The sequence below is a fragment of the Equus caballus genome, chromosome X (genome assembly GCF_041296265.1).
Source record: "Equus caballus isolate H_3958 breed thoroughbred chromosome X, TB-T2T, whole genome shotgun sequence".
Taxonomy (NCBI): Eukaryota; Metazoa; Chordata; class Mammalia; order Perissodactyla; family Equidae; genus Equus; species Equus caballus.
In genome coordinates, this window is record NC_091715.1 from 140505722 (window position 1) to 140632500 (window position 126779).

The following is a 126779-nucleotide window of genomic DNA, read 5'->3' on the forward strand; positions in this document are numbered from 1 at the left end:
CCACTGAGAAGAAGTGAGAGGAGGGGCCATATAAAAGCACTATTTTTGGTCTAGAGTTAATAGTGGTGGAAAGAAAGGGAAGGGTATAGAAGAACTCCTGTCTGGCTTTGGTGAGCACACGAATGGTGGAACACAGGAGGAGCAGTGTGGGAGAGAGGGATAAAGGCGAAGATGTTGCTTGTGTTCTTGATCCAAAGGCCGAGCCTGAGGTGTGAAAGGGCACAGTCAAAGGGAACTTCCCAGTGGACAGAATGCTTTGGGAGCCCAGAAGAGTGGCTTATAGTTGCCCGTGTGTGGCCTGGGATAGAGGACAAGAGGCTGGGGAGCCCCACCAATTAAGGGACACCAAAGAGGTAGGAGGAGATCCATACAGACAGTGGACAGGCAGGTCAGGAAGAGAGCTCCAGGTGGTCACAGAGGACATTGCTGCCAAGGGACAGAATAGGACAGGGACTGACACATGTTTACTGGAGCTCTCCTCGTGAGGGCACTGGTGATCTTGGCAAGGGCTGTTTCTGTGGAGCAGTGAGAACATGAGCCAGAATGCAATGGACTGAGGAGCAAACAGGGAGAAGAAACTCTGAGCAAGCAGAAGACAGGAGAGAGAGAAAATACATACAGCCCACACAGGAAGATATATGACAGTGAAAAAATTGAGCAGAAACAGCAAGAGGACGATATAAGATAGAATGATTTTTGCTGGAAGGGCCTCAGGGAGATTGGAAGAGCTGAGAGCCAGGGCACGGAGGGCTAGGAATTGTGCAATCCTCACCACAATCAATTTTAGAACACTTACATTGCCGTAAAAGAAACTCCATGCCCAGTATCTAATCATTCCCCATTCCCTCTTTCTCCTAGCTCCTCACAACCACTAATCTGCATTCTGTCTCTATGGACTTGTCTATTTCGGGACATTTCCTATAAATGGAATCATACAACATGTGGTCTTATGTGTCTGGCTTCTTTCACTTAGCATATGTGTTTAAGGTTCATCCATGTTATGGCATGGATCAGGACTTCATTCCTTTTTATGGCTGAATTATATTCCATTGTATGGATACACTACATTTTGTTTATCCGTTCATCCACTGATGGACATTTGGGTTGTTTCTACTTTGGGGATATTATGAATAATACTTCTCTGAAAATTGGTATACGAGTTTTTGTGTGGATGTATATTGTCATTTCTCTGACATAAGGGTGAAGCTCAGAAATGCATGCATCTTCCTCTGTGTGGATACACCTGTGCCTGTAGGCTTGTGTGAACCGTAGAGTGATTACAGCTCTCCAAGTAGGAGAGGCATGAGAAACCAAAGGAACTATAAGTGATGTGAGAGCCGTTCACAGTTTCACTGTACTAAATGCAGTTTACGATCTGTTTGTGGTTCTTTGCACCATTAGGATATATTCCAAGAGGGGTGTACAATTAAATACTATGTTTCAAATTCACCTAAAATAATTATTCTCTGTGCAGTTATGCTTCCAATTGATAAACAGTATGGTTCATTTTTCTCAGCTTTTTTATTATTAGCAATTGCCTTTTATTAAATTTAGATTTGTTTTTTAATCGTGTAAGACATTTACATGGTTCCAAATCAAAACTATAAAGCAAGGTGCATACAGAAAGATTTCGCTTCCATTCTTATCTTCTCCCTCCTGCGCCCCGATTCCCCGTTTAGCTAACTGGATTACTTGTCTGTCTTCAACCAAGAGTTTGGGGGGATGTTTTTGCTTGGGTCGGGCCAGAGGAACATGGTTCCCACAGATTTTAATCATTAGTCTTGTCTGGATGTATTTGAAAGCTATTCATTCAAGTATTGTTCATCTTTATCGGGTAAATTTTTCCTGTGCTTGACGGCCTGTTCGGACACAGCTTTAGTCTCTAGATCTCTGTATCTATTTAAATTTATATCTCTTTAGTCAAAGCTCAGAAGAGATACCTATTTGCATGCCCCAGGAAGCGGTGGGTTTCGGTTTGTTGCATGACTGCCTATGGGAAGTAGTGAAAGATGGGCTATCACTGCATTCAAAACTCGGCAATCAACAAGGCCAGTGCAACTGATCCATGTGATCAACTGGTTTGAATGTGTGCATGTGTGTGTGTGCATATGTGTGTCTGTGTATGTGTTGTGTGTAGCGGCTAGAGGGCTCACGGTAGAAGGATAAGTTTGGTCTTTCAAAAGAATTTTTTTGCATTGTAAGGAAGATGCACACAGGCTTTCTGATGTCACCTGCTCTCAAGCAGAGCCTGTACAATTCTGTAAGGCTTTATATGAGGAGATGGTTTTCTCAAGTTTCCTGTCTGTCACAGAAGCAGATTCCCCTGTCCCTGTTGCACGGGGAGGCTTCTGGGTAGTGGTTGAGAAGTATCCCTACCGTAAGAATAGACACAGCTTGTGCCAACATATTCACGGCAAAGTGCTTTTAAGATAGATTGGTTAATCAAGTTGTCTTCTGGAATCTGCAGTGTGATGAGTGAAAGTTTTAGAACCCTTTTAATGACTTTTCCCTACTGTCCCATACACATTTCTGGTGCCGACTGGGCAGGACATGGGTTGTCCCACATGGTTAGAGTCTCAGGCACGTTTTTATCAAGATTATCACATACCATAAATTCATCCTTTTAAAGTATACAATTCAAAGTGGCTTTTAGTATCTTCCCAAGATTTTGGAACCATCACCACTATCTAATTCCAGAACACTTTCATCATCCGGCATTCACTCTATGAATTTCACCAAAATGTTTCTATAACCCAAGATCTCAAAGATTTTCTCCTATTTTTTTTCTACAAATATTATAGTTTTAGGTCTTGTAGCTAAGTCTACCTTCAGTTTTGAGGTATGGGTTCAGGTTCATTTAATTTTTTTGGAAATAGATGTACAATTATTCTAGCACCGTTTGGATTGCTTTTGGAACTAGGTAGAGGTCCTGGTCGCACAACTAAATGCCACCGAATTACTCACTTTGAAAGAGTTAATTTTATTATGTAAATTTTACCTCACTAATATTTTTAAATGTCAGCAAGAAGTTTTTGTAGACATTGAAAAGCTGATTCTAAAATGTAGAATTAAGAATGCCTTTTTTGTAAATAAAATTTTATTAAAACACAGCAATGCCTCTTCATTTACTTGTTATCGATGGCTGGTTTTGCACTACAACAGCAGAGTTGCATAGTTGTGACAGAAACTGTATGACCCACAAACCTAACAAAACACGAAAAGATTGCCAACTCCTGCTATATAGTAAGTCTGGAAATTAGGTTGTATGAGACCTCCAATACTACTATTCTTTTTTCAATTTTTTTTTGATTATTCTAGTTCTTTGTCTTTCCATAAAGGATCCTTCATTCTACATTTTAGAATCAGCCTTTTAATGTCTACAAAAGCTTCTTGCCAGAATTAAAAAAAATTGAGGTAAAATTTATATAATAAAATTAACCCTTTGAAAGTGAATAATTCAGTGGCATTTAGTTGTGCAAGCAGGACCTCTACCTAGTTCCAAAGTATTTTCATCACCCCAAAAGGGAAACTCTTACCCAATAAGCAGTTTCTCTCCATTCCTCCCCACTCCAAGCCCCTGGCAACTACTGATCTGCATTCTGTCTCTATGGGGTTATCTAGTCTTCATATTTTATACAAATGAATCATACAATATGTGACCTTTTGAACTTTGCTATCTGGCTTCTTTCACTTGCTGTAATGTATTTGAGATCCATCCGTGTTGTAGCACGTACGAGACTTCATTCCTTTTTATGGCTGAATAATATTCCATCATACATATATGCCACAATTTGTTTATTCATTCATTTATTGATGGACATTAGGGCTGTTTCCACCTTCTGGCTATTGTGAATAGTGCTGCTATAAACGTGCGTGTCATGTACTTGTTGGAATATCTGTTTTCAACTCTTTGGGGTATGTACCTAGGAATGGAACTGAGAGAGCAAACAGTAATTCTATGCTTAGCTTTTTGAGGAACTGCCAAATTGTTTCCTTCCTGCCGGAATTCTGATTGGGATTGTGATGAACCCACAGAATATTGTGAGGGTAATTAACATCTTAACAATATTGAGTCTTCTGATCCATGAAAACAGTATATCCTTCTAGGGTTTCATTTCATGTTTTTTGGTTCTATTGTAAATGACATTGATTTTTTCCCCAATTTTCAATTTTTACAGCAATGATAGTTTCTATATTGTCTTTGTGTCCAGTGACATTGCTAAACTCAGGAATTTTCTAAGTAGACATCAATGTTATCTGCTAATGGAAACGGTTTTATTTTTTTTTTCCTTTTCCTATCTATATATCTTTTATTTCTTGCTCTTGCTGTGTTACATTAGCCTAGATTTCCTTATTTTTATATGGTTTGAAAGAGTTTACATAAAATGGACATCCTGGCCTTTTCCCAGTCTTAGAGGGAAATCATTTAGTCTTTTACCATGAAACATGATGTTAGCTGTAGGGTTATTTTTTTGGTATTTGAATCGAGGAGCAAAAGCCGTATGGAGTTCCACGCCGAAGTCACTCACATAGAAACAAATAACCTAAGTAAATTAATAGCATATTCAACATAGCAGTGAGTTAAATAGACAAACAAGCTATCTTAGTCTGTTTGGATGACTATAAGAAAATGCCACAGACTGGGTGGCTTATAAACAATAAAAATTTATTTCTCACAGCTCTGGAGGCTGGAAGCCTGAGGTCAGGGTGCCAGCATGGTGGGGTGAAGGCCCGCTTCTGGGTCATAGACTTCTCATTGTATCTCACACGGTGGAAGGGGCTAGGGCTCTCTCTGGAGCCCCTTTTACAAAACGCTAATCCCATTCATGAGTGCTCCACCTCATGACTTAAGCACATCCCAAAGGTCCCATTTTTTAATCCTATCACAGCACACATTCGGATTTCAACACATGAATTTAGGAGGAACACAAACCTTTATACCAGAGCACAGGCTGTGTTCAATGAATGAAAATAAGATTTAACATTAGAAAATACTTCTATGTGTCATTCCTTGCATTAATAAATTCACAGAGAAAAAACCTTTGATCACATCAATGTGTATAGAAAAACCCTTTGAAAGATATTCATCACAAATTCATGGAAAAAACTATTAGCAAAATAAGATGAGAAGGGAATTTCCCTTTCCTCAAACTGGCAGCAAACTTACTGAAAGTTGAAATGTTAGAAGCATTCTTGTCAGGGACACGTCATAGATGTGTGCTATTACCTCTACTTTTTGAAGATGCACTGAAATAACAGCCAGTGCTATGGATACGCAAACAAATAAGAAATAATTGATATTTGGTGTTACAACATGATCATCTATCTAGCACATTCAAAGGAATGGGTACATGGAACTGTCAATGAATAAAACACTTCAGGAAAATAGTGGATGGAAGATCACCACAGCAAAATCAAGACACTTCCCATGCCAAAGCAATAACTATTTAGAACATACAGGAAATCTCCCTATTCACAACTGCAAAAAAAAAATTAAATTTACCTAAGGAGAAACATTGCAAAAATAGAAAAGGTCTTTATGGAGGCAATTATACAAGTTTACTGATAGATTCAGGTTAAAGAGTTCCCAAATAAATAGAGCAGTATACCATATACATAGACGGGAAGAGAATACTGTGAAAAGGCCAATTCTCCTTTTCCACAGACTTACAGATTTAGTACCTTAAGTTTAGCTGCTAAGATGGCAGTCCATCTTGGGCTTCTGCCTTCTGTTCCCAAAATCAACCCTGGAAAACTATAGAAAGGATAACAAAAATTTTAAAAGTATCAACAATAAAATCTAAACAACAAAACAAGAGAAAGCCCTGGGGGAGACTGAAGACTCCAGTGAGCCTGTAGTTGTGCACGGGGTGGGGGCATGGGGAGCACCAGGAAGTTGGGCGGGGCTGGAGGCTACAAAGATGCCGATGACAGGATGGGTAGGAGGGAAGGTTTCAAACTTCTGCTCCTGCTTCACTGCACACATCTGAAGCAGGGCTTCAGGCCACACAGGCCAGTGGCCCAGGGGCAAAACCAGGACAGCGGGAAAGATGGGTCGATTGAGGCATTTGCCTCCAGAGTCTGTGATAATAACCACATGAAACCAGCTTAGTGGGTGAGGACTGGCCTTTCAAAAGATACTTATTTTAATAGTATTTAAAGAAGAGACTAGAATTAGAATAGCGAGGATCAGAGCAAATCACATAAAGAGAAGGTATTTCATCAAATAAGCATACACACATATAGTCTACATATAGCTATAAAGACATAATAGGAACATACGTGCATATACACGTGCCTAGGTGCATACTCACGTGGCATGTCCACACACGCGTCTAGAAGCACATATAAGCTACAAACCTGTTCTAGATGTAGATACAGGGCTCCTGCAGTGGGCAGAGATGTACAATGTATTTCTTACTAGGAAGGAGGATAAATGAGTGAAAATCCCTGCACTGAGCACGCAATAGGAGGTCACCATAAACCCGGAGGAGCATCTTGAAGCCCCCGCAGCTGCTCAGCCTCGTCAGCACAAACGCGATCCCGAAAAGAAATGGCTTGCAGAGTCCGGCTCGCTGGTGCCGAGACCCCACGGGAAGGGGGCTTCTCCTGTGAACCCCTCGGCCCTGGGCGCCGCAGCCCCCATCCAGCCCTTCCCCGGGATGGCAGCCCTTCTCAGCCAGGGTGGACGAGGACCCTCCCGAGGGAGGCCGGAGGGCTGCTCCCGCCCCAGAGCACTGGCCCACAGAAGCCCCGTGCCCCTCCTGTGCGCTCTGGGGGACCCCGGGCAGGGCTGTCAGCCGAGGGCTACCCGCTCCCTCCGCAGCCAACAGGGGGTCAGAGCCTGGGGGTGATGGGCACAGATTCAGGGTGCAGGAGCAGGGGCCCAGGCCCGGCCAGAGACAAGGAGAGGAGCAGAGGGCTGGCAGAGGGACCCCCGGATGCCTCTCTGCCAGTGCTGTCAGCCCTGGGAGACCCGTGGCCACGGTGACCGGATGTGACGTCCCCTGGCTTCCGCCTCGGAGGTCTGGGGACGCCGAGGGCCTAGCTGAGGGAGGCCGGATTCAGGGCAGCAGAGGGAAGGAGGCCAGTCCCGGCCAGGGGCCCAGGGAGCCCCAGGAGGGAGAACACTAGACCCAGGGCGTCCAGGTCTGCCTCTGCTGTCAGCCTTGAGGGACCCTGGGGGACGGGGGATGGACAGGCTGAGCCCCTGCCCCCCTCCTCAGAGGAGCCTGCTGGGGAGGGCCCGGGGGAGGGAGCGGACTCAGGGGCAGAGGCGGGGCCAGGCCATGCTGGGGGTCAGGGAAGGAGCAGAGGGTGGCCAAGGACCCCAGGGAGTAACCCCCCACTGGCCCCTGCCATCAGCCCTGGGCGTCCCCGGGTTTAGTGGCTTGAGGTGACCTCCACAGACTTCCCGTGGGGTCTCAGGGGAGTGAGGGCCTCAGGTCCACAGAGGGAGGGTCCCGGGACCTGACAGGCTCAAGCTAAGGACCCTGAGGGAAGACAAAGGAGACCCCACAGAAACACGCCCCTGCCATAAGCCCCGGGAGGCCCTGGGGCGCCATCACCAGTGGCGGCCTTTCCCGCCTTTCGCATCCTGATCTGAGAGAAACTGGGGACTCAGTCATAGGAACAGCACATGAGGGGCGGAGAGGGTGGCCCAGGGCCTGCTGGTGTCCCCGGGAGACACCGAGGGAGGGCTGAGGACCCTGGACCCCAGGACAGAGAGGGAGCCTGTGGCCCTGCGCTCGGGCTTGGGAGGCCCCAGAGATGGCCACCTGAGGAGGCGTTTACAGCCTTCTGCCTCCGGAGTCTTCAGGGGATGAGGACTGTGACTTCAGGTCAGCTGAGGGTGGGGTCCCCGGACCCCGAGGGAGGACTGAGCAGACCCCCGGCCCAGGCATAGGCGACCCCAGCAGAAATCTGCCCCTGTGGTCAGTCCTGCGAGGCCAGGCAGGATGTCAGGAGGGGTGGCCTGTCCACTTCCTGCTCGGGGTCTCAGTGGCATCGTGGCCTTGGCCTGCAGGATGCTACTTCGGGTTAGCAGAAGGGAAGGGTCCAGGCCTGGCCAGGAGTAACTAGGAATACCTTGAAGACTCTGAGGGGACTCCGGCCCCAGGCAGAGGGGGCCCACTGAAATCGGCCCTGCCCCTGTCACCCTGAAGACCCCAGGCAGGGGTGGCGGCAGGTGGTGCAGCCCACTCACCTCTGCCTCGGGCTCTGCCAGGTGAGGCCTTGTTCTGTGGGGCGACGGCGGGTCAGCAGAGAGAGCCACATCTGGTCAGCAGAGGAAGGGGTCCCGGATCTGCCCGGACTCCAGACAAGGAGCCTTTGGGAGGAAGGGAGGGCATGGAGGTTCCCCCCACCCCAGAAGAGAAGGGACCTCACAGAGGCCAGCTTCCCCTGTTCTCGGCCCAGGGAGGCCCCGGGGCAGGGAGGGCTGGATGTGGCCTTCTCGGATTCCTGACACATGCTTGGGGATGGGGGATCTCAGGGAGGTGCGGCCTTGGTCTGAGGGGCAATGGCAGGTCAGACGCAGGTGGAGTCCCAGGATCTTATGGGTGTCAGGGTGAGGAACCCCCCTGAGGACTGAGTGTACCCCCCACCTCAGCAAAGAAAGGATGGCACAGAGTCCGGCTGTCCCCTGTTCTCAGCCCTGGAAGGAACAGTCAGCGGTGGTCCCACATGGCACGCTCACTTCTAGCCTGGGCGGGAAGGTGGGGGGTCCTCAGGAGGAGAGGGCCTGGTCTAAGGGGGAGATGTCAGCTGTCCCAGGCGGGGGACTGGGAGGAAGGGCAGGCCCCAGCAGGAGGAAAGACGAATAACCTACAGGAGGTCTGGGGGAACCCCCACCCCAGGACACGGGGGCTGGTCCCCGCTGCCAGCCTTTTGGGATGTCAGCGGTGGGTGCAGGCGGGTGGGTGTGGATGTGCAGCCTCCTCCCGTTTCTCTCAGAGGCTCAGGGAGGAGAGGACCTTGGTCTGCGAGGACAACGTCAGGTCATCTGAGGAAGCACATCTGGTCAGCTGACATACATTCCAAGAGTCAAGGACCCCGAGGGAGGAGTGAGTGTACCCCCATGGCCAGGACAAAGAGGGGGCCCACAGAAATCTGGCCTGGCCCTGCTGTCAGCCCTGGCACCCTGGCAGGGCCTTTCTGGCTGAGCCCATTCTCGTTTCCTGACCGGTGGTGTCGGGAAGGGGGCAAGGGCCTTGGTCAGAGGGTCTGGACTCAGGTCAGCAGAGGCAGGATCCCAGGCCCTGGCCGGGGTCACGGTGAGGACTGAGGGGACCCCACACACCAGGAGGCACCAGGATCGGTGGGTGGATTGAGTTTCCCTCACATCCTCTTCCTCTGTCTTCGGGACATGGGGCCTTGGCCTAAAGAGGGTGGCCTCAGGTCAACAGATGGAGTTGACCCAGGCCCTGCATGGTGTCGAGGTGAAGACAGAGCACACCACCCATCCCAGGACAGATGGAACCCACAGAGTTTGGCCACCCCTTCTTGTCCCTTGGTGCCTCCTGTTAGCCCCTGGGCAGGTGTGGCCAGATGTGAGGCCCCCTCACTTCCTTCTGCTCAATCTCAGGGGTCTGTGGTCTTGTTCTGAGAGGTTTGCTTCAGGGCAGCAGTGGGGTGGGGCCCAGGCCAGGACAGGGGAGAGGTGAGGACCCTGAGTGAGCTCGGAGGGGACTGCCCACCCCAGAACAGTGGGGACCTCACAGAGTCTGGCCCACCCCTCCTGTCAGCCCTGGTGTCCCAGGGCTGTGCTTGCTTGCTGTCTGTACCCTGAGGTGCCCCGTGTTTCCTCCTCCAGGAACCTGGAGGTGAAGGCCTTGGTCTGAGGCTTGTGTCCTCAGGTCACAGATAGAGGAGGCCCAGGCAGTGCCAGGACTCAAGTCGAGGGACAAACCCCGAATATGCATCCAGGGGCGCCCCCACGCCAGAACTGAAGAGACCCTGCAGACCTCGAGCCCACCACACCCCAGCCCACCACCAGCACCAGAACCTCAGGCTGTGCTGGGTCCTCCCTGAGGAGCCCTATCACTTCTTCCCTCAGATCCCTAGGGCACAGGCCGCCCTGGACAACAGATCCCTGTGAAGCCGAGAGCACCCCTAAGAAGAGACCTGTAAGTCACCGTTGTCAGAGCCACCAAGGGTGGGTTTCTGAGCTGAGGCCACTCACAACTCTCTCCCTCCTAGGCCCGTGGGTCTCTATCAGTCACCCCCTGCCCACACTCCTGCCCGCTGCCTGACATGAATCTAGGTCGGATGGGTGAGCTCTGCAAGCGTGAGGAAGACCATCAGGACCCAAGAGAGGCCCAGGGCCTGGTGGATGTGCAGCTGTCTGGGGCTGAGGAGGAGGAGGCCATATCCCCCTCATCCTCCCCCTCTGTCCCCTTCCTGGGCACCCTGGAGGAGGTGGCTGTGGCTGCGACCACGAGTCCTGAACAGGGCCATCCGAGTGCTCAACCCTCCCCCACTGCCATGGCAGCCACTCCATGGAGCCAGTCCAGAGACAACGGCTCCAGCATCCAAGATGAGGAGGGACCAAGGGTCTGGGAGGACCCGGGAGATGCCAAGTCCTCGCTCCAAGATGCACTACGTTTGAAGGTCTCTGACCTGGTGGGGTTCCTGCTTCTCAAGTATCGCACAAAGGAGCCCACCACAAAGGCGGAGATGCTGAATACGGTCCTCAGAGATTACCAGGACCACTTCCCTGTGATCTTCAGACAAGCCTCTGAGCACATGCAGCTTGTCTTTGGCATTGACGTGAAGGAAGTGGACCCCAGCGACCACTCTTATGTCCTGGTCACCACCCTGGGCCTCACCTACGATGGGATGCTGAGTGGTGAGCAGAGCATGCCCAAGACTGGCCTCCTGGTGATGCTCCTGGGTGTGATCCACCTGCAGGGTGACTGTGTCCCTGAGGAGGACGTCTGGGAAGCACTGAGTGTCATGGGGGTGCGTGCCGGGAGGGAGCACTTCATCTACGGGGAGCCCAGGGAGCTTATCACTAAAGTTTGGGTGCGGGAGCAGTACGTGGAGTACCGGCAGGTGCCCAGCAGTGATCCTGCACGTTACGAGTTCCTGTGGGGTCCCAGGGCCCATGCTGAAACCAGCAAGATGAAAGTCCTGGAGTATTTGCTCAGGGTCAGTAGCAGGGATCCCAATCCCTTCCTCCAGCTGTGTGAAGAGGCTGTGAGTGATGAGGAAGGGGCACCTGAGCCCGAGGGCGGCCAGGCACGGGGCAGGCCCATGCCCAGCACCTTCTCCTGCTGGGCATGAAGTGAGGCCGCTTCTTCACTGCGTGTTTCATGAGAGAGCAGTAAGTGTCCTAAGTAGTGGAGGGGCGAGGTGGGAGGCCACTGTGGATAGCGTCTGTGGGTTCTTGTTCTCTGTGATGGATCCTGGAGATGGATCTTGGTTTCTGTTAGGAATTTTTCAAATGTTTCTTTTTAATAGAAGGTTTAATTTGCTTCAGCGCCTAAGTTTTGAATGACCTTGATCACATATGAATTTGTACTTATCCAGTCCAAGAGTAGGAGTTTTGCTATTTTGTAAAAGTAATTGGGACGCCTTCTATCATAGTCTGCGATCCGAACTGGATGACATGGCCCTGGAACAGCAATTTCCTGGAAATGTGAATGAACTTATCTGTCAAAATGATGGAGTCTAGAAATCCAGAAATAAATATAGAAAGTACTTAATTCTTGCCTTCCTATCCCTTCTTGTCTGTCAGACTATGAAAGTAAAAGACATAAGTCTACCCGGATTTGCTTGAGTGAATCAAGAAAGTCAGAGAAATTTAATCTCCATAAATAAGACCCCTGCTCACTGGCTCATTTCTTCCTCAGACTTTTGCTGAGCCTCTGCTCTCTGGAAGGCCCTGTGTCAGTAGTGGGTACATGAGGATAAGCAGGGCACCCCCCACCCGTAGAATGAGAGTTTAGTAGCCACAGTCCTAGAAGGAAGATGGTGAGGTGTCCCCTCCAGGACAAGTCAAAGAAGGTGGGAGGTGGTGCAGCCCCAGGGGAGCACGCTCACTTGTAAACGCCCCAAGCCAGGGCAGTGTGGGTCTTCGGGAAACTGCGATTCCTTGTGTGGGAGTTGATTATCATGAAGCTCGGTGGTGGCAATGGCCAGACTCACAGTGTGTCTTAGGGCTGAGGGGCAAGTCTGAAATGGAAAATTGCTCTGAAGAGTTTCTTAGGGATCTCGGGTAACCAGACAGAAATCTCCACCTGGGCAGGAAGGGAAGGTGTCCTGGGCTCTTGTCGCATTGCAGTTGAACACAGTGAACAACGAGGAGTTTGACATCCATCATCTCTAAGGATTTCAGAGAAATATGGTGACATTCCTTTGAACTGATACCCAGAAGTCAGTGGCCTGGCACTCCTCTCCCAGGCCTGGGAGAGCCAGAGCCCACAGCATAAGTTAGGTGTTAGGTGTTAATCTTAATTGAGTTTAATTGGCCAATTGTAATCAAGGGCTAGATTTTGGTGGGATGAAATGAATGGAAGTAGTGGTCTGGATGAAGAGCAGCTTGGAGGGAGGCAAGGAGTCGGTCCTTGACTCTGTTTCTAGGAGCTCTGTGTTCCATCCAGCTGGGAAGACTCCCCCACCCCCGAATTTTCACATATATCCTCTAGCTGGGAAGATCTACTGAGTTTCATTTGTGAAACATCCTTTTTGGCTCATTAGTTATTTCGTGTCCTGTTGAACTGCATGTTCTCTAATACGACCTGGACATCAAACAAACAAAATCCCAGAGGAGAGAGTGGAAGGTCTGGAATCAAAACAATCCTAGAAATAACTGCCAGTCCTCAAAGTTCCCATGTATACCAGGCACTGTGCCAGGTGTTTGCCACACATCCCATCCGTTCCTGCAGTCCTACAAGACAGGGCTCACCAACCCACTGCCTTCACAGAGGAAGAGCCCGAGGGTCATAGCGCTTGGTAACTTTCCCAGGATCACATGGCTAGTAAGCGACAGACAGACTAGACAACGGTCTGGATTCATCTAGAGCCCACGCTGTTGCCACTCATCCCAGCCTGCGGCCCACCTTCTGACTCCTCATTCATTTCTCTTCCCAGTTCTCCATGATGTCTCTCAGGTGACAAAATTAGGACCCTGAGGCCCAGCTAGTGAAAGCAGGCCTAAAGAAGGAAGGCAACAATGAGAATCAAATACAATTTGGGGATGGTCCGAGGCTTGTTGAGGGCTGATTCCTCCGGGTGTCTCCATTTCTGTCCAGTCTCAGCACTTTTCCACATGACAGCACCCTTCCCCTGGTCTTTCCCCGTGTGTCCTCCTGTCCAACTCTGGAACCTGGCTGGCTTACAGGGTCTTTGCTGCCGCCCTCTCTGAAGGTTGCACAGGACCTCCTGCCCTCCCCGTGACACAGAGCATTCCTACTCCCTGCAGGGGACCACGGGCCCTCCCATAGCTCACCCTCGATCCTGTCAGAGAGCCACAGCCACTTTCATGGGAAAGGTTACTCTGGACTGTGACGTTTAGACACCTGGTCATCCCTCCCTGGGAGCCTTCGACACACTCGCTGTTTGTCAAATGGGCTGTGAGTAGAGTCTCATGGCGCCTATAATCTACTGGGACCTGAGATACAACCCTGAATCTACACAGAGGGTTTGTGAAGCCATCCTGGTGCTTGCAGTAGGACTTTAATGGGCTCCTTATTTGATGCTGGGAACTGAACACATACACAGGTGAAAGAGCTGATTAAAGTGGTCAGAAACTAACGCCTCATCACAAGCAGTAGATGAGGAGGAATCATCCACTGAAGCCAAATTCCTGCTAGCCCTGGAATCCTCCTAGGAGGTGAGAAATGGTTCTCTGGTAGACATGTTGGTCAAATTTAGAAAGCAAATATAACCATTCTCCCACTGTGTCTTGTCTGGTACCTGCCCCCCAGGAAAGTCCTGTCTTTCAGTGAGCCTGGGGGCACCTATGCCGCTGTTCAGGGAAGTTCAGTCATGTGGAGGGTAGACGAGACTCCCAGGTTAAGATTTCACCCCTGCATCAGAAGGAAGCCTACTGAGATTATAGACGGTATCGCAAAGGGAGTGCAGAAAAGTGCCATAGAGCAAAGAAGGCGACCCTCCCTGCTGAGATTGACAAGATACTCTTAAAATGAGATGTGGTTCTGTATTTGAGAGCATCCATTGCACAGTAGGCACTTAACACTTCAGGGGCTTTCAAGGCAAATGTGACCTCAGAAACTCCTCCACACAATGAACACGGATGTCGTCCTAACAAGTTATAATGGTTGCTTTGTGTTGGGCACCTACTATGTAACGGGGCATGGGAGAGACTTCAGTGCTTATCCATATCTTGTCTAGCTGCCTTTCCTGGACACAGGAGACACTACATTGCCAGGCCACTTGTAGTTACGGAGGGTCATGTGACAACCTTTGCCAGGGCAGACCTGAGCAGAAGCATTGTTTGTCACATCCAGGCATTTGAGAGACGGTATACCAGTTCCATTCTCTCTCTCTCTCAATTCACCAGTAAACACGGTAACCCCATGTTGAGATGGTGGAACCAAAAGATGGAAGCAGCCTGGATCCCTGAGTCACCTAGAATGGAAGGTGTCTGGTAAACTGCATCAGAATTTATGTGCACAACAAATACACTTTTGTTGTGCTAGCCTTTCAAATGTCAGGGTTGGTCTGTTGCCCACGCTAGCAGTAACTTTAATTGACATAGCTGCTATTGCTGTTGTTAGGTTTATAAAAATACTTTGTAATATACAGATTAATATATATTGCATGTATTATATATTACATATATTGCATATATTCCTATAAAAAATTCTAAAATAGAGCTAAATCACAATTTCTCCATTTACAAAAATCTTCCCAAGTTCATCCCTCTCCTCTGAGTTTGCCACCAATAACATACTGCTATATGCTATTTCAAAGCTTATTCTAGGCTTTTTCATAAATAAATGTGCTATGAAATATGTGGCATTTTTTTTAATGTGCATAGGTAATGACGTACATACTGATCTCTCACTTTCCTTTGCCACCTAATAAGATGGATGTGGGATATTCCCATGACAGCACATATAGATATAGGTCACTTCTGCAAAAACACCAAATAACCTTTTTCAAAAATTGGCAAAGGAATTGAATAGAAATTTCTCCAAAGAACATATACACGTGGCCAATAAGCAAATGAAAAGATGCCCAACATCACTAATCATTAGGGAAATGCAAATCAAAACCACAATGAGATACAATCTCACACCCATTCAGATGGCTATTATCCCCCCACCCCTCCCAAAAAAGAGCCCAGAAATTAAGACCTGTTGAAGAGGATGTTGAGAAATTGGAACCATTGTGCATGGTTGGTGGGAATGTATGATGACACCACTGCTGGGGAAAGCAGTATGGCAGTTCCTCAAAAAATTAAACATACAATTTGCATATGACCCAGCAATCCCATTTCTGAGTATGTACCACAAAGAATTGAAAGCTGGGTCTCAAAAAGATATTTGTACACCCATGTTCATAGCAGCATTATTCATAGTAGCTAAGATGTGGGTATGACATTGTGATTTTGAGAAAAATATATATTTGGTCATTCAGATGATCAACATATATTTCTCATATATATTTGTTCCTTGTCCAGGGTTCTTGACTCACAGCTCCCAAAGCCCTTGGGATTTTATAAGCGTTGAGAGTGACAGAGGTGTCTCTTGTTATGTTAATGAGCTGACTTTTGGACCCCATCCAAGGATGGGGGCTGATTGTCAGGAGAACCAAGCATATGATTAGAGGGTTGGAATTCTCAGTTCCACTTTCCCAACCCCTATGAAGGGGAGAGGGCCTAGAGGTTGAATCAGTCACCAATGGCCACTGATTTAATCACTCACGACAATGTAATGAAGTCTCCATAAAAACCCAAGAGGACAGGGTTTGGAGAGCTTCCAGGTTGGTGAAGACGCGGAGATTCGGAGACAGTGGTCTGCCTGGAGAGGGCATGGAAGCTCTGTGCCCCTTCCTATTGTCGACGCAAATAATCCATAACCAACCTATAAATCAAAATTGGGGTGAGTTTATTATGAACCAGAGTGAGGATTATAACCCGGAAGGCCTTAGAAGGCATTCCAGAGAAGCATGAGTTTCAGTACAGTCTTCTATCTTTTTAGAACAAAGAAGATACATTAAACACCCCCAGGATACATTTTCAAAGAGGTATTCAGTTGCAAATTAGCAGGTCAACATGATGCCAGGAAAAGAACTAATTTGGGCGTTACCAATAGGGCATTACCAATAGGGTGTTGTCACCAAGAGGGCCTAGGAGGGGAAGTATGCATTCTTTGTCTCAAGAGAGATTCCTTTAGTGGATAAGCAGATGTACAATGTATGTTTGATAGGCCATAAGTCAGGCTTTCTAGTTCAAGCCAAATCAGTTTTGAAGTCGAACAGTTACCCCATATACTTCAATATGTGAAAATCTCTTATCACTATGTACCTTGCCCTATGCAGCTCTACATCTGTCTGTGCCTGAGTTATATCCTTTCACAATAATCCAGTGATCTAGTAAGTAACGTTTCTCTGAGTTCTGTGAGCTGCTCTAGCAAATTAATTTAACCTGAGGAGGGTGTCGTGGGAACCTCTGATTTTTAGCCAGTTGGTCAGAAGTATATAATAACCTGCATTCGCAATTGGCACCCTGAGTTGGAGGGGGTCATTGGAACCTCCAACCTACAGCCATTCAACGAGAAGCACGGGTAACAACCTGGGTTTACAACCGGCATCTGAAGTCGGGGGTGGGGCAGTCTTGTAGGACTGAACCCTTTACCTCCGGAATCTGGTGCTGTCTCCAGGTAGATAGTGTCAGAATTGAGTTGAATTCTTGGTGACAAATAGAATTGGCAAGCAATAGGATATATTGGAGTACATGAGGAAGCCATTTGGTGTAAACCTAATTCAGCCTGACCTTGTTTTTCCAAAAGGGCCTGACTGTGGCTGTTGAGCATGCAGTGTATATCTGCTTTAGACATTCCCTATGGCAAGAACAAAGGCCCTTGAGATAAAGGTGCAACTTCCCTCCCCCTCCCAACGTTGGCATTTCCTTAAAGATTAAGCATCTTTCCTTAGGCTAGGAACTGATTGCTGCGCTCACCTGTGACCACCCAGCTCGAGACAACAGACTTGCTTCCTGCTGCGCCTGCCAAGATAGCAGACCCTCTACCTGCTGGGTCTATCAAGGGCTGTGCCGACAGGGCAATCTTGTGACTATTGTAAGAGGGACATTTCAATCATATGTGAAACATCCTCTTTGAGGGTATATAACCACTCTGTATACCCCCACTTCTTTGGAGTGCTCCGCTCCTTTGTGGAAGGACTCTCCTGGGCCATGGTCCTCACATTCTAGCTCAGAATAAACTCTCCCAAATGTTCATTTATAGATTGGTTATGGATTATTTTCGTCCACATTGGACACTCTTCTCGTGTCTGAGAATATCTTGTTGTATGTGTGGGAATCACCCCCCCAATGTTGAAATTGAGAGTCAGGACACTAAAAGAATGGGAGCAATCCAAGCGTCTATCAACAGGTGACTGAATAAGCAAAATGTGGTACAAACGTACAATGGAATATTATTCAGCCTTAAAAAGGAAGGAAATTCTGACATATTCTGCTGACAACTAATATACAGAAACCTTATTTTAAATTGAGTCAGGAGGCCAGAAAAGAGATCTCTCATGCACAAGCTTCTCAATGCACCCTACAGAGCCCAACAGGAAGAGACATACCTTGCATCTCCCACAGGAAGTGATATACTTTACCACCCCAGCAGAACGAAGGGAGGAAGAAATTCCTCCTTGTCCAGCAACAGTTCAGCCAATGAGAGACGGCCATAACTCATCAATGAAAACTCACTAGACTTCGAACTTCCAAGTTCCTCCAATGGACTCTTTGTACATAACAGCCCCACCCAGCTTCATAAGAGAATGTTTTCCTCCTTTGTTTCTCTGGAGATGCCTGTGGTTTGCCACGGACCACATGTCACTGATTGCAGTTCTTTGTTGTTCCCGAATGAACCCATTTTGCTGGTAAAATAACTGGCTGTTTGTTTTAGGTCAACATGCTACAACACAGATGAGCCGTGAGGACACTGTGCTAAGTAAAATAAGCGAGACATGAAAAGGCAAATGCTGTATGATTCCACTTATATGAGGTACTTGGAGTAGTCAAAGTCATAGAGACAGAAAGTAGAATGATAGGTGCCAGGGTTTGGGAAAAGGTGGAATGTGGAGTTATTGTTTAAGGGGTATAGAGTTTCTTGGGTATTGCAAGATGAAAAGAATCCTGGAGATGGATGATGGCGATGATTGCACAACAATAAGAATGTGCTTAATACCACTGAACTGTGCATTTAAAACTGGTTACGATGGTAAATTTTATGTTATATTTATTTTACCTCAATAAAAAATATTAAAAAAGACACTGTAACAGAAATGAAGAATGCCTTTGATGGGCTCATCAATAGACTGGACCCAGCAGAGGACAGAATGAGCGAGCTTGACGATTCATCGACAGAAACTTCCAAAACTGAAATGTAAAGAGAACAAAGACAGAAAAAGAAATGTGGGACAAGTGCAAAAGGTGAAACATTCAGTAGTGGAATTCCAGAAGGGGAAGAAAGAGAGACAGGAACAGAAGAAATATTTGAGGTGATAATGGCTGAGAACATCCCCAAATTCACGACATCAAACCACAGATTCAGGAAGCTCAGAGAACACCAAGTAGGATACAAAACAAACAAAAAATCTGCAGCCAGACATATATTCAAACTGCAGAAAATCAAAGCGGAAGAAAACTTGAAAGAAGCCAGAGGGAACCAAAAGTGTGAGAGGAATCCCTTCTGTTATTTCTCTTGTCAACTTAAAAAGCCAATTTGCCTGTTATTTTATCTCAAAATGAGTTTATTCAGGAATGGCCAAAATAATTGCAATTTGGGATGTGCATGCTATGGAAAACCACAGGCAAATTCGGAAAAGAAAGGAGGGGAGGTGCTTTTGTAGAGAGAAAGGGGGAGTATGGAAGGGCTGTTCTGGAGGAAGGTCCTTTGGGGGGAAGTTACAGTTCAGAGTGGCATATCTTCTCATTGGCTGGGCTGTTGCTGGATGAGTAGAGAAATCTTCCTTCAGTGGTAAAGTAGTTTTACTGCCTGTCCAAGATGCAGGCATCCCCCTCTTCCTTTTTGGTGTCATGGAGGACATATCATAGGGCATAAGATCTCCCCCTACAGGCCTTCCTGACTCCAATTCAATATAGTTCAGGTTTTTTTAAATTAATTTCCATATTCTCTCTCTATGCTCCTGCCACTTGGCCAGTGAGTCAGACCCATTCGAGGGAAGTGCACAGCAGTGTCAGGAGACTAGAGACCCATCTCCTAGCTAGAGGACTACAAGGGAGTCCCCTGGGGGCCAGAGAGTGTGTTGAAGGCATTTTGTTCCAAACAAAAGCGTCCATGACCAGTGTCGATGACGTGTGGTGCAGCTGTTCTGAGCGGAAAGTGCCAGAGCTGGGCCCACCCCAGGGTGTGTCATAGTCAGTGCTGTCAGGTGTGCTCCCAGGCTCCGCAGTCGTTTGGATTCCATCACTTGCAGCAGCTTGCAAAGGCAGCATGGTGAGTTTTCCTTCAGGAAGAGGGTAAAGCTTCCAGGAGCAGTTCTGGAAAACCAAGATCAAAAAGCTCTCCCCTGTACCACATATCCCCCGGTGGCTGGTTATGTTTTTCCTTCATCATTCCAAAATCAGTGTGTCCCATTCAGTGATCAAACTTTACATTGCTTCCATAATCCCCTCTTCTCCCCCAGACCCTTTTACCTGAAAGGATTGTATGCAAGAGGGGCAAAGGCATTTTCACAGACAAACATCCTCATACAAGTGAGCCTGAAAGACATGTCATGTTCAGGATGTGGTCAGGATGAAATCCCGACATGTCAGCAACTTTCAAAATAGATTTACATAACCCTTTTCATCCTGATCGCTTATCCAGTGAGGGGTAGAGAAGAGGGCAAGGCCTTTCTGGGGACAGCTCCGTTAACACTCACACTGCCTGGTGCGTGCACCAGGAGAAAGGTGAGGGGAAAAGTCAGGCAGTCAGTCCTTGTTGCAAACTGTGACTAACCCGCCTACTCAAAGGCAGAGGAACGTCCTGAGGGGGTCTAAGTGGGATCTGGCTGAAGTACATGGTGGATCCCATTCCCCATGATTGGCCCTCCTCTCATGTACAACTTGCACAGGCATCCCAAGTTAGGAGTGCAATCACCCACCTCAGAAATGCAGTGCCCATGAGCGGCTCCATCTCACTTGTTCCCATCCGATATCAAGCCCTTCATCGCGGGCATCTGCAAAAGACCCAGACGGTGCAGGGCAGCACTCAAGATACTTTAACAGATTTGGAGCCCACAGAGGGGCATCCCAAATCTGCGACAGTTCCAGAGTCCAAGACCTGTTCATCGAGCTTGGCCTGCTTTCCATTCAGCACAACTCGTGTTGAGGCTATAACAGCCCATCGTGGACAGTTTTAGCTTTTATCTTAAAGTTGGTCAATTAGGGTTGGTGGGTTTGGGGTCCAAAAGGAGTCAGTGGCTTTTCTGCAGCAGCAGGAAAGCCGAGACACTGCAAGGCCAGACAGCGAGGGTCCAAGTCCAAGTGACAAGCTGTCCTAAGCCCTTTCTGCCTTTTCAGCCTTAGAGTTCCTCCCAATTGACGCCTGAAAAAGACACACCTCAGGTCGGATAATCATCAGCCTCTAAGGGTCAGACACTTGATTTCATAAGAGCTCATTAGCCAACCGTAGGGGCTTCGAGGGATTGGAGGCTGACCCAGGAAGAAGAGATGACCAGGAGAGGCAGCAACACAACACCAGATTTACAGGATGGTGCCTCAACAGGGTTGCATTAGAGGGGAGTCCCTCACAGCATGAGATCATCCTGGGGTTTATGGGTCAGGAGGGCACTATCAGAAGGGGAGCGCTATGGTCTGAATGTTTGTGTCCCCTCAAATGCATCTGTTGAAACCCTAACCCCCAAAGATGATGGCATTACAAGGCGGGGCCTTTGGGAGGTGCTTAAATCATGAGGGTAGAGCCCCCATGGATGGGAGTCACCTTATATAAGAGGTCCCAGAGAGATTCCCAGCCCCTTCCACCATGTGAGGACACAGCGAGAAGGTGGCGGCTAGGGACCAGGAGGAGGGCCCTCACCCCACCATGCTGGCGCCTTGATCTTGGACTTCCAGCCTCCAGAATGGTGAGAAATAAATTTCTGTTGTTTCTAAGCCACCCAGTCTGTGGTATTTTGTTACAGCAGCAGGACCGGGCTAAGGGGGGAAGGCAAGGGAGCTGTTGGGAAAGAGGCATCGGAGAGGCAGCCCACATGTCAAAGCAAAGTCGCTCAGCAGCTCGGGGAGTGGCCTGGGGTCTTAGGGCCACAAGGCTCTATTTTATCTATTCTTAGCAGATGTGTGTTGAGGTTTGGCAGGTTCTAAAGGACCAAAACTCTGCTAGTATGAGCACTGTGTGAAACAATCGGACATGTGAACATTTGGGTTGGGGGCTGGCAGGTTTTTAAGCCATCAGGACCCAGACTGCTGTCAAGAAATATACAACCTAGGGGCCCATACACACAGGTCATCCATCCTTGGCTCATTTGTATAACACTACCTGAACACTGCTTTTTAAAGCTCTACAAGTCTATCTCTATCTAGAGATGGCCTCTCTTTCCCAAGTTGTCTTCCTTTTTCCAGGGGCTCCAAAAAGCAAAAATCATCAGGTGACTTGTTCTGTTTCCAATCCTCAAAGAGTTTACACCAGAGAGAGAGACTGATTGAGACTGACTTTAACACCACAATTCCAACCGGGATAACGTTGAGAGTAAGCCTCGAGGAAATCCCTAGAATCCAGGCCTCCCTGTCTAAGGCAAGGAGGGGAGGCAGACTGCTAACAAGGCTTGCACGTGGCTCCTTTAGAAAGGCCCATTTAATCCAGTGGTCCCCATGCCATTTTTAGCCTCTAAGGACACGTTCCCTGGCGTGCCCTTAGCCTTGGACCACCACAGAATGAGACATCACCAGACAACAAAGACTCTCCTTTGCTGCTTGTCCTGCAGTCTGCCGGTGGCTTCATGGCAGACAGAAGGGCCCCCTATGGGGGTGAGGCTGTTGGCCCCATTCCGGCTCTACTTCTTCCTCCGGGTGGAAGCTGGGCCTGAAACTCCACCTGCCATGCCTAGGCTGGGCCTTTCCTGGTCCCTGTCCATGGACTAGCTGAAGAGCAAATGGCCCAGACCCTCAGAGCGCTCGCACAGCCAGTGTGATGCAGCAGGCCTCCACAACTGCTCCTATCATTGCTGTTACAATGCAGAGCTGTGTTCAAGGACACAAAACCCAACCCAGCTCCTGGTGACACAGAACTTCCTTCTTTCCAACATGTATACTGGGCACTGGTTTCACATAATGGTCCCTGCCATGCTCAAGGTCCTTCTTCCTAGTCTGGTGGGGGAGACAGATGCACCCAATATCACAGCAGGGCAGGAGCACTCCGACTGGGACTGGACATGGCAGCTAGGCTGTGGGAACTGTGGGGAAGGATCCATGAGGGGGACCTGGGATGGGAGTAAGGCCTTACTGAGGAAGAGGCCTTGGAGTAGGACCCAGACAGGCTGAGTGGCCTCTGGACAGAGAAGGGCACTGCCATAGAGGGGGTAGCAGGAGGACATTTCCTGACAGGAGCTCCCAGCGTGTCAGACAATAGTGCCAGGGGCCCAGTGGGGTTGGCCCAGGGCTGGAGCCCAGAAGACAGTGAGTGAAAGCGGCTGGAGGGCTGCGTGAGTGGGTAAGAGGAGCCCTGCAGCCAGGAGACTGGAAAGGGCAGGCCTCGATGTCACCAGGGCCTCTGTCTGAGTCATAGCTGAGAGACCACTCAGATGTGAGGTAGACCAACTGCAGGGGCACGGCTGGTGCCTGGGAGGGAGGGAGAAGAGTAAGGAGGCAGCTCCCACCAGGACTTACAGGGTAAGGGGGGCTGGAAGGAGGGGGAGGCAAAAAGACCACACAGCCAGGCCTGCCCCTTGGCAGCCCCAGGCCTTGGGCCCCATAGCCCACAGCTAGGCACTTTCTCCATGGCTGCAGGCTGTGCATTTCCCACAGCAAGTCCAGACTGAAATCACTTTCCCTCTGGGGTGGCTGTCCTCAGAGTCCAATCAGCTGTGATCTGCTAGAGTCACCTGACCCTGGGGCTTTGGTCCATAAGGCAGGGACACGTACACGTCATCTCTCGGGCCTCTGGAGCACTGAAGAGCCAACCAATCATTTCTCTCAAACCTAGGTACCTAATAAAGACTGTGGGACTGGCGGCCACAGGGCACAGGGTTGAAATTCTGGGACGGAGAAGCCTTAGTCGAGGGAAGCCATTTTCATAATGCCTTTCATCAACTAGACTGAAGTCAGCACCGTGAGGATTTCATCTTTAGAAGACAAGATGAGCCTCGTGTCCTAGTTCTTATCCACAGCAGAAATTCGGCAAATCCTGAAACAAAGGCCATGAGCTAATGGTCCTACAGAAGGCTTAGGACTTCAAGAGTGCCTAAATGACATCAAGTAAATACTGGTTCTCTGCAGAATGCCAGACTGCAGTTTCCTGAGTCATTTTCTCTTCTCCCACCAAACGGCTCAATCCCTTTGTGTAAGTCATCAGCCGAGTTCATGAGCTAGCACAGGCCACAAGGAAATTTCATTCTCAGTCTTTACAGAACTCACTGAGGCAAAATACTCTGCTGTGCAACTGAAGGGAGATGGCTGTTCATCCAAAGTTCATCCAAATCAGAAGAAGGCCCCTTCTGAGAAGCCACCAATGGTTTCCATTTAAATTCTTAGCGTCTGAGGGCATGTCCCTACAGGACAAACTGACTTCTTCAATGAATTCTTTGGAAACCTGTTTTGAAGCACAAAGACCACAGACCAAGCCCAAATGTAGACCTCGGGGCTCTGTTAAGGATTACAGTCCCCAGAGTGAAAGGTATCTTGGGAGATTCTCTTTCAAGCCCTGTTTGCACTCCCCTTTTAGAAACAAAGGATTGATCCTCAGAGAGGGCAAATGACCTTTCTCAGTGGCAGCCTGGACAAAGGACCTGAGATCCTTGCAGACAGGGCCTTCCCATGGTACCACTCTATCTCCCGAGAACGAAGTTGTCCGCAACAGCTAGAGAACACTTATCACCAGATTCACTGTCGTATCCTCTCCTCTGTGGTGAGGACAACTTTCATTTGGGTTTTGTGCGATTCCACAGCCACACTCTCATCTATTTTCACATACACAATGATGGATATCTTCATGTTGTCTTCTTACATCTAACTAAACAAGTAGGAATTTTCTTTGGGAGTGAGTCTGTGTAAGGTAGGCCCTTTGAAAAGTATCTAACCCAACGGAAAACAAAATTATTCAATGGACCTACCATCCAGGTAATGGCAGGGGAGGGATACTGGGGTCGAGGGAGGGGGTCGGCTTGGGGCAAGGAGAGCAGGGCTGGCTCAGGGGAGTGGGTCAGTGAAATGCTTTGTCTCAACAGAACAGAACAGGTGCTAAACCCCCCAAATCAAGGAATTAAAAGGGGAAGTACCAAAGTAGATCCAATTTGGAAGTGAGAGGCCAGAAATCTGGGAGAGCAGAAGCCAAACCACTCTAAAGCAGAAAAGAAATAGGGCTTTAGAGGAAGCCTCAAGGGAGGTTGTATGCAAGCAGCTGTGGAAGGTGATTTGAAAAGGGCACATGCAGGTGTTCCCAAAGTGAGCTCGTCCAGGACAACCAGAAGAGTTTCTATGGTGAAGAAATGGAAACTAAAGACAACCTGGAGAGGGATGAGTTGAGGGCAAGCAGAGTACAAGAGGAGACACCCTCCCAAGCACAGTGGAGGATGCGGCCATCCACCTCCGTGCCTACGCTGTGGGTAATAGTGTGTTTGAGGTGTTTTGGGTGACACTGAGGTTGAGGATCATCAGAGGCACTCCCACTGTGCTCCAGCACAGCACTACTCTGGGGACAACTTGACCCAGAGGCAAGAAAACAGGACTCCTTGTTTGGGCCCATCTGAGCAGGACCAACCAAACAGCAGGAGCAGCTAGAGGAGACCAAAGCAGGAAGCAGGAGCAGCACGAAGAAGGAGGGGGCTATCAACCTAGACTAGGCAAATCAGCCTGCTAGGGACCACCGTCTCCTGGGAGGCACAGTCCCCCAGTGGCCCATATGACCTGCCTAGTCTTGGTGGGAGCCAAGCTAGGACTAACCAGGGCCTGGCCCTTAAGCACATCAGAGAGGTCAGCAACAGGTCCCCCAACCTGTCTTTAGAGGTGGGAGTGGAGACAGGATTGTGCTTTCTCAACCCATCCAGGGCCGGGCCACATGAAACAATGTGCCTGGCAGCTGATAGGAGCCTTTTCTGGGAACTTGAACCAAACGTTTCTCTCCTTTTAGAAAAGAGAGAAGCTGGGACCCTGCACCCCTCCCCTCCCCCACACTTGGCCAGGGCTCCCTCTCCAGACCAGTTGCAAGTGACCCTTGTGACATCATGTGACAACTAAAGAGAATGATGACTTAAGCAGCCGGTTGCCCCACTACCGAGACTCTAGAATTTTGTGGACAGTATTTACTGGGCATCCCCACCCTGACCGAAGGCATTTCTGACCTGAGAGTTCAGGGATATGATCTCAGATAGAAAGTGCTCCTGACCTAGACTAGCTCCATGGCTAGTCAGAGTACCGACCAGATAGATGAAGTCAAGCAGGCCCCATCGGGTGACGGAGAGCCAGCAACAGGGGTCCCAACTAATTCATCCCTGGATCCAAATCTGGATTCCAGGGAGATTTTGGAGACCCACAGTGACCAAGCCATGAGCCAAGATCCAGGCCCCCAAGACAACCTGCGACCACAGGACCCAAACCAAGGCGCCGTCCACGTGGAAGAAAACCACCACCTTCTCGGGCTCTCCTTCCCAAGAAAGCTTTGGATGGTAGCTGAGGACGACGCCTTCACATCTGTGCGCTGGAATGACGAGGGAGACACCGTGATCATTGAAGAGGATCTTTTCCAGAGGGAGATTCTTCATCGGAGAGGCCCAGGGAGAATTTTTGAAACAGACAGCTTGAAGAATTTTATCCGCCAACTGAATCTCTACGGCTTCAGCAAAATACGTCCAAACGACCCTTCGGTTCACTCTCCAGGGAACAAGAGAATGATGGTAAGGTAGAGCATCCTCTTTCCCATGTTCTCCGTCCGGCGAACATCTTCCTAGTAGACCAAGATGAATGATGCACTGAAAGGGTTTAATTTCTGAGGATAACTTTTTTCACGTGAGACTTTATTTATGGAAAGATGAGAAGGTATAGTTGTTCCTATGAAACAACCACCCCGAGAGGTAATCTGCAGGTGTGACGAAAGACTCTGAGAGCTCAGTTAATGTCAAGGAGATAGATGCACCTTAACCTATGCATTACGTATGTTGAGCGAGCTCAGGCTCTAGGGCAAAATGAAACTTGCCAGCAAGTTAAAAAGATCTTTTCTCCCTAGGAAAACAAGACCATTATGATTGGGGGGGGGGGGGGGTGAATATTTGCTCCCAGGATGACTAACAGGATTGATTTTGTTTCAGATCTACCGTAACTCCAACTTTAGGAGAGACAAACCTCTGCTCATCGAGAACATCCAAAGAGGCAACGTGAGAACTACCGCTCAGCCAGGGACCAGCACAACAACTCCAAAGAGAAAGAAGCAGGTAGCAGCTACGAGGCGCTCCCCACGAACCTGTCAAAATGAACCCACCATAGAAACTGACAGAAAGGCCCAAAAGGAAGCCCCAAAAGCTCAGGGACCCACTGACACCTGGTCGGTCATGTGCTCTGATGTCCACTCTGTGAGCAGTGTAGAAGGACATGCCACAGAAAATCGTGAACCAAGTGAGCCAGGCAGCCCAAGTGGGGAGGGCACGTCCAGGAATGTTCTGTTTGAGTCCATGGCTACTGGCGGAGGAGACGGTGCAGAGGAACCACCCACCAGCCCCCCAGATTACCCAGATCATGATTCGGTGATGTTCTTGTACAATACCTGTTATTCCATCCTGCTGGCTTCCCTTTCAGTGATGGCTCCACCTGAGGCCCCTGACGAGGACGAGGAGCAGGAAAGCTCCTCAGATTATAAGTGTGCACTATGTGAGCACTTTAAGGACAATCCACGTTCCTAAGCTCACAGGTCACTAGTGACAGATAAAAACCACCATTTTACAGCCATGATGCAAAACTCTGAGGGAGTAAATAAACAATCTAATGAGAATTGTGACTCGGTGTTCTTTCTAACTTGCGATACTACACACACCTCATCAGATAAGCCTGAGGAGGCTGGAAATCCCGGCCCCAAACAGGCTTTGGTCCCCGTTGTCCTCTTTCATTTGAAGAACAAGCATTTTCACACATTCAGCCAAGGACTTGGCTAGGGAGTATCGAGGCAAGCCCAGGAAGACCTTGTTCCCTGAGCCTGGCCTGGTGGTCAGGACACAGAACAGCCTGACTCTTGACCTTGGGGCTATCACCTTACACTATTCACGTATCTTGAAACAGGAGGGTCTTTCCTCATGGGTCCCATCTATGATGCCAGGAAGTTTCTGATCAGCAGCTCAATGTCCCTGGCCTAAGAGGCAGGGGCCTTCCAAAGTAGGGCCAGCCCATTTGCCCAGGGATGTCCGACCACTGCAGTCTGGCTCAGAAGAGACAGGTCATTCTAGTCAATGCCTGGGGGAAAGCCCATCATGCTCACAGGTAACAACCATTAGAAACTTTTCTAACAAATTACCAAAAACAAAGAAAGAAAAAAGACTTCCTACAAAATAAACAACACTACTTATCACATTCCCGAAAGAGCTGTATTTAAGCTCCTTTCTTCACACATGAAGTAGCTGTGTGACATGTCTAACACGCATGCCCCATGAGCCAAGGGACACTTTTACAGCAGAGAAAGTCTTTTGCAAGGACAGGTGCTCTGTTTCCAAGTCTGATGTCCTCTTCATCAGGAATGAGGCCATCCAGGGCTGGTCACTCTCCAGCAATCACTCAGCGCCCCCTCCCAGCCTCCACACAATGTCCCCTGGATGCTGTGCAAACACTCTATGAGTTTGACTAGAACAAAGACAGGGGAGAACACTGACGATTCCTCTTAAAACATATTTCTTTGGTCAATCCAGAAATCAGCTGGACCAAAATGAGTGGCAGCGCCAAGAACTCCCTGGCAGCTTTCCCTTTTTCCTGAAGGTCAAAGTCCTTGAGACTGTCACTGAGCCCAGAGAGGCATCTTGCAAGGAAAGTCCCGCTCCCCGTCCCTGCATCTAAGTGAGTGGAGAATCTGTTTACGTGAACAGCACATAGTGGGGAACGCTCCACTGTGGTGCCAATCCACACCGAACCCGATTTCCACGTCCACCGTGTGACGATGAGCTGCTGGGTCATGATTTTGCTGGTCTCTCGGTGACCTTCCTCTGAGGAGCCCACGCTCGTCAGGCCTCCTCCCCCAAGGGGATCAGGTCGTCTGCGATGTCTACCTGGAAGACATCCTTTCCGCCTTTCCTGGAGATGGGCTCCAGCAGCCACCTGGGGTTTGGAAGCACCGTCAGGAACTTCTGCTTCAGGCTGGTCAGCACGGCTTGATTTTCCAGTTCCACCACCTCATCGGGAGCTAAGTTTTCTGGACACTGCAAAGTTTCCCCAATGTCAACGAGCCCTGTGCACAAAGGGAGGAGCACAGAGATGTTTTTCCTTCCACAAACCAGGGCCTGCCTGTCAGATAACATGGGTATTCAAAGTTACAACCACCAGAGACTAAGATGATATCGCCCAATGGACACGGAGTGAAGTGGGTCACTCTGAGTGAGCACTTCTCATGTGCCAAACTCTGTCCACGGGATTCTGGGAGAGGCCGAGGGAGAGACAATGAGGAGAGGGGCTTGTCCTCAACAACCCCACCAAAATAACAGGCAGATCCCAATCAGACTGCTGAGGGCAGCAGGTACAGATCACAATGGCCCCGGCCGCTGCAGGGAAATTACAAGCCAGCGGGTCCCCAAGCACTTCACGAGGTAACCGGAACTGATGTGGGACCTCAACCATTGAGGTGTTAGGGGACTTGCCCAGTATGCAGCAGGCACTGGGGGTGGGACAGGCGCATGAAGCCAGGGAGCAGTCTGAGGCTAGAGGCCGGTCCAACCCACTCTGTGTGCTGTGCTGCCTCTCAGGATCTCTGCCACACACACGCACACGCAAGCACATACACACACAGGCAAACCCCACATGCAGACTCAGAGCTCACCCTGCCTATTGCATCACAAACGGGAACGGAGGCCCAGGATGGAGAAAGGGTTCACCCTGGGTCGGGGAACCTCAGCCAACCAACCCCAGGGTCAGGGCCCTTTGTTGCCCCTCTGAAGGTCTGTTGCTGAAAGAAACCACACTGCCCACACACACACAGCAGTTCAAAAGAAAACAAGCCACCAAACTCCTGAGCAAGGTCCCGGGGGCAGCCCTGGGAGGTGTCTGAGCGGTGGTCGGCACAGCAGCACTTGCCAGCTATCACTCCACAGCCGTACTTTTCCCCTTCCTGGAGCAAGGCCCGAACCTGAGCGGGGGTCCTCCCCAGCCTCTCCACCAGCTGCTCCCTCCAGGCCGTGTCTTCACAGTCCCTGTGAGCAATGTGGATGGCGATGGTACAGTCCCGGTGGCTGCTCAGCAGGGGACGCCAACCCGTCTCCACAGTCTTGACCCCATTTAAGACAAAACCAGCCTAGGGCTGCCGGAAAGAGAGGCAGCTGAACTTCATCTCCCCAGAGCTCCTTGGGCCTCACATGGACTGTGGAAACGCAGAACTGCAATGTCAATAAACCTCACGCACCGGCACTCCAAGCTCATGGCCCGTGGGCCTGACCTCTCCCCAGCGTCCCCAAGGTGCCCTGAAACCCCACTGACCTGGACGGTGGAGTAGCGGAGAGTGCTGGTTCCTCCTTTCAATCACCAGACAGTCAGTTGACAGGCCTGACGGAAGAGGCTGGCCACTGGGATGACTCGCCGGTCACATGGAGTCTTTGGGGAGCTCTCGGAGCAGGTTGGGCACAGCTAGAGAAAGGCACAGCCAGGACAGCACGTGGTCAGTTGTACAACAGAGGTCACTGAGCCCCAGGGCAGCACAGAGGAGGGAGGGAGGGAGGGCCCCTTGGCTTCACAGCACAGTGGGCTGGCTCTAGCCCTCTCCCAGCACAGACAGGGACAGTCCTGGGCTATGCTTCTTCTCCTGCCACCCCCGCCCACCCCAACCCTCTCTGCTTCCTGGCACTGCCACAGCCAAGGCACCGCAGGTCCCAAATCTCCCGGCCCCTACTGCAGGGCTGCTACCAGAAATCCTTGGTATCCAACCTCAGCTGGGCCCTGGGGATGCCCTCGATCTCAGACGGCCCCATCAGGTGTCTCCTCCTGAACCCTTTGGCTGTTATCCTCCTCCAACCCCTTCTGGAACCACTGCTCTCCACTGTCAGCAGGAGTCCCAAGCTGAGAGAAATGAATCATGAGAGCAAGAACGATCGGCAGCAATGTGCAGGCACTGTCTCCATGCCAGGCCCTGGGATGGGCGCGATCCACAGATCACAGAATTCAACCTTCAAATAACCAGGTGGGGCAGTGCTACTGTCACCCCACTCTACAGCTGAGACGGAGGCACTGAAGGATGAAGAGAGAACTCAACATTACAGGGGACCTAACTGCATGCACTCCCTGTCCTTGCCTCTTTTCTCTGTCCCTGGAGGACAGAGATGTGCACTGGGAGGACCTGGGCCCCAGGCCCCAACCTCAGCTGGGTCATGGCACCTCGGGGAACCTCAGTCTCCACGTGAGTGTGAGGACGGGGGTCGAGGCTCCAAGGGCACGTAGCCCAGTACCTGCCAGAGGCTTCTTTCCCCAAGCAGAACAGAGCCACACTTCTCACCACGGCCTACAAGGTCCCATGTGATCTGCACCCTGCTCCAGCTGTCCACTCTCCTCCCTGCTTTATTCAACATCCTGCAGCCATGAAGGCTTTCCTTCTACCCCAGGAAGGCTCCAAGTTCCTTCCTACCACAGGGCCATTCTAGATTGTTATTGGTTGTATTGTGGCCCCTCCGGTTTCACGTCTTGAAGTCTCAGTCCCTAGTTCCTCAGAATCTGACCTTATATACACAGAAAAGGTCTTTACAGAGGTAATCAAGTTAAAATGAGCTCCTTAGGGTGCACCCTCATCCAATCCGACTGGTGTCCTCATAAAAAGGGGAAATTTAGAGAGACACACACAGAAGAACACCATGTGAAGAGGAAGGTAGAAAGTTACAAGCCTGGGGATGCCAAAGATTGCCAGCAAACCACCAGAAGTCGGGGACAAGGACGGAACAGCAGATTCTGTCTCACAGTCCTCAGCAGAGGCAAAGTCGGCCGACACCTTGATCTTGGACTTCCAACCTCCAGAACTATGAGACAACTTTCTGCTGTTGAAGCCACTCAGTCTGCGGTACCTTGACATGACCGCCCTGGCAAACTAACAGAGCTGTGTGCTCTTGCCTGGACGTTTCCAAGGGTGGAGGCTGATTCCTCCATTAACAGCACATCAAGCACGTTCTTTCACGTCTGCACATCTTCTTCTGTCCTATTCGTCACCGCCTGTATGCTATCCCATAGTTGGCTCTCCCACAATTCACTGACTATCTTCCTGATGGTGAGTCACAGACTGCTCTGCACTTTCTGTCACCATAAAGGACGTCCCCACAAACAGGTGTTGACTGAAGATATCATTAGGAGGAGGCCTGGGTCAAACGGCATGCACATCTGTGATGCCAATCTGCACCAGCAGAAGGCTTTCCAGAGAGGCTCACTTGCCTATCAACCACAAGCAAGGGCCATTTCCTCACACGCTCGTCGGCCCTGAGCATCCTCCTTCCACTTAACCTTTGCCAACGTGATGGGTGACAAACGGTTGCCCTGTTCACTGGCTTTGGATTATTTATGAGAGAGGCTGGATGTCCCCCTGTGGCCTGGCCACTTCTACTCTCCTCCTGGGGTAGACGACTGGACTGCAGGTTTGCCTAGTTTCTGCCACTCGCTGTCTTGGTCCTTTTCTCATCAGAACCACAAAATCACAACCAGGAGACCTGAACTGTGTGGCTGGGATCCCTAGAGAGAACTGAGGTAACCGTAAAGGTACGAAGGGGGCCGAGTGCCCTCCTGCCTCCTGATGCGGAGAGTACCTGCTTGGTGGCCTGAAGAGGAAAGCCTGTTCCTCTGGTCTCGGCTCCTTCGCCTGCACAAGGACAAGAGGGATAACGAGACAAGGTCATCAGGTACGAGACAGCAATGTGGGCTAAAGTACCAGAACGGTCTTCAACTCAGCAGGGACTGGAGGCCAGCAGGACCCGGGAGGGTCCAACTGGAGGGAAACCCCTCACGCACGCTTTGGCTCTGCTCATCACGGCAGTGGGTCTCTCTGGCCCCGGCGGGCTGTGGGACCACATAACGCCCCAGCAGCCAGCAGCACAGCACATCACGTCACGGAAGCGGATCGTGTTCTGAGGGCACAGCGGAGCCCGTGGCCTGGGTGGGGGCACAGCTGAAGGGTCACGGGAGGCAGGAAGGCAGGTACGAGGGCGGACCTACCGGTGCCTGGGGACCGGCACACTCGCCTTTCTAGGCGCAGACGCAGGTCGCTGGTCCACACACTTAGGAGGAGGGCGGGTGTGTGACGGTGGTGGGGAAGGGACAGGAAAGTGCGGTGTTGGCTACCTTCATGCGCTCCTAGGGTAGTGGTACCATCCCGCGGAGGGCTGAGTCCTGGAGCCTTTCCGGCGGCGCGGGTCTCCCGGATCCACTGGCCGAGCGAGTGGCGGGCGCGCTGCGCCGACCTGGCTCCGACCATCGGGCGGCATGGTCCTCGGCCTCCCCGTGTCCCGTCGGGGCCGCCTCCCACACCCAGGAGAGGAGACGACGCGGGCCGCGGAGCGAAGACAAAGCGCCTGCCCAAGTCCTGGCTGCGCCGCCGCCACCGCCAGGGGAAACGGAGACTAGGGCGCGACCGACAGGCGACAGGCGCTGGCTCTCTGTACGCAGGCCAGGCTCGCCTAGGCGCCGACGCCCCTTTCTTGCGGGAATACAGGGGCACGGATCACGTACGTAAGCACGCAGCACGCCGGAACTCAGCACGCCTGTAGGAAGGCACGCAGGCACGCAGCCAGCTCATTACGAAGACACATGCTGACGTCACGAGCACGAGTGCACGCGGTCCCCCGCCTCTAGGAGACGTCGATGGACTCCCCAGGCCCCAAGGGACGAGGCCTCAGCAGGCCCAGTCGGGGCCTGGAGACCAGCGGCTGGGAGCAGGTCAGGAACGGGCAAGAGGGGCTAGGGGGAGAGTGAGGCAGGGGACAACGTGAGCCAGGGGGCGGGGCTGCGGGGAGGCTGAGGGGCAGGGCCGGGGCTGGGAGGGGCCGGCGGAGCCTTATGGAAGCCAGACCTGAGGGAAAGAGCCGAGGGAGGAGCGGCTATTGAAAGAGAAGGCGGGGCTGAGGGCGGGGCTGCAGGAGACGAGGCGGAGCTGGGAGAAAGGTGGGGGAGGAGCTGGGGGAAAGGGAGGGAGGAGGAGGGGCTAGGCGCCTGATGCGCGGTGACCTCAGAGGCAGAAGTCAAGGTGCAGTCGCAGCGTCCTTGGCGACCTAACTGACCCTCCGAAGGTACCCTGGGGGACGCGGAGGCCGGGAGAGGGCGGCACCCTAGGCTGAGTCCTGTGCCCGGAGAGTCAGGGTCTCCTTCTTCCAGGCCACCGCGGGCGTGCCTGGGCGTCCTGAGGGGCAGTCGTGATATGGGCTTTGTTTGCAGGTGAGAAGGAAAGTCCCCCCTCTTTTCTGCTGCCCCTCAGACCTGACATGTCTCCCAAAAGCCCGCTTCTCTGTCAAAGCTGCATCCTGTCTTGACTCTCAGTTAGTAGCTCAAGGCACTCACTGCCACGCGCTGTGCTCCTCGACATCCCTGCGCCCTTCCTGGGCTTTGCCTGGATGACCCAGTCCTGGGGCTTTGCCTCTCAAAGGCCCGATCAGAATGAAGGCCCCTCTTCCTGCCCCATGGCCACTTCCTGAGTTCCGGCCCCATAGTCTGGGGCCCGTGCTGGTTGTTCCCTGAGCCTCCCCATCGGCCTGGGCGCCGGCTCTTTCTAGTCCAGTGGGAGCTGCACAGGCCACCAGTCCCGTTTCTCAGCAGCACATCTGACCTCATCAATGCCCTCCTGAAAACCCTGCTGGGCCCTCTCCTGTTGAAGCCCAAAAACCTCGGGGCCCTGGGAGGGCCTTCCGGGGGGGGGGGGCAGCTCTCTCCCCCGTTGTGGCCCAACATGTGGGTCATTGTGCTGGGGAGCCCCTGACCCCTTTAGTGCACGCAGTCTGTCAGGACTCCCTGCTTTGGTACGTGGTACCCGTGGGCTCTAATGCCTGCCAAGACAAGAGAGTCCTAGCCTTTCTCTGCCCGACGCCTGGTGGCAGGCACTCCTGTCCCTGGGTTCTGGCGGCACTCTGGCCCTCCCTTCCTCCCTCCCTTCCCTGGGCTCCTGTCTCCCAGGGTTGTACCTGCTCTCCAAGAGTCCAGGGTCCCCTCAGGAGCGCTGAGGTCCTTAAATGCCAGGACTGGCTCTTGACTCGTTTCTGCAAGCTGCGGCCCCAGTGCACAGGAGTTGCTCAGTCAGTGTAGATCAACAGAGCACTGCCTTACCTTCCAGTGAGCTGCAGCTGCTTGCTCCTTGCCGAAGCTCCAGGAAGCACGAATGCTGGCCCTGAGGTGAGGTGAGGAGCAGAGGGCACCTTCATGGGATTCAGGCCTCAGGGCTGCAAGGGGCCTGCTTTCTTCCCCAGACCGTGGTTCCATCCCCATACCGCAGCCCATCTTCCTTTTAGGAAGTGCTTTTAGCATGTCCACCACTGCTCTTTGTGGCGAATGCCCCCAGGACTTGGCCTCCTCTTTAGAGCTCACAGCACCTCCTCAGTCAGGCTCGCTTCCTCTTCCCTCCGGGCAGCACCCTGCAGAACTCACTGTCCCCGATGGCCTGTCTGAGCCCTTGCTTTTGCAGTTTCTTATCCTTCACCCCTCCAGTGACCTGTGTCCATCCAGCCCCACCTCCCCCCAGCTGTCCTCTGGGAACTTTCCACCACCAGGCATCTCGGTGCTCAACACTCTGGCTTTCCCGGCCCCCTCTCTGGCCTAGATGTTCTCCTGCCCAGCCCATGCTCTCTGCTCCGTGTGATTTCTCCACATCCCCTCCCCTCCGCTGAGCCTGTCACCCATCTCCTCACTTGCCGAGAAGTGCAGAGTTCACCCCACGTGCTTCTTTGACTCTGAGGTACAGGGAAGGTTCCACTTGGCTCCTGCCACGTGTTTTGCGGCACCACAGATCTGGGACCGGCTTGACCCAAACTCCCGGTTTCCCCCATACACTTCTCGGCAGGTCCGGTTTCCTCCTCTCTGAAACGTCTTTTGCCCGGCTTTCTGTTGAGCTGCTGGTCTCTTTGGTGCAGAGTTGTGGGAGCTGGTTCTGAAGCCTGGGTGCTCATCTCCCCTTCATTGTTTGCGTTTCAGATTCCTCCTCTGGCCCTTGGGGGCTGCTCTCCTCCTCCCTTTGCAGGCCTGCTCTGCACTCAGCGTTCACCTAGACTCTGGAAGTGTAAGTGATCCCAAAGGTCAGGGAGTGTCCACTGCCCCTCCAGCTGGAGGCTGCCCTCCACCCGCAGGCCCCACCACCTGGGAGGAGTGGTCCCCGAGGAGGAGGTGCCCTTGCATCCAGCACTCTGCCCCTGAGAATGGGCTCCTTCTCATCCCTGTGATTCCCTCTGTCACCGCTTGGCTGTAGTTCCGTGTCCTGACCTTGCTGAAGAGGAGGCCCGGCAGCCGTGCAGTAGCAAGAGGACAGCGAGCCTTGTTTCTTTGGCCCCAGTCTCCCTTTTCCTCCCAATCCTCAGGTGGCCTGATTCCAACAGGCAGACTCCACTGCCCTCCTTGCTCCCTGTCCCCCAGGTAGCTCCAGTTGGGTGGGTCCCTCTCAGTACGGCCCGGATCACGTGGTCCAAACTGAGAACTGTACTTATTTCTGCCTTTGTGTAGTGACGCTCCAAGTCCACAGGATGAAGCTGCATCACAAGGCACCTGCAGTCACCCACGAGCTACTTTTCCACCACTGCTTAGGTGTGGTGCCTGCACACATAGGGTGGTCTGGTTGAGTTGGTACTTTGGGAGTTTCTGTGAACATCTGGCAACCTCCTCACTTGCATTCATATCACAAGCCAGAATAGCACCGTCAATTGGGGGCGGATCAGTGCTCATTTCCATTTTTCCATCTCCTGAGTCTCAGTAACATCTTCTTTACTGTCCTCAGTCTCTGAGCAAACAAGCAATGACCCCCGCGCCAGGCCCTCCACAGCTTGAGGGAGGGCATCCAAACGTCACACTGTGGCTGAGTGACACTGTGTGGTCCAGCTTATTTGTTTATGAGATTCAGGTGTGGGAGACCTGGAGCAGGTGTTGCCATCCCATAGCTATGGTGATGGGGCCTTGAATGGGTGGACTAATGCACTCTGTTGCAGAAGACCCATTCGGCTAACTCCTGAGTATGTGCATGCTCGCTGTGGTGACTTTGGAAAGTACAGAAAGTATATGAAGAATCAAGACAGAGGGCACTCAGGAGACAACTGCTCGGAGGTGTGAATGCTCACAATTTGGACCTATTCCCCGACTTCTTGTTTTTTGCTAAGGCAGACTAGCCCTGACCTAACATCTATGCCGGTCTTCCTCTTTGTTTACATGAGGAAGATTAGCCCTGAGCTAACATCTGTGCCAGTCTTCCTCCACTTTATATGTAGGTCGCTACCACAGCATGGCTGATGAGTGCCCCAGAATCCAAACCTGTGAACCCGGGCTGCCAAAGCATAGGGCGCTGAACTTAAGCACTATACCATGGGGCTGACCCTCCCCCTGTTCTTTTTCTATGTGGTTCCTCTTTACTCAGTCGAGCTCCTGCTGTGTGACCATTCTGTCTTATGTTTTTCGTTTAACGTTAAGTGTTATCCCATGTTCTGAAAGAGTCCTCAGAAGCATCTCACTCAGCTCTCCACCTTGTTGTGGAGTGTATTGGATTCCAGGCTCTCCCCACTCAAGCCCGACTGACAGATGCTTGAGAATGGCCCAGCATACCTTGGAGGCAGTGACGTCCTCTGGTCAGAAACTTCAGCAAGGGGTCTTCCTGAAGTGGACGCGGAGACCGAGTTTATTGAGACTCTAGTATCAATGTCGGGTTGGACGCTGTGTCCAACAGCCTCCCACGGTCTGGTAATCCCATTTCCCAGCGTTCAGTCCCCCAGTGCATAACTGGAGGTCCCTTTGGGAGGGGTTGGGGGGTCATTCCCGTGCATACTTGCCATGGCACTGCAGTGTCCTTCCCCCTGGGGTCCTGGCCACCTCCCTAGTCCACGGTTCCAGGTCAGAAAACTGGCTCAGGGGCAGAACCTGGGCAAGGGATCATGACTTTGTTGGGGTGGCTGCCCTCAGCCACCTGCTGTGTGTTCTTGCTCTTTAGAGGGTCCATTTTAGGCTGCACCTTGGTGGGTTGCCCATCCATTGTGTCCCCAGGGAGGCCGTGTGGTATTGACCCCCTCCGCTGCTGGAGTGGTCAGGCCTCCTTGCCAGTGGTGTCCATCAGCGTCAGCCCCCGCATGCTGGCCGTTCAGTGCCACCCCAGGACCTCTACTGCCGTTCATGGGTCAGGCGGTTGTGCAGTTCCTTTCCTCCCTTAGTAGGCCTGGCACATTCTGCCTGTGTTGTGTGGTGACTTCACTCTGGTTGGGGGCCTGGCAGGAAGTTGACCACCTCTTCCTGGTTTTCCTGGGACTCTCCTGGTTTTAGCATTGCAAGTCCCACAGCAAAACGGGACAGCTGGTCACCCTACGTCCTGGGACGGAAGGCAACCGCGAGGAAAAACGTGCAGTTTTTGCTCCCTTAGGGATGGGGTGTGCCGCTGCCGCAGGCTCAGAAGTTTCAGAGGCATCTGGGGAGTCTAGCTCTTCCAGGGCCCTCGCCTGGATGTGCCTGTCTCTTGTGTCAGGGGTGCGGGTTTTCCCGACGGGGCTTCTGATGTTGGCCTGACAGACCTGCATTGGTGAACGTTCAGCTGTCTTTGAAGTTCAGCCACTCCTATCAAATCCTGGGTTTGCCCTTCCTCCACTGCCTGAGATGGGGCGACTTTGCAAGCTACTGAGGAGACTCTGGGGCTCCTCCTTAGTTTTCACTCGGTTAATCACCCCAGGCTTCTCATTGCCCTGCAGGTCATCAAAGCAAGAGGGTCACCCTTGTCCTTCCCCTTGTCCTTCGAGTTTTCCTTCCCGTACGTGCCACACGCCTGGGTCCCCTCGTCTGCCGGGAAATTCCTCTCCATCCGCTGGCCCAGCGAAGAGTTCTGACAGGAACATTCTAGCTGCTGGGCTGCCTACACACCACCTATCCCTGGGTGGGGTCCTCATTACCAGTGGGGAGGGTGATGAGCAATCCTGCACCAAGATCCCTTCTTAGCACCTGCTTTTTGGACCACTCCAGAAGCAACCGTCTCAGGTGGAATACTTCAGGAAGCTTCCCCCGAGAGGGAGTGAGGTGTGCCAAAGGCTGACTGGGGACTAACACCCACGAAGGGAGCAGGGCGAGGCAGGGCTGGACAGGGTGTCCCTTCAGCCTGTGACACCGAGCTGACAGTCTCCCCCAGCCCATCGGGGAGCTGCAGAGCAGGGATCGGCCTTTGAGGACCCGCACTCGGCCGGGTGGTCAGACCCTCACTGTGCCTGAGGCCTTGCAATCCAGGTGGACCGAACGGGTGAATCAACACCCAGAATTGGTGCCCCAGGAATGGGTGCATACCAAGTAGCACACATAGGGCGCCAGGCGCCTTTCCTCGGGCAAAACCGCGCTCCACGCTGCGGCTGGCCTGGTGGGAGGTGCTTCGGCCTCTTGTGCGTCAGGAGACTGCTGGGTTTGGAAGGGGGTGTGCTTCCAGGGCGTTTGCCAGCTTGGCGTCTCTTAGCATCGCTGTAAGCCCAGGCTGATGGGAGAGGGCAGACCTGGGTAGGGAACAGCACAGGGCAAAGCAGAGTTGTCAGCAGACACCCGTCCTGTAAGAGGCTCCTTGAAGGTGCAGGTCCACAGGCGCACTCAGCTCTGCATCCCTCAGGGCTGGTGGGGGCATCTTCCAGGCAGTCCTTTAAACCACCTGATCTGAATCGAGGCCCTGTGGGTTCAGGAAAACTTGAAGGGGAAGGAACCACTGACTCGGGGCAAGGAGCTGCGGAAGGCCTCAGAGAGAAGGACCATTTCATCTAGGTCTTGAGGGTGAAAAGGGTCTCCTTAGGTGGGAAATGGGGGAAAGGCCCCCTGAAAGGGCCAGATACATTCAGGGAGCTGGGAGAAGATTCCTGGCTGAGGCAGATGTCTTTGGGGAGCGCCCCCAACCTGGCCCCTTCACGCTCCTGTCCTCCACAGGGGGAGCATGGCAGAAAACGCAAGCTTTGTTCTATGGTTACAGATCTGGGATTGATCCCTGGTGCGACCACTGCTGGAGTGTGAGTCTAAGCGAATGACTGTACCTCCCCGAGCCTCAATTTCCTCATCTGAAAGATGGGCACAATATGAAAATCTCCCCCTGAGGAGTCATGCTGTTTTTCCGCCTATCTCCTGGGGGCGTGCATGACACGGGATGGTTCTGTGAGAGCGGCCCGTAAACCATGAAGCACTCTACTGCTAGTGGTGGCTGGAGAGGCATCTCTGTTTTGCCGATTAGGCTTTGATAGGTAAGAGAGAGCGTGAGGGTGCTGACCTGTGCCTCGAAGCCTGCAGATGGGAGATGCGCAGACAGGGAAAAGCCTCCAGCTTGGCAAGGAAGAGGAAGAGCAGTGACACCGTTGGCCCCCAGTCCCAAAGGTCCTACTGGATGTGGCCCCAGGTTTGTGGATTGGGGCCTCAGGTGCCATGCACTGATTTTGACCAAAGATGTACAGTATAGTGGCCCCTGGGGCCAGTGGGGAGGCAATGTGGACCCACTCAGACTGACAGGGTTTGAGACGTGGGGGCTGTATCAGTACCCCCAGGGATCCATAAAGCTGGGAGCCTCTTCCCTGATGTGTGTGGACGTCCATGTCAGTCAGCTGCGTCTGGGGATACAGGTCCGTGATCTGCTGTCATCAGTTCCCTCATCCACAGAGCTTTGGCAACCAAAAGTGTTTTCATCAGCTTCGCCTAAAGTCTGTTGGTGGCAAAACCAAAAATGGATGACAAGAAGCTCTTTGTAGAATCCTGAGTTGTCTTTGTCCCCCTTGGCGTTCGTAGTCATGTGTCACAGCAGAGCTATCAACGCGTTCACTGGAGCCTGCAAGGGTGTTTGTGCTATGCAGTCTGTGCCCTCTGTCAGCTTTCTGAATTCTGAAACTCACGTGGCCCCGAGGCGGCCTTGTGCACATGTGATGCTATCACCAGCAAGAGCCAGCATTCGTTGAGGACTAACGGAGGGCCAGAGTTGCTGGAGGTATGTCCCTCCTCCAGCCGTCAGCCAGCAGGGATGCCCTTCCTGGGACAGGCAGGACTGAGGCCCTGCCCCAGGTCAACCTGGATGGCCGGGTGCCCCAGCTCTGCCGAACCAACTGCCCCAGGGTGTGAAATCTCACTTGGTACCAACCCAGTTTTCCGTGGTGGAAATGGGGTGAATGTGGAGCTAAAATTAGGAAGGCCCTTGGCAAGCATGTGTGTACGTCAATCGTTCATACCCCTGCAGATCTGCCCACAGTCTTGTTTCAGGAAATCCCGAGGCCTGTGCAGTTTCCCAGGGCAGTCACAGAACGCCTGGGCCCTCGCACACAATTCTGGGGGCTTGCGTGATCGAGGAGTCTGTGATTTTGAGATCTAGGCGATGACACAGGGAGCTTGGTGTCGTCAGGCCGGCCCAGTTGCTGCTTTCCTAGCAGGCTCTTCACAATCCCCGAGTGGAAAAGGCAGCTGCAGGAGGTGAGCTGAAGGGGGGACATGCTGCAGCCTGTGTCAGGAACTCTGCTGTGCAACCCCCTCTGTTCCCGAGAAGCCTGTCGGTTCACTGTGGACAGCATGGTAACGTACCTGAAAGTAGCTTTCAAAGGAAGGGCCTTCACCGTCTCGTGTTCAGTCATTGTCACCACTTTTTTCTCGAAGGGTTTCTTTCCCCTCACCTGGAGGAGTCTGAGTGGACACCTCCCCTTTTCTAGCAAACGTCTTAAGTGACCACAAAGGAGGCAAGGTGGTTAACGAGGCCCGTTGGCCTCAAAGCTGAAGCAGTCAGCACAGGGCCTAGCACATAGCAAGTGCTGGCCACAGGGAAGCTTCATTGTGCTTGTCATGTTGACACGTCCATGCCCCGTGTCCTTCACTGCATCAGTACTGAGCGCAGGGGTAAGTGAGGGAGCTGAGCTGAAGTCCAGTCTTTGTCAGTCTTTGTCACTGACAAGTCGTGTGACCTGAGCGCCCCTCCATTTTCTCCTCCTGTAAAATGAGGGTGGTAGACCCCACACCCAGCAGTGCTGGGACATACGCCTTGTCCTTCAGGCTGTGGCACACAGGTATCCCTGGCTCCATACTTGGCAGCCAATAGTTTTATCCTCGGGATTACTCTGGAGCCTGAATTGCAAAGTGCACGTTCTCCCTGGGAAAACAGTGTTCTCAGCCAGCCCGGGATCTGGAATCTCTCTCACCTGCCCACCTCTGCTTCTGTGCCCCCGTGTCCTTCCACGTGTCCTGGTGGCCTGTGAAGACATATGGTGATCACTGTGACACCACAGTACTGAGCAGCCCAGACCAGTGCCCTGGCCTGGGTCTGTCTGTGGCAGTGTGGCATCCTGGCCAAGAGGCCAGCATTTAAGTTCCAGCTGTGCCGGCTGTGAGATCTTGAGCCAGTGATGACCGTCCTCCAAGCCTCCCTTTGCACATCTGTGCACTGGAGATAAGGACAGCAGTGAGGATTCAGTGAGCTGAAAAGGCTGGAATGAATTCGATGCACAAAGACGTGATGGCGAAGAGAAGCAAGAAAGTGGCGTTGGGGCCTTTTGTCTAACTTTGGGCCCCGCCCGGGTCTCACTGTGAATGTCACGAGAAGTGGTAGTGCCAGCCCACCTCCAGCCTGCCATCGTATCCCTCTGGGAACTGATTCCTTTAGCAGCTTGTTGATGATGTAGAAGCCACGTGACCCTGGAAATGGAAAGCCAGAATTGCCCTGATCATAGTGCCTTGAACGGGGCACCAGGGAAGTACCCCACGTGCTGCCTGGAGCCTGTCAGGGAGCTGGGTGGGCATCACCTGAGGGAAGGTTGTAGCTCCCCCATGCCACAGGCTGCAGCTTCCTAACTGGGAACACTTCACTGGCCCAGCTGGCATCTCTGAAGCTCACAAGCCATGGCGTGGGGCTCAGGAGAGCTGGAGATGGCTGCTGCCTTGCCCCAGAGGGGCCGAAGCTGGGGCAGACTGGGCAGGCTGGGACCGGGAACTCCAAGGGCTAGAGTCGGTCCAGGCAGGCGGAACCTGCTACCTAGAGCCCCCGTTTCTCGAGTGCCTGCTGGAGCCTAGGAATGGGCCCCTAGGCCGTCTCTGTGGGATTCACCTTTCCATATGAGCCCCAGGAGAGTTTTGCAGTGGGCCAGGGCCACACTGTGGAGCTAGGATTGAAGTCAGGTCTGTCTGACTGCACAGCCCGTGCTCTTTGGCCCATCATGTGACTGCTCAGTGCAGGATCACTCAGAGAGATGGGGGCTGGCATCCAGCTGGGGGCAAGCAAGCAGTCAGGGGTGTGAGGTGTGGCAGCTAATGGTTTGTGCCTGGATTACAAGGTCAAGGGTAGGACTGGGAGCCTCAAGGCTTTGCTCCTCCCCAGGACTCAAAGGCAACTCTTGGGCTCCAAGAGCCAATGGAGAGAAATCCCAACTTGGATGGCTTTTGAAAACTGCACTTTCACTGTGAACAACACATGCCCTTTAGCAAGAATCACCACTGGTAAGCCTTCCACCACAGTGGAGTTTTATTTATTTATTTATTTTCTGGGAAGGAAGATTGCCCCTGAGCTAACATCTGTTGCCAATTCTCCTCTTTTTTCTTGTGGAAGATTGTCCCTGAGCTAACATCTGTGCTAATCTTCCTTTATTTTGTATGTGGGATGCTGCCACAGCATGGCTCGATGAGCTGTGTGTAGGTTCACGCCCGGGATCTGAACCTGCGAACCCTGGGTCACCAAAATGGAGTGCACGAACTGAACCACTCTGCCACCAGGCTCCACTGGAGTCTTTTTCTTGGCTCCTTCGAGACTCTTGGAGAAGTTTCCCATATCGATAGACTGTTTAGTGATGTTATAGAAATATCACATCACACCAATTCTGCAATGGGGGACATCCACTGCTTTCCTGTGTCATAGCAACGGAGGGCTGATTTTCCTCACCAAGCCGGCAAGGTTGCTCTCGTTGCTGCCTTTTTTGGCATAAACTGCTCCCTTCATGAGGGCCTCTCTCTGATGAGGCAGGAGGCATGTGGTCATTCGGGGAAGATTCCTCCTACCCTTCTGTTGTTTCCCTGGAAGTTGTCGTGTTTCAGGCTGTCTGTCTTTAGCCCTTCCTTCTCTGGGTGCATCAATTAGTGCCTGAGGTGTGTTTCATAGCACTCATTTCAGAGGGACCCAAGAGGAACGTCACAAAGCCCTGCAGTGTTTCCCAGGGTTTCCGACTTGTCCTCTGGCTTTGCCTTCAGAAGTGCAGGAGGCAGTGGGTGTTGCTCTGGCAATCCAGCTGTGGGCTCCCCTTTGCAAGCAACACCTGCTTGTTAGAGACTGAGAGTGCAGGCAGGTGAGGTCTGGCCTATGGGACCTCGGGACAGGGACAGGCCCTGGGGCTGTGACTGCAGGCCCAAGGGACCAGAAGCCTCTCCCTTCACAGGAAGCCCTCAACCTTGAGAGTCCTCCTTTATTCCCAAACACCTGTCATTGTTTCCCTTCCCTGAGGCTCTTTGTAAAGACAGATCTGGGGGAATAAGCAGGACTCCTTCATAAATGCAAGAGGAGCAGGGAAAACCAGGAGGGAAGGGGGGCCCAAATGGAACGTCCTCATTCAGATGGATGCCACGCAAATGGAAAAGGGAGCCGTCATCGTTCACTCAGCTAGAGAGCGGTACTTACAGAGATCCAATGAGGCATTTCTGTTTTGCTTGTTTTGTTTTAAGCTTATGCTTTACAAAATAATACATTTTTTTTAAGGAAATGAATCGCCTGTGAAGCAGTGCTGGCAAACACTGGTGCCTAGGCGACCCCTGGTGGAGGCTTTGAGAAATTCCCTACTTCCCGGCTCTGAGAGCCTTGAGCTGGCCTGCTCCAAGCCCTGCCTTTGGGACCACTGGAGCTGAGCTGGCTGAAGCAATGAATGGCAGGATGAAAAAGCCTGGGCTTGAAAAGAAAAGAGGAGGAGGGAGAGGAGGAAAGGGAAGGGAAGGCAAAGATCACTTGCAGGATGATGGATGCAAGATGTCCAGAGGCAAAGGGGACTGCGACTGACCTCTTCCATATGAGTCATCTCAGCTTGTAAAGCCCTTGGCACAGTGTGTGACCCAGAGAAGGAGCTCAGCAAATGTCAAGGCTGCCGGGGTGCCCAGCCCCTCCTCTGTGCCCTCATGCTCCATGGGGCTTTACTCCTACTTCAGTGGAATGAGATCCTGGTTGTGATCCAATTCCCTTTCACTCCCCCTCCAGGCCCAAGCCAGGAACGAGGCAGCTCCTGCTGCATCACAAACCTCCGGGCAGCCCGGATCCAGCGCTGTCTATCTGGCCCTGCCCAGGCAGTTGGAGAACAGTGTCACGGCCCTGCCTTGCACATCTTCAGACAGCCACGTCCGGGAACAGGGCCCTCGGTGCCCAGCACTTTTGGTGGCAGTCACAGCCCACATCAGGTTCCTTCTCAGAACCAGTTCACATGCCCACAGAGGCCAGGGCCCTGCCTGCTTCTCCATGCAGGGCAAGAGAGCCCTCACTGGCAGCAGACTGAGTACAACCTGGGCCGCTCTGCCTTCTCATCCAGGTAATTCTGCTCATGCTTCTCATCCCAGTGATTTTGCAAAACCCAGAAGAGGGTGCCCCCCCTGGGGATACAGCAGTGAACGGAAGGGGCAGAGCCTGCTCTCAAGGAGTGCCCGTCTGAGGATGCCAGATCTGGAATGGGAGACAAGCCTTCAATTCTTCCTCGAATCCTCATCCTTTTGCTGTGGCAGGGAATTGCAGAATATTTCCCAATAGACGGATGTGTTCTGCCCCACCCCTGGAGTTAGGGTCAAACGTGGGAGTACAATAGAAGTCCAAGGGCAGGGGGACTTGTGCTCCCTTGCTGGACTGTACCCTGAAAACTTCTCAGCGTCCTAGAACTCCCCTCACACTAGATCAGCAGGACTCAGCTGTGGAAGTGTCTGGGGCAGCCCCCTGAGTTTGAATGGCACTAAAGTGGCGTGGGAGAGAGAGCTACCCTCCAAAGGATGTCACAGTGGAAAGTGGCTTGGACTGTGTACCAGGACACACCTGATGTCCTGAGGAGGAAGACACCTCATTGGAAGTCAGCACGAAGGGGTGCTGTCTCTTAGGGCCAGATGGGATTGTACGTTGCAGTGGATGCTGGCAGGGACAGTTGCCAATGACAAGGATCAGATGCTCGCTTGTGCTTTCTCTCTCTCTCCAGATGCCATGGAACTGAGTAAGCCTCACAGAATGTAGGTGGTAGCCAGGGGCCAAGGAGGAGAAAATCTTGAATTGCTTGATAATGATCATTTGTACTTAGAAAGAAAGCCCTGAAGTAACTGGGAAAGTGTGGGATGGACTAGATTAGTTTTTCTGTCATCCGGTGGCATTGAGGCTCAAGACAGGGTGCATCTGTGGTAGGTAGAATTCTATATAGCCTCCACATTTCCTACCCGCCCCCCAATGTACATGTCCTTGTAGAATCCCCTCTCCGCCCTTGGACTTGAGTGGGCAGAATGGACTACCTGCTTGTAAACAATAGGATATGGCAAAGGTGAAGGGATTTTGCAGGTGTAATTAAGGCCCCTAATCAGTTGACTTTGAGTTAATCAAAAGGGAGATGATCCTGGGTGGGTCTGAGCTAATCAGGCAAACCTTTCAAAGGAGGGCCAGGCCTTCCCTGAAGTTACAGAGCTTCCCCTGCTGGCCTTGAAGAAGTAAACTACCATGTTGTGAGAAGGCCATCTGGCAAGGAACTGTGAGCAGTCTCTGGGAGCTAGATCGGCCCTTGACTGATGGCCATCTAGAAGATGGCGACCTCAGTCCCACACTCACAAGGAACTGAATTCTGCCAACAGCCTGAATAAGCTTGGAAGAGAACCCAGAGCCTCAGGTGAGAAACCAGGAGGTAATAGGTGGGTGTTGTATACAAGCTGCTAAGATTGTGGTAATTTGTTCCACTGCGCTTATTGGTCCCTCTCCCTCATTCATCAAACACTCAGGCACCTGGCTCCCAGGCCTCCTTGGCTCCCTGAGTCCTGCCATCATCCTGGGTGATTTCATTTCTACCTGGGCTGCCCATGCCACTCCAAGCCCCTTGACTTCTTCCTAACCTCCAGCAATCTCTCTTTCTCTCAGCCTCAGCCCCCCACCTTCAAGGCTGCATCCTAGCCCTTCTGATTATCAGGATCTGCTCCACCTCAAACGTCTTAAACCTCAGGGTCCCACTCTCTGACTAACGAGCTCTCTCAAAGCCTCACTCTTCACCACTCTCACCCAACCTGCTTCCTCGCTGGCTCTCTCCACTTGCTGTCACTCTTGTCCTGCTGCTGCTACTGCTGCTACAGCCCAGCAGAAAAAACCGAACCCAAAACGGAACGGAACTGTGGTAACTGGTGCATAATTTTCTCTCTCAGCTGACCTTCTGCATAACCCAGCAATCTCATGACGTTTTGAAATGTTCTTAAGTTGTATTAGTTTGCGAGAGCTACTGTGACTAAGTACCACCAACTAGGTGGCTCAGAGCAACAAAAACGTATTGTCTTACACTTCTGGAGGCTGGAAGTCTGAAATCAAGGTGTTGGCAGAGCTGTGCTCCCTCTGAAACTGGTAGGGGAAGGGTCCTTCCTTGCCTCTTCCAGCTTCTGATGTTTTACTGGCAATTTTTGCCATACCTTGGCTTGCGCATGCCGCCCTGCAATCTCCAGCTTCACGTGGACATCTTCCTTCTGTGTGTGCCTGTGCCTGCGTCCAAATTTTCCCTTTTTATAAGCACATCAGTCCTATTACATTAGGTCCCACTTTGATGACCTCCTTTTAACTTGCTTACCTCTGTAAAGAGCCTATTTCCAAATAAGTTCACATGCTTAGGTATTGGAGGTTAGGTCTCCAACAAATCTTTTTTTTTTTTTTTTTTCTGAGAGGGGCCACAGTTCAACCCCTAACAGAAGGCAAAGCACAAAAAGCATATAATACAAAGCAAAAGTCCTTTGCCTTACCCCTCAGCACCCCATTCTCATTTTAAATGTTTCTAGTTTCACTTCTGGTAGTCTGCCTCTATCTTTGTAAATATTATGCTGATATCTACATCAACTCTTTTGTGTCGTTGCCAACTGTAGACGTTATCTGCTGACTTCCTGCTATGATAGATGAGATTCGATTTCACTGATCCTTTGCTCTTTTCATGTCTATGTTTTTAACTTTTAATTATGGTAATTGATCAAACATATACAAAAATACAGAAAATTGTATAATAAGCCTCACATGCTCATGCCCAAATTTCATCAGTTATCAACTCATGACCAATTTTCTTTCATCTCTCCCTACCATTTTCCCCTCTCCTATTAATAGGTAGATAGATCACTATTTTTCAGGTTTTCTATTGGCCACTTTCGTGCCTTTAAATAATATCCCTATACCTCTATTTCTCTTTCCATCAACTACGGACACAAGTATTGACTTTCTGCTTCGTACTGGTGATACTAATATACCTGCATTTCCCTCCACTTGTCTTCTTCCCTTCCTCCTCCCGACTGTCTGTTGAGGGTTGTTGCAGGTCGGTTTCCCGGGGAAGCAGGCTCTAGGATGGCGATCCATGTGCGGGAGTTTCTTAGGGAGTGCTCTTAGGACCAGCACCTGAGGAAGGGGCGGGGCAGGAAGGAATCAGGGTTGGGCAGATGGAGAAGGTGTGCTGTGATGCAGTCTCAAAAAGCTCCAGCCAACCCCACAGGGAGCACTGAAGCTGGGATCGCCTTTCCGAGATGTCCCACGTTGGGGCAAGAGGCTGGACCTTTATACCGCCAAGTTGAATCATTGGCTGTGGGCTTGCTGAGTATTGGTGTGACGTTGGTGAAGCTGACTGTCTTTATCCAAGGCAGTTCCTGAGGAGAGCTGACAGCACTCAAGCCAGCTAGGGAAATAAGAATTTGCATCTTGAAGGGAGTTCTGAACAGCGTGCCATAGCACCATCATAGCCGTATTTGTAGTTTCCCATTGTCCACTGTTCTTTAACCATAATTAAGTCTCCTGGGCTTTCTTACCGATTGGTTCTCAAAGTTGAAAGGCAACCCACTGAGTTTGCAGTGTTATGACTATGGTCATATTATTCATTACAGTACAATCTATCTACCATTTCCATTTCTATAGTTGCACGCCAAGACTCCCATGATGCTTAAATGAGAATGTTCAAATGGAGTCTCCTTTCTGATACACTTTACTTTTTGTCCCAAATGTTACCATGTTCTAGTTTGCTTTCTATTAAACTTTGACTTTCTTCTATAGTCTTTGTTTTTCCTGGAGTTTCTGATTGCATTTTTTTGTAGAAGGGAGAAGCAACATAAGGCTTCTCACAGCCATAGCCCTAATATCATTTAGGCAAGTCCAGGTGGGGTCCTGGATGGCAGCTGGTCACCAGAAAGACCAAGCCAGGACTAGAAGCTTGGAATTTTCATCCCCACCCCCCATTCTCCAGAGAGGGCAGAGGGGCTGTAAGTGGAGTTAATAACAATCATGCCAGCGTGTGGAAGCCTCCATAAAATTCCAGTAGTATGGGGGTTTGGAGAGCTTCCAGGTTGAGCACATCCACATACCTGGAGGGTGGTGTACCCCAGTGGCACTGGGACAGAATCTCCTGTGCTCAGGATTCTCCAAAACCTCGCCCTGTGTATCTCTTCACCTGCCTGTTCGTCTGTGTCCATCATCCTGCCCTTTAATAAAGTGGTAAATGTAAGTAAGTGTTTCCCTGAGTTCTGTGAGCCTTCCTAGCAAATACTCAAATCCAAGGCAGGAGCGTCATGGGAACCTCCAATTTGTAGCCCACTCGGACAGAGGCTGTGGGTAACCTGGAGACCTCCTACTTGTGATTGGCCTCTGAAGTGGGAGGCAGTCTCGCGGGACTGAGCCCTTAACCTGTGGGATCCGATGCTGTGTCCAGGTCGACAGTGTCCAGATGCAGTTAAATTGTTGGACACTCAGCTGGGGTCACAGAATTGCTGGGATGGGAAAAAGCCCACACATCTGGTGTCAGAAATGTTGTGAGTGTGGTAGCAGTGTGAGAGTAAAGGAGGAACACACAGGAGGAAGAGTGAGTTTTTTACTCACTCATATTGCATCTTTCCTGCCCCAGCCAGAGAATCATCTGCACATCTAAGGAGCCCTGGTTCCTTTTCTTCATGAATGGTTTGAGAATCCAAGTGCTGGGTGCTAGGTGTGTTCACTGCTCCTGGGTGTTGTCATAGGCCCTCCCTGCTGACAGAACAAGGAAGCATGTACAGTTGTACTCACCCCTGTATACAGTTACTTACAACTATTTCTATGTGTAAGCATCTGTGTCTATACGAAGCTAAACCTGAGTTCATGTGGATGACTCCAACTCTAATCTAGTACGCCATGGGTCATTCTAGCCTCCTGCCCTTATTTAAGAGTAAACGCCCCTTTAAACACTGAGGAACGGGGCTCCCACTCTCCGCCATCCATTTACATATTTGTTCTATTTAGGTGGACCTGTATAACAGTATCAGAATTGTAAATGTGTGCCCTCTTGGGAAACAGCTCCATGAGCTAGAACCCAGTGGTTATGTAGTTCCCCATGCCTGTAGTCTTACAGACTCGCTCCCTTCCAAAGTGACTTAGGCCAGCACCTCCTCGACCCCTCCACTGAGGTCTTCCCTACATTGTCAGACGGATTCCTCAGACAGGCTGCATTCCTTCCTGGGATTCCACTGAACTCCTACATGACTTTGATAAATTTGCATACTTGAAGGGTCACTCTTATGCTGTAAAGTAAAATGGGTTTGACAAAATACCCACAATTACAGTAACATGCAGAGTGGCTTCACTGCCCTAAAACATCCCCTGCCTCCACCTGTCCAGTCCTTCTTCCCTTCCCCCAACCCCCTGGCAATCACTCATCTTTTTTACTATTTCTGTAATCTTGCCTTTTCCAGAATGTCATATAAATGGAATCATGCACTATGTAGCCTTTCTGAAGGATTTTTAGTAAGTTTCGTCTTCTCTCTTTTTTCTTGGCGAGTCTAGCCAAACGTTTGTCACTTTTCTTGATCTTTGCAAAGAAGAAACTTGGTTGCATCCTTTTTGTCTGTTGTTTTTCTGTTCTCTATTTCATTTATTTCCACTCCAACTCTTGTTTCCTTTCCTTTGTGCTTGCTTTGGGTTTGCTTTGCTCTTTTGCTAGTTTGCAAATGTGGAAGGTTAGGTTATTGATTGGAGATCCTTCTTCTCTTTGAATGTAGGCCTTTACAGCCCTAAATTTCTGAGTGCTGCTTTTGCTGCATCCCATAAGCTTTGTCATGTTCGGTATGTGTTTTTGTTTCTGTTCATTCCATAGCATTTTCTAGTTTCCCTTTGATTTCTTGTGTGATGCACTGGTTATTCTTATGGAATGAACTGTGTCCCCCCAAATCCATATGCTGAATTCCTAAGCCCAGTACTTCAGAAAGTGACTGTTGCTGGAGTTCGGGCCTTTAAAGTGGTAATTAAGGTACAATGAAGCCCTTAGGATGAGCTCTAATCCAGTATGACTGGTGTCCTTATAAGGAGAGCAGATTGGGACGTATAAAAGGGGGCAGCTAGGGCAGGGCATGCATGCACAGAGGGGTGACCATGTGAGAACACAGTGAGGGGGCAGCCACCTGCAGACCAAGGAGAGAAGCCACGAAGAACCCAAGCCTGCCGGGCCCTCGGTCTCGGACTCCCAGCCCCCAGAAGTGTGAGAGAATGAATGTCTGTTGTTGAAGCCACTCAGTGTGTGGTGTTTTGTTGTGGCAGCCCTCGCAGGCTAATACACTTCTTTAGGGATGCACTGCTCGGTTTCCATCTATTTGCAGATTTCCCACATTTCCTTCCATTATTGATGTCTAATTTCATTCCATTTTGGCCAGAGAACATGCTTTGTATGATTTCACTCCTTTCGAATCCTCTTAATTTATGGAGGGATGTTTTGTGGTCTAGCATGTGCACTATCCTGGGGAAAATCCTAGGTGCACTTGAGAAGCATGTTCGTTCTGCTGGTGGGGAGAGTTCTCTATAGATATCATTAGATCTAATTGTTGTATACTGGTGTTCAAGTCTCCGATTCCCTTACTGCGCTTCCGTCTAGTTGTTCTATCCATTGTTTAAAGCAGGGCGTGTTAGTCTGCTAGGGCTGCCGTGATGAAATACCGCAGACTGCACGGCTAACACAACAGAAAGGTGTTGTCTCACAGTTCTGGAGGCCGGAAGTCCAAGATCACCGTGTCAGAAAATTCAGTTTCTGGTGAGGGAAGGCCTCTCCTCCTGGCTTCCAGATAGCCACCTTCTTGTTCTGTCTCTCACATGGCCTCTTTTCTGTGCGTGGGTGGAGAGAGAGAGATCTCTGGTGTCTCTTCCTCTTCTTATAAGGACAACGGTAATGTCAGATCAGGGTCCCACCCTTATGACCTCAATTAACCTTTGCTACCTCCCTAAGGGCCCTATCTCCAGATACTGTCACATCAGGGGTTAGGGCCGCAACATGTGAATTTGGAAGAGGACACACAATTCAGTCCATCACATGGGATTTGGAAGTCTCCAACTTTTATTATAGAACTGTCGGTTTCTTCCTCCAGTTCTGTCTGTTTTGGGATCATTCACTTTGGGGCTCTGTTGTTCAGGTGCTCAAGAGATCCCCCTGACCTCCACCAGCTATTGGATTCTGACCAACAGGGGTGCAGATGTGACGAGCCCTCACCAGGGGAGACGTGGGGCTCCTCTGGCTGGAGGTGGTGGTATCAATCCTTGCACCTCAGCTCAACTCTCCCGCCTCCTCCCACGCCCTCCGTAGCAGTGTTTGTGACTGGCCCAACTGTCACCATATCCCGGTGAAGGCCAAGGAGTCCTGGCCAGCTCTCCCCCTCCCCCTCTGCACTCGGGAGGCAGTGCGTTGTCAGTTGTTGGTGCATCCTCTCCTTCAGTGCCCTTTCAACCTCCTGTGCAGCGATTCTGCTGCTCACTGTCCTCATGGAGCAGGCAGGTGTCGACTTCAGAAGCAAACTCACCTGTTATTTTATCTCAAACAGAGTTTATTCGGAAATAGCCAAAAGAATTGCAATTCAGGAAGGGCATGCCATGGGGAACCATAGGCACGTCGGGAAAACCAAGGAAGGGAGCTGCTTTTATAGAGAAAAAGCAGGGGAGGGTTTCGCAAAGGAAAGTTAATTGGGGGAACTTAATAGTTCAGGGCGGCAATGGCTTCTCATTGGCTGAGCTGCAGCATTTCTCATTGGCTGGGCTGTTGCTGGGTGGGGAGAGAAATCTTCCTTCAGTAGTAAAGTAGCTTTACTTCCCGTCCGAGATGCAAGCCAGATGTCTCTTCTTGTTTGGTGTAATTGAGGATGTATGATAGGGTGTGAGAGCTCCCCATCCAGGTGTTCCTGACTCCACTTTAGTTAAGGTTCCTTTTATTAATTTCCACGCAGGCTTAGGACTGTCACCCCAAGCCTAGTGCATTTCCAGAATGTCCCCATCGAACAGTGACAGCTTAGTCAGTCAATTCTGTGTAGACGATGTGCTGGGAGCTCAGAGGCCACGCTGCATCCTGTATGAGAACAGCCAGCCACTGAGGGAAGCGTGGCAGCAGCTGATGGAAGGGTCTAGCACCCTGGGCTGACGATCAGGGCAGCATGCTGATGTGTCTCAGTGGCTGCTGAGGGGATCCCTGAACCATCATCGCCCACAGCAAAGTGAGCATTTGTTGTGCAGGTCCCAGGTCATCAAGGAGTGAGGACGTGGTGTACAGATGCTCCTCTTTTTGACAGCAAGAAGGTGTGTCAAGGTCTCAGAAGCGTGCCTATGAAAAAGGTAAAACTGACAAGTTTCAGCTGTCACAGGCTTAAGTATCAGCTATCCTAGTGAGTATTCACTTCTGCCCTACCCAGGAGGCCAGTGAGGTGACGTGGTATTTGCCTGTCTACTGAGGATCCGAGAGGCTGACAATACCAGCTTCAATTGGCTGGACAGAAGCCTCCCCTTCAGGGTGGAATAGGGGGCCGCTGTCGACAGACGTGCTACTTAAAGATTCCAAAACAAACTTCTTGCTCTGGCCCAGGGCCCAGCAGGGCTTCAGCCCAGGCTCCCACATCTGTCGTGGGGGAAAATTCTTCCCGTTTGTATCGCCCTGGTGCCTTCTGCCTCACTTGTGCTCCTCACACTCACTGAGGCAGGAAGGGAGGGTACTAATATGTGAACAGGTGGTCAGGAGGAAGGATGAGAACGTAGGCAGTCTCAACTTGCATAAGCCTCAGTCAGCAAGAACACACGACGCCGAGCCTTGAGTCTCCCGCTGCACTTGGGAGGGTGAGAGGACAAATCCCCTGGGGCCTTTCCTCCCTAGTAGTCTGGCGAGACTATTTCCCTGGCCCTGTCTGTACATGATGGCACGAGGTGCTCTCGGGGGATGCAAGAACACGGGAGTGGCCTGGTTCTAAACGCCCCTGTCAGAGGGGAGGAGAGAGGCCTAGGAGGTGGGCACGTGGCTGCGCTGCACCCCTTCACCGGGGCTCCTGGGAGGCTAGCAGTGAGATTCACCTGGGGCCCGGCTGAGCCCTGTGACTCCTGTCCCTGCAATGGCCTGGTCCCCAGCTCTCCTTGCAGGATCCCAGCACCAGCACGGATGTTAGAGGTGCTTGAGCAGTTGGGGTGCTCCCGAAGAGCAGCTCGGACTTCGCCAGGACCACTCTGTGGGAAGAGGCTCCCCCGCTGGGGGGTTTGCACGGGGTCTGGGGGCAAGCACACTGGCCCAGACCTCCAAGGCCCCATCTGGGAGATCTGTCACTGGCAATGTGGGCCCCCTCCTCTGCCCATGGCTGAGGTTCTCCTGCAGTCTAAAGGTGGTAAACTGGGGCCTGTCTCTGCACCTTGTCTCCAGGCCAGAGACTCTGCTTGGTTGTGGACGTGGACGAGACCCTCGTAAAGGTTCACACCAACCCCGCAACAGTTGTCCTCCACAGAGAGCTCACTCACCCGAACACTGGCGAGTGTCAGTCACCACAAGCTAGGCCCAGTGTGCTCCAAATGCTTGACGTTGTTGTACTGTCAACTCGTATTTTAAATTTAGCTGAGGAACTGAGAATTTAAGAGTTGAAGAATTTAAGAGAAGAATCTAAGCATTTAGGAAATTTAGCTAAGAACAAAGAAACTAATGTTTCCTTGCCACCTGCCCTTTAGCTGTTTCCTAAGAGCTGAGGGGTCTTTCAAATGTTCACGTGCTGTCAGCCTGTGCCTTAAAGAGCCCCAATACTTCCCTGAAATAAAGTCCCTATTAGTGCCATTGATTCTACCACCCCGGACACCTGAACTTGTCACATTTTTGCCTGAACTGTCATCGTGTTTACCCGGACATTTCAACTCGTGTTTCTATGGAAGGGGAGCACGGATACTCTTCCCTTGATCCTGCCTGGAAACTGAGGCCTCGTGACCTGTATCTGGTGGAAGGATGAGGAGATAGGTTGAGAGATGAGGACATGCGAGTGGCGTTCTAGGACAGGGGCTCTGCACAGTGGCACCGTGGGCCTCGGGGGCTGGCTCATGCTTTGCATGGGGGCTGTCCTGGGCACTGGAGGCCATTTACCAGCATCCCTGGGTTCTGCCCTCCAGATGTCAGTAGCATTCCCTCCCCACCTCCCTAGTCGGGACAACCAAAACTATGTCCAGACCTTGACACATGTCCCCAGGAGGGGGATCACCCTAGGTGAGTAGCACTCTCCTTGGGGACTTATGTGGGAATTTCTATGGCTTTACTGGGGAACCAGTTTTCAGCTCTCCTAAGAAAGCTCTCTCACGAATCGCTGCTCCCTCCACTGCTCTATAACCACGTGACCACCAATATCCATCTTTGGGGCAGTGACCCAGAGCTCCCGGGTGGTCCCTATGGCATGGGTATGTCCTGTTTCATATGGCAACCATCACAATGACTGTGGACACAATCATCCTCATCCCTAATGGACACACAGGCTGAAGGAGGTGTGCACATTTCCAGAGCATACACTACAGGACAGATAATGACAGCGCTTTTTCCTGGGGTTGGTTATTCAGTGGGTTAAAGCCTCTGACACTTCCACCCTCCCTCCGGTCATGGTTTGGCCGTAGACAACTTCACCCAAGAAGGGACTGAGAAAAAAGGAACCTAGAGGAGATGGTGGGGGTGCACTGGGGAACAGAGCTGACCCCTGAGCTAGAGGAGGCTTGGGCAATGCCTTGTGGGAAGTGAGTCTGCCATCACCAAAATCACCTGGCTCTTCGACTTTACGCATCAGATGTCACATTTTATGTACTTTGGAGCACATTCTATGCAGCCCACTCTCTGCAACCCTTTCTGGTTGAACTGCATTTTCACTTTCCTAGACACTGTCACCTGTGATGCCCTGGGAACAAAAGTAAAATCCAGGGCTCTGGACCAGCCTGGTCCTTCCTCTGGTCCCCTTAGCACGAGTTGATTTCAAGACTTTATTTGGCTGTCATGGCCCAGCCCATGAGAGCCTTTAAGGGTCCCTTGACTCATGGGTGAGCTTAGAATGCTGCCTCTGCCCAAGCCCAGAAGGCCTCAAGGTCAGCCAATTTCAGTTAACAGTTAACAGATGTGAGGTTCACAGTCTAGACATGACCAAGTGGTAGGAATGAAGTATGGAACTGGTCAGTTACTGACGTCATGCCATCCAGATTTTGTAAATAAAACCATGCCCTTTTCGAAAGGCAGATAATTCAACAGTACAATCCTGCACATCTGCCCCTTTCTATGTAGACTTACATGTAAGCAAGTCTCACATGGGCCTAACTTTATAGGTAAGTGGCCCTTAAACAGCAGCATCTCCGTGTGATTGAAGATCAGGAGGCCCATGGAAGTCCAAGGTAAAGATGAAAAAGGTACTTCTTAAAAGCCAAGGAGTCCCAAATGAACGAATGTTGGAAAGGGGATGAGCACCCATGTGTGAGTGTGGATTTCTCAGTGAGCAGGGTGGGGCAGGGAGAATCACCACAGACCAGAGCTAGACCCAGGATGCCAGTGCTCCTGAGCTCCACTGCCACGTGTGCATTCTCTTACCAGGCTTCCCCCTCCTCACGGGACTGTCTACCTGCTGTCAGATCAAAACAAGGAGGGGGGAGCGGTGTCTTTTGGTCCTGCTGGATCGCCATTTGCACTCTCCCCTCCACCTGATTTCAGAGCTCTTCTGGTGTCTACAGCTGATTATTTCTACAGGAAGAACATGGAAGTTTATTTCTTATGCTCCCGAAGACAAACACTCTTTAAAGAGGCTCATCGACAAGGACATGTATTATGAGCCAGACACCCCAGCAACCAGAGGTTTATCCCTAAATTGAAACATGACACTCTTGAAATGTTTAGCTCAAAAAAGAAAGGAGGAAAAAAACAAAAGGGAAGAAAAAGGGAAAAGTCACCAGATCCACTATGAGCAGTAAAAGCTGATCGTCGATCCTGTGGTGCAGACGCCGAGGAGACCCCTCTAAGGTGACACCTGTGGGAGTCTGGCCGTGACTGTCTGCTCCATGTCTGCTTGTCGGAGAACAGTGAGGGCACTTGTTAGTCCTCTTACAAGGTGAGACTGGATCTCTTCTCCTCTGTGAGATGAAAATCCTCTTAGACAAAGGCACCAACATGACAGAAAGTTGTGTCTGGACGGCCAGGAAAGCAGTGCCATTATTATCACTGTTTGTTTGTTCTGTTTTTTTGTTTTAGGAACTCTATACTTTAAGCATGTACTTCAATTCTTCCAATGTCTCGGTTATACAGTTGTCAATTTAAAAAGCAAATCTGCCTGTTACTTTATCTCAAAATGAGTTTGTTCCAGAATAGCCAAAAGAACTGCAATTCGGGATGTGCATGCTGTGGCAGATCACAGGCAAATACAGAAAACAAGGGGAGCTGCTTCCATAGAGAAAAAGGGGGATTAGGGAGAGGCTGCCATAAAGTCAAGTCCATTGAGTGGAAGAAAGAGTTCAGGGCGGCAACGAGTTCTCAGTGGCTGAGCTGCAGCATTTCTCATTGGCTGGGCTGTTGCTAGGTAGGGAGAAAAATCTTACTTCAATAATAGTTTTGCTTTCCGTCCAAGATAAGAGCTGTCTGTCTCTTCCTGTTTGGTGCAATTGAAGACGTATGATAGGGTGTGTGAGCTCCCCCTACAGGCCTTCCTGACTCCAATTTAGTGAAGGTCTCTTTTATTAATTTCCACACTATCTATTGAATGAAATCTTCTTATTTCCTGGAGATTTTCCTCCCAGAGTCTCTAACCTTTTGTTTTAATCTGGACTGGTTCTCTAAGCCTGCTGCACAGTTGCCATGCTGGAGAATTTTCTGGAGATATATAGAGATATAGATAGTATAATATGCATAACATATATATGATAACATACATGTATGATGACACATGCATGGTAACATATACATGGTATTTATGATAACATATATCATGTGTGATATATGATAACATATATCATGTGTGATATATGATAACATATATCACATACATATATAACATATATGTTTTTAATGGTGATAGTGGTAGTGATGGTGGTATACTCCCATACTTCCTTGAGTTCCTAGAGTACATCCTTAACCTCCTAAGAAAGAGTTGAGTAGGACATATGTTTTGAATTGTCGAATGTCTATTCTATTCTCATTCTTGTTTGACAGTTTGGCTATGTATAAAACTTCATCCTGAAATTTTACATAATTTTTTAAATCTGAAAGCTTTTAGGATATTTTCTTATCCTTGGAGTTCTGAGCTTTCACAAAGCTATGGATCAGCTTGGGTATGTTTTCACTCATGGTGCTAGGCACTTAGTAAGTCATTTCAGTCTGACCTCAGTTTTTTCTTTAGCTCTAAAGCTATTTTTCTAATATATCTTTAATAATTTCCTCTCCTCCGTTTTTTCTTTCTCATTTCTATAACATACTAAGATGTTGGTCTTCCTAATTGGCTCTTATATTTTGTTTCGCATTTCCTAGATTTTGTTTTACCTATTTTATTGGGGCATAACTTACATACGTTAGTACCGTGCACAAATCTTAGGTGTAGAGCTTAATTGTCTCATATATACTCGCTCATGAAACCACCAATCAAATAAAATATTAGAACATTTCCAGGATCCCTGAAGACTTCCTCATGACCCCTTCCTGGTGAGTACCTTCCCCAAAGGTAACCACTATTCTGACCTTTATCATCACAGATCTGTATGCTGTTCCAGAACTTTATATAAATGTAATTGCACACTATGTACTCTTTTATGTCTGGTTTCTTTCAATCAATATTATATTTTCGGAATTCAACTATGTTGTTGCATGTATCAGTAGTTCTTATCTATTGCTGCATTGTATTCCATTTTGTAATTATATCTCAGTTTGTCTATCCCCAATTATTGAACACTGTTGAAGGACATCTGGGTTGATTCCAGTTTGGGACTATTACAAATAATGCTACTATTGGGGCTGCCTCATGGCCAAGTAGTGACGTTTGTGTGCTCCACTTTGGCAGCCTGGGGTTTCACTGGTTCAAATCCCAGGCACGGACATGACACCACTTGTTAGGCCATGCTGGGGTGGTGTCCCACATAGCACAACCAGAGGCACTCACAACTAGAATATACAACTATGTACTGGGGGGCTTTGGGGAGAAGAAGAAGAAAAAAAGAAGATTGGCAAGAGTTGTTAGCTCAGGTGCCAATCTTTAGGAAAAAAAACAAATAATGCTACTATGAGTATTCTTGTCCATGTCTTTTGGTGGCCGTAAGTACTCATATCTGTTGGGTACATGCATTGAAGTTGAATTGCTGGGTCATGGAGTAGGCACATGTTTAGTGTTAGCCTTAGTAAATACTGCCACAGAGTTCTTTGCAGTGGTTGTACCAATTAACCCCCTATAAGCAATGGATGAGAGTTTGAATCACTCCACATTCTTGCCAGCACTTGGTGGTATCCTTTCCTGTCTTTCTGTTGTACATTGTACAAATTTCTCTCAACTTGATATTTCAGTTCTCTTATTGAATTTTTAATTTTGCAATCATAGTTTTAATTTCCAAGTGATCTTTTGTGTTGTGTTATAATTTTTTCATAGCAGCCTGTTCTTGTGCTATATATTCAATATCTTCTCAAGTCTTTCTGAGGCTATTAATATATGTATATATGTATTTTGGTGAGGAAGCTTGGCCCTGAGCTAACATCTGTTGCCAATCTTCCTCTTTTCCTTTTCTCCCCAAAGCCCCAGTACATAGTTGTATATCCTAGCCGCAAGTCCTTCTAGTTCTTCCATATGGGATGCTGCCACAGCGTGGTTCAATGAGTGGTGTGTAGGTCCACCCCCAGGACCTGAATTGGCAAACCCCGGGCTGCTGAAGCACTATGCCGCTGGGCCAGCCTCATAAAAGATATTTTTGTAGGGCCATTTTTTAAACTATTCTTTTCTGTCCTCTTAATTATCTCTTTCCTCTTGGGCCAGCTTTGCTGTTTGTTTTTCTTGATATTTCTCTGTCATCTTGTACACTCTCCTCATATGTTTGGCCTTTTTTGTTGTTGTCTGATTACACTTAAGAATGAGGCTGACTTGGCAGCTCTGTGTACATGGGTGGGACTTATTGATTTGTAGGCTTCATTTTAAAATAAATAGGCAGTGTACTGACAGTTTTGTTGGGAGCCCTCCAAAATGTCATAATCTGGAAAGATTTTTTTTTGGTGGCTCCAACACTTGCTCCAGTTTTTCTAGTCCTTCCCAGACTATTTATTTGATTTCTTTAGAGAAGAACTCTTCTTTAATTAATTCTTGGGTTAAATACAGGCTTTTGGGTCTTCTGGGGAAGATTAACTTCCATAAAGAAACTTTCAATTAATCTCTCTAAGTCCCATTTCTCACTCCTCCCCTCTGTCATACCTGCTATCTCTGAGGTGGGAGACTTCTAGGCTAAGTTTGTTCCTTCTTTAACTGAAACCCCCTTCGTAGATGTTCTCGGCTGTAGGTTCCTTGGTCTCTACTGTGGCAGCTTTCAGAAACTTGGTGACATTTTTAATTCATTGCAGGTCCCTTCCCGTTCTTTTTTTTTTTTTTTTTTACTGAGGTAAGATTCACATAACATAAGATTAACCATTTTAAAATGAACAATTTAGTGGCATTTAGTGTATTCACAATGTTGTACAACCACCATCTCTATCTCAAAACATTTTCATCACCCCAAAGGAAAACCCGTACCCATTAAGCAGTTGCTCTCCCCCAACTCCTGGCAACTGCCAATTTGTGTTGTCTCTATAGATTTCCCTATTCTGAATATTTCATATAAATGGAATCACATAATATGTGACCCTTTGTATCTGGCTTCTTTCAATTAGCATGATGTTCTCAAGGTTCATCCACGTTGTAGCAAGCATCAGTACTTCATTCCTTTTGTGGCTGAATAATATCCCATTATATGGATATAACTACAATTTGTTTATCCATGCATCTGTTGGTGAACATGTGGGCTGTTCCACCTTTCAGCTATTGTGAATAGTGCTGCTAGGAACATGTGTTTACATGTATTTGTTTGAGTACCAGTTTTGAATTCTTTTGTATATACTTAAGAGCGGAACTGCTGAGTCATGTGGTAATTCTATGTTTAATTTTTAGAGGAACCACGAAACTGTTTCCCACAGCAGCTGCATCATTTTGCATTCCCACCAGCAATGTATGAGGATTCCATTTTCTCTGCATCCTCACCAACACTTGATATTTTCCATTTTTTTGATAATAGTCATCCTAGTTGGTGTGAAGTGGTACCTCACTGTGGCTTTGATTTTCATTTCCCTAACAACTAATGAACTTGAGCATCTTCCTCCCATTCTTGCTTGCTGTCCAGTTATATTGTTTTTGTTCCTTCATAATTATTCTAAAGGGAGGAAGAGATGTGGTGAACATATAGATGTATCACCTAAATCCCCTTTCAATGAAGGACTTCTTGCCACAGTTGCTGGGGAGGCTGTGGGCAGACAGCCTTCTGCTGTTCAACCCCTCAGGGCTTGCCTCAGCAGCAGAGAGCCACGTTTCCCAAGATCAGACCCCTCCCAGAGTAACTCACATTCAATGACTTATTAAGGTGATGTATAAATATCTGGCCATCTCGGCCTGACTCGAGACCACTCTGAAGTGCTATTCTAGCTCTAGACTGCCCCATGGGGTCAGCAAAGGCCTCTATCACAGATTGAGTACTCCTGTCCACTCTTGCTCCCTTCCAAGCCTTTCCACAGGTATTTCTCTGAAAGGCAATCCCAATAAAGATTCTGCACACTTAACTCTGAGTCAATTTTCTGGTGGATCCAACCCATAAGAGACAATAAATGCCTGTGTCTGGTTCATTAACTTAAACTGGAAGGGAACCAATCATTATTTCTTTACTATTCCAGATGTGTATTTAATATTTGCTTGTATGTATTTTATATAGAAAGATTGGGACTGTTTGCTTTGGATGCCCTATTAAATCTCATGCAGGCACTGAGCTACAAAGCAGTCCCATCTGGAGACATTAGATGTGGAAACTGGAGGCCTGATTTTATGATGCTCTCAGCTACATATTTTAGTTTTTGCTGAAACTAGGCTACCCCTCTAAAAACTGCTCCATGAATTGAAGCTACTGTGTGAATGCAGCTGATATTTAGGAAAGAAAGGTTCACATTCTGGTCTCTTGGGGTGTTTTAAATATTTTGGAAAACTGTGAATTTTGAAATTTTATTAGTGGGAATTGTTCAAGTCTGGGGTATCTCCAGCAAGCAGGGCTGCTTTGTGTTCCTTAAACTGGACTACGTGTCCAACAAAGTCAGTCTTCAGCTTTTGCTTTCACTTTTTCTGCATCATCATCTCCTTGCATTTGTCCATTTGATCTTTCAAGCCTCTCCAGTTGCCCTGCAAGTTTAATCTCAGCTGTGTCTGTGGCCTCTTGGGCTTTGTTGGAACACTGAAAACATCCCCTTTTCCCTCAATCTTTTCTTTGATTATGGCCGTAGCTAGATTGAAGACAGAGAGGCTGTTGTTTCTCTCCAGAATTGTGTTGTCATCACATACCTCAGCATAGCTGGTGGATTGGTCTTAATGGGCGTGGTTTATGTGGAACAATTCAAAACTGCTTTCATGGACTCTTTTAGGGCATCAGTGCTTTGTTAACCATAAGAAGCTACTTCCACATCTGCTTGAGTTTTGTTAGAGTCACCCTACAAATGGATCTGACCTTGAGGTCAAATGTCTATTAATGTTGAGAATGAATAATGCTGTTGTATTCATTTTCTATTGCTGCATAACAAGTTACCACAATTTTAGTGGCTTAAAACAACACATATTTATTAGTTCAGCTTCCACAGCTCAGGAGTCCAGGCACAGCTTAGCTGGAGCCTCTGCTCAGGGTCTTACAAGGCTGCAATTGAGATATTGGCCAGACCGCATTCCCTTCTGGAATCTGGAGTCCTCCTCATGTGATTGTTGGCTGAATTCATTTCCTTGTGGTCCTAGGACTGAGTTCTTGACTTCTAACTGGCTGTTGGCTGGAGGCTGCTCTGAGGTCCTAAAGGCCACCCGCAGTTCCCTGTCATGTGACATTCTCTAGGGGCAGTTACAATATGGCTTTTTCAAGACCAGCAGAAGAATCTCTCTAGTGTGTGCTAGCAAGATGGATTCATATATACATGGTAATGTAGTCACAGATGTGACATCCAGTCTCATCTTCACCGTATTCTATTGATTAGAAGCACAGGTTGCACCCACACTCAAATGGAGGGGATTATACAGGGTGTGACTCATTGGCGATCACCTTAGGGTCTGTCCACCACAGCTGTCAATGAATGCTAGCTGTTCACCTTTATTCAAATCTAAACTCTCCCAGAAAGATATAGATGAGACTACATGATCAAATGCATCATAGGCCCCATACCTGGTCTCTCATATCTGTCATTAGAGGGCTGGCTGTTCTCTAGAACCAGCTCTGCAGCTGCCCCTCCTTGGTGTCCTCCCACACCTCAGCAACATGGCAGAGGGCCTTGAATCAGTGTCAGACTGGGTGAACTTGTCTTCACATCTGATTGCTTCCTCTGGGGGAACTCTTCTTTTTGACAAATCAAAAGTCCACCTGTGTGATGGAGATCGCATTACACTGCTGCCCCTCCTCCCCACCGAATGTGCACTCTTCGGAGGGAGGAGGCAGGCAAGGCCCAGGCTGCCTCTTATTCCTCATGTATCCCACCAATTTGAAAGGCGTCCACAAATGAACTACAGACATTTTTAGAGCCAGCAACTGTGTGCAACTTCTGCCTCACTCCCTTCTTTGGCCAACCCTGGGGTTTACTGAATTATTTTTTCTTAATGGCTTTTTGATAAGGACAAGTACGGTCACACACTGCATTCTGCCGTTTTGGTCAATGGCGGACTGCATATATGATGGTTGATCCCACAAGATTAGTACCATATAGTCTCGATGTTGACAAATAAAAATGGCAAGCAATAGGATATATTGGAGTATATGAGGAAGCCATTTGGTATCAACCTAATTCAGCCTGACTTTGTTTTTTCCAAAAGGGCCTGACTGTGGCTATTGAGCACGCATTGCATATCTGCCTAGACATTTCCTATGGCCAGAACAAAGGCCCTTGAGACAAAGGTGCAACTTCCCCCCACAGTAGCATTTCCTTAGGGATAAGCATTTTTCCTTAGGCTAGGAACTGATTGCTGCACTCACCTTTGACCACCCAGCTCACCTGTGACCACTCAGCTGGAGACAACAGACTGCCACCCTGCTGTGTTCACTGAGACAGAAGACCTACCTGCTGTTTCCATCAATGCTGTGCCGACAGAGCAGTCTCGCGACTATTGTAAAAGGGACATTTCAATCCTATGTGAAACATCCTCTCTGGGGGTATATAACCAGTCTGTGCACCCCACTTCTTTGGTGTCCTTTCTTCCTTCGGGAAGAAAGGCCCCGGGTTATAATCCTCAGATTTAAGCTCAGAATAAACTCACCCAAATTTTCATTTATAGATTGGTTATGGATTATTTTCGTCGACAGTGTGTAGTAGGCTGTACCATCTAGGTTTGTGTAAGTGCACTCTATGATGCTTGCACAACAATGAAATCGCCTAATGATGCATTTCTCAGAACATATCTGTTGTTAAGTGACACATGACTCGATATAATTAGGTCCTAAGTTTACAAACTCATAAGAGGCACCTATTGCTATAAGAATGTATTACAGATGCCAAGGAGAGAGGAAATAAGGGTAAAAGCAATTTTCTAGACATCCACTAGAGTCCTTGTTGACATGAGGCTCTGCGTTTCCTGAAATGTTAAGGCCATAATTTTAGGAGGGAAAGGGCAAGACCCTGAGCAGCCACCAAGACAAGGCAAATGTCAGGATGAGGAGGAACAGCTGAGGTGCCACCTGAAACTTGGCAGCTTGGGCCCTTGGCTGGGGTTGGCCCACCCTGAGGGACTCAATGTGTTCTGGCCTGGGGAGTGCAGATGGAGGCTAGCCCTTCCCAGTGGGTCGCCAGCCAGGCTCCAGTGTGAACAGCTGCCTGTGCTCAGGCCCGAGGAAACAGCAAAGCAAGTGCAGCAGCAATGGCAATAGGCCACATGCGATGACCATGCTCTCGCCCCCTCCTGAGAAGGCACATTTCTCATGGAGAGTCACTCTGTTCCTCCACTTCCTGGCTGTGTGTCCTTGGTCAAGTGCTTTAGTCTCTCTGAGTTTTAATTTCTGGCTCTGTAAAATGGGAATGATAGTAGCATCTAGCTCAGTGTCGCTGTGAGGAGAAAATGAGCATGTTGCCCCCAATAACAACACTAATATTTATGCATTCCTGCATGCAAAAAAGATCTTCAATCTGCCTGGCATTGTGTTAGGTTATTTCATCGGCGGGGGGCAGGAGGCGGCGGGCGGGGCGGGCATTGACTGTAATGATGTCCTTCCCAACTTTCTGCCTGGCAGACAGTGGGTGCTTCTTGCCAGCAGTGTGATGACTCTCACTCTTCCGGTCTGGTATCCTGGTTCCTTGCCAGCCACACCTGCCTCTGTGCTGTCCTCTAACACTGTCAAGCATACTCTCCACAATGGCTGCTCCCTCTGCCTGGAGCACCTTTCTTGAAGACATCCACGTGGCTTGCTCCCTTGCCTCCTTTAAGTTTTTGTTCAAATGTCATTTTACTAGTGAGGCTTTGCCTGGCCGCCCCATAGAAAATTACAAGAAACACCCCCTCACCTTACTTTTCTCCAGACCGCGTATGCCCGCTGCCATTCTATGTTTATTTGGTTATTTACTGTCTGCAAGGGCAGGGACTTAGAACTCCCAAGCCGCTAGCAGTGCTTGGTACACATATCTGCGGTACTTAATAAGTATTTGCTGAACAAATGCATAGGAAAGGGGGTGCTAAAGACGGAGGAAGGAGGGTTCTCAAAGGGCCTCAGTGAAAGAGAATGGCGTTTGGGCTGGTCTGCAAGGAAATGTGTGACTTTTATAGATAGTTGAGGGAAGGCAAGGGCTTCTAGGGGAAAGGCATAGCACGAGCAAAGGCAAAGAGGCTGGAAACTGCTGGTTAAGGACAGTGATTGCATCGCATCACAGCTCTTCCGAAACACCTGGAAAGATTCCCACAGCAACTCTCCAACTGTGAAGGGGCCCATGGGCCGCTGGGTGCGCGAGGCGGAAGAAGCAGCCGGGCGGCGCCCGCTCTGCTGTGTCCCAGATCGCGCGAGGGCCTCGCTCCCCACCAGGCCCCGCCCCCGAGGGGCGGGGCGGGCGGGGGACGAAGAGCGCAAGCGCGCTCGTGCTCCGCCGGAGCCCCAGCCTGAAGAGCCACCTTTGGGTGGTTCCTGCGGACGGCCCTGGTTTCCCAGGCGGGGCTCGCGGTGGCGGCGGCGGCGGCGGCGGCTCAGCCCTGCCCTCCCGCCGCAGCGTGTCGCCGTCGCCCCAGAACGGCTGCACCGGTGCCGAAATGCTGCCGCCCTGCCGGGGCCTGCTATGGCTTGGTCTGGTCTTGGGTTCCGTCTGCAGCTCCCTCGAGTCTGCGGCGCCAGGCGAGTCGGCCACAGGTTCCTCCCTCGCCCTCGCCCAGATTGCAGGACTCCCTCCCTCCTTCTCTGCCTACATCCATCCTTAACTGCCTTGCTCCTTCTCTGATACTGTTCCTTCTCCCATCCACTCTTCCCTGCCTCCATTCTTCACTCCTTTCCTTCCCTCCGACCCGCCATCATTTCTTCCCTCTGTCCAGCCTTCCCTCCATCCCTAAATTCTTCATTCCTTTCCTCTATCCTTCCTTCCCTCCTTCACTCTCTCTCTCTCCCTCATCCAGGCTTTGGCCATGGCCAAAGCCTAACCCTGCCACCCAAGACTGGGGCTTCCTCTGTACTCCCACTCCCACCCTCCCTGAGCCCCAGCCCTGGTCACCCTCTCCCTTGCTTGGCTGGCTGGGCTGTCAAGGTGCAGGGGCCAGCCTTGGGCCTCTCAGTACCCTACCACCTACCATGAGTAGGGGTTCAGTGTCAGTGCAGGTGATCTCACTGAAGCCCCTTCCCCCCGTCCAGATCCTCTGAATGTCCTTCTGATCATCGTGGATGACCTGCGTCCCTCCCTGGGCTGTTATGGGGACCAGCTCATCAGGTCCCCAAACATCGACCAACTGGCATCCCACAGCCTCCTCTTCCAGAATGCCTTTGCTCAGGTATGTCTGGGGACCCCTAGGTGTCGATGTGTGCTTTGTGCACTGAGGGTTGGGGGATCCCTTCAGCTATTGTTAGATGGCACTGATTATGCCAGACATCTCTTTATTGGAGGGAGACATAGTCTGGAAAATGGCGTTTGAGAAGACCCAGGCGTCCACTGGCAAGGAAGCTTGTGCCTTCAAGCTTGGTGGAGGATATGCCCTTGGGTGGAGGATATGCCCTGGCTCTAACATGCTCGGGACGGTCCTGCCCAGCTTTCTTCCCCAAAGAGGGGATTGCCTGGTGCTGAGGAGGAAGGGGTGCTGCAGAATGCCATCCTCAGATCTGCTGACTGACCTTGGGCAGGTGCCAGCCTGCCAGCTTGCCATGGTTTTATGGTTTTAATTTGCATTTCCCTAATGACCAATGATGTTGAATATCTTTTCAAATGCTTATTATTCAACAGAATATCTTTTTATTAAATGTATATTTAAATAGTTTGCTCATTTTCAAATTGAGATGTTTTTCTTCTCATTTTTGAGTTGTAACAGTTATTTATGTTCTTAATACAAGTTCTTTATCAATATAAGATTCACAAATATAGTCACCGTTTTATGGCTGTCTTTTTATTTTCTTAATGTTATCTTTGGAAGAGCAAAAGGCTTACATTTTGATGAAGTCCAACTTAGCATATATTTTTAAAATTTTATGGCTCATGCTTTTGGTGTCTTATCTAAGAAATATTTGCCTGACTCAAGGTCACACAGATTTTTTTCTTGTGATTTCCTTTAGAAGTTCCAGTTCTTAAATTGTGGCCTGTGATCCACTGGAGTTGATTTTTGCTTGTGATGTGAGGTAAAGTTCATTTTGTTTCTGGCATGTAGATAGCAAATTCTCCCAGCACCTTTATTGAAAAAGCTATCCTTTCTGTACTGAATTAGCTAATTAGCTTGGTACCTTGGTCAAAAATCAACTGACTATACATGTGAAAGTTTATTTCTGGACTTTCTATTCTTTTCCTTTCGTCTGTATTGTCTATCTTTAGACCAAACCCACACTGTATTTATTAGTGTAGCTTTATGGTATGTTTTGTCATTGGGAAGTGAAAACACTCATGATATTTTTTTCTTTAGAAAGATGTTTTGACCATTCTAGATCATTTGTATTCCCATATAACTTTTATGATTAGCTTGTCATCTTTACAAAAAGAGAAGCTTCTGAGATTTTGATAAGGAGTGTATTGACTTTGTAGATCAATTTGGAGAGAATCTTAACAATATTAGGACTTCTAGTTATGAACATGTAATGTCTGAACATGTCATTTGCAATTAAAGACAGTTTTTTTCTTGCTTTGTCTTCTTTATGTCTTTAAGTTATTTTGCTTGCCTAAATTTTTAAACAGTTTTATTGAGATATGATTCACATGCCATATAATTCACCCTTTTCAAATACACAATTAAATGGTTTTTAGTATATTCACAGATTTGTGCAGCCATCAACAATATCTAATTTCAGATCATTTTAGTTGCTCTAAAAAAGAAACTGCATACTCATTATCAGTCACTCCCCACTGCTGTCCTTTCTGCACTGTTTAAAATCTCCAGGACAGTGTTGAATAAGAGAGAGCAGACATCCTTGTCTTCTTCATGATCGTAGGGGGAAATAGTCTTTCATCATTAAGTGTGATGCTAAATGTAGATTTTTCATAAATGCCCTTTATCAGTTGAGAAAGTTCCCTTCTATTCCTAGTTTTTTGAGAGCTTTGGATCATGAATGGGTGTTGGATTTCATCTCCCTGCTTTTGCCCTTGCCCTCCTTCAATTTATTCTTCACACAGCTGTCAGAATAATCCTAAAATGTTGCTCAGATCAAGTCACCATTCTACTCAAAATCAAGCCAGACCTCCACATTTCACTTAGAGTAAAAGCCAAAATATCCTAGGAAGCCTCACACTATCTGATCCCTTCCCCATAGTTTTCTCTTTGAACTAATCTATTAGTCTTCCCCCTTGGTCTCTCAACTACAGTCACAGTGGCCTAGTTGCTATTCCTTGAACACACTGGGCACACTTCTACCTCAGGGCCTTTGCATTTGCTATTCCCTCTTCTTTGAACATTCTTTCTCCAGGTGTCCGCAAAGCTCACTCTCATTTCCTTCACGTCATTGCTCAGATGTCACCTGCTCAGTAAGGTATTCCTTGAAGACCCTTTTGAAAATTGCAATCCCTCCCCAATGTTTTCTACTTACATCTTATTATTCTTCCTGAGGCATACTACCTTTTAATATACTATATGTTACTTATCTTGTTTATTTTTTGTCTTTATTTAAATGTAAGCTCTAAAATGGCAACAATCTTGATACGTTACATTGCTTAGAATGATACCTGGCACATAGTAGGTGATCAACATTTGTTGAACACCAATGAGCGAGGAAACTTTTAGTCAGCTCTGTCCCAGACTTGTTGGGTGATTTTGTCAATTTCCTTCCCTTCTGTTTTATCATATGTAAAATATATGAGGGGATAAAAATGGATTTCTGTAAGGCTCTTCCAGCTCTGAAATTCTAGGAAAGAGGTTATATGCCCATTGAAGAGGATAGGTTGAGATATTATATTGTTAAGAAATCATGTTAAGATGCTATTTTTCCTGGAACCCTGGGACTACCTGAACCCTGGCTTGCCCAGCCTACACCTCCTCTCTGCAAGGTCCCCATAGAAATACATGTGTTTAGGAACGAAAATTCATTCATTCATTCATTCAGTAGATATATATTGAACGTCTACAGTGTGCTGGGTACTGTGCTAGGCTCCTGGCACACATCAAAGAGAAAAGAAGACAAAAATTCATAACCTTGTCGTAAGGAGAGAAAAAATTTGATAATAGAAAAAATAAATTGTATGGCACGTTATATGTTAGGTGCTCTGGGAAGAACAAAAGCATGGTAAGTCTTCCTAACCATAGTGTGGATAGGACACTGAGTGGAGGTCAGGGTGGGCCTCGTTTAGAAGATAATAATTAAGCAGAGATTCGAAAGAGATACAAGAGCATAGTGAGTGCAAAGGCCATGATGTAAGAAAGCCTGCCGAGTTGGAAGAGCAGCAAGAAAGCCAAAGCAGGCTGAGCAAGAGAGAGCACAGTAGGAGATAGGCCACAGAGGAACAGAAGACAAGATCATGCAAGACCCTGTAAACCGTGACAAGGACTTTGGCGCTTTCTCTGGATAAGATGAGGAAACACTAGAAGGCCGTTGTGTAGAGAACAGACTCTAAGGGCAAAGGGTGAAGACAGAGAGACCAGTTAGGGCGCCATGGCAGTAAGAAAACTAACTTGTTGCTGTGGTGAAAGGAAAACCAACTGTGGAGCAGCAAAGGGTAGGGTGACATGGGAGCAAGGGTGCTACAAAGCCCAGTGAAATGAGGGCAATAACTGAGAGGGGTGTGTGTGTGTGCGTGTGCACGTGCACACAGGGCTGAAAAGGGCCTCCTTCCCATCTGCATTCCCATCTTTATCTCTCACCCCAGAAGAAGGGGATTTCCTGGATCGCCTCTTCCTTCCTATCTGGTGTTTGCATAGGAATCAAAGCAGGCCAAACCCCGGACTGGGACTGAAGTCCTATGATCTGAATGTCACATTTTGAGCGGGTCTCTGAGCTTTTTTGAAAAGCCCACTAAAGACTATTTGCTGTACTGTGAAAATTATTCATCTTGCATAACTGAAACTTAGTACCCTTTCACTAATACCTCCCCACTGCCCCAACCCAGCACCTGGCAAACACGAGTCTACTCTCTGCTTCTATGAGTTTGACTATTTTAGATTTCAAATGGCAGGACTTCCTTCTTTTTAAGGCCGAATAATATTCCATTGTATGTATATACATTTTCACTTTTATTGAAGTAACATTGGTTTATAACATTATATAGATTTCAGGTGTACATCGTTATATTTTGACTTCTGTATAGACTGCATCATGTCCACCACCAAAAGTCTAGTTGCCATCTGTCACCATACAAATGTCCTCCTTTACCTCTTTCACGCTCCCCCTCTCCCTTTCCTCTCTGGTAACCACCAGTCTGTTCTCTGTATCTATGTGTTTATTGTTGTTTTGTAATCTTACACATATAAGTGAAATCATGTGGTATTTATATTTCTCTGACTTATTTCACTTAGCATAATTCCCTCAAAGTCCATCCATGTTGTGGCCAAAGGCACAAATTTGTCTTTTTTATGGCTGAGTACTATTCCATTGTATATATATACACCATATCTTCTTTATCCATTCATCAGTTGGTGGGCACTTGGATTGCTTCCACATCTTGGTTATTGTGAATAATGCTGGGATGGACATACGGATGCATAAATCTCTTTGAATTGTTGATTTTATGTTCTTTGGATAAATACCCAGTAGTGGGATAGCTGGAGTGTATGGTATTTCTATTTTTAATTTTTTGAGAAATCTACATATTGTTTTCCATAGTGGCTCCACCAGTTTGCATTCCCACCAGCAGTGTATGAGGGTTCTCTTTTCTCTAAATCCTCTCCAACATTTATTATTTTCTGTCATGTTAATTATAGCCATTCTGATGGATGTAAGGTGAAATCTCGTTGCAGTTTTTATTTGCATTTCCCTAATAATTAGTGATGTTGAACATCGTTTTGTGTGCCTGTTGGCCATCTGTATATCTTCTTTGGTAATATGTCTGTTCATATCCTCTGCCCATTTTTTGATTGGGTTGTTCATTTTTTTGTTGTTGAGTTGTATGAGTTCTTTACATATTTCGGATTTTAACCCCTTCTGGATATATGGTTTGCAAACATCTTCTCCCAATTGGTAGATTGTCTTTTCATTTTGTTGTTGGTTTACTTTGCTGTGAAGAAGATTTTCAGTTTGATGTAGTCCCATTTGTTTTTTCTTTTGTTTCTCTTGCCTGAGGATACATATCCAAAAAGATATTGCTAAGGCCAAAATCAAAGAGCATACTGCCCATGTTTGCTTCTAGGAGTCATATGGTTTCAGGTCTTACATGCAAGTTTTTAATCCATTTTGAGTTAGTTTTTGTGTAGGGTGTAAGATAGTTGTCTACTATCATTCTTTTGCATGTGGCCATCCAGTTTTCCAAGCACCATTCATTGAAGAGACTTTCCTTTCTCCATTGTATGTTCTTGGCTCTTTTGTCAAAAATTAGCTGTCCATAAATATGTGGGCTTATTTCTTGGCTCTCAATTCTGTTCCATTGATCTGTGCATCTGTTTTTTTGCCAGTACCATGCTGTTTTGATTACCGTAACTTTTCAGTATACTTTGAAATCATGGAGTGTGACATCTCCAATTTTGTTCTTTTTCCTCTGGATTTCTTTGGCTATTTGGGGTCTTTTGTTGTTCCACATAAATTTTAGGATTTTTTGTTCTATTTCTATGAAAAAGTGTCATTGGGATCTTCATAAGGATCACATTGAATCTGTAGATGGCTTTAGGCAATATGGACATTTTAACTATGTTAATTCTTCCAGTACATGAGCACAGAATATCTTTCCATTTCTTTGTGTCTTCTTCAATTTCTTTCAACAATGTCTTATGGTTTTCAGTGTACAGGTCTTTCACCTCCTTGGGTAAATTTATTCCTAGGTATTTTGTTCTTTCTGTTGCAATTGTAAATGAGATTGTATTCTTTTTTTTTTTTTTTTTTTCTGAGGAAGATTAGCCCTGAGCTAACTGCTACCAATCCTCCTCTTTTCTCTGAGGAAGACTGGCTGTGAGCTAACGTCCATGCCCATCTTCCTCCACTTTATATGTGGGACACCTACCACAGCATGGCATGCCAAGCAGTGCCATGTCCACACCGGGATCCAAACTGGAGAACCCTGGGATGCCAAGAGGCAGAACATGTGAACTTAACCACTGCACCACCGGGCCGGCCCCTGGGATTGTATTCTTGATTTCTCTTTCTGCCCGTTCGTTGTTAACAATAGAAATGCAACTGATTTTTATATGTTGATTATGTACTTTGAAACTTTACTGTATTTGTTAATTATTTCCTTTAGTTTTTTGGTGGATTCTTTAGAGTTCTCACTATATAAAATCATGTCATCTGCAAATAGTGACAGTTTTACTTCTTTATTCCCAATTTGGATATCTTTCATTTCGTTTTCTTGCCTAATTGCTCTGGCTAGGAATTCTAATACTATGTTGAATAAGAGTGGCAAGGGTGGGCATCCTTGTCTTGTTCCTGTTCTTAGGGGAATAGCTTTCAGTTTTTCATCATTGAGTATGATGTTGGCTATGGGTTTATCATATATGGCCTTTATTATGTTGAGATACTTTCCTTCTATACCCATTTTATTGAGAGTTTTTATCATAAATGGATGCTGAATCTTGTTAAATGCTTTCTCTGCATCTATTGAGATAATCTTCTGATTTTTATTCCTTATTTTGTTAATGTGGTGTATTACGATTATGTTGAACCATCCTTGCATCCCTGGAATAAATCTCACTTGATTGTAGTATGAGCCTTTCCATGTATTGTTGTATTCCATTTGCTAGTATTTTGTTGAGCATTTTTGCATCTATGTTCATCAGCAGTATTGGCTGTAATTTTCATTTTTGTGTTGCCCTTGTCTGGTTTTGGTATCAGGGTAATGTTAACCTTGTAAAATGAGTTAGGAAGCATCCCCTCTGATTTTTTGAAAGAGTTTGTCAAGGACAGGTATTAAATCTTTGAATGTTTGGTAGAATTCACCAGAGAAGCTGTCTGGTCCTGGAATTTTGTTTTTTGGGAGGTTTTTGATTACTGTTTCAATCTCCTTACTAGTGATTGGTCTATTCAGATTCTCTATTTTTTCTTGATTCAGTTTTGGAAGGATGTATGATTCTAAGAATTTATCTATTTCCCTTGGTTATCCAATTTGTTGGCGTATAGCTTTTCATGGTATTCTCTTATAATCCTTTGTATTTCTGTGCTATCCATTGTAATTTCTCCTCTTTTATTTCTGATTTTATTTATTTGAGCCTTCTATCTTTTTGTCTTAGTGAGTTTAGCTAAAGGTTTGTCAATTTTGATTATGTTTTCAAAGAACCAGCTCTTGAGTTCATTGATCTTTTCTATTGTCTTTTTAGTCTCTATTACATTTATTTCCACTCTGACTTTTCTTATTTCCTTCCTTCTACTGACTTTAGGCTTTGTGTGTTCTTCTTTTTTCTAGTTCCTTTAGGTGTACTGTTAGATTGTTTATTTGAGATTTTGTTTCTTGACACAGACCTATATTGCTATAAACTTCCCTCTTAGTCAGAGGCAAGAGTCACACGCACACCTCTGTTGCTGCCCACCAGGTTCTCTGAGGCTGGGGGTGACTCACTCAGCTGCCATGGCCAGGGGTCCAGGAGCCTGGGTACCACCTCTTCTGTTCCCCCATTTGGCCTCCTCTATGTGCTCCAATCCACCCACCTTTGTATGTACTGATGTGTGGCTCTCTCTCGCATTCTGCTGTGTTGGGCAGTGTAGCCTTTGTTGGGTTATGGATGTTTTGCTTGCTGTAGATTGAAGGGGAGAGACAAAGGGATCCTCTTTACACCACCATGATGATCTGTATATACATTTTCTTATGAATTCATCTATCGATGGATGCAGGTTGCTTCCATGTCTTGGCTATTGTGAATAGGGCTGCAGTGAACATGGTAGTGCAGATCTCTCTCTGAGATCAAGATTTCAATTTCTTTGGACATATATGCCCAGAAGTGCGATTGCTGCATCCTATGGTAGTTCTTTTTTAATTTTTTGAAGAACCTCCATACTGTTTTCCATAGAGGCTGCACCAATTTACATTCAAACCAACAGTGCACAGGGGTTCCCTTTTCTCTACATCCTCACCAACACTTGTTATCTTTTGGTTTTTTTTGATAATAGCCATCCTAACAGGTGTGAGGTGACACCTCATTGTGGTTTCAATCTGCATTTCCCTGTTTATTAGTGATGTTGAGCATCTTTTCATATACTTGTGGCCATTTGAATGTCTCCTTTGGAGTAATGTGTATTCAGGTCCTTTACCAATTAACAATACTGTATTGTATACTTAAAATTTTGTTAAGTGGATAGATTTTATGTTTAGTGCTCTTGTCACACAATATAATAATAAGAAGAATAAAAAGAGGGTGAGAGAAAATATTTGGAGGGTATGAATATGTTTATGGCATAGATTGTAATGATGAGTATATTAGCCTGAGTATAGTCAGGGTGCTTTCTGCTGCAGGAAAAGCTTGAAGGGGTCTTTAAAGTTGTAGCAAGGTGGAAAGAAGGCGAGAAAGGCAGACAGTATGACACTGGAGATCAAAGAGCATTAGGATGTGTTTAAGAACCAATGAAATGAGTACAGCATAATTTGGCTTGTGAAGTTCTCTGCCACCACTAACATCTGCTTCCTCCTCTCTGCTCTGTGCTTAGGTGGGATGGGCAATAAGTGGATGGGAAGGAAGACAGGAAAGTTATTATAAATCAGTTCTGCTCCTAACCAGAAATCAGTACCTTTTGCATCTTGCTTTGATAATCCATTTGTCGTGGTCTTATTTGCCATGTCCCCAGGACTGCTAGGTAGACATAAAGTAATTTCCCTTTGGCATTGCTCATAAGAAGCAATATCTTGGAAATACTAATATAAATGGAGAGAAGAAACACAATTTTATTTATTAAGCCCTCATGGAATTTTTTAAGTATCCAACACAGGGAGCAGTTTCTTAGTGAAATACATTTCTCTTGTGTCAGATTCTTTGAGTCTTGAATTCCTCTTTATGCCTTAATAATAAAGAGTAGATTGGTGGGATTTTGTAGGCTGACTTGAGAATTGAGCTTTTGTCCAAAAATCATGGGATATTTTGTAAATATCCAAGGGATTAGTTAGAACTGCAAGAACACCTGACCTCTACTTCCAGCCTCTTACTATTTAGAGAGGGAAACTGAAAACAAGGGATGGGTAGGTATTTGCTGAAGGGCATACACTTGGTGTCCACCTTTCAGCCTAGGGTTCTTGCTAATACACACCTGAGTATGTTTGCTTTAGTCAGTCTGCTTTGAGAAATATCTAATATCGCTGCTCTGATCATTTGTGAGGCATCACACATTCATCAGGTTTAACAATTAGCCAGGATGGGAGATGCTGGCCAGTTGGCCACCTAGAACACCAAGAGGATGGCAAGGATTGAATCCAATATAACCAGAGGTATACAGGTTATCTAGAAATAGTTACTCAGAGCTAGGCTCCAAAGAACACTGAATTTTTGCTGTGTGGGTTCCATTTCTACATAGGAGGCTATTGACTATGCCAAGAACAGCTGAGGCTCAAAAAACTCGAAATCAATCAGAGGAGTAATCTTAGAATAGATTTCTTAGACAGACTAAAGCAGGAGAATGAGTATGGGCATGGCAAATAACAACCCCATCCAGATTTCCATTGAGGAATCCACGCACAGTCTCTCCTATATGTTTTCCCTGTGAAGACAGCATGAGCTCTTCAGACTTGACCGCTGAGGTTACTGATGTCCTCAACCACCTTTGTATTTTATTTTTTGGCTGGGAAAGATTTGCCCTGAGCTAACAGCTGTTGCCAAACTTCCTCTCTCTTCTTTTTATCTTGTTTTCCCTGCCCAAAGCCCCAGTACATAGTTGCATATTCTGCTTGTAAGTCCTTCTAGTTCTTCCATATGAGTCGCCAACACAGCATGGCTGCTGACAGACAAGTGTGTGGTTCTGCACCTGGGAACTGAACCTGGACCACCAAAGTGGAGCATGCCAAACTTTAAACAATAGGCCATCCAGGCTGGCTCTGTATTTTTATTTTCTGGCCAGCTGCCGTGTGTGGGTGTGTATGAGTGTACAAGTGTGGATGTATTCTCCAAGAGCCATCTCCTTCAAAGCTATAGCAGTTGCTATGAGCAGCAGAACCATCTCTTGTGCTTGTTCATTATCAGGGTAAAAATTTTCTTTCTATGTATCTCTCCTCTCCAGTGCACTCTTTAAATTGGTTAACTCACACGATAGCCTGCTGAGGATAATTATTTCAGAAATAATTAAACTGCTATCAAGAGCAAATGAGTCAGGACCTGGGGTTTTTAGGCTTCAGTGGGAGGGTGGCTAAGGGAGCTCAGCTAGGTCAGATAAGTTACGTTTGATTTTCTAAAGGTGGTAAGATGGGATTTAGATCTGATCTAAAAATCTGAACACTGAATGCTGCTTTGAGAGCCTATCTAGTTCATGCAATTCATCCCTCGTGTTCATAAGAACTTGGTTCTCAGTGAACCTAAACAAACAAAACCCCACTATACCTAGGAGAATGCCATAACTGGTGAATGGGAACTCAGCTCCATGTTTAATGGCATTCATTTTAGCTTAATTTCATTTTCTGTTCTCCTTTCTTTTAGGTTAACAATTCATGCTGAGTGCCCCATGCATTTGGAAGATTTTCCTATGGATGTGCATGCCTGCCCACTGAAGTTTGGAAGCTGTACGTATTTTCTCACTTTTCTGCTTGCCTGGTCTTCTTCTAAAAGAAACTGAATATTTCCTATTCTGTCCTCTAGTAGTTTCTAAAGCCATTTCTAAAGCCTAGGCATTTAATCCAGGCTGCTATGGGAGTGGGGAAGGGAGTGGGGTTGAGTAGTACTAACTGATCAGGAGCGGGAGACAGCCTTTCATAGAGTTTTCATTCTAGACAGCAAACCTTATTTTACCATGTGAGACTCATTTCTCTCTCATTAGACTGAAACATTAACATCTGTTTCCTAAATTGTCCAGAAGACACAGCAAGAGAGAGCTGATATTCAGTAGCAGCTTCTAAGGACAAAATCCCTCAAATAGAATGTGTTTCTATTTTTGAAATGCCAATTCCACCTGCATCCTCATGTACTTCCATCCAATTCTCTACAGTAAATGGTGGACAAGAAGAGACTCGAGATTTTCTCATTTTTAGAGAGTATTGCCTTTTCCAGTAGCTGTAAATCTGACAAAATGAGTAGATACATAGCCCATTTTCAAATGAATTAGAAAAATCAAAATAGAACAGAATTTGGGCAAGTTTCTGACTCTAAGAATTTCAGAGTAAATTTCCTATAGGGAGGTATCAGAGCAATATCTCAAGGTCTGTGGCGATCATCCCTAAATTAGATTTAGCTCTGTATTTTGAAGTAGAAAGTGCATTTAAAAAGACAAAAATAGGGGCCAGCCCGGTGGTGTACTGTTTAAGTTTGCGCGCTCCACTTCAGTGGCCCAGGGTTTGCAGGTTTGGATCCCGGGCGTGGACCCAGCACCACTCATCAAGCCCCACTGTGGCGGCATCCCACATAAAATAGAGGAAGATTGGCAGAGATGTTAGCTCAGTGACAATCTTCCTCAAGCCAAAAGAGGAAGATTGGCAACAGATGTTCACTCAGGGCCAAGCTTCCTCACAAAAGAAAAGACACAAATAACTACATGTTATATATTTTTTCAATCATTGCCAAATAATTACAGATTGTCTCTTATGTGACAGGCTCTATTCTAGGAGATTGGAATGCATCCATAAATAAAACAAAGACCTTGCACTTATGAAACTGATATTATAGAGGAGAGAGTGATGGTGAAAGATAAAAGAAACAATGGATTAAAAAGTAAAGTATAAAGTATGTTGTAAAGTGAGAAGCACCATGGGAATACATAAAAGTACCGCAGAATAAGGGGGGTCAGTCACGTCTAGGTGGAGGATAGGCATTGCCACTGAAATTTAAAATAGGGTGATCAGCATAGGCCTCTTTGAAAAAGTGACATTTGAGCAGAAATTTTAAGGAGATACAAGGGTTAACAGTGCAGATATCGGACAAAATCATGCTCCGGGTAGAGGGAACAGGCAGGGAAAAGATCCTGAGTGAGAAAAGTGTCTGACTTGTTCAAGGAACATCAAAGTGGCCAGTATGACTGGACAGAGGGAGTGAGGGGGAAAGCACTGAGAGAGGATGAGATCAATGAGGGAGCCAGGTAATCTAGAATCTTGTAGGACATTAAAGGGCTTTGAATTTTATTCTGAGGGAAAATGGGGAGTGATTCCAGTTTGGGAACAGAATAATTACATTATCTTACATCTTAAAAGAATCATTATGGACACTCTTTTAAAACTGTAAGTATGGGAAGGATAGAAGCAGGGAGTCCAGTTGAGAGGGTATTGCTCTATTTCAGATGAGAGATGATAACGGTTCCGATCAGAGTGATGTTGGTAAAAGTGGTGAGAAGTAGCTTGATTCTGGATGTATTGTGAAGGGTGATCCAAAAGGATCTTGCAATAAATTACATGTATAATATTAGAAAAAGAACTCAAGGGTGACTTGTAGATTTTTGTCCTACTGGATTTACTATCAAATTAGATGGCTATTCCTTTCACTCCCGGTAGGACAGAGTTGTTTGTGGGTGAAAAGTGCTCCCCTCATGAAAATTTAGAAAACCTAGAACTGTAGAAGCAACAAGGATTGTAGAGACTGAAATTCTGGAGAAAGGGTTACCTCTCTTGGACGAATTTGTCACCTGCAGCTTCTTCATTCATGGTGGAACTTGTCAATTCTGGCCTTGAATTGAAGCTTGGAATTTAAGTTCTGCCCCAGCTGTAGGGCTGCTACTGGAGGATAGAAACAAAGCAACAGTTTTGATGGTCACATAGAGATCAAGTGATAAAAGTAGAGATCTAGAAGGTTTCAAACACTTAACTGATACCCCTTTCAAGACAGTTGCTGAATTTTGAATTTGCACAAATCATAAGGCTAAAAGTTAATATGAAAACCTTTCAAAAGTAGAGCTGGCTTTCCTTCAGTCTCCCAATGCTATCAAAAAGAAGACATGCCAGGCTATCTGTTTAAAACCCTAGAGAAGCTATGTTCTAGTTACAAGGGAACAGCAGAGACAGACCAGGTTTAACCAAAACTACAACCCAGCTCAGTCCCTTATGGCATTAAGGTGATAATTCTCCCACACTATCTGCCTAGCAAAGAAAAGAATAAAGTTTCTCTGGTGGAAGTTAATATCACTTGAAAACTCTACAGTTTTATTACACGATGTCTGGAATTCAATAAAAAATCATCAGGCATACCAATAGGTAGGACCATATGACCTAAAACCAAGATTTAAAAACAAAAAAACAGAATATGGAAACAGACCTCCAGGTGATCCAGATATCAGAGTTTGTAGATAAGAACTTTCAAAAACATTGCTTAATATGTTCAAGAAAAAAGAATAAAAGATGAATAAAATATATAAAAGATAGGGAACTTCAACAGAAAATTGGAATCTATAAAGAAGAATAAATTGGAAATTACTTATTGGGAAGTATATATCCAAAATTCATAATTCAATGGATGCATTTAACAAGCAGAAGATAGGATTAGAGAACTTAAAATTAGGTAATAGAAAATAGGAAACCTGAAGTGTAGAGAGACAAAACTACAGAATAGAGTAAGAAACATGTGGGACACAGTAAAATCAAGTGTATTGTGTAATTTTGCAGAAGAAAAACAAGAAGAAAAAGGAGCAAAAGCAATAATTAAGAAGCTAAAGGCCAATCATTTTTAAAACTGATGAGAGTTATCAATCCAAAGATTCAAGAAGTTGGTAAACACTAAGCAGGATAAATACAAAGGAAAACAACACTGATTCTAAAGTTTATATAGAATGTCGACAAAAATAATCCATAACCAATCTATAAATGAAAATTTGGGTGAGTTTATTCTGAGCTAAAATGTGAGGACCATGGCCTGGGGCCTTTCTTCCTGAAGGAAGAAAGGGCACCAAAGAAGTGAGGTATACAGAGTGGTTATATACCCCCAAACAGGATGCTTTACATATGATTGAAATGTCCCTCCCACAATAGTCACAAGATTGCCCTGTTGGCACAGCACTTGATGGACACAGCAGGTAGTGGGTCTGCTATCTCTGAGGGCGTAGCAGGAGGCAAATCTATTGTCTCGAGCTGGGTGGTCACAGGTGAGCACAGCAATCAGTTCCTAGCCTAAGGAAAAATGCTTAATCCTTAAGGGAATGCCAACATTGAGAGGGGGAGGGAAGTTGCACCTTTATCTCAAGGGCCTTTGTTCTTGCCATAGGGAAAATCTCAAGCAGATACACAATGCATGCTCAACAGCCATGGTCAGGCCCTTTTGGAAAGACAAGGTCAGGCCGAATTAGGTTTACACCAAATGGCTTCCTCATATTCTCCAATATATCCTATTGCTTGCCATTTTTATTTGTGAAAGCTATAGGTTTATTTTAAAGGTATAGGTATTACTGTTGCAAAGATAGACAAACAGACTAATGAGACATAACAGAAAGTCCAAAAACAGAGAGAGAGAAAGGGAGAGAGAGATCTTGACTTTTATCTCTCATCATACTCAAAAATAAATTCCAGATGTATTACAGATAGAAATGTCAAAGGATGAAAGGTAAAACAATAACGCTTTTACAAGAAAACATAAGAGAATACATTCGTGATCGTGGAAGAGGTAGGGATTACTTAAATAGAACATAGACTACTGCTTAGCCACAACGGTAAAACAGGATGACTTGGAATATATTAAAAATAAAGAAATTCTCTTTATTAAAAAACAATGGTGAAATGGCAAGCCACAGGGTGGGAGAAAATATTTGTATTGGATGTACATGACAAGTGACTCAACTCCATAATTATTAAGATCCCCATACAAATCTCTAAGGAGTAGTTAGAAACTTAAATAGAAAAAGAGGCCAAAGTGTTGAACACGCACTTTATAAAACAGGGTTTCCTGATCACACACACAGACATATAAAGTGATTAATTACTTTAGTCTTGAAAGATATAGAAGAAGAGATAACATTTCTTAGCTCATTCAATCAGGTCAGTGTTAGTCTGATACCAAAACCAAAGATCAAAAGAAAAGAAAACCACAGGCAAATATTCCTTATGAATATAGACGCAAAAACCTTCAAGAAAATACTGGCAACCTGAATTAAGCAACTTATAAAGGGAAAAATACACTATCTTTAAGTGGGATTTACCCAAGAAATATAAAGTTGACCTTAACATTCAAAAATCAATGTAATACATCATATTAATAGAATAAGGAACAAAAATCACTTGATCATCTCAATAGATGCAGAAACACATACATATACCCCATGCTAGAAATCCAAAATTTGTCCTGATTTGCCAGTAACTAGAGGTTATAACTTGTTCCATCACTTTGGGTAATTTAAGGTCCTGAGAAGTGTAAGTATTTGTTTTAGTTATAAACCTATATAATGTCTGTTTCCATTTGGTTTCGTATGTATACAAATCCTAGGCTATAGTTGTTAGGTTCATCAGAACCCCTGTATTTATACTGAATATGCCCAAACCAAACTGATTATTTTTTCTCTAAAACCTTCTTTTACGTTCCCTGTCCTGGTTTAGATCCTGTATTCTGGTTGTTACAAACCTCTTCAACCTCATCTCATATCTCTCGCTCCTTTGCTTTGGTCTTCTGCCGGTTCCTAGAACACTGCAGGATCTTTCCCACTTAGAAGCCTTTCCACTTGCTGTTTTATTTGACCTGAAATATTCTCCATCAAGCTCTGGCTCTTTCTCATTTTTTATGTTTCAGCTTAAAAGCCACTCCCTCAAAGAGGTCTTCTCTGATTACTGTATCTAATGAAACCCCTCCCTACCTCATAAACTCTGTTTTATTTTTTTCATAACATTTATCACCATCTGATATTATTTTCTTTATTGTTTACTTATTTATTGTCTTTTTCCACTAGACTATAAGCTCAATGAAGGGATGAGATCTCAAATGTCTTAAGACCTCTGTACTTTAACTACCTAATATAATGCCTTAATATTTGTTGAATGAGTAACTGACTGAATCAAGCAAGCAATGAGTCTCTGACACTATGAGTTCAGAGGGAATGTTTTCTCATCAGTACTATTGTAGCAAGATTGTTTTTAACTTCCCATTTTCCTGGGGCCTGACATATACCGCAGCTTGAGTAACAGAAGGAAGCATTTGGCAAAGCAGCTAAAGGCAGGGAGATGCTTGTGGCATCATACCCCATACAATATATGTGACAGTGCCATTCTGCAAGTGCAGTAGTTCTAATCGCCTGGTAGATATCCTTTCTACAGTACCGCCCCCAACAACTCCTCCATGAAAATAGAATGATTGGAACTGAGGAGTGGGACACTCTGGGAGGGAAGCTGAGGGGTTAAAGGAATCCAAGGGGTGTGGAGGAAGGAGAGAATGAGGCAAAGGCCTAAAGGGGAAGAGTTCTGTTCTCCACTGGATGAATGAATTCCATCATTATCCACACACTTAGAAAAGCTACAATCTCAGGGTCATCTAGAATCCTTCCTTTAACTTCCTCCTTTCCTTTCTTAGCCATCATGAAAACCACCTGTTATAAAATGTTCTACCTCTAAAATTTATTTTCAGTCCACTGTCTACTACCATAGATTATACCCTAAGGCTCACTCACACCAGATACTGTAACGGCCTTTTAACTGCGGTCTTGGCTTCAGTTTCATTCTTCCCAGCCGGTCATCTATACTGCAGCTACTACAATCCTTCCAAAGCATACATCTGGTCATGTCAGCTCTCTACTTAGACACGTCCACAGCAACTTATAACCTATGAACTAGACCCCTTGTTTCTTAGTTTGCGTAATTAGGGGTTTTATGTTACCTCAGCTTCTCTCTAGCCTGTAAGTCCAGGGATATCATTAATTCCCTTAACACTCCATATTCTTGCCTGCTTTTTGCCTTGCTGTGTTGTTCTTTGCTAGGAATGTCCTTCTTTTACCTACTAAAGGTGGCCTCAACTTGTGAGTACCGTCAACTTTATGAGTCCTCTAACACTCCACCCTGGGCAGAAGCAACAGTGCCCCGCTCTGGTTTCATTTAACACGTATTTTTGTTCCACTGGTGTGCATACTTTTCCTGTTCAGGCTTGTACTATAACTATTGTGCACCCTCTGTCTCCCCCAGTAGATTGTCGGCACCCTGATGGCAGTTACTGTGCTTTATTAAGCTTTGTTTACCAGTACAGGGTAAGGCTGTGAGAAGACAATCAAGTAGTTTTCATTTTGTTTTTCAAATTTATTTCTCCATCTTCCTTCTCTTCCTTTATTAGATTATGCCTTTCCTGCTTTGACTTCCATCATATGAGAATATTTTTTCTTCCATAAATCTCTCTGTTCCCATACATTATTGTCATAGAAATGAAACTATTGCTTTTTGCATAAAGCAAGTTGCCACTCTGGGCCCAGTGAAGTGTCTAAGGTACTCGTAGCTGCACAATTTATTGTCACATTTGTGCTAGACCATGCTAGGAATTTAGGGCTAATATTCAAGATTGCATGCTCAAGGTACTCAGCTTAAGTTAAGAGATCCAGCAAGAAATTCTTTTTCTTTCTTAGGGGTTGAAACTCTTCCATCCCAAACACTTTCACGAGCAGACATGTTCTAGTTTTTACATTATCAAACTCTTGGGTGTACCGAGAACATTGCATTGTCCTTTAAACAGAGGGACTGACAACCACCTGAACAGCAAAGATAATAAGACATATTCATGTGATTCTCTGCTTAAGAGTAGTGGAACCCCAAGCAGATATACTAAAGATGGAAGGTAGTGGGGAAAATGAGAGGACAAGGGCCTTGTGAAATCACATTGCACAAATAGCCGTGGGACAGTCCTTACTTAATAGATTTTAGGTAAGGGTGTCAGAAGAGTCCTGAGGAGAGGATTTCCCTTTCTTCTTGGTGACAGAAATATAAAGATCTATAATTCCACCTGGGAGCCCTAGGATACCCCACAGGCAGGAGAGGATGCTTTGTTTCCAAGGCTGAATCACAAAAGACGGTCGCCATCTATAGGAGAAAGTCTCTAGACCAGAGGCTGCAAATTGGTGGTTTGCAGATGTGATTTGTTTGATCCATACAGTTTACAACTTTTTAAATTATTTGCCAAGATTCGAAATTTAGGAGCTGTCATATAAAATTTCAAATTTGTTTATTTTTTATGAAATCAGAAGATCTGACAGCATCGGGTTCAAATTCCCACCTGGCCACAATCAGCTGGGCGGAGTAGAGGCTGCCCCTTGTAGAGGGGCACAGCTTGCCCATTCCTCCAAGTCTCCATCACTTTCTGCTCTCTTCCTGAAAACAGGGTCCAGTGTCAGTTGCCATTAATCAACTCACTTGCACTCTTGTTTTACATATTGTCGAATTAAGAGCTCCCAGTAGAGTCAAGAAGAAAGTGACATAGTTCTTGTACCCATAGCTATCAAAATTTTTAAAACTAAAGGACAGACTGAGAGGACTGTGTTTCAAAAAAGATGGGAGAGTTTGCAGTTCCGTGTAGAGATGAAGAATATTTCTACATCTTTACTATGCATACAAAGTATGCCTTTGTTGAAAAATAAAACTTCAGATATCAACATTATGCAATCCATTATAAAGAACTGTAATTGATATATAAAAAAGATGTACAATGAAAATCTTAGTTAACTTTAAAGAACAAACTGAAAGTTCAACAGATTTGGTATTTGAAGGCCTACACTAAGTGTTGCTGGGAAATGTAGTTATGCGTTAAGCAACAAAACTTCCCAGGCATGAAAATATTCTATAAATGCCAAATTTATTAAAATGTCTATTAATTGCAGCAGAAATTATATATTGAACTACAAGTATTTTTGTCAGTGTGTTGCAGAAATGGCTGAGACTATATATAGGGCATAGTATGTGGAAAAGTTAGATTTCTTGTGGCATTTTCTTTTGTAGCTCTGGAGAGCACAGATACGGAAGATACCATAGAGTTATGCATATCTTTTCATGATTTCAATGAGAATTTTGATGTGAATGAAGACCTTTTTGGCATATTGACCATTCCAAGCAAATCAGGAAATGGTTTCCTTAGGTATACGGAAAAAAGTCCTAAGAAGATCACAGTTTACATGTAAGGAAGTGTTAATGTCAGACTGTTACGAAATGTATATCCAACATGGCAATGTTTTGTAGGGACACAGAATTTATGTTTGTTCTTTGGTAGATATATTAGGAAGTATTTGCTTTGTGGTAAAAGGTTTAAATAGAGCACATTATGGACACGGTAGCTGCCACCATGAGCTGGAGACCGCACCACTGACTTGAACAACAGACAGCTCAAACCTTGGATGAAATGGGTGAACAGTATGCTGGTCAGCTTCCCTTTGTGAGCCTAGGTGCCTGAGTGAGGGCAAGGTGCTCACTCCAGATATAAAACCCACTGTGCAAAGAGTTGATCCATGTCTGGAAAGAAAACAACTCTCTTCCTTTAAGGCACTAAAATGAAATAACCTTACTCCTCATTCCCTCACCACTTCCCTTACCCACAACACGTCTTAAAACTAATCCGTACTAAATTCCGTACATTGGAATTCCAAACACAAGACCTAACATTAACACCCTTGTGCAGAAGAAAAGGTGGCAGGTTTCTGGTTTGCAAATCAAAGTGGTTATAAGTTTCAAAAGAAAATTCTAATCATTAATTATTGCCATTTTTAATTTTAAAATTTTTTTTAATTTAAAATATCCCTAATATGATTTTTTAGAATCTTATCTCATATGCCCACCCCATAATTAATTAAAGAAAATTTTATTACATTTCTGGCAGTTTATTTTTATTACAGCTGGCCTGATTTACTCATTTAAGATATCTCTCTAGCTCTTATAGGCATTTGAATTTGTGACATCCGCACTAGATAACATTATACCCATTCTTCCCTTGCCCCTACTCTCTACCCTCCAAGAGGAGGAAAAGTTTGACCATTTATTGGCAATCTAGAAGACTGTGAGTCATTGAAGGAAGAGAGCACTTTGGGTTCATTTCTGTATATCCAGCGTAAACCGTAGTATTTAGTCAATGAGTGTTTATTAGATGGATGGATAAACGTACTTCAATTGAAGACAGACATACCCAGAATTGTTTGGGGATGGAAGTTGTATTTCAGTATCATGCAAGTTGAGTGTCAAGGATAAAATCTTGCCAGCTCCTCTCAATGGCTAATTCTTGGACATTGATAAATGGAACTCAGAGACTTGTTCTATAGGCTTAAGTCCTATCTGTTCGGAAGCTGACCAGTTGCAGGGGCTTGAGGCAGGAGGCGCCCTGAATCCCGACTAATCTTAGGGTTTTAGGCAAAGTGGAGTAAATCTTGAGGCCCACATATCTTACAATACTTTTTGCCTTGAAACGATGGGAACTTTCAACACTTATCTCTGTGGAAGATCTCTGAACCCACAATTAAAAATGAAGTAGGGTACTCTTGTCTTTTTATTTCATTATCTGGACACTGCTCTTCCCTCTCCTTGTGATGTGGCAGTATGTCACCTTGCCCGTGCCCTGTTCTCCCTCCACCCTAGGACCAGGAGAGGGTACCTTAAAAAAAGCAGCATTTGAAATAGACTTAAAGAATAACAAGATTTAGAGATTTGGAATTTGGTATGGGGAAAGGCTACTCTCGAGAAAGGAAATACGGAGGTGTCAAGAGGCCAGAGGTATTTGAGAACACAATCTGTTCGAAAAACTTCAAGTTCACAGTAAGAGGTGGAGGCGATAGAGTCTGGGGCTGCAGGGGTGTGGGCTGCCTCCTCGGAGGGGATTCTGGGGTCAGGTGCTTGGAGCCGGTAGTGGCTGGACCTGTAGCAGCCAAGCAGGCACTGTGTATGGCTGGCCAGGGTCCAGGATGCCCCTCCATCCAGCAGGTGGGGCCAACAGCCCAGCTTTGGAGGAAGCGTACAGGTGCTGGTGGTTGCTGTGCCTAGGCCACCTGGACCCTGGCTGTTTGCTCGGAAGAGCACTCCCTGACATCGTGTATGGGGTCAGCATGGCTGCTGCACGCCCGAGGCTCACATTCCGGCTGCACCCACCACCCTCTGGAAGTGTCGGAAGTGTGACCTGGGGCCAGTAGTCGCCTGGCCTCCCGGGCTCAGGAGGGTTTGCTTTGCTTCCAGTGAAGTGGAGACGACAGTATACTTGCTGCCCATCAGTTGCAGACTTGCTCCCAGGCTTGAGTGTCCTGACCCATGGACTGGACTCCAGTCTTGGTGTCCTGCTGGCAACCCACATGCCTGGGCCCCATGGAAGGGAAGGGCCAAGGCTATGGTCAGCCAGGCTGGGTGTGCTGGGGGGGAAATCCTCCTCACCTGGCCAGAGTTCTGCTCTCCCCAAGCAGGGTTAGGGAGCAGGACCTTCAGCGCCTGCATGTGCAAAGCACATTCTTCTGTCTCTAGTGCGCCCCTTGAGTTTTTGTGTGGAGGCCAGCCTCCTGCTCCCAGGGGTGCTTCTGCATGCGTCATGCTGCCAGAGGCAGCTGCTGCTACGACCTCCTGTCTGAGATCAGACCCGAAATGCACCACCTGCTCTCCCTCCCACTCTAAGCTTGTGGGCAAAGAGGACGGAGGTTCCTGGAGGAGGCTGTGTGCGCCTGGGTGCAGTGCCACACAGCGTGGCACAGCGGGCCCCTAGAGGCCCAGGGTGTCCCCCTGGCCCCTGGGTTGTCCATCTGGCTGGCGGGAGGGTGAGAATTCTGGTGCCGCTGCATATTGGCTTTGCAAACAATGTACATTGATAAAATGTACATCAGTAAATAGGTGACTTGATATATTAAGGTTCATTTACACAATTCAATAGTATCCTGGTGTTAGATGGAAAGAGATGAGAAAGTTATTTGTGTACTGTTCAGTGGGAATATCTGCAGCATATATCATTGAGGGATAAGAGCAAAGCACAGAACACCAAATGGTATAGGGGTGTATATTGTATAGGGATGATACTTCTAGAAAGATACACAACAATCTCTTCATTGTAGTTAAAGGAAGGAGAAATAAGATGAGTGGTTTGGGGACAGCTATAGGAGGAAGACTTTTTGCTGTATTCCCCTTGATTTAGGAACCATATAAACATTATTACCTTATATATATGTATATTGTTTTCATGTGACGATAGATTATGGACATTCTTTCCTGAATTCTGGATAGGCTCCTCTATGTGGGGGTTCTGTATCCTGAAAACTTACTGAATTCATTTATTCAAACTTGTTTTTTTGGTGGACGTTTTAGGGTTATCTAAGATTATATCATCTGCAAACATAGACTTTAATATTTCTTCGTTTCCAATTTGGATATTTATTATATCTTTTTCTTGCCTAATTACTCTGCCTAGGACTTCCAGTACTAAATTGAATAGAAGTGGTGAGGTGGACATAGCTCTCTTGTTTCTGATGTTAGAGGAAAAGCTTTTAGCTTTACACCCTAGTATGATGTTAGCTGCGGGCTTGTCATATGTTGCTTTTGTTACCTGAGGTACATTCCTTCTATACCTAATTTGTTGACAGTCTTTATCATAGGAGGACGTTGAATTTTATCAAATGCTTTTCCCACATCTAACGAGATGATCAGTGATTTTTATCCTTTATTCGATTAACGTGGTTATCACATTTATCAATTTGCATATGTTGAACTATCATTGCATTCCAGGAATGATCAGGAATTCCGCCTGATCATGGGGAATGATCCTTTTATAGTGCTGCTGACTTTGGTTTCATAGTATTTGTTGATAATTTTTGCATCTATGTTCATCAGGAATATTGGCCTGTAATTTTCTTTTCTTCTAACGTCCTTCTCTGGTTTCGGTATGAGGGTAATACTGGCCTTGTAAAATGAGTTTGGGGGGTTCCCTCCTCTTCAATTTTTTGGAAAAGTTTAGGAGGATTAGCATTCATTCTTCTTTAAATGTTTGGCAGATTTCACCCATGAAGCCATTTTGTCCTGGGCTTTTCTTTGTTGGAGGTGTTTAATTACTGACTACCTCTCTGTATGCAGGAGAGGAACAGCGAGGACTGGACCACGGAGCTCAGGGAATTGGAAAAAGTTGCGTGCAGCTGATGGCAAAGCAGACAAACTGTTTATTCACTCTGGCCAACAGACGGTGGCAGCGCAGCAGCTCCCCTTGTGGCCGCTTTTATATGACTACTAGGCAAAAGTGGCATACAGCCAGCAGATGACATACAATGTTTACATTATGCAGCTTACATAAGGTGTTTCCATACATGGTTGGTGCATGTGCTGCCTGCAGTGGACATGCTGAGTCACATCTGCCTGGAAGCTGCTGCAGTCTGATTGTCTACAGTACCTCCATTTCTCTTCAATCTCCTAACATGATATTGATCTGTTCAGATTTTCTATTTTTTCATGATTCAGTTGTCCCTGTTCCACTGTTCAGCAGGGCCACAGGGGGCCTCTGCTGGTTGGGGGACTAGCAGCTTGCAGCTATTTGTCACCCCCCACCAAAACTGGCTGGCATGCTCTATTCATTGGGGCTTTTAGGTTTTGACCCACTGTGGTGGGCAGTTCTGGTAAGTCAGGGCATTGAAGCCAGTGGGTTTTGACCCCGTGTGGTCACCGTTTTGGCGGGCAAAGGACTTGGAGACCCTCTAGCGGCGCCTGCAGCCGGTTTTGACCCTTGGCGCTCACGGTTTTGGTAAGCGGGAGTGCCACAGCATTAGGGGGTGTGACCTTTTTGACTGGCCAACCGCCTTTCAGTGAGGCCTCTGCTGGAGTTCTGCTGTTGGCTGAGCTCCACTGTGGGATGGGGCCTCTGCCGGCACTCATCTGTTTGCCAGAGCTACAGATGCTCTCAGAGGTTGGGTTTCCTGTGCAGGGAAGGCCAGGCACCTGGCTGGACTCGACGATCAAGCGGGGTTGCTGGCGGGAACCTGCTGCCACCGTGAGGATCTATGCACTAGTAGCTGTAAGTTCCACCCCCTTCTTTGGTCCTAGCTCACCCCACCTGGAATAGCCCTGCCAATTCCCCCAGTGTCCCTCATGAGGCAAGACAGAATTGAGCCTCCAGGGAAATGCCCCCAATGCTGGGGAAGCTGGATATCTGCCTTAGGCTCTCCTTTTCCCACTACAGAAACCACAGACCCAGAGAAACCATCCAGGTACTGCACCCAACTGGCGAGGGGGAGGGAAGAATGCAGCAAAGTGAAACGATTTCTCTTTCCCTTTTTAAATATGTCTTCTCTTGGTCCTTGTGTGCCAAGAGGGTGTTTCAGCCTTACGCTCTGGTTCCAGGATTTTCACAAGGGCGTTTTTGTCTGTGGATAGTTGTTACTCCGTACTTTTGAGACGGAGTACTAGAGCCAGGGACATCCTATTCTTCTTCTCTTTGCTCTTTAGAAGAGAGACAGCAAGACAGAAATTTAAGGAAAGGAGGATAGAAAAGGATAGAATTGAAGAAAATATATTCAGTTATTTAAAACAAATGGCTAATTTGATAAGCTTTTGAAAAGTCCATTTGCTTTGCCTTTCAGATTTACAGAATATAACTAATTTATGAATATTTATTATATGTTTTATATATTAAATATTTACATGATCAGATATAAGATTAATAGACAAGATGTTAGGGATATGAAACTAAGATGGGGAAGGGGGAAAATTTCCCAAGCTACTCAAAGGCCAACTCTCGTTAAAAATAAATCCTCAGGGGCCGGCCCCAGGGCTGAGTGGTTAAGTTGCGTGCTCCGCCTTTGGCGGCCCAGGGTTTCACCAGTTCAGATCCTGGGCGCGGACATGGCACCTCTGGTCAGGCCATGTTGAGGTAGCGTCCCACATGCCACAACTAAGAGGACCCACAACTAAAAATATACAACTATGTACTAGGGGGATTGGGGGTGAAAATCCGGGGGGGGGGGGGGAAGAAGATTGGCAACAGTTGTTAGCTCAGGTACCAATAAAAAATAAATAAATAAATCCTCAATGCCTTCTTAATGGAGAGAGAGAGTGAAGGGAAGGACAGAGAGAGAAAGGAGTAGAAATGGACACAGAAAGGAGAGAGGGAGAGAGAGTAGGAGGGGGTGGGGAACAAAAACAGAAATAAAAGGGTTGAAAAAGAAGCGGAGAGAAAGAAAAGAGAGAAACTCCAAAGTTATAATAAAGAGCATATTTCATAATTTTGTATGAGACTACTTTGCTAAATTAAAAATAAGCCCCCTTCTATTTTTCATGTTCACATAAACAAGCTAGACTGTGAATACACACATAATATGGATTGTAGATTGAGCTTGGGATGACCAGATGCTGCTTTCTCGGCTTAGGTACAGGGAGTGGGTGGGGTAGGAAAGTGGGAAATTGCCTCATTTGGGAGACCTGCCAAAATGAAAGGTGGGTGGAGAGACGGGTGAAAAATAAGAAGCTCTGACAGGAAAGGTAGTAGAGCAACAAGATTGCGTGGGTCTTTGGGGACTGTTTTGGGGATTTTGGCTTTTACTCTGAGAGATGGGAAACCATTGGAGAGTCTTGAGCAAAAGAGAGACCAAATCTGACTTGTTTTAATAGGATCACTTTGGCAGCTGTGCTAAGAAGGCATTGAAGGGGATAAGTACAGAAGCAAGACTAGTTAGAAAGCTATTACAGTACTCTAGATCAGAAATGATGGTGGCTTAGATCAGAGTGGCAGCAGTGGAGGTGGGGAGAAGAGGTCCAATTATGGATATATTTTAAAGAAAGAATTGTGAAGGTTTGCTGATTGATTGAGTGTGTGTGTGTGTGTGTGTGTGTGTGTGTGTGTGCACATGGAGGCATGCATGAGGGAGGCAGGGAGAGAGAGAAGTCAATGATGATGCTTGGATTTTGAAGAATTTGATTTTGGCCTGTGCTCCTGAGAGCTACCATTTACTGAAATGGGTAAATCTGTTAGAGGAGCCAGTTTGGAGCGGGGAGGAGATGGGGAGAGTAAAAGCTAAAACTTGGACATTTTAGGTCAAGATGCCTATTAGATCCCCAAGTGTGATGTCTAATAGGTAATTGAATATATAGGTCTAGAGTAGTATAGGGAATCCTAGGTCTGCCATATCAAAATACCACAGACTAGGAAGCTTAAAACAACAGAAATTTATTATCTCCAAGTTCTGGAGGCCAGAAGTCTGAAACCAAGGTGTTGGCAGGGTTGGTTGATTCTGGAGGTTGTGAAAGAGAATCTATTGTGTGCCTCTCTCTCCTAGCTTCCAATGGCTGCTGGCAACCCTTGGCATTTCCTGGTTTGTGGATGCATCACTCCAGTCTCTGCTTCCGTCAGCGCATAGTGTCACACATCTCCCTGTGTGTATCTATCTTCTTTTTATAAGAGCATCAGTCATAGTGGATCAGGGCTCATCCTACTCCAGTATGGCCTCATCTTAACTAATTATATCTGCAACAACTCTGTTTCTAAAGAAGGTCACATTCTGAGGCACTCAGGATTAGAACTTCACCATATCTTTCCAGGAGACACAGTTCAAGGCATAACAAGTAGGAAGCCCAGGCAGAAGATATACGTTGAGGAGTTATCAGAGTCTGCACTATTCTTTAAAGACACAGGTTGGATGAGAATGCCAAAGGAGTGAGACAGAAGTGAGTACAAGCACTGAGTTCTGACATCCTTGAATGTTTAGACATTTAAAGGAGACTAGAGAGGAAATGACGTAGGAGGGAAACTGGAAGAGCAGCACGGCCTAGAAGTTCCATAAAGAGAGTCATTCCAAGAGGATGGAGTGCTTCACTGGGTAAAATGCACTGACAAATCCAGTAGGACTGATAATTAACTATTGGCTTTAACAACATGGGTAATAATTAGTACCCACCTTACAGGGTTGGTGGGAGGGTGTAAAGTTAATACTCTTAAAACCCTCAAAGTTGTTGGGCACAAAGTAAGAACTCAGTCTGTGTTGACTCTTATTTTGGAGTCGGGGGATGGAGGCCAGCACACACTCTGCTCTGTGAACTTTGGGTTCTAACCCACTAAGTCCATTCGAACAGCAGAGGACAGTGGTTAGAAAGCATCAGCTGTGGAGCCAACACATCTGGGTTTGAATTCAGGCTCCTCTACTTACTAGCTGGGTAACCTTGTGCAGGCTGCTCAATCTCTCTTTGCCTCAGCGTATCGACCTATAAAATGAAGATAACAATAGTCCTGACGTCATCGGGTTGTTGTAAAGATTAAACATTTTAAGAATGTTAAAGTGCTAGAAGAGTGCCTGTCACATAGCAAATCCTGTAGAAGAGATTATTTCTTATTATTATTTAAATGAGGATATTAATTTGAATGAACATATCAAAATTGCTCTGAGCAAGCTGTGTTGGTACACTGTTAGCATATATTTTCATACACACAAAAATACGCACTACAGGTACTTCATGATCATTAAAAAGATTTGGTTACATGGACTTGGGAGGTGCTGGGATGTCTTGTTTTCAATATAAAAGGAGTTTGTGAACTGAATTGGGGCCCACCTTGATTGAAGATGGTTATTTGGCTACATACTGCCTAATTTTAACTCTCTCTCCAGGAGAATATGTCGTCATGACAACCCACTTCCATCTTGAGTGAAAAATTGGCTACTTTGTAATGCAGACCTACTTGCCATGTATCATGACTGTCATTCTGTCACAAGTGTCTTTCTGGCTCAACAGAGAGTCTGTCCCTGCCCGCACGGTCTTTGGTGAGTGTTGTTTTATGGAGAATGGTGGGGAAAACATTTGCGAAGTCTTATGATGAGCAGTCAGAGTCGAGGCGGGTAGAAGAACCATTATTGGAGATAGTGGGAGCAATGCCTGAGCCCAGCATTAGTGACTGAGTCATCGGATCCTGGTGTTTCAGAGAAGTGAATTCTTAACAAGGAACTGGGAATAAGAAGAGGGTTGGAACAGTAAGGTTACTGAGATGCTTCCTGTCTCAGTCAGGCTTGCTCCAGGAGCTGGGGAGGAAGTGAGTCTTCAGTGAAAAAGAGAGGGAATTAGTGGGCAGAGCTGGAGAAGTGAAGGGTGAGAAACTAAGGTGACGACAGAGAAGTGGATTGGGGCTTTTTTACAACCCATTTTTTTGTCTGAGCATCTGACTTTGCTGCTTCTCCTCTAGCCTTTTTGGAAGTATGAATTATCTGACATTCAGTAAAAGCTACACAAAGTTCAAAGGGTTTTTCAATGATCAGAAATTTTCCTCAATACGAATTTACTGATCTCTAGGAAGGGATTTGCATATCATTAGCACTTTTCCCTGGGAGACTTAAAGCATATAAAACATTTTCTGCCTGTTTTTCCCACTGTAAGACTTTTTAGGAGATAAATATTAATTAACTTAAACTGCCTCCATGGCAGTGGTGGCTGTGAGGCATATGCTGAGTACCCACATAGAAGGCCAATGATTCTTTCAAATATCCTGAAGCTCCACTGTGTAGTTAAATAGTAAATGATGTTTCAGAAAGAAGCAGCCTTTTAGATCAAGTGGAGGAGGAGACAGCAGTGGTGAAAGAGAAAGAGTAATCTGTAAAGTGGAAACAAAGCTAAAACTAGAAGGGTGTAATATCATGGAAGTCAAGAGAGGAGAGTGTTTCAAGAAGCAGAGGGTAATCCTCTGGAGTGAGTTCTGCTGTGTGCCTAGGTAAGAGGCAGACAGAAACTGTCTGTTGGTTATGGTGATATGCTTGGTTGTTAGTGATCTTGAAAAGAACAGCTCTAGTGAACTGTAGGGAGCAGAGACTATATAGGAGTAAGTTAAAGATACCCATTTTGGGAAATGCAATAAACTAGATACCCTGAAAAATTCTTCCTCTACAGAATCCTAGAACAGCTACATAAAACATAGAAAACATTCTGTTTTAATATCTGAACTTATAAAAACTTAAAGGAAATACTCAGGGGCCCAAATGGAAGAAGGAACTGAAAGCTGGAGTGTTAATCACGTGAGCTGACACTGTCGTAGCGGAAGATGGGTGGATGGACTCCTAGTCTGGGTAAATGAGAGTGAGTTTTCAGGTTACGCAGAAAGGCTTTGAGCCTGAGTAAAGTTAAGGGGTGGAACTAGGATTGTGCGAGGCTGAATACTGGCCCCCAAAGACATCCGTGTCCTAATCCCTGGAACCTGAGAGTGTTACCTTATATGCCAAAAGGGACTCTGCAGATGTGAACTAAGTTAAGGATCTTGGGATGGGGAGATTATCCTGGATCATCTGGATGGGCTCTAAATGAAATCACAAGTGTCCTGATAAGAGTGAGGGAGAGGGAGATTTGCCTACAGAGCAGAAGGCAGTGTGGTGAAAAAAGCAGGAGAGATTTGAAGATGCTATGCTGTTGGTTCTGAAAGAGGAGGAAGGGGCCCCCAAGCCAAGGAATACAGCTCTAGAAGCTGGGAAAGGCCATGGGTTCTCTCTCTAGAGCCTCCACTGGGAGTGAAGCCCTACTGACACCTCGACTTTAGCCCCATAAAACTGACATCAGAGATTCTGGCCTCCAGAACTGTAAGAGAATGTATTTGTGTTGTTTTAAGCCACTAAATTTGTGGCCATAGGAAACTAATATAAGCATTCATCCCATAAATCCAATACCGTCGAAGGGTTATGCCCTCAATGCAAAAGAGCACTAGAAAAATACGGGAATCGGTGCAGGGAGACAACAAGGAAGCATATTGTTTTGGCCTGGGCTTTGTGTAAAATATAGGATTCCTTAAGAACTTATTTTTAATTCAAACTTGGCCTCATGTGAGTTTAGAGTTCATATTTACACTAACTGCATTGATGTGAGAACCTCCAAGATGAAATATTAATTTAAAAAGTGATTGCAAAATTTTTGTGTGACCCAACAGCCAAGAATAGCCAATATCCTCCTAAAGAACAAAATGGAGAGACTAGCCTTGTAAGATGTCAAAAATGGTTAAAAAGCTATAGTAAAGACGTGTGTTATTGGCACAAGGAGAAGAAAAATAAATAAATGAAACACCATAGAGAGAGTAAAAATAGACCCACATATATAAAAACTTGATTTATGACAGAGATGGCATTGAAGAGAATTAATTTGAGGTTAATCATGGTCTTAAATATAAAAGCTAAAAATGTAATGCTCTTAGAACTAAATATAAGACAATATCTTTGCAAATTTGGAAGGAAGAAATTCCTTAGTGCACAGAAAAAGTGATAACAGTGAAGAAAAAAGAATAAATTGGACCTCATCAAAATTGAAAATTTCCACTCATCAGAGGATAACATTAAGAAAATGAAAAGGCAAGCCATAGACTGAGAGAATATATTTTATAAATGTACAGATCTGATAAAACATATATTCCAAAAATATAAAGAATCCAATTTAAAAAACTGAAAAAAACATGAGCATTTTACCAAGAATATATATAAATGCCCATAAGCGCATGGAAAGACATTTAACATCATTTTATATCAGGGAAATGCAAATTAGAACCACACGGAGACATTACTTTATAAACACCAGAATGGCTAAAATTAAAAAGACTGGCAATTCCAAATATTTGTGAGGTTGAGGAGCAATTGGCGCTCTCATACTCTGCTGGTGAGGATGTAAAATGGTACAACCACTTAGGAAAACAGTTTGGCTACTTCTTATAAAGGTTAAAATACATTTACCCTAAAATCTAGGTATTTTACTCCTAGGTATATACCCAAGTGAAATGAAAATATATATCCATAAAAGGCTTATACAAGAATGTTCATAACAGCTTTATTCATGAAAGCCCCAAACTGGAAAACATCCAGTGTCCATCAACAAGTGAAGGGGTGAATACACTGCTGCATATGCGTACAGTGGATTAACAATATTGATTCACATAACGATTTGGATGAATCTCGAAAATTGTGTCGAGCTAAGAAGCCAGACACAAAATAGTACATAATATTTGATTTTATTTATATAAAATTCCAAAACAGGCAAAACTAAGCTATGGTGTTAGAGATCAAAGCAGTACTTTCTTCTGGGGGTGGTGGACTGACTGAAAAATCAAACTTTCGAATCGCTATGATGAATATGTTTAAGTAGTTGAAAGAAACATAAGAATTCCATCATATGACCAGTGTGTGGGGAGAGAGAGACAGAGAGAGCATGCATGAAAAAGCAAGCACATTGGAAATTCTAAAATTGGAATACATAGATAAAAACTCACTGGTATAGATACAGTTGAAGGGAGAAGGGAAAATTCATGAACTGGAAGAAAATATCTAGAATGAGGCCCAGAAAGACAAAAATGTATAAAATGCATTAAGAGAGAGAAACAACATACGATTTATTGGGAAGGTCTAACAGAGGGAATTGGAATCCTAGAAGGAGGGGAGGGAGAGAATGGTCCAGAAGAAATTTTTGAAGAGATAATGGCTGAACACTGTCCAAACCTGATGAAGGACAAATAGGCACGATTACAAGAAGGCCTATGAACTCAAGGAGGATAAATTAAAAGACATACAAACAGAGACACATTAGAGTGAGACTTTTGAAAACAAAAAACAAAGAGAAAAATCTTAAAAGTGGCCTGGAAAAAAAGTACCTTGCCTTTAAAGCCATAATAAATAGGTTATCAGTTGACTTCAACAGAAACAATAAAGACATTTTCAGACAAAAAAAAAAACCCACTAAAAATTCATTATCATCAAACTCTCACCAAATGGAGTTCTTCAAGCCAAAGAAAATTTGTCCCAGAACTGTTTAAGATGCATTTGAAAAGAGTGGGAATAATAAGTATCAATGAATGACTATTGAATGTATAAAAGAATAACAGTGGCTTATTGGGTGTACAATATATTTAGAATAAAAGACTAGACCGTAATGTAATGTATATAAGTTGAGATGGGGGTAGATGGTTTCATTGTCAGGGAAACGTGTAAAAATGTCAATATTTAATTTTCATAAGTCAAAGATGCATGCTGACTGAAACTCTCATACATCTGATGGGAATGTTAAATGGAACAACCACTTTACACAACCACTTGGCAGTCTCATGTAAAGTTAAACACGTGCTTGCCATATAATCACGCAGTTCCATCCCTAGGTATTTACCAAGAGAAAAGAAAGCGTATTCCAACACACAGACTTGTGTGTAAATCTTCCTAGCAGCTTTATTCATAATAGTTGAACATTGGAAGCAGTCCAGATGTCCATTAGTAGGGGAATGGATAAACAAATTATGTTCTATCAATACAATGGAACACTACCCTGAAATTAACAGGAATGAACTAAAGATAGATGCAGCAACGTGAAGGAACCTAAAGAATACTATGCTGAGTGAAGGCAGTTAGACACAAAATGAGTACATACTGTATGATATTTATATGCAACTCTAGGTGGAAAAATCTAATCCAGACTGAAAGAACGCAGAGCAGTGCTTACCTGGGGCCAAAGAGGGGATGAAGTGGCTACAAAGGAACCTTTGGGGTGATAAACGTATTCTGTAGATCATACCTATGAGAAAGGGCGCAGAGGGGTATTACCAGATGGTAGAAATCTCACAGGAGCACAGGTTACCACAAGACTATGATAGTGTAATGGTCTAAGGAGTACTAAAGATCAAGGAGAATGTGGACTCCTACCTCTTGAGCTCTTGATTCTGAATGATAAACCACCTCTTGAGAACCGAAACAGTATACTCAATAGGAGAGTCAGGTTTCAGTTCGGACCAAAAGAGGAAAGTGCATTCAGAGAAGAGGTGGAGAATATAGGTGGTCCTAGAGCAGCAGAGTTGGAAAGTTAGAAGAGTTTTGGAGAAAGGGGATGTTAAGAAGGAATGAGGGACTGGGTCATATTCAGTAACGTACTTTGTGAAACAGGATTCAAGCTGACTGACAATGCATTAACAAAAAGCCTTGCCCTTGTGGTGGTGTCTCAGCTCAACAGGTATATGAAGGATGATTAATTCTGATTGTCTCCTGGGGAGAGTGAGTGCTCATTTTGAATGCTGTGGTCTGAAATGTTTTAATTTTTGTATCCCTAGGACCTAACTCTATAAGGTACAGAATAGACAGTTGTTAATGTTGGAGAAAAGAAGAGAACAAGACCTATATTATCGATAATAATAACAATATTGTTACTGCAAGAAAAGAATATTATTCACTCTGACGGGAGCAAATGTGGTGCAATGCCATGGGCTATAGGCTGAGCAGAGCAGTTCCACTCATCACACAGGCACTAGGGGCCTACTCTGCCAGGTATTGTGTTTGCAGTTGAGCAGATAGAGACGAATTACCCATGGTCCCTGCTCTCAAGCAACTCCTGGTTTAGTGGGGCAGACATGTATAGTCAAAGAAGTATACTTTTAAGACTTTTAGAAGTGCTTAAAGGAAGTGAAGCAGGGCATTCACAAAAAACTTTCTAGAAGAGTCTTGAAAGAGAAGCACTGGATGGCAGGCCTGGATCTCTTTTAAAATGCCAAACCTCTTTGTCCATCCATGAAGTGTACCAAATGCTTGATTGAGGGTCTTACCAGCTCTGACTAGCTAAGAGCTTTTCACAACATGACAGTGCTAATTAAGCCCTAGAGGCTAGAGCTCTAAAAATCTCTACTGAGCTATGGCACAGAAACACTTGTGTTGCAGTGCAGTCCTCTCCGTCCATGCACTGGCACACTGCTGTGAATGTGCCAGGGTGGACGACTGCATTTGCTGATAACCGTAAATGACGTAACTTGTTTCTCCCATGAACTGCTCCTTGCTCGGTGTGGGCAGAGGGTTACTGCGCCCGGGGTCCATTCTCAGAGCTTAGCAGGCTACAAATTCAGACAGTTTGTTCATAGGTACTAGCTATGTGGCTGATTCCTGACAGAGCTTAAAATGTGTTTTTGCTAATTAGCCTTGACGACTCTCTGCCTAAGTTTGTGCAAAGGTACTCCTTTAAAGGGTCTCTCTGTTGAAACTGTACTAAGTCTTTTCCAGTCTGGGTTTTCATTTATATAGCAAGTATGTAAGTAAGGTACTCAAGAAAGCAAGATATGATGAAGCCCCAGAGACTGCACCACACATGCTGACTCTCTGGGTAGAGTTAATAGTTAATAGGCTTTATCTGCTTGCTCTTCTATGTAACGTCTCCCACCCCATTAAGACTTCCTTCCTGGGGCCAGCCCGGTGGCACAGTGGTTAAGTGTGCACATTCCGCTTTGGCGGCCTGGGGTTCGCCGGTTCGAATCCCGGGTGCGGACATGGCACCACTTGGCACGCCATGCTGTGGTAGGCTTCCCACATATAAAGTAGAGGAAGGTGGGCATGGATGTTAACTCAGGGCCAGTCTTCCTCAGCAAAAAGAGGAGGATTGGCAGCAGTTAGCTCAGGGCTAATCTTCCTCAAAAACAAAAAAAAAAAGACTTCCTTTCATGCCCTGCTTGACCCAGCTCATAAGGCTCACATTCCCCATCCTCTTGAGCATGCCAACGCTCAGAAAGAGGTTCTGACTATTCCTCCTTCCTCAAGTCTGGATGACTGTGGGTACAGCAACTGCCTCATCAAAACTCTGAGGAATAGAGACTGCATGGAATATTCGTGGCTGGGGAGAATGAAGGCACAGAGAGACTAAGGAAATTGCCCAAGATACAAAGCAAGTAAGTGGGAGAACTCAGGCCTTCTAACTTCTATGGAAGTATTCAGGACTAGAGTATTATTGCTAACAGTTAGACAATTATTATAATACAGTTTAAAATGTGATTATAATTAATTATATAATTATGACAATACTATTGCTATAATAACAGTAAAAATAAGAGTAATGTTTATTATAGAAGCTACTATTTATTGAGTGATTACTCCCAGATGGTGTGCTATGGGCTTTATACACATCATTTCGTGGGCTCCCCCAACAAATCTCTGAGTCTGGTATCAACACACACATTTTACACGTGATAAAGCTGAGACTTACTGGGGGTAAAGCACCATGTTCAAGGTCATGTTACTAGTAAGCGGGATTGCCGGAATTGTAGTCTATTTCAGTCTGACTCTACAGCTCATATTGTTAACCACAACACTGTATAGCTCATATGTATATCTAGAATATGAAAAGATTAGTAAAAAAATTTTAATAGAATTTAAAAGTGAATAAAGGAAAGTCTTAAATTTAGGTTAATAACACTACCAAGAAAAAGAATCAATTGATCGAAAAGCAAGCTCTTGTTTGGCAAAAACTCACAAGAACTAGATACTGGAACAGCTTTGGTTGTCCACAAAGCTCAATAGGACCTAGAGTGTGATGCAGATAAGAACCATTTTCTACAATAGTTTGTTGTATTTTTAGGAGAACATTGTCCACAATAAGGGAAGTGAAAATCCTACTGAGCTCAGACTATGTCCTGAGTCTTGGGCTCAGTTCTGGGCTGTTCAGAAAAGAACCAACTACCACACTGGGAAAGGAGGAGAAACAAGAGACAGGACTGACCATGTTCATTCTGGAGATGAACAGATTCATGAGGAACCATGGCCATCCTCTCCAACTCTCTGAAGGCCTATCCTGGAGAGGAGGGAGCAGGGTTTTTTTTTTTTTTTCCTGCATTGCCAGAGACAGAACTCTGAGATCAGTCAATGGGCTAAGAGGTACAGGAAAGCGGGTTTCAGCTCATAAGGTAGGTATTTCTAATTAAAAAGCTCTCTTACAATGAAATGGGTTACCTACTCGTCAGTGAAAATGTTTAAGCAGAGGCTAGAGGACAACTTTTAGAAGTGCTATACTGGAGATTCCTATTCCTGTGAAATTGGGATGGCGTGGTTACTAGGTAGAACTTTGACATTCTCTGTTTTTTCCTTTAAAGGGGCCCTTTTGAGTGGGGTATCTGGTAGGAAGTTGACGAGCTCATCAAATATGCTCTAAATGTCTTCCAGTGGAACTGGTTCTCATCTTTCCTCTCCCCAGGTGTCACCACAGTTCTTACCATGACCACCTTGAGTATCAGTGCCAGAAACTCCTTACCTGAAGTGGCATACGCGACGGCCATGGATTGGTTCATAGGCATCTGTTACACCTTTGTATTTTCTGTGCTGATCAGATTTGCCACTGTCAATTACATCACCAAGCGGAGCTGGGCTTGGGAAGGCAAGAAGGTGCCAGAGACCCTGGAGAGAAAGGGGAGATACAGCAAGCGTGGGGGCTGGGAAGCACTCCCTGAGAGAACTGTATTGGAACCAGGAGTGGGCAGCCTGCAGCCTATGGGAACTGGCCAGGGCTGTGAACTATTCACTGGGGTCATCAGTCTAATTCTCAACTGGAGTGCTTCTTGGCAATGTGGAGTGTTTGCTGGGAGAAAAAAGAAGAGGGTAGGTATCATGGAGGGTTGGTGTCTTATCGTGAGGGAACAAACCTAAGTGTGATACTGCTAGTCTCGAGGGGAAACCACTATACTGACAAAGTCACCCGGAAGAGTGGACTCTATCTTCAACCTGGAGAACAATCTTTAGGGCCACCTCTGCCCCTCACTTTCCAGTATGTTCCCATCTATAGTCAACCTAAAGTGATTGCCGTTCCTTCTGTGTCTTTGCTTAATTTTTACTCTCTACCTGGAATGTTCTTTTCTTTTTTCTCTGCATAGTGAAGACCCACTCATTCTTCAAGACACAGATGAAATGCTATTTTCTTCACAGAGCCTTTCCAAAATCATCCAGGTAGCTTTAGCTTTTCTTGGGGCAGGGGTGCTCCTGATATTAAAAGCATTTCTTTGTATTAGAGTTATTTGCCTGCCTCCTCGCTAGACTGAACTTCTTGAGGGCAGGGGTTTGCCTGCATGATCTTTCTGACTAGCCAGCATCCTTGCATAGCATCTGACTCATAGTGAAAGCTAAATAGATGTTAGTTGAATTGGTGGATGGATGGGAAGGAAGAAAACAGAGAGAAAAAAACAGTAAACCAACTGGAATTGGTAGGAATAAAACATGAATACAGTGAAATCAAGATTGTTACGCTTGGCTGCTTTAAAAGACTTCAGATCTCTAGATCTAGATGAAGACTATCCAAAGATGCTAAAAAGAACTGGCAGAAGTGGTCCCAGAACCATTCCAATACTCTTTGAAGAATCATGGAGAAGAGAAAAGATAATGAAGATTTTTCGAACGGGAGGAAAAGATATATTCCATAGAATACAGACTGGTGAGTTGGCAAAATTTTGGAATAGTTTTTAACTATTTATTTAGATAGAATTTATTAACTCCTTGCTATAAATTATGAAGAAATAAGTGTATTTCTACATCCTCCATCTACTCTACCATAGGAATTTTTGGTTGGTTTTATTATTATACTTAGTCTAGTTGTTATCTTTGGATCCTTAAAACATATTTACCCTTCCAGTACTTGATTTATCAGCTATGAACAGGGTCTGCTGACCCCTCACCCATTACAAGATAGCAGGAAATTAGTATACTTATCCTACCTCTCACCTGCTCTATCAGTCTCTGTTGTCTCCCAACTTTTTTTAATACCACTATTTCTGCATTGTCAAGTTCTATAGCATTTATATGCTTTTACGCAGCCATAATTCCTATAGTTGATTAGTCATAGTTCTACATTTAAATTCACTCTCTTCTCAAAATAATCCTTTTATCCATTTTTCCATTCATTGTTTAGTTCCCTCAAGGCTATCCTCTAGAAGTTTCTTTAAGAAGGTCTCATAGGAACCATATTTCCTACTCTCTTGCATGTGTAAAATTATCTGTCAATTGTGTTTATACTTGAATTATACTTGGGCCATTGTACAATTTGTGGGTCACATTCTCTTTCTCTGATGTCCATGTAGACATGGATTGTTATACTCAATTCTAGCAATGCGTGTTGTGATGAAGAAGTTTAAAACCAGCCTGAGAATCTCTCACATAATAGGTGACGATTTTATGGCCTAGAAGCCCATATGCATGTGTCTTTTATTTACAAACTGCAGTTACTTTACAAAGATATATCTTGATCTCTTTGTCTGAATGTTTTCTTGGACAGCATGCTGCCCTTTAAGCCTGTAGACTCACAGCTGTCTTTGTTTCAGGAAAGCTTTCCTGAAATACCTTGTTCTGCTCTCTTCCTGGAAGCACAGATTATACACATCATAGAGCTTTCTTTGTCTTCCATATCTACCATTTTTCTCTAATAAGTTTTAACTCTGTTATTTTCCATTTCATTTTTCTCAAGCCTGTCTTCCATGTCTCTGACCTTTTTCACCAGTGTCTTTTTGCCTTCATTTCTGGAGTAGTAGTATTTGTCCTTACGTTAATTTTATGATGTCTGATGACTTATTTTTCATGTGTTCTATGTTTATTTTGTGTGCTGTTCCACAATCCTTTTTGGTTATTTTTCCTCCTTTTTGCAACATGTTTTGCATCAGTACCACATTAGCTTGTTTTCAATTATTCCTTGAAGTTGCATTAGAGGAGTTCTTTACTAGCTCTGCTCTGTGTGAAAGTATCATTTTCGGGAGGAGCTGAGAGAGTGAGTAGGAGAGTGGTGAGTAGTTGGGAGTGAGTAGTTTGAGCATCATCTGTTGTCTATATAAACTCTTATGAGTACTCCTCCTCGTAGTTGTGATTCTGCTTCTCACTAGCAAGAAGTTTCCCTTGTTCACAGGAAAGCCCTCTATATATAGTTGTGTGTTTGTTTGTGTGTGTGTGTGTGTTTAGCATTATATCCTTTAATTTCTTCAGTCTCTACTTCCTCTGCCACTATGTGATGGTCAAGCAGTGTTCCAGGATGTTCTCACTACCAGCCTGAAAACTGATTTTGTTTCAAGACAGGGGTCCTTTTTTTTTCCTCACTCAGGTCATGCCACCCACCTTTTAGGCCTCTATTCTTGGCCTGAAATCCAGAACAGGCATCTTTGGTCCATTCTTTACCCTGATCTAATTTTTACTGCATTTGGGAGCCCCTACTTTTGGGGACAAGGGCTAAAAATGCTTTCAGGTTTAATCAAAGATGGAGTTTTTGTTTCTCTCTCTCATTTTCCTTATAGTTTTTGGTTGGTTCCGGAGAGGAGAAGGAAGCAAAGATGTCTTCACTCTGACATATTAAACTGAAAGCTCCCTAGAATACATTATTAAACAGATGTTTTAAGAGCAGTTAGCACTAATCACTGATATCCAGCCTGAGTTCACTAAGAAGAAATTATGCCAAACTAACCTTAAGAAATTTTATGAAAAGTTCATTAGACTGGTAGACCAGGAAATATCATAGACTTTATTAAGACATCTGAGTAACTTGTTTTATTATGCCTTCATGAAAAAGAAACAGTAGTTGAAAAATAGTACAATTAGGCTGATGTCACTGGTTGACCAATTGAACTCAAATAAAATTGACTGATGGATGGACAACAACCTGAATGTCCCAGTGATAGTCCACAGGGCTTTGTCATTGACCCTTCCCTCTTAAATGTCATCAGTGACTCAAATGAAGACATAGAAGGTAGGAGATTCCAATTTTTAAGCTGCCATTAATGAATGTTGGTTGGAGAAGAGTATCTTCTGAATTATGAATCAAGAAGAATTTCTAAAGTTTGAGAGAACAGGCTAAAATCAAAACATTAACATTTGCTAACTCAAATTCTTACACATAGGTAGAAAAAAAATAGTTCTGTGATAGACAAGCTAACAACAATTGCACATTATAAATAAGATGCTGGGATATAGGGAAAAAGCAAATTTAATGTAAGTCTTCCATGTGGTGTAACTCTCAAAAAGGCAGATTTAATTTGAGCCTGAGTTAACAGTTACCTAGAACAAGTGAGATGATAAGCCCTTTTACTCTGTACTGGTTGAGCCATGTTTAAAGTACATTGTTCCAGTTTGGTTACTGCAACGGAGGAGGGACAGATGCCTCAAGGGGATGGTGATTGCTAATTTCAGATATCTGAAAGGCTGTCACGGATGTCTTGCTGGGAAGAGGTGTGGGGGCAGTTTGATGTCAGCGAGAGAACTAGAATAGATTGTTAAGAGACTGTAGATGTAGATATCAAAAGTGACAACCATTTCCCCAATTCCAAGGAGCGCTGAAAATGAAAAAAGAGAACAAAAAGAATTGTCTAAAACTCTCTGCAAAGATGGTCATCTCAGTCTTCTTCCTTAGTTCCTCTCCATGGTAAATCCATTTAAGTTACCCAAAAGAAGTCAATTATGAGATTTGAAAAAAACAACAACTATGGAATGAATAAAAATAGGTCTCTAATGTGAGGGTGCTATACTTTGTCCACGCTGCTACAATGTGCAGGGATGAACGGTGAGAACCACTGACCCACAGGAAAAAAGGCTGAAGTGCACTGAGAGTAAAACTATTGGGACTTACATCATAACTTAGTTTCTGTTTTCCTCCTTTAGAGAGACATATTAACCCTTATTTGCATCATAAAGCCAGAATGGGTGAGCATGAATCTGTTTAAAAATAATATAAATGATTTAAAAATCTATTTCTGATCTGGACTTTGATTAAGGATTACATAAAATGTAAGGAGAAAGGTTCCAAAAGAAAGAAAAAGAAGGAATAGGTGAAAACAAAATCTAATTTTCAAATGAAGACAAATGACTAGCTTATAATAGCACTCTAAAACATAGCTGAACTGCAGGCTTTAAGGATCAGCTGCATGTATTTGCACATCCTACTAAATGAGAGTCAAGAAATAAAATACAAACTCACAAGCATCAGGAGAACTGGAGAAGGGATTTCAGTCAGACAAGAGATTTTAATGCATTGTTTTAGAAGAATGAACTTGGAAAGAAAGAACCCATTTATTAAGCTGAAGTAAGACTGAATCTCCAAGAAACTCGGTGTTTGAGGTGATCGATACAGCAGAGAATAAAGCACAGGGGTGCAACTAGAGAGACTGTTAAAAGTGTGTGTACAGAATAGTCAAGACCCCAGAGCCTGCCCAACATGTGAAATGTCTGCAGCCAGATGTATACTTTGCAGAAAGACAGCAGAAGTCTCTCTTCTAAAGAAGCTGAATGTCTCCCGAGAAAAGACCTTTACATAGTGACATTTTGGACTACCCCATAAAATGATCTGCTTCCAACTGATCTTCTTAAATCATAGTCTGCAATCAATAAGCCAGCTCAAGTACACTGAGCATACACACATTTTTATGTTGCCAAATAATATTGAGATACCAAGGATTAGCAAAGGAAAGTTTGCAATCTGAAAGAGAAAAACAAAGGTTAAAAGAAAAAAGCTCATCTTGGAGGGAACAAAGATAAATTTTCTTTAATTCCCTAAATTTAAGAAAAATAAAACTAACTTTTATATTTGTAAATATATCATATCCGTAAAACAAGAATACGATGCTAATACAAAAGGAAATCAGAGAATAAGGAAGAGCTCTTAAAATTAAAAAGAATTACCAAAATAAAAATTTCAAGAGAGATGGAAAAATAAACTGAAGTTGGGGCCGGCTCCATGGCCGAGTGGTAAATTTCGCGTGCTCTGCTTCTGCTGCCCAGGGTTTCGCAGGTTCGGATCCTGGGTGTGAACATGGCAAAGCTCATCAGGCCATGCTGAGGTGGTGTCACACGTGGCACAACCAGAGGGACTCACAACTAGAATATACAACTATGTACGGGGGGGGGGGGGTTGGGGAGAAGAAAAAGGAAAAGAAAAGAAGACTGGCAACAGTTGTTAGCTCAGGCGCCAATCTTTAAAAAAAAAAAATAAACTCAGGGAAATCTCCCCACAAGTAAAGCAAAAAGAAAAAAATAAGCGGAGAAAGTTAAAGAAAATATAAGAGACTTAGGAATGAATCCAGGAAGTCCATCCAACTGAGAAGCTGCAGAATGAGTGAAAAGAGAAAAATGAATGAAGGGAATTAACAAAGCACTAATAGGAGACATTTTTACAAACGGAAAGACATAAGCCTCCAGGTTGAAAGCGTCCTCATAGGCCCACATGAAGGCACATCATCATGAAACTTCGGAAAACCAGCGATAAAGCGACAGTCAAAAGCTTCTAGAAAGAAAATAAATGTTATCTACAAAGAATTGATTGGCCAAATGGCATCACACTTCTCAACTACGTTGGATGCCGGAAGACAGTGGAGCAGTAAATCTCATAAATCTGAGGGACAAATGATTTTCAACCTAGAATCCTATGCCCTGCCAAAGTATCAACTAAGTAGAGATGTACAGTTGTCATTTTCAGACCTACAAGAACTCAGAAATGTCACTCCCCACGCACTCCACCTTAGGAAGATACTAGAGGATATGTTCTATTAAAACAAGAGAGGAGAACATAAAAGAAAACGACGCTGGATCCAGAAAAGAGGGCATCCAACAGAGAAGATAAGTGAAGAGAAGTCCTAAGATGAAACCTATGCAGCAAGCAAGCCTGGGGAGGAAGCAGTCCAATTTGGAGCAGGAGGCTAGAGGTATTTATATGGTTCTTTACAATGATGTTACCACTGATATCGATTGAACTAAAAATATTGCTGTAATTGTATTAGAGGATGGAGGAGGGGTTGCATAAGTGAGGTAAATCATTATCATGAAAAGATGGTAAGTTATGTGTAAAACCGGTGGCAGTATAAGCATATCATTTAGCAATAACCCTTAGAAGTATCAGCTAAGAGAATTAAAAACAATTATGAGTTGCTGGACAAGATTGGGGGTGCATCGGGGTAAGGGTTCCCTGGTTTTCATTATAAGCCTTTAAGTTCTATTTTTTTAAAAGTATGTGCATTATTACTTTGATTAATTTTTTGAAAATTACAATAAAAGCAAATTAAAATGAAATAAACCTCTACATTTAAAAAGAAGATAATCATTATTCTCAGAACTGCTTTTAAAATATTCATAAATGCTTTTTTTATTGGGTTCATAATAGTTTACATCATTGCGAGATTTCCGTTGTACATTATTTCTCGTCTGTCACTACGTAAGTGCTCCCCTTCACCCCTGTGCCTACCCCCCACCCCCCTTCCCCTGGTAACCACTGAACTGTTTTCTTTGTCCATGTGTTTGTTTATATTCCATGTATGAGTGAAATCATATGGTGTTTGTCTTTTGAATATTCGTAAAGTCTTATCTAAATTTTGAAAACAGTAATTCTTAGGCTCTTTTTCTTATTTCCAAATAATATTTGAATGCTCTAGAATAATATCTTATTTTACATTAGAGAAACTTCCACACACTTCCATACTGAACTTCCATCCTCATCTTGGAAAAGTTTAGTTACTTATCATTAATGGCCTTTAAATCTATGAGGCAGTCCTATAAACACAGCCACAAATCGAGTCACCCCTTAGTATTTTCTCTGTGGGGTGGATAATACTCACCATGGGTTAAGTTTTATTCATAAACTAGTGGTCTTCTCACCCTGTTCTACAGTAGGCATAAATGTCCTGGAAACAACTGTACTCTGTTACTGGTAAATCGATTGAAACAAAAACAAACAGCAATCATTTCTGGAATATCTGTGGGATGCAGAGCTAAACATTACATGACCCCAGTACTCAGGAGCTGACTGCCTAGGGAGGAAAGTAATGTATATATACACATAGACAGAGCCCAGAAACAGGACCAAGTGCCATAGGAGAGAGAAAACCAAAGTGTTCCCTCTCCATTTTTTTCTTTTCACCTTAACTTGGCTGTTTCCGGAGGAAACGACTTCCTCAGTTGCCATTGCAATAGGAAGCCACGCTTCTATCCCTTCCTTGCTGCTTCCAGGTCATTACCTCCTCCTTTACTTCATGCAGACTGCCTTGCGCTTTGATGCTTCTCTCATCTGGCTGTCTCACTCTCTGTTTTCCTTCATCTTACCAACGTTATTGACTCCAACATGCTCATTTCATATGTAGGATTTTTACAGGTAGTTTACGTTTTTTGCAACAACTGCAAGTTCTGTCTTTGTTTTTCACTTGGATGACCCATCTGATATCATAAACTAGAACTGAGCCTGTGGCCAGTACTATCAGCGGAGCTCTGGGTCATCTCACCTGCTGGGTACCGCTACTGTGTCCACCACTAGGTGAGGGCTTTGGAAATGGACCAATCTAATTACCTGTATACTTGCTCTGGTGGTTTGTTTCTTTGTTTTTGTCAAGAAGACTGTAAGAGTTAAATCTGCTAATTGTATTAGTATGTTTGGACCTGTCACCTGATAATCAGAAAGCTCATAATAAACTTTGTTGTGGACGTGCGAGGTCATATGTTCTACAGGACCCACCTCCATGTCATCTCTGATCAATGCACAAATTATAGTTTCCTCTGTGGTTATTTATCCTCCCCTCACTTCTTATCTTTATACTCTAATGTGCTTTTTTCTAGACTTATCCTCCTACCTCTCATAAACTTTCCTTCACTTCCTCCAGAAACTCTTGTTCACTGGAAAATAAACTATTCTGTACAACTGGTTTTTTCACTGAATGACCCCTCCAACTACTTCCTGTCTTGACTGACACCCATGTCTCAGCTGGAGATGTTAATCTTCTCTCTCCTGTTTTCCGGAAGTGAAGTTCACATCCTCTTAATCCCCAATATTGCTTTCAGACTATTACTCTTCCACTCTTTTATACTAAAGATGTCTCCTTTGAATCTCCAGATCTTCACTTGGATTCTCATACATCAGGATTTCCTGTTTTTCTCTTACTTCCTTGATATTCTCCTTCGCACTCAAGTTGCCATCTCTCTCACTGGCCTCATTGGATTTCCCTCTTAATTTTATTCCTGTGCTTTTTATGCCAACTATCTATTCTCTGCCCAACAGTCAGAATGATCATTCAAAACTGTAAATTAAAAAAATGTGGCTCAAAATACTTTAATGGCTTCCAACCATAGTTAGATCAAAATCCATAATGCTTATCATGGTTTTGAAAGTCTTATAGGATCTGGTCCCCAGATCTGTGATGCTACCTCTTACCATCCTTTTTTTTTTTTCATTCAACTCCACTTAGGTCAAGGAGTGGCCTCCTTGATGATCCTTGTACAAGTCACTCTTGTAGCAACCCGAAGTGCTTTGTCATTACTATTCCCTCTCTCTGCAAGTTTTGTTGCTCACATCTTTTCATGGCTCACTTTCTCATTTTATTCAGATCCCTGCTCACCTTCTCAGAGAGACTTTCTCTGACTAGCGTTCATCATCCTTCTTTGTCCCCGCCCTGCTCTATGTGTCGCCATTATACTTCTCATCTCCTGACATATATTGTTGTGTGTATTTAGTTGCTTACATGTTTATTACATACTCCTCTTCACTGGAATGTGAGCTCCTTGAGGGCATGGGCCATGTTTTACTGTTCACTACTGTACCCCTAGCACCTAGCATAGAGCCTGCCATGTAGTAGACACTCAGTAAATACTTGACAAATAAATGAATAACCTCTATAGTTTCTCAAAGTCCATGGTTCCCTCTCTTCTTGCTTTTCTCTCTAGCCTTGGCCATGTGCTGTATCACCGCAGTCACTCACCAGCACCCTCCACCTCCTCAGTCACTTCAGTCCAACTCCCCTACTTCTCTCTCAAAAAACTCCACAGCCATTGATGGATTGGTGACATTTATGAGTTTATACTTTTGAGGTCTGCTGGGCTTTAACCTGTCCTGCATTCCTTCTCTGTGTCCCTAATCAGTTCTGTCTTCTATTTCCTATAAAATCTATTTTAAATCTCGACTCTTCCCTTCACCTTCTCCATGAGGAATTTGCTTTAACTGTGCACCTTTGTCCCCACCAAAACATAGATAGTCTTTGAGTCTCATCCACTCTCGCCTTAGCTGTGATCTCGCCCCAGGCAACTCCCCAGTTTGGCTCTGGATGCTTCCCACCTTCTCAGGAAACTTGCGCAAGTGATTCCTTTTCTTCCACCTGCGTTTTTCTCTCCATCTATTGGCTTACTGGCCCCCTCCTAATCCCGCATGCGCCCTTCCTCTTTTGAATTTGCCTGACTCATTATTTATGCCTCTCTGCATGTTTCTTTTGCTTTTTCCCTTACATTTTAGTTCTCTTATTTTAATTAATCTCCCTCATTAGTCTAAAATTTATCATCTTAACCGTTTTTAAGTGTACAGTTCAGTAGTGTTAAGTATATTCACAGTGTTGTACAACCAATTTCCAGAATTCTTTTCATCTCACAAAACTAAAACTCTGTCCTCATTAAACAACAAATTCCCATTCTCCCCCCACCCTCCCCCTGGCACCCACCATTCTCCTTTCTGTCTCTATGACTCTAACTATTCTAAGTACCTCATATAAACGGAATCATATACTATTTGTCTTTTTGTGCCTGGCTTATTTTCCTTAGCATAATGTCCTCAAAGTTCATCCATGTTGTAGCTTGCGTCAGAATTTCCTTCCTTTTTAAGACTGAATAATATTCTATTGTGTGGATAGACCACATTTTGTTTATCCACTCTCCTCTCTATGGACACTTCAGTTGCTTCCACCTTTTGGCTATTGGGAATTAATGCTGCTATGAACGTGGGTGTGCAAATATCTCTTTCGAGACCCTGCTTTCAATTTTGGGGGATATATACCCAGAAGTGGAATTGCTGGGTCATATTTTAATTCTATTTTTAATTTTTGGAAAAACTAACATACCATTTTCCATAGCAGCTGCATCATTTTACATTCCCAACAGTACACAGGGTTCCAGGTTCTCCACATCCTTGCCAACACTTGCTATAGTCTGTTTTTTGCTGTTGTTGTTGGTAGTAGGTATCTAATGGGTGTAGGGTGATATCTCATTGTGGTTTTGATTTTCATTTCCCTAATGACTAATGACGTTAAGCATCTTTTCATGTGCCTGTCGGCCATCTGTATAACTTCTTTGGATAAATATCTATTCAAGTCCTTTGCCATTTTAAAAATTGGGTCATTTGTTTTTTGGGATTTTTGTCATTGCTCTGATTTGTCTTTGAATCCCACATAGTATATACTGCATTACCTTGCCCCGCTTCTGAAAACTTGGGTTTGGGAAAGTTGGATGGCTGTTGGGGGTTGTCACACAGGGTGCAGACCATATCTGCACATACTCTGAGGTCCTGGCTGGGTCTCAAGTACATTCAAGGTTCCAACTAAACCCCTAATTAGTACTTCTGGAAACAACAGCCAGGAGTGCCATCTGAGGAAAACTCTTGCGTGGTCCATAAAAGATTTCATTGCCTCATCCTAAAAACCCACATCAGGTGGCTTCCCAGGAGGAAAGGTGTCCTTGTCCTAGGGTCAGACTGCTTGGGGGAATTTGGAGGAGTCAATGTCAGTTTTCTGGTGTGGGAGTTAAGTCCAGCCTGAATTATAGAGATATGCTCTCCATATAGATGAGATCAGAACTCAGGAAGAACGAACTAGAAATCACATCGAGAATCTTCAATGCAGAGGAGGTCATTTTTCGTTCAGTAAACATCTATCATGTGCCTAAGAGCCAGGCACTTGGCTAGGGAGGTAGAAATAGAATCACAGTTTGGGCAAAGTTAAGTCCTTCTAGTTTGTATCTATCAAATTCCAGAACATAGAGAAGTATTAGAAAACTAGATGCCGAAATGGAGAAATATTAGCCATTAATCTCTGCCTTCTTCTCCTGTCTTCTTGACACTGTAGCTTTTGCTTTGATTTCCTTCTTTGACAATTTAGGTAAAAATTATAATGGCTGATTAAAATGTGCCATGTTGGAAAGGGCAAAGGAAATGAAAAGATATTTTTCTTTATTACTTAAAAAATCTGTGGTTTAATCAACTGCTGCTTCTCCCCACCTATAGACTACAGAGTGCCCCCGGAGCTAATGAAAGTGTTTGCTGTTAAGAATGATTGTTCCAGAGACTTGATCACAACCAGCTTATCAGATGACTAAATGAAATAACACATGTGAAAGCTTCTAGCAAAATCAGGGTAGTGGGGGTTTTTCTTTCCTTTTTTCTTTTTTTCTTGTCTACTCATGAAAAAAGAGATTACTAAGCAAATTAATGAGTAAGCAGGCGAAGAAGTAAAGTGCTCTTTTATTTAATAGCAGAGGCATTTAGCAGCAGGCCTCTATCCACACGTTGAATTTGCTAACTATAATTGAGTCCCGTGTAGTATTTACGGCATTTACAAGGTTCTTAGAAGCCTTAGAGTTCTGTCCGCCTTCCACTTGTAGCAGTGTGACTGCAATCCTCAAAGAGAAAGAACAGTATTGCTTTTTAAGTGTCCCATTAGTCAGACTGTTCATTTACTTAAACCAACACCCTCTCATTTGTCCCCCTCCCCCTCCCTGATTGAAAACCCTGCAGGCAGCAGAGGCAGGCAGAGCAGGAGAGCCTGGCATACAAGGCCTTTGCCATGCACACTGTGATCCAGCTACAGCAAGCTCCTGGGCACCCCTCAAACAAGCAGTGCCCTTGGCCTGTGTACTGTCCTTTGCTGCATCTTCCTCTGGTGAGCTCCTGCTCATCTTCTGCCACCCAGCTCACAGAACTCATTGCCTTCTCTGAGCCACCTTCTCCAGCACCTGTCCAGTAGAGGGAGGTACTGTGCCCCTCCCTCTGCTGAATTCCCACCACATCTGGCCCATGTCTGTTAGAACTCTGATTACATTTTAAGTCAATGATGTGTTCACAGGGCTCTCTCCCCCAGTGGACTGTGAACTGGAAAACAGGGACTGAAACTGACTCATCTTTTAACCTTTCCACCCATCCTTAAATACCTACATAGTTCTTGGCCAAGTAGATACTCAGTAAATATTTGGCAAAAGTTATTATTAGGATCAGGAAGGTAAATGGCAGTGTGGTCAAAAGGAAAAAAATATGAAAATAGTGGAGACTCTGAAGTAAAGAAGAAAAGAGATAGAAAGAGATTCAGAGAAACGTGTAAGAGAGGGAGTAAAGGAGTAAAACACAGATGCTGGGAAGCCAAGTAACACTGAGAAAGGGAACATGGCGAGGTGTGTGAAATAAGCGTGATACAATGAGTCATCACTTCATACTCTTGGGCACTTCTGAAGCTCATCTAGCCCCACTTTTCCCTAGAAACGAAGAGGGATGGAAGGCAGAAAAGGCCAGAGGGGGAGTGAGGCAACCAACACTACAGGTTATGAGCTTGGCCACTGCCTTTGGCCTGAGTCAGGAACTGGCCTGCTCCCTTGGCCTCCTTTTCGTCAGCCTTTCTCTTCTGATCCAGGGCTGAGCTTTGTCTCCTCTTTTGTTTGCTACATGGAGGTTCATGTATACAGAAGTCATATATGTGGGAACAAATGGGCACATGTGTGCATGCTTGTTTCCTATTGAGTTTTTTTTTTACTCTGAAAAGAAAAATCCAAAGGCAGTGTCATAGGAAGCCCCTACCTGTCCTTGCCTTTGCTGTGTCAGAGGGGAGTATTTGCATAGCTCCCTGGGAAGGCTGTGGCTCCTGCCTGCAGCTTTGCAAGAGTGGAAAACTCTAGTGTGGCCCCAGCTTGCTGAACACATTAACCGTGCGTGAAGGGTGAGATATTGTCGAAATAATGCATGTAAACATGCCGTAGGATTTATTGTGTCTTTATGACGAAATGACTTTTGGACTCACTGAGCTCTCTTCCTCACAGGAGATGTGCCACTTGATGAAGCCTTTTGGAGTTATTTCTCGGGTGACCAAAAAGTGTCTTGTGCCTAGAATGCAGCACTGGATAAAAGTCAGGAGCCCAGGTGGCTAGTGTGGGCTCTGCTACTCAGTCTGAGGCTGAGTTTTCTTGTCTGTCAAATGGGAGTAATCTCACTCACCAACCTCATAGGGTTACTGTGACGATCAAATCACATGATTATATAGGACCCTTCATGTGACCAACATTTCACAGTTTTCCGGTGATTTCTACAACCATTCTCTCATCTAATCCTCTCAACAACCGTGCCAAATATTTTGATCCTCATTTTGCAGATGAAGAAACGAAAGCTCAAAGAGAAATGACTTGGCCAAAGCCACATAGCTAGTAAACCAGGATAATGCAAGTTTTCTGTTTTCAAACTCATCTTCAATTATCCCCAGACACAACCTGGCTACTCAGAGCTGTTGGCTTCATGGCCACTGTTTCTTAACTTCCCTCATGGCTCCTCCTCCCCACAGCCTCTGAGAGTGCTCTGTTTAACGAATTAATTAGCTTTTGCTTTGTTTCCCCCTTCTCTCCTACTGTTTCTGGCCCCTAGAAGAAAACACTAGCAGCTCCAACAAAGAAAATCAGCACCACCTTCAACATCGTGGGGACCACCTACCCCATCAACTTGGCCCAGGACACTGAGTTCCCCACCATCTCCAAGGGTGCTGTTCCCAGTGTCTCCTCCAACCCAACAATCATTCCTTTGCCCAAGACCACCTATGTGCTGGACAACCCAACTGAGACCAAGACCTACAACAGTGTCAGCAAGGTTGACAAAATTTCTCGCATCATCATTCCTGTGCTCTTTGCCATTTTCAGTCTGGTCTGTTGGGCTACATATGTCAACCGGGAGTCAGCTATCAAGGGCATGATCCGCAAACAGTAGATAGTGGGTGCGCAGCAACCAGAGCACTGTCTACCCTAGGAAGCATCCAGGCACCCAAACCCTGGGGCTCCCCTTCGTGTGTTTCAGGATCTTTCATTTAACCCTCTACCAAGCCATGACTCTCAAATCATATTTATGAATCTCAATGAAAACAAAAAACAAAAAAAATTGCCCCTCTAACATTGCTGAGTGTACCCTCAGAGCCAAACACTGCCATTTGTCCAATTGCTCATCTTAGTCTGCCAGTCTCCCCCAGCTGAGGGCACTGCATGTATTTTACTGCACTCTGCCCTCTGCAGAAAGAACAAGAGACTCTACTACCTATAGTGGGAGCCTTGGCTGTTTGAGAGGTCCACACCAAGGACAATTGTTGACTGATCCAGATCAGATGATTCTGACTCACTAGGGAGCTAGGCTGGGCTATCTTCTATGGGAAAGTCACCTCCCTGCCAAGACAATTAGTGAAATATTGGATGGGGCAAGAGGGTTGGGCTGGGTGGTAGTTGAGGCTTGAAGTCTGGCTCAAAAGAGAGGGCTACTGGCAGGCAAAAGTCAGATTCTATTCTCCATACCTGCCACACCCCAAAGCCTAGCCCAGGCCCAAGAACTTTGCTCCCATTGTGTCAGGGACCTCTGGTCCTCTGTTGATGCTGATTCTGAGAGGGGTGAATCAGAATAGAGTTGATTTTTGAGTCAACTAAAACATTATCTTTATTACCAGTTTGATAATATATTATTTATAGGCCATTTGATCTCATTTGTTCATAATGAGAGTAAAAAGGACATTTATAATTATAATTTTTTTTCTGAGGAAGATTAGCCCTAAGCTGACATCTGTGCCAATCTTCCTCCACTCAATATGTGGGTCACCACCACAGCATGGCTCATGAGTGGTGTAGATCTGCGCTCAGGATCCAAACCCACGAACCTGGGCCACTGAAGCAGAGTGCACCAAACTCAACCACTATGCCACGGGGCTGGCCCCTATAATTATAAAATTTTTATAAGGTAGCTAAACTAAGTCTCAGATGTTTGAATGACTTGCCTAGGCTCCTTACAAGTGTCTGTAGTAGAGAACTATCTTGCACCCCTTTCCAAGGCCAAAATGAAGACATGACTGAGAAGCCAGGTCCACCTTGACCTCAGAATTGGCACAATCTCAATAGGCCTGCTGGGTCCTGAAAACAGTTTGGTTGGACGCCTAAAAGAGTTTTAGAAAGTCACAATATGTCATCCAAGCAGACCACTTCTAATAGTCACAGCTCAAGGGAATGAGATTGTTTAAGATGGCAGCCCCAGCCCCTAGTCCAGAGTATCCTAGAAGGCTAAAATAAAGCCACAGATGGCACCAAAAGCAGATTCTCCCTGCCCACTCTGTGAACAACGCTCCTAAGGGGTCTATCATTAACTGCTGGTTACCTTTTCACCCATCCTTCCCCCATCCCCTGCTTCCTTGCCATTGCTGGGGTAATGCATGCCAGTCCCATTATTCCTAAGACTGTGTCTGTAGATAAATTCATGACTAGAAGAGTGTGGTGTCGTGGATCTGTGGGGATGGGGGGTGGGGTGGGTGGGGCTGCTAATGATCCTCTTAAGGAATTTAGAATGAGCCTGACTTTTGCCTCTCTGTAGAAAATGTTTCCAAATGCTTTGGTGCAATGTTTAGCAGCTGTTTATTAAACTCTCGCTGAATTATACTTGGGCTGGCGAACTTTTTTTGGTCACTCCTTGCCTAACACAAGCAGTACTCTGTTCTTGGCTTTCACCTCCACTCTCGTGCCACCCTTACTTTCCAGTTCTTAACACCATTGGACTATGCTGGAAAAAAGGTATATCCAGAGCAAGAGACCTACTACAGTGATCCAAAATGGAAGCCATGTGAAAACATAGCTTTGATTGACTCAGGGGTCTCATTACCCAATATGACAGAGAAGGAAACACTTGTATTGCTCCCTCTGCTAAATTCACCCACTCCCAGGACATAGAGAGAGGGATTTTCGTTGCAATTCTAAAGGCTCTCTCTCTTTTCCATTGATTACTATTTCCCTTAGGCAATAGTCTCCTTAGGTGATAGTTATTAAGCAGAAGGAGAGTGAGTGGTTGGTTGATCCACGTGTTGGAAAATGGATGATGACCCTTATTTCTTACAGAGTTAGGAAAAATCTGGGAAATAATCTCATGAGATCTGCTTGAGGAAATTGCATGGCTCTTAAGGGATGGGGAAAATCTCCTTGGGAGAGCATTTTAAATCATATAAAAGGTTTTCTTGTCTGAAATAAAATCAGAGACTTGGACAGTCTGACACTTGGTGCATGTTCCAGCCCTGTGGTCATCTGATGGATGCCCTGCTGCCCTAGCAATCTCACAGTCCCTGACTAGTTCAACCGTGCCCTGAGAACAACCATGCAAGGCACACATGGCTGCCTCCCTAGCAAAATTGCCTGATACCAATATTTAAGTGTTGTCGTTTCCTTGAAAACCTTTTGAAGCCACTTTGCCTCTGAAAACTATTTCCCTAGTCTTAGGGGAAATCTCAAGCTGTTCCCATCAGCACTTCTGTTGCTGAGCTCCCCTAGAGTTTGAAACCCTACGTCAAACTGGAACCAGCATCTCTGAACTCAAGTATTTTATGATATTTAGAGCATCAGAGTCATATCCCTAGCCATTCTAGAGGCTGCTGGAAGAATGTCTCACACAGTAGGTATTCAATAAATATTTATGAATAAATTGATGCGAATCTAGGTCAGAGCTATATGGGGGAGAGTCTCTTCAGGGCGGTGTTGGAGAGGAGACAAGCTAAACCATGATCAGTGGAGATTAATGGAAACAAATAAATGCAATTTGTAGCCTTCTAAAGCAGCTTGAAGAGCATCCAAGTACTAATAAATGTGCTTTGTTTTAAGTCATTTTAAATAGATTTTTCTTGCTTAAATAATTGTTTGCTCCTATTGGCTTTTAAATCTGGGAGGTTCATTTAATGGCCTATTAGTTCCTCATGCTAAAAGTACTGAGGGCAGGAGAGGAAGGCACGACTGGGTACCAAGTCCCTCTGAGAGCCCACTGGCCCATCGAAGATGCACCTGTGTTTTGACACCCTTTTGAGGGCTTCCAGTCTGAGCTTGGGAAGAAGGCCCTCCAGAACTCTGAATCTTTCCAAGAAGTCTAGCAGGAGATGGAATGAATGAAAAGGGAAAAGGAAGAGAAAGAATTGGGAGAAAATCTGTCAAAGAGGCCCTAGAATTGGAGGCAGGGATCTCTCTTCAGTCGCAACAGCTTCTAATTACACAGGCTCTCTTTCTCCTGGAAACATTAATCATGTGACCATCCACTGGAGTGAGGCTAAAGGTGCCTGCCCTTGTTGACTAGGCAAGCTGCCCTCTGGGGCCTCTTGCCTTTTCCATCAGAGAGCAACCTTGGACCTGTTATGCCTTGCATCTGCCTCAGCTCAAACAATTTGATATCAAGGGGAAAACATTGAGAAGAATGAACACTTGGATTTTAGCCAGGGCTTAGTCCCCTCACAGTTGCTGTGTGACGTTGGACTAGTCCCTCCCCTGAGCTAAGACTTCATCTCCCCTTTCGTAAAATGTGGTTCTGATCAGAGACAAGTCAACAGAGTACCCCTTCCAGCAGCAGCTGCCCCTGGTAGTCCACTGTGCCCCCGAGTATCACCACATCCTGGGGCCCCCACACCAGCACACTCCAGGAGCACAAGCCCCATCCTTTGGTTGCCTGTCACACAACTCAGATGAGTTGGCAGCTTCCAAAGAATTTGATTAAACACTAAGTAAGCACAGCTAGGAAGCTAAACCTGGGAATACAGAGGCCAAACTCTCAGGTCTATTAGTGATCTCCTTAACACCTCCCCACACACTATATCCTCCGCCTGAGCTTCATGTGGGAGTGTCTTGTGTGATGAGATGCAGGATTATTGGTGGCCCAGCTCCAGTCTTAGCATGGGACAAGTAGGGTGCTAAATTGAAAAGATTAAGGGGGTGCTAGTACCAAGCAGGGGGCCTCCAGGTAAGCCAAGAGCATAGATTTGGAACAAAAGACACCTCCTTTTTTCTTTTTTCCTCCAAAGGTTCAGCTTAGGGGAGGACAGAAATCCTCAGAAGGGAATTCCCTAAACTTCTTGTGACCAAATCAACAGAAGTCATGGGATCTCTCCCTTCCCTTTGTCACGGGCAAAAGATGGACTCCCTCTGTCTAAGGCCAGTCCCTACTTTATTCTTCATCCATGTTCCTCTCTTCTAAAGGAATTCTATTTCTGTTATCTGCTCTCAGTGAAGCTGCTCTTGCTGAGTCACCACTGCTCTGGTTACTAAAACCTAAAGGCATTTTTCAGTTATGTTACTTGACCTGTCAGCAGCATTTGACACTGCTGACAGTGACCTTATTCTTTGGTTTCCATGACACCACGGTCTCCTGATATCCCTGATTTTTTCCCTGCTACCTTCCGATTTCCTGTGTTTTTTCTATTCAACTTCTCCCATCCCTGGGGTTCCCTATAGTGATTTGTCTCTGCTCTTTTCACTCCACAGACTCTCCCTGAATGATCTCATTTGTCCTGATGGCTTCAGTGACTGCATATTTGAATTATCTTTTGTTATGTAACAAACCACCCCCAAATTTCACAGCACAAAACAACAACCTTTATTATTCCCATGGGTCAAGAAGGTGGACAGGGCACAGCAGGGGTGGCTTATCTCTGCCTCATGATGCCTGGGACCTCAGATAGGAAGACTCAAATAAGCAAGGGTAACTTAACTGACTGGAACATCGGGGATGGAGGACCCAATTCCAAGCTCCGCATGGCAGGGGATTCTGTGGTGAGATATACAGGCATATTAGTTGCCCAGCTCCAGTTCTGTTCAGCAGGGAAAATATTGGGTCCGAAACTGAGAAAACGAAGGCGGTTCTGGGTGCCAGACCAGGAGGTGGGGTCTGTCACTCATGTGTCTGCCAGCTGGGATGTGATGGTTGAAGGAAGAGTTCAACTGGGACTGTTGACTAGAACATCTATACATGACCTTTCCTTATAGTTTCTCACAGCATGGCAGCTGGGCACTGAAAAGGAGCATCTCCAGAAGCGGCCTCTGGAGAACAAGTGTTCCAAGAGAACCACATGGAAGCTGCATGGTTTCTACTGTCCTAACCTGGGAAGTAGCTGCATTCTGTTTGTTACAATAGACTCACTAAAGCTAGCCCAGATTCAAGAGGAGGGGCACCGACCTCACCTCTTAACAGGAGGAGTGTCAAAGAATTTGCACACATGTATGAAAGCCGCCACACTTCCTTTATGCTGATGACTACCAAATCGACATCTCTAGCCTAGTCCTTTGACGTCAAACTTAGCATGTTCAAAGCGGAACTCTTGACTCTTCCACCCACACAGTTCTTCCCTTCATCATTCCTTTATCAATGAACGGAAGCATTGTTTGCTCAGATGCTTAAGCCAAAAACATAGGAGGAATTCCAGACACCTCTCTCACATCCTCACATCCAGCATATCTGACAATCTTCTGCACTCAGCCTCTAATTTAAATCCCATATCGTGCCCCCTTCTCCTCGCTTCCACTACCAGCACCCTAGTCCAAGCCTCCACCATGATCTCTCACCTGGATCACGACAGAGCTAGCTTTTTAAACTATAAGGCAGATCATGTCACTTGCCTGTTTAATACCCTTCAATGGTATCCTGCTGCATTTAAAATCCAAATCTAACCCTGGCCTTAAAAGTCTTGCTCATCCTCCTGTTACCACAGTGCTGCCTCACTCACAATGCATCAGCCATATCAACTGCACATCAAGTACTAATATGTCTCAGGGCCTTTATGCAGGCTGTTTTCTCAGTCTAGAATGTTCTTTCCCTTCTTGCCCTAACCTGGCTGGCTCTTACTCATCCTTCAGTTCTCATCTGAAAGGTCATGTCTGTCATGCCTTGTCCTCCATGGCAAAGCAGCTGTGTGCTTGCTTCCACTCCACTCTGTATTGCTCTGCTATCCCAACATTCGCCATGCTTCATTGCAATCTCCCACTAGGTGTGAGGAAGAGCTGACCCTGCACACCACTTTGTAGGGCCAAAACCATAGTCCAAAGTCAGCAAATATTGCATGAAATAACTTCTGATCTGGGCTTTAAAGGATGATTCAGAATTTGCCAGGCAAAGAGGAGAAGGGCATTCAAGAAGGATGCACAGAGACCCAGAAGTGAGAGAGAACATAATGAGGCTTATGGCCAAATTTATTTGTCTTAGCTGTCCAGGCACTCTACCCACTAGGATGGATGATGACTATAGTGGTTCTGGACCTAAGAGGCGGTATGGGAGGCATAAGCTATTATCTATGGGAGAACCTGGCTGCATGCCATCATCTTGTTGACTTGTTATCCCAGAAAGTTGGCTTCTATAAACTTAGAAAGATGACAGCAGCACATGTGACCCGATTTGGGGAAACCCACTTGCTGTAGGATTGATGGCTCCATTCTACGCCAACTTCCTAAAGACCCATGGTCTAAGAGTTTCCCATCCTTTCAGCCGCTCCCCAGCCTTGCTGCATAACAAGCACATTCACTCACACTATTCCAAAGCCTACAGACCCTTTCTCAGATCATTAAAGGGTCAGACAAAATAAACAGAAGTCCATGAAGGGTAATAATAACACTGCTAGGTCCCATTGCAGGCCATTCAGTTTTATCATAGTCTCAGGACAACCCTGAAAGCTGCACCAGGCTGGGGGCTTAGGACTTTCCATTCTTAGCAGATTGAGTTTTATGCCTGCAGGTATCATGTTGGGTTAGGGCTCTTAGATCATTAAAAATTTCAAGCTGAGCCTCCTTCCTGAAATATAGATCTAGCTGGAATCATACCCTTCCCCTCCCTGCCTCTTGATGTGAGGAGAACTAGGGAAATTTAATGAACATTTATTGGCAAAGTAGAGAGCTGGTAAACTTTTAGCAGAAAAAGTATCAGACAGTGAAACCCAAAGTCTTATTAGTTACCACATTCCCTCCATGCTGATATTAGGAACAGCTGCTACTGACTTTGAAACTGTCTAGTACTCAAGCCATATCCATGCTGAGCTGGTCTCCTATGATGAACTATAGCCAACTTTCCCAGGCTTCTGTGGTGCTAGCAGGCCTGCTCCAGGTTAAGGTCAATGGGAGACGTTGCCCAAGGTTAGTGCTCTGGTCAATGGTGCCTCAGCCTGGAATCTGTTCTAGGCACTTTGGCTTTACGTCATGGCCACACTACAACCCCCTTGAAGGAGCCATCATGATAGATGCAGCAAAGCCTGAACATTGAGCAGATGGCCATATCCTCTTGTAAGTATTAATATGTGGCCATTTGAGAGGTTTTTATTGGGACTGGTCCTCATCTAAACCCATAAGAAGAATGAGATACCAACATGGTCAGAGTGAAAAGCTGGTGGTGGTTAGAGTAAATGTGAATGATAAAAAGACACAGGAACTGGGAGGCAAGAATACCGAGTTTTAATCTGGGTTATACCACTGTCTCAGCTGTATGACCTTGAGCAAGTCATTTAACCTTTATGTAACATAAATATAATCAGAAAACTTTTCCAGGGATGACTAGGATTAAAGGAGCTCCTGCCCATGGAAGATCATTGGAATTTTTAATTGCCATATACGTAAGGAACAAATCTTCTAATCTGAACACTGTTACTGAGAGTATCATCCCCAAGATGGCAAGGTAGAAGTTGTTCCTGACTTTGCTTCCCCTCCCAAGAAGAACAACCAACAACTGTCGATGGACAAGACACCACTGAGAGAATCCCAGAACACAAGAGTGAGGCTGAAGCACCCACCTGCACCGCAGAGACCAAGTTAGACCACATTAGAAGGGTATGAGGAGTGGCTACACACTGACCACATTGCCCCTCCCCCAGGGCAGTGCAGTACCATGCCAAGAGGTCTCCCCTGAGCCTACAGTTCCTCCAGTGAGAAAAGAGAGCCCAGAGGTGACATCCAGACCCCGTACCATTATGGGTTGCTTTGTGGGAGCCCCTAATCTGATTTCACGCTATAGGGATCACAGGGGAATCTTCAGAGCTCAACCACTGGAAATCTGATTGTGATGGGGAAGGAAGGAGAGGCTTCCAAAGACCAGCACTCAAATATTGAAGACCATGTTCCTGCCTGCAGAGCCTAAGTAGTAGTCTCAACCAGTGGCTTTGCTCATCTTCAGAACAAAGTTCGTGGTGCAGTCTGACCAGGGAACTTGACAGGGTGCAGGTCTGCCTGATTTGGGTCCTCAAACAAGGAGTTTTGTTGGCCCTGGAGCCTGGTCTCTCCACATCCAGGCAGAAAAGCTGAGTCATAGCTTCACCATCTGCAGAATGTGGCCCCTGGCCCCATCTGACAGGAAGGGTGGGTGAGAACCCCTGTAAGCTGCATAACACAGCAACACTCGCTGAGCATTGGAAGGGGAGGGCAGAGCTTATCTCCCCCAGAGCAAGGCCAGTGGCCCCATTCAGGCAGGGACCTTGGGGCATGGGTTGACTTGAGTGAAGACCACAAAAACAAGAGCTTTATTGGCCTTGGAGCTGCTTCTCCCACTGTACCTGGGAAGGAAAACTAATTTGTAGCCCCAGTCATTGCTGAATATAGCCTTCAGCCTGCCCAACCAGGGACCATTGCCAGAGCACACAGGAGGCTGTGTAGCTCATCCAACAGCCCTGCTTACAGTGGCACCTGAACAGAGAGCACACCCCAAGGTTTTACCTGTCTGCAGAGCAAAACCTCTGGCCTCACCTGACCAGGACATTCAATGCACACTCTTGCCTGATTTGGTTCACCAAACAATGAGCTGTGCAGGTCCTGGGTCATGTCCTGCTACCCTGCCAGGGCGGGGAAGCTAATTCATAGTCCCACCTACTGCTGAGTATGGTACCCAGTTCCAACTGTCTAGTAAGTCTGACCAGAGAATAGAGGCAACTTCAGAGGTCATCCTACCACCTTAATCGGGCAGGGAACCAATCGAGCAGTCCTATCCAGCAGTTCTCAGGCTGTCGCAACCCCCCAACCCCTGACCTCAGAGCTTGAAAAATTCTCTTGCCCCAAAATAGGCCCTAATAGCAGGCCTCATCTGCCCAAGGACATTACAAGTTGACATGACCAGAAACCCAAACTGAGCTGACTAGTGAAGAACTGTTCCTGCCAAAGCAAACCTGCAAAGTCTAGAATGGGAGACCACTTTCTCCAGTGCACAGATACCAAAGTAAGGAAGCA

General features: G+C 46.0%; 4 protein-coding genes and 1 long non-coding RNA gene across 21 annotated transcripts; 3 read left to right on the forward strand and 2 right to left on the reverse strand.

Annotated features, from left to right (window-relative positions):
- The first annotated feature begins 6999 nt into the window (after positions 1-6999).
- Positions 7000-11708, forward strand: LOC138915103 (melanoma-associated antigen 8-like). 4 transcript variants are annotated; one of them, XM_070257434.1, is made up of 5 exons: positions 7010-7149; positions 8027-8227; positions 8956-9065; positions 10058-10127; positions 10201-11708. In XM_070257434.1, the coding sequence occupies exon 5, from the start codon at positions 10255-10257 to the stop codon at positions 11284-11286; it is 1032 nt and encodes a 343-aa protein (XP_070113535.1). In that variant the 5' UTR covers positions 7010-7149; positions 8027-8227; positions 8956-9065; positions 10058-10127; positions 10201-10254; the 3' UTR covers positions 11287-11708. The 4 variants fall into 4 exon arrangements, with proteins under 4 accessions (XP_070113533.1, XP_070113535.1, XP_070113532.1 ...); XM_070257432.1 differs by having other exon boundaries at positions 7000-7149; positions 9815-11708; XM_070257433.1 differs by having other exon boundaries at positions 7030-7149; positions 10058-11564.
- A 3273-nt stretch (positions 11709-14981) lies between these two features.
- LOC138921858 (uncharacterized) lies at positions 14982-20452 on the reverse strand. Its single transcript, XR_011434754.1, has 3 exons — positions 20314-20452; positions 19865-19930; positions 14982-19708 (listed from the first exon to the last, which is right to left on the reverse strand). It is a non-coding gene; the product is annotated as an uncharacterized lncRNA (long non-coding RNA).
- Positions 20453-25661: 5209 nt separating this feature from the next.
- Positions 25662-27362, forward strand: LOC138921853 (heat shock transcription factor, X-linked member 3-like). Its single transcript, XM_070257425.1, has 2 exons — positions 25662-26274; positions 26686-27362. Exons 1-2 carry the CDS (start codon positions 25780-25782, stop codon positions 27271-27273), a joined length of 1083 nt encoding a protein of 360 aa, XP_070113526.1. The 5' UTR covers positions 25662-25779; the 3' UTR covers positions 27274-27362.
- Positions 27363-28575: 1213 nt separating this feature from the next.
- On the reverse strand, positions 28576-29980 carry LOC138921802 (protein EOLA1-like). Its single transcript, XM_070257162.1, has 3 exons — positions 29960-29980; positions 29567-29828; positions 28576-28799 (listed from the first exon to the last, which is right to left on the reverse strand). Exons 1-3 carry the CDS (start codon positions 29978-29980, stop codon positions 28576-28578), a joined length of 507 nt encoding a protein of 168 aa, XP_070113263.1.
- Positions 29981-33367: 3387 nt separating this feature from the next.
- LOC138921855 (gamma-aminobutyric acid receptor subunit alpha-3-like) lies at positions 33368-119225 on the forward strand. Of its 14 annotated transcripts, none has more exons than XM_070257445.1 (8): positions 66436-66704; positions 67212-67348; positions 68121-68183; positions 77729-77811; positions 93375-93471; positions 94698-94850; positions 103024-103424; positions 117193-119225. In XM_070257445.1, the coding sequence occupies exons 6-8, from the start codon at positions 94757-94759 to the stop codon at positions 117526-117528; spliced, it is 831 nt and encodes a 276-aa protein (XP_070113546.1). In that variant the 5' UTR covers positions 66436-66704; positions 67212-67348; positions 68121-68183; positions 77729-77811; positions 93375-93471; positions 94698-94756; the 3' UTR covers positions 117529-119225. The 14 variants fall into 14 exon arrangements, with proteins under 14 accessions (XP_070113538.1, XP_070113545.1, XP_070113549.1 ...); XM_070257447.1 differs by lacking the exon at positions 66436-66704 and adding an exon at positions 91028-91117 and having other exon boundaries at positions 67208-67348; XM_070257438.1 differs by lacking the exon at positions 66436-66704 and adding an exon at positions 93637-93762 and having other exon boundaries at positions 67208-67348.
- The last annotated feature ends 7554 nt before the right edge of the window (positions 119226-126779 follow it).

Excerpts from the sequence above, each read along its gene's own strand:
- LOC138915103 (XM_070257432.1), top strand. The coding sequence starts at position 10,255 with ATGAATCTAGGTCGGATGGGTGAGCTCTGCAAGCGTGAGGAAGACCAT.
- LOC138921853 (XM_070257425.1), top strand. The coding sequence starts at position 25,780 with ATGGCTAGTCAGAGTACCGACCAGATAGATGAAGTCAAGCAGGCCCCA. Across the intron at positions 26,275-26,685 it reads CAGGGAACAAGAGAATGATG|ATCTACCGTAACTCCAACTT; the intron begins GTAAGGTAGAGC and ends ATTTTGTTTCAG.
- LOC138921802 (XM_070257162.1), bottom strand. The coding sequence starts at position 29,980 with ATGAGCTTGGAGTGCCGGTGC. Across the intron at positions 29,829-29,959 it reads TGAGCTTGGAGTGCCGGTGC|ACTGTGGAGACGGGTTGGCG; the intron begins GTGAGGTTTATT and ends AATGGGGTCAAG. Across the intron at positions 28,800-29,566 it reads GGACCTTGCTCAGGAGTTTG|GGCTCGTTGACATTGGGGAA; the intron begins GTGGCTTGTTTT and ends CTTTGTGCACAG.
- LOC138921855 (XM_070257437.1), top strand. The coding sequence starts at position 67,242 with ATGACCTGCGTCCCTCCCTGGGCTGTTATGGGGACCAGCTCATCAGGT. Across the intron at positions 67,349-77,728 it reads TCCAGAATGCCTTTGCTCAG|GTTAACAATTCATGCTGAGT; the intron begins GTATGTCTGGGG and ends CCTTTCTTTTAG. Across the intron at positions 77,812-103,023 it reads CCCACTGAAGTTTGGAAGCT|GTGTCACCACAGTTCTTACC; the intron begins GTACGTATTTTC and ends TCCTCTCCCCAG.